The following is a 144179-nucleotide window of genomic DNA, read 5'->3' on the forward strand; positions in this document are numbered from 1 at the left end:
GTTGTCACGGGTCACGAGGGTTGTTCCTCGAATGCACGTGGTATTTATCAAAAGGACAAAGATAGAAGAGAAGACTGAGGAGGAATCCACTTTATATAAAAGTTTTGAATGAGCTTCAACCTGAAGTAATCTGCGCAGACTTTGGCTGCCCACTACACTACACCATGCGCAGAAATTTCCTACTCATAACGCATGCCACCTCACAGCTAGCTACTAACGCTAATTTTCTTTGTTTTGCTTAAATCAAAATTTGAGGGAAAATCAAACTATGCACGATTTTTTCCATTCATCTCTACGTTTTTCCCTGCATCTGCCTTCACCGACCAGCTGGATACTTATTTCTATCTGTTTTACGGTTAATATTTTTTTTGTCTTTTAAAATCCAAGAAAATCATGCCTAATTACTTTTGGTTCTTTTTAACCATTGGATTCGGAACTCCTGCATTTAACATGCATAGAGTCCTAATTTTTTAGATATAGATGCAATTTATTTTTAATGGTTGTAGATACGATCACAATTACAGATGTATTGGCCATCTGCATGTGAACTTTCAATTAATCCAAAACTTCTTTCAATGTATCTTTCTACTAAGTCTTTCAAAATTAGTTCAGTCATTAAAGAAGTTAACGGATGCATTAGATTTAGAGTAATCATATCTGCAACTGTTTAGACTAATAATTATCTCTTACCAATCCATCATATTCAATTACATTGCATTTTACTCATATTGTAATCATCTCTTACCTAAAGTATTTTGGAACTGTTTTTGTTTTGAACAATTGTATCTTACCCCCGCCCCTCTTAGAGGTGTAAATCGGGTCATGCAGCCCGTGTCAGCTTGTGGGCCAGATCCTATGAGGGGTCAGCCCAGCACAGCCCATAGCCCGAGCCCGGCCTGTGCGGGCCCATGCTGGGCCGTGCTGCGGGCTGTGTAGTAGGCCTGGCCCAAGTCAAGCTGAGCTACAAGTTGGGCCATGGGCCTGGGTCGGACCAGGCCAAACTATTTTTTTATTATTTTTGCTAAAATACTTCACTTTCCTTGATTCAATAATTCCTTTGAACTTTGGGAACAAATTGGAAAAATAAAAAATCTAACAAAGAAATTAAAAAAATACTTAAATACTTAACAAAATACAAAATAGACAATAAATTGAAAAAAATAGGAGTTTTATTTATTGAATTTGAACAATACAATGGTCAATGGACAATGGATGAATTTAATATAGAAAATGGATTAAGATATAAAAAATATAATACAATTATAAATTGAAAATAAAATACTACATTGTTGAAAAAATAAGAACTAATATAAATAAAATTGAAAAAATACAATAACTTTAAAAATTGAAAAAGAATTTACAATAATTGAAATAATGAAATATTGAGTATACAAAAGAATAAAAAATATTGACTTTATCATTTCTCTTCAAGTTCCACCTACATCTTCATTTAATCATCTCCTTGATTGTCATCATCTACTTCAGGTGAAACATTATGTATAATGTCATGCCCTCCTTTATCTTGTAATCTATCTTCAACATCCAACCAATCTTTAAGGCAGATGCATATCTCTAGAATTTCATCATTCATACAACTTCTCTTGTTGTCCAGCATCCCAGTACCTGCACTAAAACAAGACTCCAATGGAACTGTAGACACCAGAGGGGTTAGTATATCACGTGCCATAATGACAAAGACTTGATAATTTTTTTTTTTCATATCATTTCCACAACGCTAAAATATCAAAATTATCCCATCCCTTGTTGTCGTAGGAATCAATTAAAGTCGAAACACTTGCTTATAAATAAAAATTAAGTTCAGTAAATGAACTTGCTGATGTACTAGTAATAGATTTCTACCTTTTATGTCCACCCACTTGAAATGGAACTAGATGTTTCAGAAGTGGAACTTGCACCTATACAAGATTTCTTATGCCCACCCACTAGAGATTCATATAAACTATATGTTTCAAATAATAAATTATTAACTTCTTCTATTTTATTTCCAACTTCAATATTCACATTTTCACAACATGATTCAAGTAAATTTTCTAAACCATCTTTCCTAATCCTAGGATCTAATATTACAACTAAGAAATAAAGGGGAGAAATTTTCTCCCAATATTTTTTAAATTTATTTTCCATTATTTAAATAATTGATTAACTAAAAGACAACTAGTTGAGTAATAAACAACTGGAAATTCATTAGTTGCATTATAAAAAATTTGTAAAAAATTTTTTATACAAATTGTCATTTCCCAATCTTCCTCAAGTATAGAATCGTGTAACATTTTTGCATTATAAAAATCACTAAGAATTTGTTTGTAAGTACAACTTTCTAACATAGAATAGGTAGAATTCCATCTATGCCGAACATCTTATACAAAATGTTTATATTTTAAACCATAATTTTGACATAAATATTTAAATTCTTACTTTCTTGCTCAAGAACTTTTAATATATATTATACAATTTATAATTTTAGAAATATGATGATAAATAATATTTAAAGCATCTTGAATGCATAAATTTAAAATGTGACATGCACATCTAATATGAAATAATTTACCATCTAAAATGGTTTTAATTGAGATTTTAAAATATTTATTGCTAAATCATTATTACTACCATTATCAAAACTAATAGAAAAAAGTTTATTTTAAATTTTATAAATATGTAAATTATTTAAAATAGTTGAATCAATAATTGGGCCAGTATGTGGCCATTCAAGCCTAGTAAAACTTAAAATTCTTTTATTTAAAAGTCATTTTTCATCAATAAAATGACTGGTAACACAAATATAACTTATGTAAAATCTAGATATCCAAATATCAGAAGTAATTGCAATTTTATAATTAAAATTTGATAACATAGAAACTAAATTTTGTTTATATGAATAAAAAAATATAAAACATCTGTTATAATTGTATTCCTAGAAACTTTTTTAAATTGTAGATTTACAGATATACGTAAAAATTTTTCAAGTTTAGTATCTTCAGCTAATAAAAATGGATGTTTAGCATGCACATTATATTTTGATAATCTTGCCTCATTTTTTTCTTGAGAATATTTAAAAGTACCAAAAATCTCACTTCCTATTTGTGCTTTTGATGTTTCTTTCCTTTCGTCTTCTTTCAGAAAATTGCGTTTCAAATGTCTACTCAAGTGACCTGTACCACCACTACTACTATAGATAAAGTCATTCCTACATATTTGACAAAAAACTCTCTTTCCCTTCCCTTCAACCTTCTCTATTTTAAATATTGTCCAAACCAGGCTAATCAACCTACTTTTCTCCTTTTTCTTTCTCCTACCTCTAGTAGCAGTACTAGGGATGGGAACGTCAGCAATATCAGCAGCATTTGCATCGGCGCTAACACTATCAGATTGCGATTGAACATTGACTACGTTGGAGAGAGTGAGAGGAGGAGCTGGTCATTTTTAATTATAAAAAAAATTAATTTAGTTTCACTTACCCATATTGTCAATTCAAAATTTCAATTTGATTTCAGCGGTTGAAGCCTCCAAGTCTCCTAAATTGCTAACTTGAGATACCCAAACAAACATTCTTCTTGTTGAAACTTGAATCAAGTTGAGAATTGGAGAGTAGAGAGAGTATGAGAGTATGATATATGGGAAGAGACTGGGATTTGAGAGAGTATAAGAGACTAAGAGTTTGGGAATTAGTGTGATGAGAATGATAGATGATAAAGCTATTTATAGGAATTGAAAATAATTTAATTCCTCAAAATACCCTAAAAACTATTTGTTTTTTAGTTGTTGGGAGGGGTATTTTGGTCATTATAAAGTCATTTATCACTTTACCTAAATACTCCCTAAACTAGCTGTTATATAATTGTTGGGGGGCATTATTGTCATTTTATCTCCCCAAAGCCAAAATACATAAATACCCTCATATAGCTGTTTATAGCTGTTGGGGGTATTTCTGTAACAAACCCCCCAAAAAGTTGAAACTAGCTGTTGGGGGGGGGTCTCCAACGGCTAATTCTTCGGACGGGCCGAGCATGGCCTGCTACGGGCCTGGCCAGGCCTACCTGGCCTGCCAACCTGAAACCCCAAGCCCGAATGGCCCATTGGCCCATGCATACTTTGTTTGGGACCCACTATACCACAAATTTGGTTTGGGATTTTTTTTTTTAAAGGGCGTGTTGGTATGTAGTGTGCCAAATAAACCCAATTCATTCACTTAAAACTACTCACAATTACAATCAAAATGAAAGATAGTGTAAGGATGGATGGGGTTAAAGAACAAGTAACAAGTTGTGAGATTTGTAGAGCATGCTTAACTATAGAATGTGCAATACAACTATTTGACCAATGGACCCAATTGATTGAGCAAATTGGGATTCTTAACAAGAGTAGTCTGCAATCCACAGTTAGGTTTTTGATGCGCCAAGGAGAGGTGGACATTTCCAATAGACAAGAAGTAACAATCTTAAAATCCCCTTCCAACTTAAATCGCCAAAAGCATTAAAACACTTCCGCAAGCGTGTCTTGAGCCTGCTGAAACAAGAACGTGCCTCTATGGTCTCTATGCAAGATTAACTTTCAGCATATATACCAATAGACGACTTAATACAACAAACTTACGGGAAGCGAGGTATTAACAATGGGAGGAGTGGAAATGTGAGACCCAATGGAGAGGAGAGAATGAAGGATTTCCTCGATTTGAGAACTGAGATGATGTTGCACAGTATATTAATGGACCCTTGGACAAAGATAGAAAGAATACCAACATGCAAATTAAAAGGGCCAATCCTGGAAAGACCATGAAGGGTGGCCAAAGGAGGAAGAAAACCGAATAATGCGAGTGGCCTCACATGTACAGCAGTGGAAAAAGAGATGTGTCACACTCTCTGTGGCCTTTCTGCACAGAGGACAAATAGCTTTTAGCTTCAATGGTTGATAACCTTGGCAAGATTTCCAAAAATTGTTAAGACGTCTACCAAACACCTCTATAAATAAAAATATAATGCACTAGTGGGGGGCATATATTTAATCTTCCAAAATGGTTTCCATGTGATTGAACCCAAGCCACCTACAGATGATGAAGGATCATCAGCCGATAACAATTGATAGGTGGGGGCTGTAGTAAGGGAGACATGAGGAGTGTATATCCAAACTACACTCTAGAGAGTCATCCACAAACTCGGTGTTTAGAGGCAAAGGAGTAGCAATAATAATTCGGATTACATCATCACTTATATATATACATATATTCGGTAGACGTGATATGTTCCATGAGTGATTATTTAGGGGTGTTGTCTAACTATAGATGAAAAATTGGTGGGTGTTGATTGGTCAATACTATACCCTGTGGCATAAACCAATCCCAATCACACCATAGTACATAACTATTCTGAGCTGTAGATAGACTGTGTGGATTGAATCAGTCCATATATAAAGTGGCGTTTTAAGCATGGTGTGGATTAGTGCATACTACATTTTGTGATTCCATGTATCCCATATACATTTTATGAATGATCTACATAGTTGATCATGTGTCTAATTTTTACATTTTATATAATAAATATATTTAGAAAAGGCATCGATAAATTAATATTAACCAAGAAATATTAATTTTAATAAAAACGAGTGTAAAATAATTTAAAAAATAAAAAAATATTTTAAACATTTAAAAATATCATTTTATTGATAAAAAATTAAAAATTTATTATTTTAAAATTTAAAAATAAAAAGGAAAGAAAAATATGTAGAAGAGATGTATTATATCAAAATAAAGTGTGGAAATGTTGTGGAGCGGCCATATCCACGAGATATATGTGTCGCTGAGATATTGGGCTGTGGATAGGGACGGATGGTCCACGATATATTGTGGACCAGTCTCATCCAAGATGAATTCATCCCGTAGCATAGACCAAGATGAACACGCATCCGAACACCACCTAGATTGATGAATTCAACCACTCACCCGAGCCAATAGAAAATAAGAGCCACAGGGCAGATTTGAAAAGAAGGCTCGATTTGGAAGGAATACAAATATAAATATATATAGTACAAATACGTACAAAATAATATTAAATTCAAGGTTTTACACTACAAATTTATATTTATACTCTTTCCAAACTGAGCCTCCACTTACAACCAAGCCTTAAATGAGGACAACATTTTAGCACTCTGGACCAGACTTTGGAATATGCAGATGGTGGTTTAACAATCCAAGAGGATTTGTAATCACCCATGTATTTAGATTTCAAGAATCCAAACTGATAAGAATTAGTGCCAACAAAACCTCATTCATTATAGATGCATGACCAGTTCTTCATATAGATATATGACGCTTATCATCATAAAATTAAAAACCCCACCAAAAACTTTGTAACTAAAGAAATCAATTCCTCACAATGACCACGTAGTTTAATAGCCCTTTGTATAAACATGGAAGTGCAGCCACCTTACTTTGGAGGAGCAGAGGACGTGGACGTCCAACATGATACAACTAACATACGTCCTTTCCAACTATATATAAAGTCCAGACTAAACTCTTTGCCATCTTCTCTACTGATGACATGAAATTACAGCCAAGCCAAGATATTTCTAGTGTACGTCATGTAGATAAGAAGTCAACAAGCGCCTTTTACATTTCATAACTGTCTTCCTGACTGACCAAGGGCAAAATAATTGAAGAATATTTTAATATGAGACATCGCTCTCATGGTACTCCTGCCGTGAGTTTGGGCTTTTTTTTTTAAATTGAACTTGAGTTTGGTTTGATTTATAATTTAAAACCTATTTTGTCTCTAACCTTTTCATATGGTTTTGAAAAATAAATTATATTTGATTTGGGATTCCACTTGGGTGGACTTTCAACGCTAGATTTTGATTTGCCAGCAAAAGCTGAAGTTACTTTTTAATCTAAGTTCAACCTTTTTTTTTTTTTTTTTTCAAATGAGAGGGCAACTTTGTATTTAGGGCCGTCGATGTATTCTGAGAAATCAAAATCTGATTTTTTTTTGGTGTGTGTGTGAACAAATCTGATCCAATTGTCTCCGATTCGATGTGATCCAATTATCTCCGACTTGGATGATTGCACTTACATAATTGGATCGAATGCGGATGTAACTCACTCAGTTATTTTATATACTACAAGAAAAACGGTCTAAGCCGGTAGTATTAATGATCGTCACTATAGTGATATCTGAAGAGGCGGTCGCCTAATTAAACCGGTCTAATACAATCATACGGGGAGCCCAAAAATTTTTCTCATGCACGATGGCGGTTTTCTTCTTGTTCGATAATACAAAAGGTTCTCCCTACAGAGAACCTTGCAAATAACTTTTGATGAATCTTATTAGGTTTTTGACGATGAAGCTTGCTGAGGGAGAATTATTATCTGAATAGGGAATGAGAAGGAAATCTAGGGTTACAAGTGGTGTGTGACTCCAAACCAGCATCAACATTTGTTCATTGTTCACTTGAGACGGGGGAGGATTTCTTCCAATTTTGGAGGTATCTAAGTCAGCATCGACCCTTATTCGTTTGAGCAAGAGAAGAGAAGGTAATTGCTATGTATAAGGGGTTTTGGAGAGGCAAACCATTTAACTGCGATTATATGAGCTTCCCCTATATTCCATGTAAATGGCGACAACATGGTTCATGTCTGTGAGATTGCAGTTGAGTGGCGCCAGACATTCCACTCTATTGTAGTGGTTGATATAGTGTGTTACTGGGGAGATTTGGCCACAATGAGATTGACGAGCCATCTTCCACACAACCTAAAATGTACCAAGTGAGTCCTTCTGTTCTTGTGTATCATAACATTTGTCTATTATTTCTTGAAGAAACAAGGCACTCTTTTGTTGTATACATATGCCACTGAAAGTTTATTAAAGAAATTATGGTGTTGTTGACGTATTTGGGCATTAGCAGGTCAGTCACAATATATCATCCATCGGCTTGAGAGATTTACTAGAAGAAACTCCTTATTAGAAGAAACCCCCTCTCCAACAAAAATTCACTTAAAAGCTATGCAAAGAAAAATATCTTTAAGCTTCCACGTAATCGAAATCAAAGCCACGTAATCGAAACCCCCTCTCCAACAAAAAGTCACAATATATCTTTAAGCTTCCACTTAAAAGCCATGTATCAGCCAGTATCGGTTAATACGTACTGTTTCGATAAGTAACCGATACATGAAGCATGTAAAAATCATGTGTTCCATTTCTTTTCGTAAGTATCGGCCGTACAAGCCTGAAACACAAACCGAATCATTTCAGTTCCCCTTGTTCCATTAATTTATATTAAATACCAAATCTCTCTTATTAATGTTGTTTATTACTTCTCTATTTAAGTCTAACTTTTTCATTAATTAGTTAATTACTCCTATATTTAAGGCAAGTTTAAATTTAAATTTGAATTTTAGCACTTCATTACAATTCTCTCTAATTCTATTAGTTAATGACTCTCTCTCTCTCTCTCTCTCACATTAATTTCATTTTGTTAGTGTAAAAACTACAAATATTAACAATAGCAAGACTTGAACCTTGGTCTCCAAATTTTAATGCATATAATTTCGCCACTAAAACACTTTAATTTGTTTGTTGTAATTATATGCAGTTTTAGTTTTAAGTCAATTTTTTCTTTTCTTAGTGGTGCTTATTAATAAATGCTGAAATTAATTATTAAAATTTATATATTAAGATAATTATATTGCTTATTTGAAAATTGATGTATATATATTCATATTTTAGTTTTTTTAACATTTTAGTTATTCCATAATTTTTCAATGGCTACTAATTATATCTAGATATATCACATTTTATATAAAAGTTATATGGTTTTCTACATTTAATTGACTTATTTACAACCATATAAAACTTGTAAGTGTTGTTAATAATATATTTTTTTATGATTTATTTGAATTGCTTAACATATTTATGCGTATCTTGATTTTTCATCTATATTCATGTGTATCCAAAATGTATCCCGATACATTTCTTAAAATTGTCTTTCCGATACACCTTGCATTTCCGATACTTTGAACCCTGATTGAAACCGGGTAACTCATGACCACTACAATTTAACCCCCAACCGTACTAGCATCTTTGGAAGTCATAACATACCCAATAAAATACTGAGGCAAATGGTGGGAGTAAATTGGTTTTCTCTATTCGTTGTACTCAGAAATTCTCTACTATGCTTTAAAATCCTTTCCACTTCTAGAATCAAACTCAACATTCAAAACTTTTTTAGCACCTACAAAAAGATGATTCAATTTTTCCTCAACAACGTTGATAACCATTGTTGATGTTCTTGGCACTACTCAACAAAATCTATATCTATGAAGATGTTCTGTCGTGTCCAAATTAAATTGCATTAAGCTCTTGGCCTTGTCCATTGGTGGTTGACCATTTTCGGGAGAATTGTGCTCAGTATGTGTAGTGCCACAAGATGTGGTCACTTGCTTCTTATGTGAAATTAACTTTATTGCTTCAACCAAAGAATTACAAAAGGTTCGACCAACATTCGTCCTTTTGTTGTTCACTAATAAGACATTCTCAAATTATCGTAGTTCCCACTTCTTGGTATAAGGTTGATGTCAAGGTCCTCTAGCTTGTTGGAGCTCGACCCCAAAACTTTGCTTCCTTTGTACGGTTGTTCCCAATTTGGTCTGAGCTTCACCACACCAGATTCCCAAAGATTAACTCTACGGAGGATGAGTTCTCCTGCCTTGAACTGCTTGTAGTTGACTTGAGTGTCGCAATACTTGCCTATTCTTTGCTAGTACACCACCATCCAGATCTGAGCTAGGTCTCTAGTTTCTTCTAAGAGATCTAGCCTGGCCAGAAGGTCTTCATTACTTGTCCCTTCATTGTAGAGTTTGGTTCAGAGTGTGGGGGACCCGATCTCTGTTGGGATCACTACTACTCCAAAAGAAAGGTTGAATGAAGTCTCTCTAGTCGCTATTCTTGGTGTGGTCTGATAGGCCTAGAGGATGTTGGGTAGCTATTCTATCCACCTTCTTTTTGATCTGTCCAACCACGCATTCAAGTCGTGTAGATGGTGACCTCTGTTTGACCATTTCTCTATAGATGGTGGAATGCGGGCGATAATATATCTATGCTTGACACAGTTCTCCTCGAACTTCCTATATATGAATTGAGTATTGTTGTCATTGATCAATACCTGGGGAATCCCAAAGTGGCGGATGATAGATCTCAACAATACACCTCGGGCATTCTAGTTGTGATGCACGATAGAAGTTCGGCCTCAACCCACTTGGTAAAGTAGTCAATACTATAAGGAGGTATTTCATTTGTCCGACTACAGGATAGAAAGCATTGAGGATGTCCATGTTCCACTTGGCAAGAGGCCAAGTACTAGTGATTGGAACCCGGGTAGTGTTGTCTCTCTCCCTCTCTAACACAAAATTCTCTCAAAGCTATGCAAACCAATGAAAACTCAATATCCCAGGTAATTAGAATCAGGTAAACCATGACCACCATAATTTAACCCCCAATAGCACTAGCATCTTTGGAATTCGCAACATACCCAATAAAATATTGAAGTAATTGGTGGGAGTAAATTTGTTTTCTTCGTTCGTTGTACTCAGAAAACATCTAGTATGCTTTAAAATCCTTTCCACTCCTAGAATCAAACTCGACATTCGAAACTTTTTAACCTCTATAATAGATAATTCAATTCTTCCTTGAGGACATAGATAGCCATTGTTAATGTTTTTGACAAAATCCTGCTCAACAAAATCTATATCTACGAAGATGTTCCGTTGTGCCCAACTCAAGCTATGCTAAGTGCTTGACTTTAGCCATTGGTGGTCAGCCAATTCCAGGAGAATTGTGCAAATAACTTTATTGCTTCAATCAATGAATTACAAAAGGTTCAGCCCTCATTCATCTTTGCGTCGTTCACTGATAAGACATTCTTAGATTATCAGAGTTCCAACTTCTTGGTATAAGGTTGTCGTCAAGGTGCTCTACTTTGTATGAGCTCAGCCCCAACACTTTGCTTCCTTTGTATGGTCCTTCCAAATTTGGTACAAGCTTTTCCACATTGAGTTCTCAGAGATTTACTTTATGGAGGACAAAGAATTTTGCCTTGAACTACTTGTAGTAGATTCGAGCATCACATTACTTGGTCATTCTTTCTTGGTACACCATCATCCGGATATGTGTTGGGTCTCTACTTTCTTCTAGGAGATCCAATTTGGCTAGAAGATCTTCATTACTGGTTGCTTCATTGTACAGTTCTGTTCAGAGTGTGGGGGACCCAATCTTTGTCGAGATCACTACTTCTGCTACGAATGTAAGGCTGAATGAAGTTTCTTAGGTCATTCTTCTTCGTGTGGTCCGATAGGCCTAGAGGATGTTGGGGAGCTATTCTATCCATCTTCCATTGGATCTGTACAACCGTGCATTCAATCCGTGTAGAAGGGTGTGGATCATGACCTCTGCCATTACTCTATGGATGATGGATTACGGTGGTGTCATGAAATACTTTGTGATCGATACAGTTCTACTCGAACTTCGTATTTGTGAACTGAGTGTTGTTGTCAGTGATCAATACCGAGGAATCCCAAAGTAGTAGATGATAGATCTCGATAATACTGCTTGGGCATTCTGGTTATGATCCACGACAAGGACTCAACCTTGACCCACTTGGTAAAGTAGTTGACAGCTATAAGGAGGTATTTCTTTTGTTAGGTTGCAGGATATAAAATACAAAGGATGTCCATGTTCCATTGGGCGAAAGGCCAAGAACTAGTGATAGGAACTCGAGTAGTGTTCTCTCTCTCCCTCTCTAACACAAAATTCTCTCAAAATCTATGTAAACCAAAAAAACCTCAAGATCCCAAGTAATCGGAACCGAAAACCCACAATCACCACAATTTAACTTCCAACAACTCTAGCATCAATGGAAATCACAACATACCCAATTAAATACTGAGGTAACTGCTGGGAGTCAATTGGTTTTCCCTATTCATTGCACTTTAAAATCCTCGAGTATTGATGGGGTGCAATCTGGTAGCTCCCTGCTGGGATAATAGCTCAGACGCTGAACTAGATAGGTCACTTGGTCGAGTTAAAAGGAAAGAGAGAGAAGATTAGAGTACCTATGCTACTTTACCTGGTGTGGGTACTCCGATGCTTAAGTTAGCGAATTGGAGTTTTCTGAGAGCTAGAAAGCAAGAGAGAACTCGAGAGCTTGAATGCTAAATCACATATACCTTTCTTAGAAAATGAGCTTCATGCACCGCATACGAGATCCCGAGAGGACGAGACTTACTGGTCTGAAGTCTCCGGAGGAAGTTTTGCACACAGATTAGGCTTCCGTGCCTTAGCCAGTTGCCTTCGGAATGATTGGTCGAGTTAAAAGGAATGATTAGGCTTCCGTGCATGTCTCATGGGTCACCACCTGGACCTCAGTCAGGTCTGTAAGTACTTCAGGGGAGGTCCTTCCTCACACCGAGGTCCCTTGAACTAGTACTGACAAGGTACCATAGGTTGGCCTTGGACGAGGTGTTGTAGCTTCTCTCTCGAGGTGCTTGAGATGTGTACGAGGTGATTGGACTAGTTCCAAGGTGCACCTCCTTGACTTGGTGAGATTCGCAACTATTCGTGTGACATTGAAGTGTCATGCGGTAATCCTATCATGCCATGTGCTATAATGTCATTGGTCCGGTGAAGGGAGTAGCTCACTATGGGCCATGGCCTGGAATGACTAATTCGATCAATTTGTAGGCATCTGTCCAGTTTGCTCTCCAATTTGGAAGAGTAAGGTTTGAATGCAACATTACGCAGGACTTTGCCATCAAGATTTTCGAGGCACAAGAGCGAATTCATCTACTAAAGGAGAGGTGGAGCAAGCACTTCGATGACATATACTGTACCAAGGATGTAACCGTCATGGAGTTCTTCAATACGACCAAACATCTCAGGAATGGAATTCGTCGTGCCGTCCTCAAGAGGGCTTCAAACTGTGTGACTACCTCCTTAGGTTGCTCCACTTACGTAGACTTCAACGCAATGCCCCTTAATCCGAACCATGAAGGAGTAGCTGACACAGTGAATGTGGAGCCTGAAACTGAGGTGGAGGGCAACTGTGAAGAAGTTGGCCAAGTTTGCATGTCTTCCGAGGTGTTGAGAGTGAACTGGTCTTCCATTGAGCCGAAGTACACTTAGGTCATGGTCCTATAAAGTGGACTGACCAATTAGAGTAATGGCAAACTCAAAACGCTGTCAAACTAGTTAGATGGGGGCTGACCTTCATAGATCGATCGACGTGTCTTGAGGTCGGCTTGAGGGGGCCTCAAAACTAAAAGCAGTTTAGCTTCCCCTTTTTAATCTTTCTAGCCGAAGTGCTTATAGCGTAGGTTGGCTTTATCTTAGTCTCTGAAGCAGGTGGTCGAGGTTTGTGTTTTACGTAGGCCGAGGTTGCACTTGAGCCTTAGATGTAATATCTTCGTTGATTGTCGATGTTCCATGCATGGGGTACCTTCCTCCCCTCTAAGGTTTCGAGCTCGTACGTGCCTTCGCCCAGTTTTGAGGGCTTGAAAGATGGCTCTATTGGTCACTTCAGCATGCATATTAGCTTGAAGGTGAGCTACTGAGGTGAAATTTTTCTAAATCCCCATCTTGGCACATCAATTCTTCAACTTGATATCTTTGATCTGTTTCCATTGTATGAGATCAACATGCATTGCAATTTGAAGTGGCGGATGATGTTTCTCTAGAAGAAGTTTTGCACATTTTGAGTTGTGATAGAGACTAGCGGTTTGGCCTCTACCCACTTGGTGAAGTAGTCTACCGTAACGACCAATAACCTTCTCTTCCCAATTGTCTGCAGAAAGGGACCGAGTATGTCAATCCCCTACTGCACAAATGGCCACGGGATGGTCAGGTACCTCAAGTTGGCAGCAGGCTTTTGGGGTATGTTGGCATGCCATTGATACCTATCACATTTTTGCACATGTTGGCATGCCATTGATACCTTCATCATCGGCCAGTAGTATCCTTGTCACAGTACTTTTTGGGCTAGCTCTTTGCCCTTAAGTGTCTACTGTAGAGTCCATGGATCTCTCATAGCACATGGTCCACTTTGGTTAGGCGCAAACAACGTAGGGAGGGGAGCATGAACGACTTGCAATACAGTTGTTCACTTATGATTACACAACGAGCTAACTGTCGCTTTACCCTTCAAGCTGCACTATGCTCTACAGGTAGGGTCCTGTGGCACAGATAGTCAACGAGCAGATCCATTCAGCTCAGCTCTGTAGCCAAAACAAGAGCGACCTCTGGTGTCAAGGTCCCTTGGACCAGTAATGACGAGGTACCACAGGTCAGCCCTGGACGAGGTCTTGCTAGCCTTTCTCTTGAGGTGCCTGAGTTGTGTACGAGGTGCTCAGACTAGTTCTAGGGTGCACCTCCTTGACTTAGTGACGTTTATAGTTGTCGTGTAGTGCTGAAGTATCATGTGGTAGTCTTGTCATGCCACGTGTCACGACGTCATTGGAGGGCCAAATCACCCTTCATCAAGTATAATTTAAAATCCTTTCCTCTACTAGAATCAAATTCAGCATTTGAACTTTTTTAGCTTTCTAAATATATAATTCAATTCTTCCTTGAAGACCTTGATAGCAATTATTGATGTTCTTGAAAAAATCTTTCCAAACAAAATCTATATCTATGAAATTGTTCGGTCGTGCCCAACTCAAGTTGGGCTAAGTGCTTGGCCTCGATCATTTGTGGTTAACCAACTTTGGGATAATTATGCTTTGTTTGTGTGCATCGGGATGTGGTCGCTTGCTCTCTTATGAAAAATAACTTTCTTGCTTCAATTAAAGAATTACAAAAGGTTTGGCCAACATTCTTCTTGGCATCGCTCACTAGTAAGACATTCTCAAATTACCAGAGTTCTAACTTCTCAATGTGAAGTTGTCATCAAGTCCTCTAGGTTGTAGGGGCTCGACCTCAACAATTTTCCTACTTTGTATGGTCTTTCCCAATTAGGTCCGATATTTCTCATACTGGGTTCCCGTAGAATAACTTTACAGAGGACGAGGTCTCCTACCTTGAACTACCTGTAGTGGATTAGAACGTCACAATACTTGGACATTCTTTGTTGGTACACCACCATCTAGATCTATGCTCGGCCTTTGGTTTCTTCTAGGAGATCCAGTTTGACCAAAAGGTCTTTAGTACTGGTCGCTTCACTGTAGACTATGGTTCGGAGTGTGGGGGACCCGATCTTTGTCAGGATTACTACTTCGGCTCTAAATGCAAGGATAAATGATGTCTCTCCAATCGTTGTTTTTGGTGTGGTTTGGTAGGTCCAAAGGATGTTGGGGAGCTGTTTCTACCCACCTTCCTTTGGATTTGGCCAACCGCATTTTTAGGTTGTGAAATAGGGTGAGGATTATTACCTCGGTCTAGCCATTACTCTTCGAATGGAGGGTTGCGGTTGTGCAATGATATACTCTAAGCTCGACATAATACTCCACGAACTTCTTGTTTGTGAAGCACAGGGAATCTCAAAGTGATAAATGATAAATCTCAACAAAAAACCTTGGGTGTTCTGGTTGTGATGCACAACAAGGGCTCTTAGCTTTGACCCACTCTGTAAAGTAGTCGATAGATACAAAGAGGAATTTCTTTTGCCCTGTTTCAGGATGGAGAGCATCGAGGATGTCCATGTCCCACTCAGCAAAAGGCCAAGAAATACTGATCGAAACTCGAGCAATGTTCTCTCTCTTTCTCTCTCTCTCTAGAATCCTCGAGTATGCTTTATAATCCTTTTCACTCCTAGAATCTCACTTAGAATTCAAAACATTTTTGGCTTTATACAATAGATAATTCAATTCTTCCTTGAGCATGTTGATTGCCATTGTTGATGGCTTTAACACAATCCTGCTCAACAAAATTTATATCTACAAGGATGTTTTGTCGTGCCCAACTCAAATTGGGCTAAGTGCTCGGCCTCGACCATTGGTGGTTGGCTACATTTGGGAAAATTGTGCTCGGTGTGTGTAGTGCCACGGGATGTGGTCATTTTCTTATGCGGAAATGACTTTATTGCTTCAATCAAAGAATTACAAAAGGTTCAGCCACCATTCATCTTGTAGGAGCTAAACCCTAACACTTTGCTTCCAGTATAAGGTCTTTCCCAAATTGGTCTGAGCTTCCCCACATTGGGATCCCGAAGATTAACTTTACGGAGGACAAGGTCCTCTAGATTGAACTACCTACATTGGACTCAAGTGTCACAATACTTGGCCATTCTTTGTCGGTACACCACCATTTGGATCTGTGCTCAGGTTGTGATGGATGGTAGGGTCTCAATCTTGAGCCTCTATGTTAAGTAGTCAACAGCTACAAGGAGGAATTGCTTCTGCCCGGTTGTAGGAGGGAAAGCACCAAAGATATCCATGCCCCACTAGGCGAAAGGCCAAGGTCTAGTGATTGGAACCCGAGTAGTGTTCCTCTCATTGTCTCTCTCCAAAACAAAATTTGGTCGAAAGCTATGCAAATCAAAAAACTTAGGAGCCCTGGGAATCATAACCGGGTAACCCATGACCACCGCAATTTAACCCTCAACAACATTAGCATCTCTAGACGTCACAATGTACAAAACATGATAATGAGGTAAATGATGGGAGTACATTGGTTTTCTTTGTTCATTGTATTCAAAGTCCTCTAAACTCCCAAAATCAAACTCAACATTTGAAACTTTTATAGCTTCTACAATAAATAATTCAATTCTTCCTCAAGGACCTTGGTAGCCACTCTGATGTTCTTGACAAAATCTTGCTCAACAGAATCTATATGTATGAAGATGTTCCATTGTGTCCAATCCAAGCAGGGCTAAGTGCTCCCTAGAAAATCACCCGAGGGCCTCTGACCATTGTTGCACTTACAAGTTGCCAACAATCTCTAGTTCGTCCAATCATCTTTTAGTTCATCCTTGTTATAGCTCGGAGTGGAAATAGTAGCAGCAATATGTAAGCACCATTGCCACCATCCACTATTATAGTCGTTGACCATCAGCACCCATCTCCATGACCACCCCTGTTCTCCCTCTCCCATTATCTTCTTCATCTTCGTCCGCACTTACAACCTATCTCGACTCTTTACCCTTGTTGAAATCCACCATACAATGCTATAGTCCCTACTTTTTAATTGGAGGTAAAAGTTTTTTGGTTGAAAGAGGATATATTGGGTTATAAAAGGGCATATTTGGGTTATGAAAACATTATATATGTAATGTGAATTCACATGTGATGGAGAATTTACTAAAGGGTAATATCTATCCAATGACATCACTTGACAATGTATGTTATAGGGGATGTTTGGAACCGTGGCCATTTTTCTGAAAAACAGTGCCATATTGGATCTACATAGGGTGTTTCAACAAACGTCCATATATATGATTGTTTGGTTCATGCATTTTTTGAAAAAATGCTTGACCCATGGGCATGTCTCGTAAATTTAACGTTTCATGCATCGGTGAACCGTTGCCCCCAACGGTTGATTGATTGGCGATTATGTGTATCCTATGTGGTGCTTACCTGTCAGCACATACATGAAAACGGTGATGAAAATCACCTTACCAAACAGCATAGTGTTGTTCACTGCGTACGTGATAGAAACACTCCCAAACAAAATCAAAGCGTTTTTTTGTGAAAAACGGGTCTTGAAAGTACGGGTGTTTTTTTTTTTTGAAAATCTGTCCCAAAAAACTTCCACACTTCCGAACACCATCATAGTCATTTCTTAAAATAAAAACAGAGGAACAAGGATATGTTGCAAAGGTATGTGAACTAGCTGGGCCATGTAAGCAATTATGAGTGAACATTCCAGTTTTCTGTATATAAGGGGCCTATACCACTTTTGGGTCCCATGTGTAAAGAATATTGATGTATTCACTTGTGATTGGTTACATATTCTAGTTCACATGCCAATGTTTGTAATGAGATAGGATTAGTTGAACGCAACAGCTGGTTAGCAAGTTGTGGAAAACATAACACTCCACGTCAGTTATAAAATGCATAGGGTTCACAACCATTCAACCTCTCAGGGTGTGGGTTCCATGTATATATATATATATATATATATATATATTTTATTGGCATTGGGCATTACCGTTGGTTCCACAGCCTACTACACAGCTAACTTTTTCAGTTAATCTAAATTTGTTCGTAGAAGACCGTATGTCAAAATAGAGAGGAGGTTTCGATTTTTGTCAATACTAGATGGAAAGTTCAAGTATTTAACCCCCAAAATACTTTGTTTGATATATATATATAATATATATAAAATAACAAATCACAAACAATGCATTTCCCTTTCCTAAGGCTCTGTTTGTTCACAATACAAATAAATCTGAACTAAAAACAAATTTTGCAACTGTCCCAGTGTTTTGCATCTGTTTGTTTGTTGTTATGATTTGCATTCTTAACTGATGCAAAATTTGCATTTTGTCTTATTTGCACCGATTAAAAGTACAAATTTTGTATCTAAAAAAATTGATGCAAAATTTGTAACACTTCCTCCTATCTTAATTCTCTTTCATATATATATAAATGGGTACCAAATCAATTTACTTCCATTTTCTTGCATATAAATTGGGGACCACATCATTTTAACTCCTATTTGACTTGTTACAAAATAACACGGTCAATTCTAAAGCAAAAATAAGCGAGGATTTATACAATCTATCTGCACTCCTACGCATTTAGAGAAGTGCAAATGAAATTCGCAGTGCAAACAAACGGAGCCTAATTAATCATAGGTCATAGTAGGTGACGATAATTAACAACCACGGCTTGCTAAGTTGCTATTCCGGATCCCACCACTTACGTGAGACCGCGTTGATAGTTGATGCACCACACCAGCACCCACTCAGATGCTTGAACCAAGCGAATCAATATCCGCACTCCCTCTTTATTCGGCATGTGGGAGTCGTGTGTGAAATTAATTTGATCATTAATATCAATCAATCAATTATTAATCTTCACGTACAGTACCACTCCTTGCGAATAGCGAAGTTGCGATGCAAGTGAGAAATCGGGGTACGAGTCCGCGTTGGACAGTCAGTTGCCACGCTGGTTTTGGATAAAGTAAGCACGTGATAATAGAGCAACTGTCATAATCGCCTAAAAGAAAATCAAAATCAATTCAATCGTTACCTGTCTGTCCTACCGTACGTCATGACTCATGCCCCCCAGTCAATCAATCAACCTAAGTTTCTCCATCTCTTCCTGTCTTGCCATTTGTGAACAGGAAGAAGCTTAACTCGGTCTCACGCTTTAGTAAATTGTAAGGAAAGGTCTTCCCTTTTAGAGCATTGGTTTTTGTCTCTTCCTGCCCGGATTGGATTTATAATTTAGCTTAAACGCCTAAATTGTGGGAAATTCGTCGTTTCACTACCTAAACCATCAGAAATTGCAAAAGACCCCCTCCCGATTATGATATTAAGGAATGCCAACGGTAGGGCTGTTTACGGATCGCATTGGGTCGGTCAAATAGATTTTTTTCAACCAATTCAACTTGGTCGGATATTTAAAGAGCAAGAGCAAGTTGAAACCGACCTGCCATTAAATAAAACCGACCCAAACATGAAGGGTTGGTTTGGTCGATTTGGCATTGTTTGTGAACAGCCCTATATTTAGTATAAAATTTGCTACTTAAAAAAGGAAAATAATTCTCATTTAATTAATATTTTATTATTTTTTAATGTTAAAAATAAGTAACTAATTAGAAAGAATAAACTAGGATAAGAATTACCTAATTAGGAAAAAACTAGGAAATTAAAAACTAACTCGGTTTGGTTTGGTTCGATTTCAATTTTCACACATAAAATCGAAACCAAACCGAATTATCAGTTTATTCTTCACAACCCGAACCGACTGATAACAAAAAAAAAAAAAACGACCAAATCAAATTAAATCAGGCCGATTTTAGACGATTTGACATTATTTGTGAACGGGGCGGGTTATTGGTGGGCAGCTGAAGGAGAAGAGTGAAAACTGTCCCATATAGCAGTTCTTGAGTTCCACACTTCCACCGTGGTTTGTAGTCGCCCATTTAGGGGAGACTGGAGCCGCTGGAGGTAGGACGTCAACATCGCAACAGGGGAGGTGAGATGGAGTCGGAGAGGTGAAAGGCGATCGCAAGTTTTTTACAGCTGAGGATAAGTTAGGGTAAAGGGTTTTAACTTTTTAATTATTCTACTGTTTTTACAAAAAATGCCATGATAACGGTACTCGTATTCGGTTTGTGGGTCTTTTTGTTTGACCTTGTCATTTTCAACAACTTTGAATTGTATGTTTTTTCCTTCTGAGTTATGATTTTAAGCATAAGACTTCTGAAATAATAATTAACAAATGATAAATACATTTTTGTAATTTTATAGAAAGTATAATTATGTTTAAAATTTAAAATATAAATAAGATATATGCATACATATAATACAATCGGGTCGGGTCTGGGCGGGGTGGGAATTCACTCCCCATCGCTGACCCCGACCTGGTAACTAATCTTTTGTTTGTATCAAAAGATTAGTACTTTTATTTGTCTCTCAACAAGGTTTAGTGGAAAATCATGTTTTCACACTTTACAATTGTATCTGGAAATCCGATTTTGAATTTTAGATTAGTCATAATCGAATCTAATTCAATTTGAATATCACAATTCATCGAATCCAGATATAACTTGATTTAATTCTATAAATACCCGAATTCAATCGATTATATAATTCTTATATATAATATATAAAACACTCAAGTAATTTATATATTTTATATAAATAAATTATGATATCAATTACTTAAAATAATTAATCATTAATCTAATTGAATTAAATATTCAAATATTAATTTCCAATATCTGTTAAATATCAAATTGAATTCAAATATCAATTTTTTAATCAAATTCAAATTTAGATATTGATTAATTTGGTTCGAATTTGATCCTTTTATGGCACTACAAACAACCCATACTTCTAACTATCATCTTCCGTATAATTCATCTTAGATTCGGTCCATCTTTAACCTTTAAGGTTGGCAATTCATGTTCTCGTGTTGTGTCGAGATAGAAATATTTGGACATTGGACCAAACACGAGCATGGCATGATTAATTAATTGTGTCAAATTTTCAAACACAACCACAACATGTTTATTACATGTGTAAAATGGCACGACCCGTGTAACACAAATTAATATGACTAACCTATTTAATTCTTTTCTTAATGAGATGTACCTACCATAATAGTACTTCATCCAAATATGCATACATGATCTTATATTTGAAACTTAAAATAATAAACAAGTCATTTTCGAGTTAAAAATAATGTATCAACCCAAAATTGATACATTATTTTTAATCGTATTAAATAGGTTGACACGAATATGATTAAAATAAATCCAAATCCACTAACTTCATATTATATTTGAGGTGTATTCACAGATCGTGTCAAACATTTTATGTTGGGAAATGGGGTCACTGTAACTTGGAGGAGAAGCTCTAAGGTGCGTCTGAAGATACTGTCTTTAGAACGTTATTTGTCCCCACTCAATTTCACCGAGTTTGTTGTTGGGTTACAGGTAAATCTGTTCCCAGGATACAACAGAGCCTTGGGCGAGAATCTACAACTAGCAAAGTTGAAGAATCTTCGAATAAACCTTTTGTGAGACTATAGTAGACCGGATTGAGAGAGAAAGTGATTTTCGAAAATGTTGTGTTTTCAAGTGCTTGATTCGTGCTCCTTAAATAAAATCTGAAGAATCATAAAAGTGTTGATTCAGAAAAATGTACATTGAACAATCACAATTTCAAACATTGCACTGTGCGCACGCGCGTATTGCATGGTAGCAAGCCACCATACTCTCCTCTCTTTATCTAAAGAGTGTAAATCAGCTCCTATTAAAAAACCCAAAACAAAACTTGTAATTTTCCAATGTGGGACAAGTTCAAAACTGGTTTTAGTAAGAGAAAAGTTATTTTTCCACACAAGTATGCAGGTACAATTTCTCATGTAATTGACCAATCAAATCCATTAGATTTAACCTCTAATGAGATAAAAATCCAACATTTTCAAGCCTATTAATTTCCTTTCTAAATTAACTCTACCAATCATACAACTAACTCAAAAACATCTTCAATGGTCTCTTATTTTTGAATTAACTAGGATAGTAAAGATCTAGTGTCCATCCTACGAATCATTCATATATATCTTTCCCTCGTAGGTTTCACCTTGTCATACCATAAATTGATGGACCGGCAGCATTAAGAGAATATCATCATTGAATCTACTAGAGAGACCATAAAGATATGGATATAGTTGGTCACCTCGAACCAACCTATTGTCAATAATATAATAGATGTTTTAGTCACAGGTTCCAACTTCCAACCTCACTCTTTTACAATTTTTGATAGATTAGGTAGTGAAGTGGAGTGTCACCTTTAGGGGGAAGGGGTTTGAAGTTTATTCTTCTAAGGTCATGGTTGGGAGTGCTTAAATTTTTAATGCTTATTCGAAATAAATGTTTATTTGGACTAGGGTATCGGTGCTTGGAAAATAAGTCTAAAATAAGAGTTTATTTTTTTAAACCCTTTTCTTAAATGTTCATACAATAATTACTTATTCAATTTTTTTCTCCCAGACTTATCTTTAGTTAATTTTTAGAATACTAATTATACCCTTTCAATGTCTTCCTTGACCTCTCTACGCAACCCAATACATCTAGCACCGTCTTTGACCATCAGCATGCACAAGTGTTTGTGATCCTGTGCTTAGGCTCCTCTGTATGACACCGAGGCTCCTCTATATCATGACATTTAGCTGCAGCTTTGTCAATTTCACAGGCGTAGTCTCCGACATGGTTACGGTGAACTTCCTACTAGAAAGGAGGTCTTGGTCGGTCTTGATGCAGAGGTATATGTACCACACCCTTCGCCTCCTCAATAAACTCATCACCAACACCACCGTTGCCTCCATGCTTCGCTCTTCCTCCCCATGATTCTTCTCTTCTCCACTCTCCCACTGATTCATAGTTCCATCGTTTCGATTATGTTAGCTGATGCCAAACCTCAGAGCCTAAGCTTTTCCCCAGCTCTCGGCTTTTCTCGCCTAATCCTCTTTCATTACTAGAGATTAAGGTAGATTTTACTTGGATTTCGCACTACCTCTTCCAAAAATTTTGCCCTTCCTCTTTTATTATTCATATATATACTTCTCTATATTCGATTATTGTTTGTTACTTATGAGTCATAGCTTTTGTTTGCTTAATCTTTGCAAGGAGTGGAGCTATAATTTTTTATTGAGGGGGCCAAAACCTCAAAAACATGGATAGGGGTGCAAAAGCTAGGAAGCATGTGTAAGAGGGTTAAAATATAGGGGGACCATGGCTCCCCTCCGTCACCCCTTGGCCCCGCCCCTATTTGCAAGGAGGTTTCTAACGGTTTTGTTTTGGTGTATTTTCAATAGAGAGTTGTGTAAAGATATATTCAAGAAGTGGTCACAGTTGGATAAGTCTCATTTCTCAATTGAAATGTGTGTATGTGAGAGGGAGAGAACCACTATCCACAGGGTATATTTTGAAAATTTGAAAGAAAATGAAGGGCAAAAGAGTCACATGTTTTTATTTAAGTGTTTTTAGAGAAAAGACCACCAAACTCCCAATATGAAATAAGTGATATTTTTTTCTAAATAAACACTTGAAAAAGTTGGACGCCAAATACAAATAAGTGTTCATTCAAATAAGCACTTATTTTTAACATAAATACTCCCAAACATGGACTAATTAGGGTTATAATTAAACCGAGTTGAGTCAATCATTGCACTATTCAAGCTTGACTCAACTAAAAAACTAGTTACTCAAAATGAGCTTTTTTTTTCCTACTTAAACTCAACTTGATGAGATACTTAGACATACTTGAATGTCGACACAATTACCATTAAGACAAAATTGAGCTGGAAACTTGTGTCATACTATTTTATTTTAATTAGTGAAAAAGACTATTTCTTGTTAAATATCATTTGTTATCATAGCATAGTTATATAATTTCAAGATTCTCAACAATCATTATTCAGTTTTTTTTTTATCAATTTAAAACTAATATCCTTAATATTTTATTAAATACTTGATTAGGTTCACAAATTGTTTAATCGGAGTATTACGAAACTTGACTCTCAACTTGATTAACTATTCAAGTTCATTGCAAAATTGATTATTTACATGCTGAATTCAAAATTTCCATGAATAAGTTCGAATAACTAATGAATAGCTTAACTCATTTATACTCCTAGTTGTAATAACCTGTACTCAATTGATAGTGATATAGCCAAAATTGAACGCCAATTAGAAATCACTAAGAGGGCATTTTTTTCAGATTTTGAGAGGGAGGAAAGTTGGTCAATGGGATTTTGGTTTCCATTGACCAAGAATCCCATATTCTTTCTTTAGATTTATGTGGGGACCAATGAAAGTTTATTTCCCTGTGTATCACTTACCCAGCTAAATGATAACCATCTCCTGGGTGGGTAAATAACTTTCCCACGTAGGGGGAAAGTAAAGTTTCCAACACTTGAATGGGACAAAAATGCCCCTTTTAATAATGGATTTTTATGGCTAAAATGGTCATTGCCTTATTTACATAAGAAATAAAAGAACATGGGTAAATGCACTTACCTAGGTAAGTGTTTCCTAGGAAAAACTTACCCAGGTAACTGCATTTACTTGGGTAAATAACTTACCAAAAAGCGAATGGGGCCTAAGTGACAGTAGAGTTGTTAATTGACCAAGCTTATCTAGGGTAGGCTAACTTGATCTATAGTAGGCTGACCTAGTCAAGTTGACGTGACCTGGATGAGCTGACTTGATTGGGCCGAGTTGACCTGACCTAATTTTGCTGAGATGACCTAACCTGGCCGAGTTGACCTAATCTTGTTGAGCTGGCCTAACCTAGCCGAGTTGACCTAATCTTACTGAGCTGGCCTAACCTAGCCGAGTTGACCTAATCTTGCTGAGTTGACTTGATCTCGTTAAGCTGAGCTAGTATTAGATCATAACATGCATAAGTAACACATGGACATCCAAATAAATATATATGGCCAAGTTGGCTGATCAAAACATCGATGTTAGTGCATTCTATGTTGACCCATTACCCACCACATGCACACAATGTGTACACAACATGAGGGTTGCACCATACAACATTACACTCGATACTACACACTCTAAACATCTTGGCACACATCTTACCTCACATCATCTTATAACATGTCTCACTGAGCTCTCCAGCTCATCTTCTCTTCCCTTGGTGTTAATGATTTAACCGTTGAAATCCATGTCCCTAGGATATCACTTCGGAGCCTTCTGGTTGCAAGTTTTTCTTAACAATCAAAGTACTGAATTGAGATGATTCTACGAGATTAAGATGACACCTTACCAAACGAGATCTCCAACATCTTTTTATCTTCACCTTGGCAAATTTTAAAGACAAATTACCTGAATTCAGATCCTCTATACCTTTGATACATAAAATTTTCTAAATCAAATCAATAGCAATATGTCACACGAGTATATCCTTTGATTTCAAAATTAAAATAATTTTTTTCTAAATGTTATGACAAATTATTATTGATTTGATATAGAAAAGTTTTTATAGCAAGAGTAGAGAGGATCAAGGTTCAAAATATCAATACACCCAATATGCTAGTAGGAGTGTATCGAGTAAATTGATACGATTTTTTTTTTATTTTTTTTTTGTGAAACCGGTTCAGGGGGTGATTTAGGACTTCTCCACCCCTGAACTGGTCAGACCCCCAATATACCCACTATAGAAAGGGTCGATATGTATCGATACTTTGAACCTTGTAGAGAATGTGATTTAGAATGACCTGAGTCGGATTTCCTTTTTTTTCTCCACAAGGGGTTGATATAATAATCACCTTTTGATTTTGGGTGCGCGGTGGGATTCTGAACTGAAACTCATCTTTCGTCTACCACACATAAAAGGTATCTCTAATAAAGTGTTGACGTCTCAAGGCAAAATAAATGAACTCGTATGATAAATCCCTCCGAGTCCAAACGCATTGAATTCTGAACGAGTGAGAGGCTCCCGCCGTCCCGCGTGGCTGGATTGTAAATCGTAAAGTCTGTAAATCTGGAACTCTTTCACTTCACACTCCCATCCGCGACGCGTGAGTGAGCGTGTACACAGTACATCCGAACTTTTAACCCGACAGGCGACATCTGGCCACGTGTCGAAAATGGCTGTCACCTTTTAATTGATCGAATTTTGTTAAAATAAGAAATTTTGATATATTAATATTAATAATATTGGCGGGAGGTCCTTAGGAATTTCCGAGACTTTGGCGGTTAGCGCAGGACACGTGGCAGATTTATGGATCCTCTTGCTCCTGGTTCTGCTTGTCTAGTAAGTATTACTGTATCATCATCGTCATCATCTTCACTTAAAAAATAGTGAAGAAAGTGAGAATTAATTCGTTTACAGAAATCCTAAGCAAATACATTTTGTATACAATAATGAACAATAAGGTTCCAATTGACGCCACGAAGCTCAAAATCTCAATTGCTGAAAACCGCTCTGTTAAATTTGTTTGTTTAGTCCCATTGAGAACCATCGAACGTCCCGGTCCCTCCAGACGCACTGGAAGTGGGTGCTTCTTCACCGGAGAAATCCAGTAGCACCAAATCTTCAAGGTGGTCCTCCACCACTATATCCCAGAAATCGTCATTCTCTTGCCTATTCATTTGATTTTCAGGTGCCACTACTACTGTCTCCGTCTGCGATAAAAAGGACGGCTGGTGATCGTAGTGGGGGGTTTCCACAACTGGCTTTATTTCCCGTTGCTGCTGCTGTCCTTGCGTATCAAAGTTGTTTTGATTCTGTGCGCTAGTGCTGCTACTGCTAGTGTTGTGAATGTCATCTGGGAATGGGAAATTGAGTTTGGCGCGAGCGCCGCGGAAGTCGATGGCGGCCTTGTCGTACGCACGGGCGGCCTCTTCCGCCGTGTTGAAGGTTCCGAGCCAGACGCGAGCAGCTCTGCGAGGGTCCCTGATCTCTGCAGCCCATTTGCCCCATGGCCTCTGTCGGACACCCCTGTAGTTCTTCTTGTCCTTCCTCCTCTTCTTTCCCTTTTTGTCAGTCGCCGCGGCCTGTCTAGCGGACGACGACGAAGACGAAGTATCGAAAAAATTACAACCCAGACAGCCGTCAATACGGCAGAGATGACACGATTCAGCTTCAGGGAGTGGCAAGACTCTGGATGTTGCTTCTGTTGCTGCGGCGGTGGAAGTGGGCAGCGAAAGCTGCAATCCATGGGCGAAGTCGGTGGCGTTGCCGTCTGAGAGAACGTGAGTGAGAGCGGAGACCATAATAGAGATCTCCTGTTCGTGGGAGAGACGTAGCGAAGGAGAAGGATGGAAGCCTACCATGCCGAGATGGGTGTTGAGTTGGTGAATTTAGTTTGTTATTTGTGTGTGGGTATCGAATTGAGAAGGGCGGGCAGGGCAAGAAGGTTTTTATAGGGGCCGGGGGGGAAAGTGAGTCAATTCGAGTCAACACTGTTTACACACGGGACGGGACAACGTCCCATTCAATGAAGTAAGAAACAGTTGGCATTACAAAGCGAAGAAAGTGACGTCATGCCGCTGTTTTAAGGACCGTGTCGTGTGATAGTCAGATAGATAGTGTGTGTGCGTGCGTGCGTGCGTGCGTGCGTCGTCTCTTTTGCCTCTTCTACTCTGTCTAAAGCCGTCTAGCGGTCTAGGGACTAGGGGTGAGTGGTGAAACTTGAGAGCACTCGGAAGCCAACTCCACGGACACACTGACAAATCTTACGTCATCTTATGCTCCTGGCCTCCTGCTGGTGCGGGTCCCATCTACTTTACATTACATCAGAACTGAAGACTTCTGATTTCTACACACCTGGAGACGAAACTGGATTTGCTCCTTACCATGGCGCCTCACACCGACCTCAAAGGCACATTTCACCGTACATCGGAAGCGTCTCCGTCACTTATCCTATATTGAAGATGCTCCTAAGTCACGTTAGGATGTTCCTGTGAGGTCGTTGTGAAACGCCCTGTGTGATCCCAATTCAAATATTTGTGTGCACCGTCCAATTAATATATCCGGATTCCGGAGTCTAACAATTTTGATTTTGTCATGCGGCTCACCTTTTTGGTCCGGTCAAATCCTTTATCCTGCTCCCTACGGATAACGGAGCATTGCAAAAATATCATCCCAACTCCAAGGTTTAGATTCATCATCATATGGTTGACTATGAAATTGATGTCGGATCTCCTATCCACAGACTCCTCATATCCTTCGCCGCGCATTGGAACATCCCTCTTGTGATGTTCACAGGAGACGACGCTGATGTCTTAGGTGGAAAATGTTTAGGGAGAATGACTCTTTCGACAGTTGAGTATAACAATTCTTACCCCCATAGTTGGGTAGGTGTCAGGTCGGAATTGATGTTAATATAGAGTTGTATTGAAATTTAAAATTCTGTAATATTTTTTTTAAATTATGAATAAAATATTTGAAATTTTAAAAATTATAATTTTTTTAATTTTAAAAGTTTTGTCAACTTTTTAATTTAATTAATATATTTTGTTATATTTCAACTTATTGGTCAAGGTTGACCCTGAAAATAATACAACAGAGGTTTTATTCCTTTGCCATCATTGTTTTTTTTTTTTTTTCTTTTTTATGTTAGATAAAGGTGGTGGTGTTTCAAAGCCATTTCTCCATCATATAAATATCATATAAGCATTTTCACCTTGCCAAATCAAAATCTTATTTGGCTGGTTTTGCATTTTTAAGTAAAAGTGATTTTTGAAGGAAACACCAATGTTTTCGACTTGTCATTGATTCGGCCAGTCAAATCATCACCTAACCAAGATTCTGGGTCCAGTTCAGTCAAAGACCCGTCAAACGATTAAAAACTGTTGACTTGGTTAAGATTCATTCGACCCAGTCAGTTTGACTTGATGGTCGTGTCGCGAATTGCATATTCAATGCATACGAACTTTCAGAGGCCATAACTTTGCACTCTGATGTCCAATTGGTGTGATTTTTTTTTCTTTTTGGTTTTAAATAACTTTTCGAGATCTATACGTCCCAAAACATCGTTATTTTCGTAGGTTGCCCCACTATTTTCTCGAAAAAAACCTTAACATATCTAAAACATTTTTATACATTATTTATTACTAAAATATATATTTACACACCCACATATATATGCAATGACATGGCATGGTCTAAACTGTTCGACCTAGCCAGTTAAACTGATGACCCATGAGCTGGAGGCAAAAACGATTCAGCCTCCGGGTTGATTTTTAAAACATTGGGAAATACTATTTAAATATGGATTAATTACTTGATGTACCTCTGAACTATTTGGTACCCTTAAAGTTTTAGAACCTACATTTTCGGAAATATGACACATACTATCCTTCCGCTAGTTGTCCGTCACATTCTATTTACATGTGCCATCACATGACACTTTTAATCTTTGAAAATCTAGTTTTGTGTTTTTCCTTCAGTCCTTCACTACCAACCTTACCCATTTCAGAGGCTTGTCCATGAAATTCCCAAGAGAACCAAAGCAATGACAATCCATTAAGAGACCACCGGGGTATTTGTAGGTTGAGGTGAATGCAAAGAACACGATGTCTTCTTGAGGAAACCAACTATGCAATGAATGAAAACACTGAAAGAGTACTTTGTCTGATGATTTGTTAAATCTCGACTTTAATGCAGAGAGTATGTTCCCAGATGAAAGATCACAATTGCTAAGGGACATTTGAATATTATCAAATCCTTAGCTTATGTCCTACACGCTAGAGTGATCAAATTGGGTAGAAAGGTTAAAAAGATCAAATGGAAGGACGGGTTGTGACAATAAGCCTGTGAAGCTGCACTTCAAACATGGTTACCACGTTGTTACAATGTTAGATTTTGGCAGCAGAAGAAACTCATGCTGTGTCTGGGCCTGTGCGTAAGAGTGTCAATGGACCGGTTTTGAATTGGACCCCATCCAGTCTAAAATAAATTTGAACGGATTGAACGGACGAATAGGACATATTGAATTGGACCAATCTGGTCAAAAATATTTATTAGATTAGATTGGACCTGATCCGTCCGCAACAAATTTATATGATTGGGTTGGATTAAGCCAATATCTGGTCCATTGATATAAGATGAGAATATATGTGTCAATGGATCGGTTTTGGGTTGAAACAATCTAAATCAAAATGAATTTGAACAGATTGGACGGTCCAGACATTGGACCTGATCCATTTATAATGGATTGACATTGGACTGGACCGGATTGGACCAAATCCAGTCCAATTGACACCCCTACCTGTGCAGTCAGGACAAACCTTTTGTGTGTATGAGTCATGTGTCAACCCGTTGAATGACTCCACCAAGGTCAATGCACTGGATCATGACCTCATTATGCATGGTTAGGGCTCATGTGTGGCTCTTGTCGGTCTATGAGAAGTGCCACTTACGTGCCGAAGGGGGGGACTATGCCGATGATGTGTGTGAAGCAATCAATGGGCCTTTTGAACACACTCGTGTGCTTGAACAATGGGGTAGTTTGATCAGCTTAGACACAGGGCTAGCAAGGTGTAGGGACATGCTTAGGCCAGACCCATGTGTAAAACCTCCCCTTCATGTGTGTTGTGCAATGCCAATCCATGCACTGTCCCCATGAGCGATTGTGTGCTCATGAGGAATCTCAGTAGCCATGCTAGCCATTAATTAGGGTCGCCCTATAAGGGATATTGGTTTTGGGAGTGCCAAGGGTAGGCACTCCACACCCAAGGAGATCGACCACCCCTCCTCAAAGAGGATGTTAAGCTTTTGGAGGTTTGCCGAAAAATAACGTCATTTTCCTGAAAAATCATACTGGCAGAATTTATGATAGTGCCACTCAATACAGACCACCAAGATTAGGTAGATTAAACCTATGTTAGACCGTGACAACATGATCTATTGATCATGTCATAGTAACAACTTCCGTCAGGGTGCTGAAAGCCGGAATTCAAGAAGACCTAGGAATGTTCGGTCCTCCCCTTCTCTCCTTTAAGGACAGGAACAATTTAGGCATCAAGAAGCTGGATCAAATCCATTATCCTGATTCAAGAACCTATGCATGCCCACGACATGTTACCATTAACCATGGCTGCTGGGTCTTTTAAATAGTGAAAGGACAGACTTGATGTTGATGGTGTTCAGCTCTGAAACCGAGATACATCGAGGAACGGGGACTTTTGGTTGCCCTCTATTAAGTAGGAAAAGAGGAATGCAAGAGGAGAGCAGTAACCATATAACGACAAAGATGCGAGAAGAGAATACAGAATGTCCACTAAGCTGCAGCAAGGAGCAGTGATCACAAAATGAGAAAGATGAACCTGATTGAGGTTGTTTTTGTATCAGCGCATTACAGGATAGGGGTGCCTTTGCATAGTTACCCGGCTCCTAGCCATAACCCATAAACCATGTCCATACCATACGACGCCACCAAGAATAAACAACAGATTGTCTCCCAGAGGTTCTTCTGATTGGAGACTTTGGAGTTTTGCAGCCCGACCCCAACCCTTGTCGGGGTTCACATTTGCGGAATCAAGGGACCCCTGAAAACGAGTCCAAGTGTAGACAGGAAGTAGACGAGTTGGCAGTTGGTAAACCCAATTAGGTTTTGCACGACCCACTTACCACTGATCAGAAAACAAATACATCCTCTATTCTTAATACAGCCCAGTATCATTGGAATGTATTGTCCTTCCCATTAAAAAAGACTAGTAGGAAGTAGAAGTTGAAAAGAGAGATTGTTACAGCACTTACATTTTTCATGCAAAGAATCATCTCAAAACATTAACTGTCCAGAGAGAGAATTATACAAAGAAAAACCTAATATACACAAAGGTGATCAAGCCAAAAAATACTTGATGGTCCCAATTAATTTCACCGGTGAAAACCAATTGAAAACATATTTGGACCATGAACCAGATGAAATTATCTGTTGAAGACTAACATCTACACCAGCAGAACAATTTGATCAAAAGCTCTTTCACTTATTTTTCATCCTCTGAATCTGTATCAGAAACCATAAGACTCGTGTTAAAAACAATTCAATCACGATGAAAAAACAAAGGACTAGCGTACATGCTTGATTGCTTTTTCTCATTTTCCTTTCTGAAGCAATTTAATGAACTCGAATCTGGATAAACTTTTATATATCTAGAAATAAGAAATGAAGGGTATTTTTTTTTCCAATAGCAAAATGAGACATTTTCCTTGACACCAACAGGGTGCTCATATGGATCATTTTTCCTTTTCTTGAAAATATTGAGAATAGAAGATATTAAGAAAATAAGAGAAAAAGAACTTAGTTTTTCACCTATTTCTAGAATTGTACACAAAGCAACACCTAGATAATAGTTATAGTTAGCTTAGACTTCCAGTGTTAACCAACTGAGGGCTGGCTCGTTGGTGTTTTAGCTGGTTTGTTCTAGCGTTGATGCGGAATCGAATCCCGCAACCAGCACTTTGGAGAAAAAGGGGGGTAAGGGGAAGTTATCAATGGTGCAAGGCACCATATACCAAAACAAAAAACCTTCAGTCTTTGCATTGAAGAATTGTAACTGGTAGCCAATAAAAAAGCTCTATGCATGCTAAGGTGACAAATACCTACTTAAAAAAAACATGTTTCATTTTAATACCTAAATGTGAAAGATGCGTTTAAGGATATTAGTTGAAGGAGAAAAAAAAATTGCTAGTTCAAAGACATGAGAATGGCCGATGGTACACTACTATCTTAATAAAGAAAATGAAAAATGGATTAACAAAGAAAAAAAAAGGATCCAACAACTCTGTCTGCTTGGGAAATCCCGAACTTAGAGGGCTTGTCATTTGATTCTTTTGACTAGAATAAATCTTAAAGCAATCTGGTGAGGTTCACAATTGTCTAACCTGATCGGATATCTTCTCCTACTTTTCCTCTATTTTTCAGTTGTCTCAAGATCATTGAGCATATGAGAATCCACCAGTATATGTGGAAGATGAATAACACCAATAGCATTGTATTGAAAACATAGTACAATGACTTTTGGTAACCCTCTGAGAGATCCAAGAATTCACGTACATCATAGCTGGAAAACATCATACACCATAACAGCACAAGTAGAAAAATAATAAAGCCCACTGTAATGAAATCAGAATACCTACTGTATTACAAACCTTGAAGTCCTGATCACCCAAAATGGAAAAAATATTAGCCGTAGTATGAGCCATGAGATGGCAAAGAATCCAAAGCACAAGCTAGCTGCAAGCTCCTTTTCAGAATATTTGAATACTTTAGCAGCTTCCAGAAACACGTCACTTGCATCATGCAAGGCAAGAATGATTGATCCAATACGGAAAAACCTACAAGATGGGTTCTTTATCACTTTTATCACTGGAAAATCCCATTAAATTTTTGAAAATCAAAATGGTTTGCATAATAGTTCAATAGTTTCCTCAAATGGGTATTATCCATGTACTAAAATACTTGAATTATGAGGTAATGGCTTCATGACTAGTCCACATACAATAACTAGAAGAACAAAAGGCACAAGACAGATTTTCTGCATAATACCAATTCCAACGGAAACATCGAGGATAAACCAAAAATTTAAGAAAACAGATGGGTTGTAAGCTGCTGCTACAACGCTCAAACGCTATGCTTTGTATTAGCTTATTCCACATTAAAACATTAACAAAAGAAGAATGCCCTAAAGGAAGATATATCATGCTCAACAAAAAGGAATGTTACACTGCTCCACCCATGGCTGCTTGTTACGGAGAGAGATCAAGAGAAGCACAGCCATTTCATTGAAGAAGGTATAAGGGAATTCTGAGATAATGGACTCATGCCTGGTGCATATCTTTTTACTTCTTTTTTCTTTGTTCAACAGCATCAGCATATCAGCAGCTGTGAACAGGAAATACCTACTCGAATAAATTGGGACCAATTAATTGAGGACCTGAGAAATTAGGTGGGCTAGCAGAGCTGGCAGAGGTCCATGGAAGCTGGCACGCTACCATAGTTGTCAAGGCAACACCTAGGTGACAAGGTGCCCTTGGAGGCTCGCCTCGCCCAGTCGTCAAGCAGTTTTGCATACTGTGTAATAAAATACTTTTATATTGTTATTTTTTTGAAATTATAATTGTAAAATAGACATTATCAAAGAAACATATTCATTTTTTGTGTTTATAATAAACTAATTTCTTTTTATTATTTTCTTATTTGTTAGGGTTTAATCAACACAAACATTGCTAACTGCTGTATTTTTTTTTTTTGATAGATAATGATAATGGTAATTTTATTAATTAAAGAACTAAGTATACATCATACAATTCCCCACTAAGAGGCACAAGGTGCAGCCTCCAAACTACATCATAAAGCTTACAATTGAGCCCATTCCTATGTACTCCTTGTTTAGCTAGGAGGTCTGCCAGCCCATTTGCCGATCTTCTTTCCCATTGAACTGTGACTGAAATATTTGAAGTCAGCCACTTAAATCTTCTCAAAGTCCCCCTGTATGGCCAGGCTGCCGTCTCTGGTTCTTTTAGTCATCCAACAACCAATTTGGAATCACCTTCAATCATTAAATGCTCCACTGCCAACTCTCTTGCATATTCTGCTCCTTGTAACACAGCTTGGAATTCTGCATTTACTGAGTCTCCCCACCCCATAGGACCAGAAAATAGAGCTACAGTCTGACCCTCATCATTTCTAAAGACTCCCCCTATTCCAGAAGGCCCCGGGTTGCCCAATTTCTAAAGTTCTGGCTGCAGAACTTTTAGCTAGTTGTTCCCAATTTCTCCTTATGTCATCAAAAGTGTAGGAGGAGAACAGATACAAGGACTTTACCCAAATTATGGCCCTACATAAGATACTTTCAAACACAAAATTTTGATCCCTCTCCTTGTCATTAAAGATTCTAGCATATCGTTCCTCCCACACAGTCCACACCAAAGCAGATCTCACACACCTCCACAAAACTCTTCCTTATCTCTTTGGCCACCTGAAAGTTCTAGGATCAAAAAGATTGCAAATCTGCACGGGTTATGTCCACCTGCACCCAAAAAGATCAAAAAGCTTTTCCCAAAGGCCTACAACAAAAGGGCAAGTGATTAGTAAATGGTAGCAACTTTCCTCGTTTGCTTTGCAAAGGGTGCACCAGTTAGGAGAGATACAAAGACTAGATCTTCTTTTTTGCAAAACATCCAAATTGTTGATTTTCCCGAGGGAGACTTCCCAGCAAAGGGCTCTAACTTTAAGAGGGACAGGTTTGGAAACTTCCTTGCTAGGAAAAGGTTGAGGCAATGGAGAGGAGCACAAGGAAGCACAAGAAAAGGATCCCGAAGGTAAAGGCTTCCAAATACGGTAATCTACAGAAGGAGGGTCCAAGCAAATGGAATCAATGGTTTTAAGGAGCAAAGGAACCTGGTCAAGCTCAGAATCTCTCAAGTCTCTTCTAAGGCCCAGGTTCCAGTTTATGCCAGAAGAAAAGGAAGAGGATACAAACCTTTGAATTGGCTTGTTTTTAAAACACGAGATGAAATACAAGGAGGGAAAGAGGTCATTGAGGGCACAGTCACCAATCCAAACATCCTCCCAAAACAAAACCCTATCTCCAGTACTAGCATCATACCTAATCAGGTTCAGGAAAACGGGAAGAATACTATGAATAGCCTTCCATGGGGATTTCAGCGTAGCACGCCGAGATACACCAGCATCCCATCCATTGTCTGCCACACCATGCACGCTCCTTACTACTTTATGCCAAAGCCTCTCCCTTTCCAGAGGCCACCTCCACAGCCATTTACCTAGTAATGATGTATGCCAAAGCCTCGCCCTTTCTAGAGGCCTCTCCCTTTATGCACGCTCCTAACTGCTGTATTGAACCCTCAATGACTTCAAAATCTGAACCAACAAGGGAAGAACTTAAAATTTTGCCCAATCAACACATTTCTTCTTTTCCTACGCGACTAGGAAACTATGCAGCTACCTGAATGAAACTCCTTTCCAACAGTTCTCCGATGGATTCCTAAGGATATTAATTTGGTTGCCGATAGATTAGCTAAGAGGTGTGTGGGAAGGGTCTTTTTTGCACATGGGATCTGCTGAGAACACAAGTGTGTGAACCCAGCCATGTGACCATTAACGAGTGAACATGATGATTAATCAAGTAGTGGACAGCTCTCTTTTCTTTCTTTTTTTTTTTGGATAGTATATGGTAACAGCTCTTCTTCTCCCTCAGTATTTTGTTCAATGATGAAGCTGCAACTGTTCATTTTGTATTCATGTCTGCATCCTATCATGAGAAACATCTTTTTCCTCTTTTACTTAACAAGATATCTACTTTCTTCTTAAAAATAAACTTCAACAAATTGGTGTGTAATTAGAGAAAGTACCACCATCAAATGTATAGATGCCCCAGACTAGGGGTGTCAATTTGTGAATAAAACCAACCTGCTTACCTGCTTATAACCCACTCAACCCTACTTGTTTCATGTAGGAGGTTCAAAATGGATCGAGTCACCCATTGTGTCAATCTAAATGGGCTGATTTGGGTAAAGAGTACCTATTGTGTTGACTAAAATTTAAATGCCCTTTCAGATTATAGTTAAATGACATCTCTCACAATCTAACTTTTAAATCTAAATGTGATTAAGTGGGTTGGATTGGTTCAATTTATAGGCTGAACAGGTCTCATCCAATTAAGGGATGGAAGGTCGGAAGAGAAGTGGTCACAAATGATTCTTTGAGGATAATGGTGTAAAAGGGGCAAAGAAGCTTCAACTCTCAATTAAGTGTTTTGAAATGATTTTAAATGCATACATGCATTTCTTGACAGGCATAAATATGAAGGAAGAGGTGGAAAAAGATCATTGGGGTGTTGATTTACTAAGCCATCATGGTTGATGAAATACTAAGGTCTTCCTTTGGGCGGAAATCCTAAAACCAATAACTTTTAGAATCCAAAGATTGATAGGGTAACCAAGATATTAGCTGCTTGGAAAAGAAATTACATTTCACTAGGCGGTAGAATTAACCTAATCAAATTCGTATTAGCTAATTTACACATCTTCTTGTCAATTTTTAGGATCCCAATCTTGGTAGGGAAAAGAATAGAAGTGGTCACAAATGATTCTTTGTGAGGATAATGGTGTAAAAGGGGCAAGGAAGCTTCAACTCTCAATTAAGTGTTTTGAAATGATTTTAAATACATACATGCATTTCTTGACAGGCATAAATATGAAAGAAGAGGTGGAAAAGATCACTGGGGTGTTGCGTTACTAAGGTGCTGTTCGGTACTGTTAAAATCTCGTGGATGGACCGTTTCGGTCCACGCCACGAGATGAAAGGAGCGTTCGGTTCACTGTGGACGGGACCGGTCCACATTATCTCGTGGACCAGTCCCGTCCACACCCTAATTTCTCGGCAACGGCTTCTTCTCGTGGATGGATTTCTTCCACAGGTTGCCTTTGATAATGTGTTTCACACACAGTATCTATAACACTACATCTTGTTCAAGGTCTCCTCCGCCAAACCTCTACTGCTGTGCTCCACTGCCACCGCCTCTGCGTGCTCCACCACCTCTTGCAAAATATTTCTCATATCAATTGTTTAAATATTATTTTTAATATTTTTGTCAATAAAATATTAAATCTTACTTAATTCTTTATTTTTTATATTTTTTAATGTTTTTATCAATGAAATAATATTTTTTAAAATATTTAATATATATTTTTTAATTATTTTACTATTGTTTTATAAAAAATTGATATTTTTTGGTTAATATTAATTCATTGATGCATTTTTTTTTAAATATTTATCATACAAAATGCAAAAATTACATATTTATGATTAACTGTGTATATCATTAATTCCATGTACATGAGATGCATGGAATCAAAAAAGTTTGGTGTGGACTGGTCCACACCACACTATAGAACACCACTATGGGTGTGGACTAGTCCTGTCCACACAGTTTGTCCACAATGCAGAACAGTTGTGGATTGTGGTGTGGTGTGGATTGGTCCCTCCCACAGGGTGTGGTGTGGACTGGTCCACACCCACCAATTTCTCCTCCACACTACAGAACACCCCCTAAGCCATCATGGTTGATGAAATACTAAGGTCTTCCTTTTGGTGGAAATCCTAAAACCAATAACTTTTAGAATCCAAAGATTGATAGGGTAACTATTTGCTTGGAAAAGAAATTACATTTCACTAGGCGATAGAATTAACCTAATCAAATCCATATTAGCTAATTTACACATCTTCTTGTCAATTTTTAGGATCCTAATCTTGGTAACAAAAAGAATAGAAAAGCTAATAAGAGATTTTATGGGAACTAGGGGTGGAGAGATTGGTGCATAGGAATTCAACTCTCTTTGGCAAATGGTTATGGAGATTCCATCTAAAGTTGAACCAGTTGTGGCACAACACTATTAGTAGCACATTTATGACTGGACTGGTACTGGTTGGAATGCTGGGTTAGCTAATAGAACAAGGTATGGTCAGATTGACCTCTTGGGTGTCATTACCCATGACCACAATATCAACATAAACTATTAGAAAGGTCACCAGAGAACTTCTTTTCAAGAACAAGGTATAGTCAGATTGAGTTTGTGTGTAACCAAACGAGACAAGAGCAGCCTTGAATCTCTCAAACCAAGTCCGAGGAGACTGTTTGAGACCATAAATGGATTTTTGCAGTTTACACGGTTTCCCTTGCATTTCCTTTCCATACACTCCCAGAGGCAAAGACATATAGACCTCTTCATGTAGATCTCCATTCAAGAAGGCATTTTTAACATCAAATTGATGGAGCGGCCATTCAAAAGTAGTAGCTAGGGACAACAAAACCCGGACTGAGGTCATCTTAGCCACAGGAGCAAAGGTCTCAAGATAGTCAATACCATACATCTGAGTGTAGTCTTTAGCAACCAGCCGGCCTTAAACCACTTAATACTCCTTAGCATTATCAGAACGAAATATTTTGATCTAGGTGTTAAACTGGGTAAGAATGAGTTCATGAAATTTTTGCACAATAGTTGGTACTTCATCCCGGGATTTCATGAGATAAATCCAAGTGTAATGGGAGTAATCATCAATAAAAAGGATAAAGTACCTGTAACCCCTCATAGTAGGCAACAGTGTTTTAAAAGGCATGGGAGGTGCGCCTCCAGGCGAGGCGCTCCCAAAACACCCTAAGGCGTATGCCAGAGGCACTGACACCTCTGAGGCGTACGCCTCAGGTGCAAGAGGTGTACGCCTCTTGCGCTTTTTTCATGAGGTGTGCTAGAGGCGTATGCCTCATACACCTCATGCACATTTGATATAAAAAGACAAAAAAAAAAGAAAAAAAGAAGAAAGGAAAGGAAAGGAAAAGAAAGGGAAGGGAAAGAAAAAGAAAGAGAAGAAAAAAAGAGAAAAGGAAAGAAAATGTAGTTGTTCAAGACTGCTAGCAGTCTTGAGCACTAATAAATTTCAGGTTTGGAGAGGAGAGAAAGTATAGAGGGAAGAGGAGAAAGAATAGTGAGAGAGCAGTAGAACACAAGCTTTGGAAGGAAGGACAAAATCTCAATCATTCTGCCGCCGCCACTTCTATTTAATATTTATAGATTATGCTAGTTACATGAAAGGACACATCTGCCCTTGGAATTTACATAACACATAATAATGTAAAACTGAAAAATAAGTAACAACTAGAATAACAGCAGCAACTAGAATAACAACAGCTAACCCTAGGACCGCCCTCAACTCCTGATCCCTCTGACTGTCCTCACCATTGCAGCTCTCATCACCCAATGGAATAGGTAAAGGAACTGCCCCACTCTCACTGCACTCCCCTTGAAGACAAGGACTCAAACCCCCACTCTCATTGCTCTCCCCCTGAGGAGAAACCCGAGGATAATAGGGTGTCTCCTCAAAGAAAGTGACATCCATGGTGACAAACTTCCTCCTTGAGACAGGATCATAGCAACAATAACCCTTTTGAGTTTGTGCATAACCAAGGAAATTGCATTTAGAGGCCTTGGGATCGAACTTGGAGTGATGGGGACCGAGAAGCTGAACAAAGCAGGTACAACCGAATGTTTTAAGGGGAATAGAAAACAACTCATCACTTGGGTATAGAAGGGAAAAAGGAGATCTCATATCAAGGACCCGAGAAGGGACCCGATTAATAAGATATACCGCCGTGAGGATAGCATCACCCCAGAAGCGAATAGGAACATTGGAAGTAAACATGAGACTTTTAGCCACTTCCAAGATGTGCCTATTCTTCCTTTCTGCAACTCCATTCTGTTGAGGTGTATGAGGGCAAGAGCTCTGGTGGAGAACCCCATGGTTGAGAAGGTAAGATGTCAATGGTCTAGCAAAGTATTCCTTTGCGTTATCAGATTTGAGAACTTTGATCTTGGCATCAAATTGGGTTAGGATCATTTGGTGAAAGTTTTGGGTCAGGGCAGGTACCTCATCTCGTGAACGCATGAGATAAACCCAAGAAAAACGGGTATGGTCATCAACAAATAACAAAAAATATCTGTACCCACCCATGGAAGGAATGTGATAAGGCCCCCAAACATCAATATGCACAATATCAAAAAAATTATTACTCCTTTTATTGCTCAATAAATAAGGCTATCTATAATGCTTAGCAAACTCACAACTTTCACACTGCAACTGAGACAACTCAATAGACTCAAATAAAGCTGGAAACAGACTCTTTAGAGATCGAAAAGACAAATGACCTAATCGGTTATGCTTTGGCATAACGGGACTCACACTCTGAGAAACAAAAGACATCTTCTCTATTGACTCTTCCTGACGGAACCTCTCCCTGAGCAGATAGATCCCATTCATCTCACGGCCAGTCCCAATCACCTCCTTCGTCTCCAAGTTCTGAAAAACACATCGGTCAGGGAAGAAGGTTACTGAGCAGTTCATATGCTTGGTAATACTACTGACTGAAAGAAGGTTAGTGTCAAGCTTCGGAACATGCAAAACAAATGACAGGGAGATAGTATCTGATAACTTGATGTCACCCTTCCTAGAAATGGAAACCAGGGAGCCATCAGCAATAGATACTTTATCCCTACCAGAAGACAAATGGTAAGTGGTAAACAGTGAAGGCAAGCTAGTCATGTGGTCGGATGCACCTGAATCTATTACCCAACAAGGTTCAATAGTACCTGGAGCTGAGGCATGGTAGGCTGAAGCTTGAGTACCTGAATGTGCGAAGGCAGATGTGGCAGGAGCTGATGGTGACTGTGGTGGCTGAGCTGAATTTCCAACTTCCTTTTCTAACTGTATTAGGGCAGCCCGAATTGCAGCTAAGGTCTCTAAAGGTGTTCCTCTTGTGCCAGATGAGGATGCTGAATCAGTGTTCACGGCCACATGAGCAGTGCCCTTTTTGCTTCTCAACTTCGTAGGAACCAAGTGAAGGGATGAGAGATCTATCGTATGGACGCCCAAATCTTGCGGAATAAGGGGGCGAATTTCAAAAAATTTCTCTCCCTTCAACTGGGAAGCGCATTCCCTATTTAGAAAATCATATTTTCAATGATCAATCTTGAACCATAAATTGAACCAGATCTGAACCAAAAGGAGTAAGAGAGGATTATACCTGATACGGAGAAATAATATCTCCCAACGAAGGTGTTCACGCCCAAGGAAGGATCCAAAGACTGCTCCCACTGAAGATGGCGCAGTGTAGGATGGAGCAGAATCAGCAATGTTCTTCTCCAAGAACTCTGTCCTTCGCAAGAAATAGCAGGATGGCACGTGAGCACAGCTTCCTATCAATTCTTTCTTAAAGAACTGATGTCAAGATCGAATCTTGACTTCTCCCACAACTGGAGATCGAACTGGCAAACAAGGCGGCAAGAACAAGGAGGCGGCAAGAAAGAATTCTGCAGGGTTGCTTAATTCTTTCTTCTGTATTTTCAGCTCTCAAGGAGGATGTGAATTTTTTCTACCCAAGGCTGCCACCCCCCTTCTTTTTCTCTTGTAACCCTAAATGATCAGCTCCTAATCCAATTAGGACTTGTTGATCCAAATCTGATTTGGATCAGACATCCCTTTAGGTGATAAGGATAAACCCTTATCTTATCTACAGGTTAGATTAGCTTTCTCCTAATCTCATTAGGAGGTTTCTATATCTGAATCACATTCAGATCTGGACTCTCTGAGTGGATAAGGTTAAGACACTATCCTATATGCTAATCCATCTCAGAATTCGCCCCATATTTAACTAATTAAATAGCCCAGTTCGAAATGGGCTTTAGGCCCATTAAGCTTATGCGCTCACTTGACCTTCCTAACTGCTGCCCAATTGGGCTTCCTTGTATGGCGTGGGACCCAAGCATTGATCTACACATCAGCCACATGGGTTCAGCCCAGCCTTTGTTACAAGGCCTGGCCGAATACACTACTATGAACAGTGCACCCCCTGAAACCCATCAAATGGGTTTAGCCCATCAAGTATTATCCTCAATGGTCTTACACTTAACCTCTCAGCCCATAATGATCATACACTGCCCGACAAGAGAGGACCTCTCCCTCGGCTGCAAGGAACAGTGATGCACTCTCCACTTATATGGATCCCGGGAATTAAAACTTTCTTGCAAACATTTTAGAAACCATAATATATATACTTTTATATCTCATATAAAATATACTTTGCAAAACAAACCTCAACAATTGAAATCGGCTGCCGGCGGTCTTGGTTTCCATCAGTGAGAGTGCATCCCCGATCATTACCTTTGCCTGACAAAGGGGCTGATCCTGTCACTATGATCACCCACTCAGATGAATTCTCAAACTGTCCCAACATACCCAGGTTTTGACCCCCGCTAAGGATCTCACTGATTGGTACATCAAAGACAGTCCAATCCGATACCTAGTGCAGTATCATAATCGAGTCTAGGGGTCAGGTGTAACTTTCCAGTTTTGCCCATCAATCTCCAAGGTCCAGGGCAATACTGAAAATCTGGTCCAGTTCATAGATTCAATTAATCCTACACTGTATGTGCCTAGGGTCTCACCCTGGCAACTGAGACAGGCCACCCCAACCGACTTGGTGGCACCACAGTGTCAGCCTTATCAGGATAGGTCTCCCCAGACCGACCCACTGGCTGTGAACATTCTAAACTAACACGAGTCTCATTAAGTGTCCAGTTTAAGGGTATTACACAGAAACATACCAAGGGAACATGAACCAAATATGCACTTTTATTCATTTACAATAAACTCATAAAGTACATCATTCTGATTGAAGCTAAGGGCATACAAAACTGTCTAACACCAAGTGAGGATGCAGTTTCTAACATGTTTCTTTTGTATGTTTGGGTTTCTTACAATGTTCACATACCACATCCTTCTTGTCTTCCTTCCTCCTGTCCTTCTCTGAATCACCTCCTGATTTGGGTGTGACCGCTACAAAGGCTGGTGTGAGGGGCTGAGGTTGCATCATAACTTTCCTTCTGGTCTCCTCACTGTGTACGAATGAGTATGCCTGAGAGAGTCACACTATCTCTAGTCAAAATCTGTTGCCGCACAATATCATACTCTGAATTTAGGCCCGCCAGAAACTCAAACACCCGGTTTGTCTCGACCTGCTTTCTGTATATCTGTGCATCTTTGGGACTCTCCCACTCAAGAGTCTCTAAGTGATCAATTTCACGCCACAGGGACTGCAAGGTAAAGAAATATACTAAAACCGATTTCTCTCCTTGTTTAAGATTTTTCACTTCACATTTCAATTCATATGCTCTGGCAACATTAAGGGGTTGGGAATAAGTTTCTTTCATCACATCCCATATCTCCTTAGCTGTCTTTGCCCACAAGTAATTGTGGCTAATATGAGGTTGCATAGAATTACACAGCCATGTCATAACCAAGTAGTTTTCTTGGATCCACTTGGTATACGTAGGGTCTCCCTTTGGGGGTTCTTTCACATCTCCCAAGAGGTACCCTAATTTATCTCTTTCCCCAATAGCCATCACAGCTGATTGGGCCCATTCCAAATAGTTTGATCCATCAAACTTTACGGTTGTAATCTGACCACCCGTCTCAGAAACACCACCATAACTGATGTTCCCAAAGCTGCCTTCTACCTGATTTTTAAACTCCATCTCGATCAAGTCTCAAAAACAGCACTTGGACTACCAATCACAATAAAAAACAGTGCAGAACCGATCTGTATTCACAGTGTATGTGCACAAAACTGGGATAACTCTGATCTGAAACCAACTAGCAAGCACAACAGCAGCTGTCCGTAGGGTTCCCACCCCTTAAGAGAGTTCGAAAACCCCAAAAAACTCTGAAAAAAACTTGGAAGTAAGTCTGATATGCTTGGCAGAATTAGGGTTTTAACCAGTCCTTAAAGTGCACAATTCAGTTGTACAATCCAATCAGTACCATATAGGTACTTGCAATAGGGTTAATATGAAACCCTAGAATCTGATCAATGCTAACAACAAACTTGGGGACAGCTCCAGGTAGATCGCAAGGTTCACTTTCTAACCCTAGAGCAGAGAGAAACAAAGCTAGGGCAGTTCGGCCCAACGGTAGGGTTTGCTGTAAAACCCTAGAGAATCGAAGGGAGAAAACCCTAGAATGGTTCGGCCGCCCTCTCCAGATAGGTCCAATCTATCTTCTTTGATAGAACTTCTCTTAGAAAATAAAGAACTTACAAAGAAAAAGTGTTCGCTGCCTTCCAAGGTTACCCGAACCTAGTCTTCTCTGATCCTTTCTGATCACCAACACTCTGCAACCGTGACAAGCCTTCAACGGCTGTAGCCCTTCTGGCGATCTCCAAGAATCAATCTGCAAACTCCACCTTTTCAGCTTCCAGTCCTAGGAGATTCTCATGTGGTCGGCTGGTACTAGACTCACATGAGAAACCCTAACTTGGCTCTGATACCATGTAGTTGTTCAAGACTGCTATCAGTCTTGAGCACTAATAAATTTCAGGTTTGGAGAGGAAAGTATAGAGGGAAGAGGAGAAAGAGTAGTGAGAGAGCAGTAGAACACAAGCTTTGGAAGGAAGGACAGAATCTCAATCATTCTGCCGCCGCCACTTCTATTTAATATTTATAGATTATGCTAGTTACATGAAAGGACACATCTGTCCTTGGAATTTACATAACACATAATAATGTAAAACTGAAAAATAAGTAACAACTAGAATAACAACAGCAACTAGAATAACAGCAGCTAACCCTAGGAAGACTAGGTACATTCTACCCTATGGACAGAGTGGGACCACAGCTGTGGGGCCCACATCAGTGTTCTCTACAGAAAAGAAAAGGAAAGGGAGGGGAAGAAAAAGTGAGATCCCCCCTTCGACAAGACCCCCCCTTTCAACTAATGTTATGCATCTTTATTCTTCTTAATGTAAAAGATTTTTATTAAAAATAAAGAAAAAGTGAGATCCCCCCTTCCTCTTCATCCTCCTCCTAACCCCCCTCCTCTTAAGGAGGCTTACACCTCCTTGTGTTCGGGAGGCTTACGCCTCACGCCTCCAAGTAGTGGAACGCCTCGCATCACACCTCCGCGTTTTAAAACATTGATAGGCAAATGATATGGTCCCCACACATCAAAGTGAACAATATGAAAAGGAAAAATAGATTTTTTATTGCTTACTGAATAAGATTGTCTACAATGATTTGCCAATTCACACGACTCACAATGAAAACTAGATAAAGACACTCCCTTAAACATATCTGGGAACAAATGACTCAAAGCAGAAAAAGACAAATGATCAAACCGAAAGTGACATAACATGACTTTGTCAACAGACTCAGACAAAACTGACTCCAAGGCAACTCCATGAGGTGGTCCAAGAACTCTATTAGGTGTGTCCAACAAGTATATTCCATTCGCCTCATGGCCACTCCCAATCATCCTCTGATATTGCAGATTATGAAAAACACAATGAGTGGGAAAGAATGTTATGCTATAGTTCATGGATTTAGTTAAGCTGCTAACAGATAAAAGATTTGTATTAAGTTTAGGGACATGAAGGACAGGATAAATAAAGGGTGTCAAAAGTCTTGATATCCCCCTTGTCAAAAATGGGAGCAAGAGACCCATCAGCAGGGGAGATTTTCTCTTTTCCAGAAATGTGGTATGAACAAAAGAGATTAGACAAGCTGGTCATATGGTTTAATGCACTAGAATCAATGATCCAAGGGATTTTACGATTACCTGAAACGAAAACATGGTTTGCAGAAGCACGAATACCTGAGTGAGCAAATGCTGATGATCATGATGTGTTGCTTGAAGAGTGAGATGTAGAGACAATAGCTTCCAAATGATTTAACAACCTTCCATACTTTTCAAAATCTGCCTTCATTGTTGCCAACTGTTCCATGGTTGACTTCTCTTCACTCTCCTTACTTCCTCCTTCGGGTATTGTAGCAACATTAGTTGTCTTAGGCTTTCCTATCTAACTGGTCTTCTTAAAATTGTTGTTATTCTTAGACTGGTCAGGTAGGAGATCAGGATGAAGCTTCCAGCAAATGTCCTTAGTATGCCTCGGTTTCTTGCAATATTCACATACCTGCTCCTTTTCAGTTGGACCCTTCGGCTTTATCCCAACATGTGCAAAGTGTTCCTTAGGTGGACTCTGTAACTGAACCTACTGCCTACTCAGTTCACTGCTTACCATAGCATATGTCTGGGCAAGAGTTACCTCATCCTTGGCTAGAATATTCTGCCTAATGATGTCAAACTCAAGGTTGAGTCCTGTAAGAAACTCAAAGACCCTGTTTCATTCCACCAACTTCCTAAAAGTTTTTGCATCCTTCGTACTCTTCCATACAACTGTCTCCATAACATCAATTTCTTGCCATAGGGATTTCAGCATAGAATAATAGATTGCCACACTCTTCTCCCCCTGTCTCAGGTTCTTCACATCACTTTTCAGCTTGTAGGCTCTTGCCACATTCAACTTCTATGAATAGGTTTCAATAACATTGTCCTAGATCTCCATGGCTGAAGACATCTAGAGATAGTGCTGACTTATATGGGGCTGCATAGAGTTGACCAACCATCCTATGACTGTATAGTTCTCCTGCATCCATTTCTCAAATTACAGATCTACCTCTTCGGGTTTCACCTTACTACCTGTGAGATACCCTGTTTTTTTTTTTTTGGAAAAAGGTAGCCTAATATTTATTTAATCAAAAGCAGCACATAGAAGCTAAGATCAGTCCCAGAAAGGCAGATTGATCAACACAGCAAATACATACTCCAAGAACTAGAACGAAAACCAACAGACAAATTACAATTTCTAAACTCTTAGAAACTGACACCCAAGAGATTAACTTGCCCATAGCTTTATGGATTAAATCTTCTGGACTTAAGGCCTTATTACAGAAAAGCCTACTATTCCTCTCAAACCAGATTGACCATAAGACAGCACTAGAAATAGTCTTCCACACTATCTTCCTTTTCTTGTTAAGACCTTTGATGTTCCAGCAACACAAAAGTTCTTTCACCAATCTTGGCATAGTCCATCTTAAGTTCATGGAGCTGAAAAATTGGTTCCACAACTGAGAAATGAATGCATAGATCAGTAGATTCAGAATTGTTCCCACACAGACTGCACAAAAGGTCCAAAAGTTGAATGCTCCTTCTCACAAGATTAGCTCTAGACAGACATTTATTCAGAACCATAGTCCGGACCAGGAAGTTGGATTTAGATGGGCTAATAGGATTCCACACCTGAGAACATGGGAAATCAGTGGCACCCTTTCTACAAAGTTTGGAAGCCAAAGAATTGATAGAGAAAACACCATCTGGATTCCACTTCCAATACCACTTATCTTCTGAGCATAAATCAACCTTTTAAGTCTGAAGAATAGTCAACATATATTCATTATTTCTTCAAGCTCCTAGTCAAAAAGATTCCTTCTAAAGGTTTGAGACTAAATAATTGAATCTCCAGACAAGCTGCAACACTCAGCAATAGAAGCCTCTTGGTTAGATGCACACTGAAAAAGGAGAGGAAAAGATTCAGCAAGAGAACCATCCAAGCACCAGGGATCCTTCCAAAACTTGGTTCTACTACCATTGCCGACCTTAAGTGAGATCCCATCAGCTAGAACAAAGAAGTTCTTCATTATTCCTTTCCACAAAAAGTTTCCCCAACTGGGAGGAGGATCCCTAGTTCTCCAGTTGCCCCACTCCACCCCATACTTACTAGCAATGAGGGATCTCCACTAAGCATCTTTTTCAGCAGCAAATCTCCAAATCCACTTACAAAGAAGGGCAGAATTAAAAGTTTTCAACTTCCTTATGCCTAAACCACCTTCATTCTTGGGGAGACAGACTTGATCCCAACTAACAAGATGAATTTTTTTCTCCTCTTCCCAACCCCTCTAGAGAAAATTCCTTTGAAGTTTTTCAAGCCTTCTTGCAACTTTATTTAGGATAGGGAAAAGGGAGAGGAAATAGGTAGGTAAATTGGATAATGTGCTCTTAATCAAAGTCACCCTACCCCCAAAAGAGAGAGATTTTGCCTTTTCTCTTCATTCTCTCAATAACTGGGTTCCAAATTGAAGACAGCCCACAACTCGCCCCCAGAGGAAGACCCAAATATTTAACTTGAAGGGAATCAATCTGACAAGCCAAAATCTCTGCACAATCAGCTAAGTTGGAAACCTAACCCACTAGAATGATTTGACTTTTGTTCCAATTAACTTTAAGACGAGAGACCACCTCAAACCAAGTTAAGATCCCAAGAACTAGGTCCACCTGAGAGGGGAGAAACATCCACAAAACATAATGTATCATCTGCAAATTGGAGAATGTTAACCTTCTCCCCCTCCGGAGCAATTGCAAAACCTTCCCACTCACCAGATTCAGTAGCCTTTTTACAAAAAAGAGTAAGGATCTCCATTACACATATAAAGAGTAATGGGGACAGGGGATCACCCTGTCTAAGACCCCTGGAACTATCAAAGAAGCCTACAGATTGCCCATTAGTCAAAACAAAAAATTTTGGAGAGGTGATACATACTTGAATCCAGTTCCTCCATTTCTGCCCAAAATTCATGTGCTGCAACACAAGATCAACACATCTCCAATTGACATGATCATAGGCCTTTTCAATATCAAGTTTACAAATCAACCCTAGGGAACCCTCTCTTCTTCATGAATGAATCAACTCATTAGCAATAAGAACTGAATCAAGCATCTGTCTACTCAGAACTAAGGCACTTTGATTGTTTGAGATAACACTACCTAAAACCCCTTTCATTCTCTCGGCAAGGACTTTGGCTAAGATTTTATAGAAGCTATGCAGAAGACTAATCGGCCTAAAATCTTTAATGTTCACTACACCTTCAATCTTTGGAATAAGGGTAATAAAAGTAGTGTTTAAACTCCTTTGCAATGAATCTCTCTCATAAAAGCCTTGGAAGACATTCAGAATATCTTGTTTCACAAAGTCCCAGCATTTAATGTAGAAAAGATTGGTGAGACCATCTGGCCCTGGAGATTTATCATCAGCCGACATCTTAATTGCTGCTTTTATTTCCTCCTCCGTGAAGGGTCTTTCAATGAAGGTGGATTGAACTTCACTCAGTTGTTTGAAGGGAAGGGACCTAGGAAATGGTCTGAAGATCCAAGATTCTTTGTAAAGCTTTTTATAAAAACTTGTTGCCACCATCTTCATTTCCATCTCAGATTCCCCCACCCTACCCTCCCTTTCCAACCTAGTGATTACAAACGCTCTGCCTCTTGCATTTTCCATTTTATGGAAGAAATGTGTGTTTTTGTCCCCCTCTTTTAGCCAAACCACTTTAGCTCTTTGTCTCCATTTGATTTCATCAGTCACAATCAATTTATCATACTTTGACTTCGCCTGAGATCTTTTCAATCTGCACTCCTTTGATAAAGGACCCAATTCTTCTGTTGAATCAATCTCCTTTATGGTACTCAAAAGAGCTTTCTTTTCCGTTTCTAAATTCATGTTTTTCTCCACTTTCCAGATTTTTAATCTCGCTTTAATGGCACCCAACTTTTTTTCCAGAATGAATGAGATGGTTCCCATTACCTGCAAATCTTTCCACATTGTCTTCAACAAGGGGACAAGGTTAACATCTTCAAACCAGGCATTCTTAAATTTAAATGGGGCTCTGACTCTATCTCTGGCACCACAAACTAACTAAATTGGAATATGATCTGAAACTAGCCTAGAAAGGGCAATCTGCTTGAAGTCAGAAAAAAGCTCTTCCCAATTAGAGGTAACCAAAAACCTATCCAGTCTCACAAGAGTGGGGATATCTTGATTATTAGTCCAAGTAAACCGACTACCATGGAGAGGTAAATCAATCAATTCAAACATGTTGATGAAATCAGCAAACTGAGCCATTTCCCTAGATCTTCTCCCTCTGGAATTTTTCTCTTCAGTAGACAAAGTGACATTAAAATCACCACCAATAACCCAAGGATAAGACAGATTTCCCCTCACCTCAACCAGTTCCTCCCAGAACTTCTCCCGTAGATTTCGATCAGTAGGACCATATACATTTGTGACTTGACAAATATTTCCATCTACAAATTTAAGAACTAGGGAAACCGAAAAGTTTCCAATGTGAGAGGAGATCAAGCTACAAACAGAAGGATCCCACATACTCAACAGCCCCACCCCGCACTCCCTACTGCCAATTTAGTTTTCCATCTGACCTCACCCCCCCCCCCCAAATGCTTCTAACTACTGCAGCCTCACACATTGTCCAACTTGGTTTCTTGCAACAGAATGACCTTCGACCTCGACTTCTTCAGGAACACACACTACAAGTCTTCTTCTACCTAAACCCAAACCCCTTACATTCCAATATAAAATTTTTTCCTCCATTACAAATCATAGACACAAAATACAAATTAACTTCTTAAACTTTTCTACCCCCCCAAACCCCCTTCACTGCTGCCTGCCTTGTCATTTAAACCCTACGTTAGCCTCATCATTTCTCTGCTTCTCTTAGAATTATTTCCCCCGTTCTTTGCTACTACCTTCCCTCTCTCCAGGAGAATTCTTTGTTCAACTCCCTCCAGGAATTTGATTGTCTCCTCCATCCCCTCTATTGAAATCCCCAAATACTTACCCAAACCCAAAAGTTTTGACGATACCCAAGAAGAAGCACTAGAATTAACTGGTTGCTTGCCTCTCTGAAGCGATTGGTTCATCACCTTTCCACCATTCATATTCGGTTGCTCTACTAATCCAACACCCTCAGTTAGTTTAATGCCTCTTCTCACTTCCTCTTGAGCACTATGATGGCCTTGATCCTCTCCCCCGTCTTTGGACTATAAACCTAAATCCACCACCGCAATCAGATCAGCCTCTGTTAGGGTACCTTCCACTCTTGACAAGGCTAGGTGATGAACTTCCGATCGAATTTCTTTCCCAAGAGAAGCAGTTGGCAGAGACAAAGAATTCGGAGAATAAGGTTGGAAAGCCAGAACTCCCTCGCAAGCCCTCAACTCCACCCGCAGAGGAAACAAGCACTAATTTTGCATTCCTTGGCTGACCCTTGAACTCTTTGGAGGTTGGCTGGACCACCCAAGGTCCCTATATCTCGGACTACTGGGCTTCCTTCGACTAAGTGGATCCTTGGGCTCACTGTTAGCTTTGGACCTAGGCCCACAAACCGAAATAGGGGGGGCACCTTGACTAGGCTGGGAGTGAAGGAATAGGCCCATTAACTTCTAATAGATTCTCCTGTGCCAAGCACTTCTCGAGCTAGGAGTCTGTCGGTCTACCCTCTAGCTTTTCGGCGAAGAATCCTCCATGGGTGCCACGTGCATCTCGACAGGGCATTGTTTAATCAAACTTTTTATTTCTTCAACTCCCAAAATCTGCCCACTTGCCCCAAATTTTGAATTTTGAAACCCACCCACTCTAAATTCTTCAGTTGACTCATTTGGACCCTCCACACCATCCAAGATCGGACGACTTGGGTTAGAGCTGAGCCTGTCACCATCTACTCTTACAACGGCCGCTGAAGAGCTCGATAGAGCACAAAATTCCTGATGCAACTCCCCTGCGGTGGTCCGGGGTTAGACACTTTCACTGACGTCTTCCAAGACCAACATTTTAAAATAGTCAACGAACCACTTTCCCTCTTTCTGGAATCTCCCAACCCCCCCCCCCACCCCCCCCATCTCCCCCTCTACATCTACAAACTGTCGGCAATATTTCCGACCAGATTTGGACGGAAAACAAAGCTCCCCCCGCTGCAACTTCGACCTTGTTCGGAATGGAATCCCCCCTACGCACCTTTATTCTAACCCACTCACAGGTAGCAACCTCTGGAGGCGAATCGTCCGTCTCAATGAATCCCCCACAAACGTCTCCGATGGCTTTTATCACACTTGGACACCAAAGAAGAAGGGGAAGACCAAACGCCCTAACCCAAATCGAATCCATATCCTCACCTTCAGAGAAAGGATCCGGGTAGAAGCATCCCGCACTCGCACTCCACCAATCCAACAAGAGCGAATTCCTTCCCATATGCCAAGGTCCATTATGTAAGACCCACTCCGCTTCGGCTCTCGAAGGGTAGATGAACAAGAAAAGGTCATCTACCATTTTCTTTACTCTAATTCCCCCCACCTCTCTCCACAATCTACTCACCCATGTCTCCACTTCACTAATTCCCACCCCCACCGAAATCATCCAACCAAACAGTTTCGCAAAAACTCTCTTCTTGCTTCCACTGCCTGTGACTCTATGACAACAACCCATTTATCTTCATACTTTTTAATCTCCGTCAACCCAAAACCAGGCCAAGCTCCTGTCGACACCGCTTTACTATAGGAAAAATTGGCCCTTGTCCTCGCATTTTTCTCCTCTATTCGATACCAGTTACTTTCTTCCCACCTCCCCTTCCCACCAGTAGATTTCTTGGGAGGAAAATAACGAAACATTTGGACCAGCAAAACCCAGAAACCGACTGAGAACAATCACCAATCACCCCAAAACCACTACTACAAACATAAATCCTTATAGAATGTGCTCAAGCAAGATTGTTTGTTCCATCTAGCTTAATTGTGGTCATACCAATCAAAACGGAATCTACAAAGCCAAGCCCGGAAACCGGCACTTGCTTGAACTCACTTCCATATTGCTCCATTAATCAAACGAAAATCAAAAAACCAAAAATTTGGTCTTTATAAACTTACTTGAAGTCAAACCAGTACCAGATGTTTGAAAACTAGGGTTTCACTGCATCCGACTGTCGAGGAGAAAGAGAGAAGATGCAACCGCTCCTACCAGAGCTTCCCAATCTCTTCCAAAACTGGACCACCCTCTTTTAGAAGTCAAAAGGCACCTCCCAAGCACAAAGCGCCACACCCAAAGCTTCACTTTTACCTGTAACTTTGAAAATCTCTAGTCGGCTAGGGTTTTGGGCAGAAACAATACAGCATCACTTCTTAGCAGTTTCTGGCCAGAATTCAACTCTCCAAACCCTTAGCCAACTAGGCAAAAAGTCCTCTGAACTATAGACAACCCATCTCTCCACACACTCTCTTAATCGAAGGGTGTATGGGAAAAGAGAAAAAAGAAAAGGAAGGAAGAAGAAACCTGCTCCAATACCAAGATGTAAATCAGTCCTCTAAAACTGATATAAACTTGGTAAAATTTAGAGAGAAGAGAAGAGAAATAGAGAACAGCAGCACAAAAGAAGAAGATGGAGAAAAGAAGAGGAAGAAGAAGAGTTCAAATATCTCTTCCCTCCCTTTTCTAATCCTTTTACTAAAATTCAATCTTAGGTTAATTACAAGTATGCCCTTAAGTGGGCGGCTGGCTAGGCAGTAACATAAAGAGAACTAACAAAAAAGAAATAACAAGCCCATAAAGATAGGCCTATTAGCTAACAAAATGTAGAGAACACTGATGTGGACCCCACGGCTGTGGTCCCCACTGTGTTCGTATGGCCGCACAGCATGTATTCTTTGTTAGTTATGTCAGTGTTAGTTGGTAGTTACTTCAGTTTTGTTGTTACAGCTTGTTATTATTAGTTTATTTGCCATGTAAGCATTAAGGGCAATTCTGCCTTTTTCTACAATTAGTAAACATATAAATATTAAGAGTGGGTCGGCAGATTAATCAATCCAACCCTCTCTCTCCTTTTCTAAAACCCTTGTGTGCTTCTGCTTCTCCCTCTTTTCTCCTTTTCTTCTTCTTCTTTTCTCCATCTGAAACCCTTTTTACTTTTGGATTCAAGACTGATTGTAATCTTGATCGACTACTCAAAAAAATAAAAAACATACTACAAGAAAAGATACTAGGGCCCATTCGGCCCAGTCTCTCTACAGCTATAATGAGAGAAATCAAGTGAACAACAAGGTAGAGGGTTACCTCAATCATGTTGGATTGGTTAGACATATACATATGCTATGTAAGCAGGCAATTAATGGATGTGGGCGGATTGCTCTTCACCTCAGCTGTTTAGAGAATTCTTAAGTTGGGAACAAATATCCAAAACTAAATACTCAAGTTTTACAAATTTCAATGATTCACTATTTTAATATTGTCCTAAAGTCCACCAAAACTTTGTTAGAACCATTCATTACTAATGGAGAAAATGCAGCCTTATACTTTAGTGCTTGAATTTGCATGTCAAATATTTCTATGGTGTGAAGAGGAGGGGTATCACTCTCATCAAATCTAGCTTTTCTTCTTTTTTTTTATGAATCATCAAATCTAGTTTTTCAAACCTTCAGACTGCTTTAAAAGAAAAGCTGGTTCTGGAAGGTGAAATTGTTTAATTTAGCACTTTTAGGGAGCTGGTTCTGGAGATTTTCTAATGAACCATGGGAATTCTGGAGAAAAATATGGTTTCAGTAATGGGTGGGACACAGGTGGTTCACTTTTGTCTTATGGGTGCAGCATTTGGAAAGGCATTTACAGGGCTTATGGCTTATTCCCATTTCATCAAGGGTAATTTCTTATAAAGTTGGAAATGGAAGAACAAAGAAGGCTGAGGTTTTGGCTGGACCCTTGGTGTGGTGATACTGCTTTAAAAGAAAGGTATCCTTCCTTGTGTACTGTGACCGAAGATCTCTGACTTCTGTTGCTGATTACTTTGTACAGGAGGGTGACAGTTTAGTCTGATCTCCTGTTTTCAGGAGAAATTTCAATGTTTTTTGGGAGTAGGACCAGATGGTAGAACTCTTTTCTTTGCTGCAGAATCAGCACCCAGATTTGCAGTTTGAGGACTCTAGATGATGGAAGTGGGCAAAATCTGGTAGCTTCTCAGTCCAAACTTGCTACTTGGGTCTCCTCAGAGATGTAGAGCAGCCTTTCCCCTTCGAGGCCATTTGGAGAGTAGCAGCTCCTCTAAGAGTCAAGTTTTTCTCTTGGGTGGTTGCTAAGGAGAAGTGCCTTACCAAGGAGACGTTACTGAGAAAATGTTTTACTATACCAGACTTGCTTTGTCCTTCACTCCTTTGTGCAATATGGAAATTGAGTCTTCAAATCACCTTTTCATTCATTATAACTTCACGACAGTGGTTTGGCAGCATTTTCTCATGGCAATTAATCTAAGCTGGTGCTGGTCAGAGCCAGTAGAGGTGCTCAAGGTTGGGTTAACCACACCAGTACTACTGGTTTTTGCAACTCCCCAAACCAAAACCGAACCAGTACCACCAGTTAACCAGCTGACCGGTTTGGTTCTTCAGTTTTTTATATTTATAACATATATTATAAATAAATATACTAGTATATATTATAAATAGATAATTAAAATATAATATATAATGCATATATATTTATATATAATATATAGATAATATGTGACATATATTAAATATATATACTGGTCAGTTTGGTCAACAGCCGTTTTTTTCTAGATTAACCAAAAACCAAAACGGTCATTTGGTTTTCCAAAAATACCAAACTGATTGGCCCAGTTTTCTCAGTTTGGTTCAGTTTTTCAGTTTTTCAGTTTTTTTGTTTTTTTATGAGCACCCCTAGGAGTTAGTCTCTTGTTAACTGGGTGGAGAGTTCCATGCATGTCTAAAAAAGGAAAACAAGTGTGATATGTTATTCTGTCTGCAGTTTTGTGGGCTAATTGGTTGGAAAAAAAACAATAGGGTCCTTGAGCAGAAAGCTAAGTCTGAGGCTGGGGTAATTAACTTTATGGTGGAAGAGCTTAGGAGCTGGTTGATCTTGTCTGATGTATTTTAAAGATGAAGTCTGAGGTTGGACTTTTTTGGGGGGTCCTAATACTTGTCATACTTGTACAGCTTCTCTTTGTATAGGACCTTATACTTTTGATAGTAATACAATACGATACCTTTTCAAAAAAAAAATCCTTCAGACTGGTGCAACCATTGGTCATCTATGTGCATTGCCAAACATCTCAGCTTTGCTGGATACAGACCTAATTCTCCCAGCTAAACAAGTTTAGGGCATGCACAAACATCTCACTTTTGCTGTACACAGCCAAACATCTTAGTTTAAGGGCCATTACCCAATGTTGGGCCCAGGCTCCCAGCTATCTGGGCTCTTGGGAGGGGTCAATTGGATACAGCCTAACCTTTGACTTCTTTGTTCTTTTTTTCCTTTTTTTCATATAGTGGTCATTCTCTGACTTGAAGCTGTGTCCTCATGCTTTGCCAGACTAAGATTTTACCATTACACCAAGCAATGGTCCCTATTATTTCCACATCAGCAGAAACTAGGAAAATATTGTAGGCTATAATTGACAGAAACATTTGTCAAACAAAATTACCCATAGGGGATCAGTAAAATGTAACATGCAGCCCAATTGAAATATGTTAGAAGAATAAAACAACTGTAGAGAACATTGATGTGGGCCCCACTGCAGTGGTCCCCACTGTGTTCGTAGGACACCATGTGTAGTTATTTGTTTCAGTTATAGTAGTGTCAGTTTGAGTCAGTTTGTTAATTCAGTTGTTACTTATTTCAGTTTTTATTTACTTTATTTATCATGTAAGTACTAAGGGCAGATGTGTCCTTTCCATTATGTACTGAATGTAACCTATAAATAATAAGAGAGTGGCGGCGGCAGATCTGTTAGAATCTGTCCCTCCTTTCAACCCCTTGTGTTATCCTGTTTCTCTTCTATTCTTCCTCCTTTCTCTCACTTTTCTTTTGTTTTGTAAACCTAAAACCTATTCGGATTCAAAACTGATTACAGTCTTGATCTTCTACTTGGTATCAGAGCCTATCTAGGGCTTCTCATGTGTGTCTAGTCCAGCCGACCACATGAGGACTAGCTAGGGCTGGAAGCTTATGAAGAAGTATTCGGTGGCTGAATCTTGGAGATTACCAGGAGAGGTTCGCAGCAGTTGAAGACTTGCCGCGGCTTGCAGAGAGTTGGTAATCAGGAAGAAGCAGCGAAGGTTAGGGTTCAGGTAACCCTGGAAGGCAGTAAACCGAAATCCATAAGTAAGTTTTTTATTGAGTTTCAGAGACTGCAATCAGTCGGGATAGGTTGGACCTATCTAGGAGAGGCCGAACTGTTTTTTAGTTTGTTTCTAGGGTTTGACTGTTGGGCCAAACCCCCCCCCCCTCTCAGAGGTGATTAGTTTTTAGGGTTTCATATTGCCCTACGACAAGCCCCACTTGTGCGGACTGCTTGGAGAGTGCAGCTGAGCACTTATTTCAGACCTACAGTTGAAACCCTAATTTTGCTCTCGCAGCAGTGGGCCCCACAGTAGTGATTTCAGAAAATAGCATCTCAGATTGACAGGCTGCCTGGTATTGTGCATGCCGATTGATTTCAGATCAAATTTGAGTTGATTTCTTGCACATACTGTGATAGGCGATTGATTTCAGATCAGATCAGATTTGTGTTGGTATCATATCAGATTTCAGACCTGCTTGTTTTACTCTGTTTTCTGGTATAGTGGCTCTAACAGTTTGTAGCCATTGATTCCTGATCAAAGATGGAGTTTAAGGGTCAGGGAGAAAGTAGTTTTGGAAACAACAGTTATGGTGGTGTATCTGAAACCGGGTTTCAAATTACAACTATGAGATTTGATGGGTCAAATTACTTGGAGTGGGCTCAATCAACCATGATGGCTATTGGAGGAAGGGGAAAACTGGGTTACCTCTTGGGAGATGTGAAAGAACCTTCCAAGGAGGACCCAACATACACCAAGTGGATTCAAGAGAACTATTTGGTTATGGCATGGTTGTGTAATTCTATGCAGCCACATATCAGCCGAAATTACTTGTGGGCAAAGACAGCCAAAGAGATATGGGATGTTGTGAAAGAAACCTATTCCCAACCCCTTAATGTTGCTAGAGCCTATGAACTGAAGTGTGAGGTGAACAGCCTTAAACAAGGAGAGAAGTCAGTTTCTGTCTACTTCTCTACCTTGAAATCCTTGTGGCATGAGATTGACCATCTAGAGACCCTTGAGTGGGAGAGTCCCAAAGATGCACAGACTCACAGAAAGCAAGTCGAGACGAATAGGGTATTTGATTTTCTGGCTGGTTTGAATTCAGAATATGACATTATGCGACAACAGATATTGACAAGAGATAGTGTGACCCTTTCTCAAGCATACTCCCTGTGAAAGAATGGTAGGATCCATCTAATGGACGCCAAGAAGATTGTGGAATGGGTGGGCGAATTTCAAAAATTTTCCTACCTTCTTCCAACTGGGAATCATATTCCCTAAATTTAGAATACAATATTCAAGGATCCTACTTGAACCATAATCGAACCAGATCTGAACCAAAAAGAAAAAGGGAGGAATATATCTGATCCGGAGAAGCAGTATCTCCCAAAGTTGGTGTTCACGCCCAAAGAAGACACCAAGATCCGCTCCTGTTGAAGATGACACAGCTATGGGTGGAACGGAACTATCAGAGTGCGTCCTACACACTGGATCCTTCGCAAGAATCCTCTGGAAACTCTGAACACCGAATCTTTTTCAGTCTTTTCTGCAAGACTGATGTCAAGAACTGATTTCTTGACTTCTTTCTTCTTCAAAGATCAAATCTTACAAGAAGGAATGGCGGCGGCTGGAGGAGAACTCCAAGGACGAAGATGGCTGAAATCGTTTCTCTTCTCTCTGGAGTGTGTGTGAGATCTAATCTCTGTTCGCAGGAAGCTTTCTTGCTTTTCCAAAAAACCCCCTTGTTCGAAATCTGATATGTTCCTCTTAGGGTTTCTCCTCTTTTCTTCTTGATTAAGAAGCCTCCTAATTAGGAGTTATCCCAATCCAAATCAGTATTTGGATAGGGGATGATTTTAATCCTATCTACAGATTAAGTTAGCTTACTCCTGTTCTTATCAGGAGGTTACCAGATTCAAATCTGATTTGAATTTGGTCTCCCAGAGTGGATAAGGTTAAAAGGCCCTATCCTTTTGCTAACATTAATCTCAGATCCGCCCCATAGATGGGTGATCATATCAGCCCAGCTCAAAATGGGCTTTTGGCCCATTAAGTGTTCAGTGTTTAACTAGTTTCCAATCTGCTGCCCAATTGGGCTTCTTTGTATGGCGTGGGACCCAAGCATTGATCTACACACCAGCCACATGGGTTCGGCCCAGCCTTTATTACAAGGCCCAGCCGAATACACTGAAAAACTCAGTAAACCCCTAAGCCCATCACATGGATCCTATGGGCCCAACACTTACATTAAGTGGTCCCTGGGCCAAGCCATCTTATAAAAACCCAGGGACTGTGGGCAGGTGCAAGATTAGCCCATCAGGCATTATCCTAAATGGTCTTACACTTAACCTCTCAGCCCTTAATGATCAAGCACTGCCCGACAAGAGAGGACCTCTCCCTCGGCTGCAAGGAACAGTGCCGCACTCTCCACTCACATGGATCCCGGGAATTAAAACCATTTGCAAACATTTCGAAACCGTATATATATATATATATATTAATTTTGCAAAACAAAATTCCAACGATTGAAATCAACTGCCGACAGTTTGGTTTCCATCAGAGAGAGTGCATTCCCAATCATTACACTTGTCCGACCAAGGGGCTGATCCTATCACTATGATCACCCACTCAGATGAATTCTCAAACTGTCCCAACATACCCAGGTTTTGATCCCCATCTAAGGATCTCACTGATTGGCATATCAAAGACAGCCCGATCCGACACCTAGTGAAGTATCATAATCGAGTCTAGGGGTCAGGTGTAACTTTCCAGTTTTGCCCATCTGTCTCCAAGGTCCAGGGCAATACTGGAAATCTGGTCCGGTTCAAGGATTCGAGTAATCCCATATTGCATGTGCCTTGGGTCTTACCCTGGTGGCCGAGACAGGCCATCCCAACACTTGGTGGCACACCAGTATCAGCCTTGGCAAGATAGATCTCCCCAGACTTATCCAATGGCTGTGAACATTTAAAACTAACACGAGTCTCTATAAGTGTCTAGTTTTAGGGTCTTACACAGAATTATACCAAACAACATGAATCAAACATGCACTTTATTTATTTACACTAAATGTCAAAAGTACATCAAATCGGATTGAAGCTAAGGGCATACAAAACTGTCTAACACCCTGGTGCATACTGAAGAGACCAGGAGGAAAGTCATGATGCAGCATCAGCCCTCTTTCCCAGCCTTGACAGCTATTAAACATAAGCCATGGGGTGATTCAGAAAGGGACCAAAAGAAGGAAGATAAGCGGGATCTGGTATGTGAACATTGCAAGAAACCCAAGCACACAAAAGATACTTGTTGGAAGCTACATCCTCACTTGGTCCCAGCAAAACTAAGAAATAAGAAGGGTAATGCTCATGTGGCCGTGAACACTGATTCAACATCCTCATCAAGCACATCCCTAGAGACTTTAGCTGTTGTTCGGGCTGCCCTCATACAGTTGGAAAAGGAAGTTGGGAGTTCAGCTCAGCCATCTCAGTCACCATCAGCTCCTGCCACATCTGCATTTGCACATTCAGGTACTCGAGCCTCAGCTTACCATGCTTCAGCTCCAGGTAATACTGACCACTACTGGGTAATAGATTCAGGTGCATCCGACCATATGACTAGCTTGCCATCATTGTTCACTTCTTATCACTTGTCCTCTGGCCAAGATAGAATATCCATTGTTGATGGCTCTCTTGTTCACATTTCGGGCAAAGGGGACATCAAGCTATCGGATACTATCTCTTTATCTTCTGTCTTGCATGTTCCTAAGCTTGATACTAACCTGCTTTCAGTTAATAGTATTACCAAACACATGAACTGTTCAGTAACATTTTTCCCTGACTGATGTGTTTTTCAGGATTTGGAGACAAGGAAGGTGATTGGGACTGGCCGTGAGACGAACGGGATCTATCTGCTTGGAGAGAGTTCTCGTCGGGAGGAGTCAGTGGATAAGAAGTCTTTTGTTTCCCAGTCTGTGAGTTCGGTTATGCTTTGGCATAACCGATTAGGTCATTTGTCTTTTAAGTCTTTGAAGAGTCTGTTTCCTGCTTTATTTGAGTTTGTTGAGTTATCAAAGTTGAGGTGTGAGAGTTGTGAGTTTGCCAAACATTGTAGAACCTCTTATTCTTTAAGTAATAAAAGGAGTAATTCCTCTTTTGATATTGTGCATACTGATGTTTGGGGGCCATATCATCTCTTCTATGGGTGGGTACAGATATTTTCTACTGTTTGTTGATGACCATACCCGCTTTTCTTGGGTCTATCTTATGCGTTCTCGGGATGAGGTTCCTGCTCTGACCCAAAACTTCCATCAAATGATTCTCAATCAGTTTGGGGCCAAAATCAAAGTCCTAAGATCTGATAATGCAAAGGAATACTTTGCTCAGCCATTGACCTCCTACCTTCTTAGCCATGGAGTTATTCACCAGAGCACTTGCCCTTATACACCACAGCAGAACGGTGTTGCCGAAAGGAAGAATAGGCATATCTTGGAGGTGGCTAGAAGCATTATGTTTACCTCCAATGTACCTATTCGCTTCTGGGGTGATGCTATCCTCACGGCAGTTTATCTCATTAATCGAGTTCCTTCCCGGGTTCTTGATATGAGAACCCCTTTTTCCCTTCTATATCTAGACGAGGAGTTGTTCATTGTTCCCCTTAAAACCTTTGGTTGTACCTGTTTCGTTCAGCTTCTCGGGCCTCATCATTCCAAGTTTGAACCTAAGGCCTCCAAATGCATTTTCCTCGGTTATGCACAAACTCAAAAGGGTTATTGTTGCTATGATCCGGTTTCAGGGAAACGGTTTGTCTCCATGGATGTCACCTTCTTTGAGGAGACACTCTATTATCCTAGGGTTTCTCCTCAGGGGGAGAGCAGTGAGTGGGGTTGTTTTGAGTTTCTTTCCTCAGGGGGAGAGCAGTGAGAGTGGAAGTGGGGCTGGTAGAAGTGGGGCTGTTCCTTTACCTATTCCACTGGGTAATGAAGGTTGTAGTGGTGAGGGTGGTCAAAGGGAGCCAGAGTTGAGAGTCTATCACAGGCGATGCAGGCAGGTTGATCCTAGTCATCGACAGTCCCGGCCAGCTCCAGTTCCTTCTGCAGCTCTAGATCCAGAACCTACTGAGACACCTCCCACTGTTGCCACTTCCCCTCTTGTGGATGACCTTGATCTCCCTATTGCCATTCGCAAAGGGAAACAACATTGCACCACTTCTACAGCTCACAGCATCTCACAGTTCTTATCCTATGGTCGTCTATCTCCATCTTACCGGTCCTATCTCACTTCCATTGCCGATGTCCCTATTCCAAGAACAGTGCAAGAAGCCTTATCAGTTCCAGAATGGAAAGATGCAATGCAAGTCGAAATGGATGCCCTGTTGAAGAATAACACTTGGGCACTGGTTGACCCACCAAAAGGAAAGAAACCGGTGGGATGCAGATGGGTGTTCACTATGAAGCATAATACTGATGGCTCTATTGAAAGGTACAAAGCCCGGCTGGTTGCAAAGGGATTCACTCAGACTTATGGTATAGACTACTTGGAGACCTTTGCCCCAGTAGCCAAGATGACCACCCTCCGAGTTCTATTATCCCTTGCAGAAAATCACTCTTGGCCCTTGTTTCAGATGGATGTTAAAAATGCCTTTCTGAATGGAGACTTACAGGAAGAGGTCTACATGTAGTTGCCTCCTAGATTCTATGATACAGAGACAGGTAAGAAGGTTTGCCGACTGAACAAGGCATTGTATGGTTTGAACCAGTCACCTAGAGCCTGGTTTGATAGGTTCAGATTAGCCCTTGGAAAGTTTGGTTATGTACAGGCCTAGTCAGATCATACACTATTCATCAAGAGGGTGGAGTCCTCTCTGACACTACTTGCAGTATATGTTGATGATATTGTGGTGACAGGAAATGACATCCATGAGATTGAGTCCCTCAAACAGCTCCTTCATCAAGAGTTTGAGGTGAAAGATCTTGGTGCACTACGGTACTTTTTGGGTATTGAGGTTGCTAGATCCAAGCAGGGGATTTTTATCTCTTTGAGAAATATGTTCTAGATCTATTGGCGGAAACTGGAAAGTTGGGTGTTAAGCCGGCTGATACACCCATCGAGCAAAATCACAAGATTAGTGCAGAGGGCGGGGAGCCTCTTGAAAACAAAGTTATGTTCCAATCGTTGGTTGGAAAGCTCCTACATCTCTGCCTCACTCATGCACTCCCCTAGAACTTCTCATCTTCTTGCGACAGAGAGAATATTAGCATACTTGAAGAGATGCCCGGGTAGAGGTATACTGCTCAAGAACAATAATCACATGAGGGTGGAAGTCTATACAGAGGTCGATTGGGCTGGGAGTGTTGATGACAGAAGGTCTACCTCTGGATATTGTGCCCTTGTGGGAGGTAACCTTGTCTCTTGGAGGAGTAAGAAGCAGAGTGTTGTTTCCCGCTCCAGTGCTGAAGCGAATACAGGTCAATGGCTAATGGAGTGGCTGAAATCTTATGGCTGAGGTCACTACTTGAAGAGTTGGGTATTGACTATGAAAAGCCCCTAATGTTGTATTGTGATAATCAGGCAACTATTAATATAGCCCACAACCCAGTGCAGCATGACAGAACTAAACATATCGAAGTTGATCGACATTTTGTGTGAGAGAGGGTCACATCACAAGAAGTGTGTCTTCCGTACATCACATCTAATATGCAGCTCGCGGATATTCTCACCAAGGCTGTACCAAGGAAGAAGTTAGAGACAGACCTATCCAAGTTGGGAATGATAGATATCTACTCCCAACTTGAGGGGGAGTGTAGAGAACACTGATGTGGGCCCCACTGCAGTGGTCCCCACTGTGTTCGTAGGACACCATGTGTAGTTATTTGTTTCAGTTATAGTAGTGTCAGTTTGAGTCAGTTTGTTAATTCAATTGTTATTTATTTCAGCTTTTATTTACTTTATTTATCATGTAAGTACTAAGGGCAGATGTGTCATTTCCATTTTGTACTGAACATAACCTATAAATAATAAGAGAGTGGCGGCGGCAAATCTGTTAGAATCTGTCCCTCCTTTCAACCCCTTGTGTTCTCCTGTTTCTCTTCTATTCTTCCTCCTTTCTCTCACTTTTCTTTTGTTTTGTAAACCTAAAACCTATTCGGATTCAAGACTGATTACAATCTTGATCTTCTACTACAACTATAAAATGTAATTGAAAAACCAGTGCTTATGTAGAGTTGTTTTAAACAATAACAAATCACCAACTTCATTAATGAGTTAAATTGTGAATACAAATAAAACAGAGCATCATTAGAATCCCAAACAGAAAGGATAAGGGATAAAACAATTCTGCATAAGCAGAATTCCTTTGCACAAAAAATTCAACTACATGAATATGATGATACCTTGTAAGATATGAGTACCCAATCAGGATAACAGTAATTATATGATGAGACATCATTATACTGAAATCCTTTCTTCGAGTCTCCCATGTAAGAAGGGCTGCAATGCTGTAGAGGTAGAACCCGCATTGGCACATGTATAAAAGCTTCAAGGGGAATCTAAACAAGGAAATGGGTAGACTCGGTAAGACAATGTTAGAAGACTATGTCAAAAAATGATCTTAGAAATTAAATTCACATAAACTATCTGAGACAAAACATCTATAGTGAAAAATCAGCCAAAGAATGTAGAATTAATTGTTTGATCCAAATTATTCAACAAAGAAAAATTGAAATAGCTAAAATGATAAAAAGACAAAAAGGAAAAAATCTCAACTTTTACATGATCCAAGACATTAAGAGGAAAGACTATAGTTAGCTGGAAGGATTATTAAGAATTTAGAATAACATAATTTTTTTTTATAAATGGAATAACATAATGTTTGGGTCTTGAACTCTTCATACAGCAAAGGTGAAGGACCACGGATGTCATACCACTTTATCAGGGAGTCTAGATCATTGGCATTCAGAGTGACAGCCCTACACTAGTAGTCTGTTTGGTTTGTGGTCAGAATTGAAATCAGAATCGCCTATTCCCCTGACCTGTTTGGTTCAAATGGGAATCGAGATCAGATTCTATACGATATTCAAGACTCTCAATGAGGGTTGGTGTCAGGTAAAGATAGATAAAGTTTTTTCTTCTTTTGGGGGGAGTGTTAAGTCACTTTTTTTCTTTTTCCGGTTTGAATGAGATTCTCATTACCAAGCGGGGAGGCTGGAATGGGCATTCCCTCAAATGGGAGAATGCCATTCTGCCAGGAATGGAAATCGGATACGGAACCCCATTCCGCCCCCAACCAAATGGCTGAAATTGGAATGGGCCATTCTGGTTCCGATTCCAAGCACCAATTCCCATGAACCAAATGGACCCTAAGATTGACAAACAAGATTGCTAGTTGCAGCTGGAGATAATGGAGTTCTCTTTAAGGTCACTTGCCCTTGGTTACATTCATTATGTTGGGCAATGCTGTATTTTTTTTTTTTTTTGATGAATGAGTAAAGAGATTTATTAATCAGAAAATATAAAGTTACAAGTATCCCAAGGAGAGGCACAAGGTGGAACCTCTCCTAAGAAAAAACAGTATTATAAAAACAACTACAACTAGAACAAGTCACAAACTAGCCCAATAAAGACAGTCCCGAGAAGCCCCTTGTTTGGCTAATGAATCAGCTACAGCCTTTGCCGATCTACCCACCCACTGAACACTAGCTCTCATATTGCTGGTTAGCCATTTCACTTTTTTGAACAGATCTCTACAACCCCATGTGACAGACTCCGGGTTCAAGAGCCACCCCACCACCACCTGAGAATCACCTTCAATTATTAAGTGCTCCACCCCCAGCTAGTTGGCAATCTGAATTCCTTGGATAGCAGCTAGCACTTCCGCCCTTGTGGAGTCACCCATTCCCACTGGTCCTGAAAATAAGGAAATAATATTGCTGTCCTTATTCCTTAGGACCCCTCCTATACCAGAAGGCCCTGGGTTACCTGGCTGCTCCCATCAAAGTTCAGTTTAATGACACCCTCAGGAGGGGGTGTCCAGTCTACAACCCTTCTGTTCTTCCTAGTAGAGGTATTGGCCACTACTAGACAGTTCCTCCACAGATCATTGAAAGTAAAATCAGCAAAACTGTTTAATGTTTTCAGCCAAAAAATTGCCCTTGTCAGAGTGCAATCTTTTACTTCAGAGAGACTTCTTTCCTTTCCAAGGAAAATTCTGGCAATCCTTTACAACAGCAAAACTGTTGTGCAATGCCGTATGTTTGGTCACTTTGGTGTCATTTTGCTTAAAGAGAAAAAGGGTTCACTGCATGGATGATGCAACTTAGAATCTAAGAAGAATCTCAAAGGAAAACTGAATGGATTGCTTAGGTTTTATTTTTTCTCTCTTTTTTGCAAGCTATGGGGTTTGAAACTGACAATAACATTCAAATCCCATCTTGGCTGCTACTACTGCAAGAGTAAAGTCTGCAATTAACTAAAACTGAAAGGTTATAATATTCATCAGGCAAAGAGCCCAACAACAACCCAGGTTCAAAGTATCGATACACCCCAATTCACCAGAAGGGGGGCATCAGTACTTTATACATAGTGGAAGCTTTTTTTAGCTGTTTTTTTCAAAAATAGGTTAGTAGGTAGGTAGGTCTTAGGCCTGTCTACCCCCTGAAATAGATCAAAAGGCCAAAAGGCCTGTATTTCTTGTTTCAGATCCCCACTAATACGATATGATACACCCAATATGGGACATATCATGTCGAAATTTTGAACCTTGACAACCATAAATGTGAGCATGTAGAGTGTTGAGTTGGTCCGGTTTGTTTTTTATTTAGTTAGGAAGTTGTTGGGCTTTAGGCCCATTAGTTTATGTTTTTCTAAGTTGTGACTGTTCAGCTATATTAGTAGCCGCCCTACTAAGGGCATCCTTGTAATATCTCATCTTTTAAGTTAAGTATAAATATAATGAGAGGTAGGCGGCTAGGGTTAATTTTACAATCCTGGTTGACTTCCTACTCTTTTCTTCTTCTCCTTTCTTCTCTACTGCTGAAATCTTCATCTTCCCCCTCTTTCCTTTCACAAGAAACTCGACTAAATCTGCAATTAGTGATTTCTACTTGGTATCAGAGCGAGCCGAAGGTTCCTTGAAGTTGTTCTCTCATGCAGCCCTAGATCGACCGACTGCATGGTGATTTAAGAGGTTGATCGAAGCTCTCAGGTAAGCCCAATTTTTGGATTTTTTTGTGGATCTGTGTGCCCTGTAGCTGCTCTACGGTTTCTCATCAAAATCAGGAAAAACTAGAGAAAGGGGAAGAGTCTTGTTTCTGTTGGACTCTTCAATTTTGACCTAGGAAGTGGCGCTCTAATTTTTTAGGGTTCCTTGGAGTTTTTTGTAAGGGGCGATTCAAGTCCTGCCTGATTTGAAGGCTTCTAGAGAGAGTGGCTACCTCTTCTCTCTTCTCCCGTCCCACAGAAAATGAATCTTATGTGGAAAGAAAGTCTAGGACACCAAAAAGGTGTTGTTGGTTCCAAAAAGTGTTTTGTTTGATCTCGTTGCAAATTTCAGTTATTTTCTTTACATTTTTTGAGAAGCATGGAGGGCCACGGAGTTGACAATAAGCCCGGAAGTGAAATGGGACCAATGGGAGGAGGTGCTGGAGACCCTTTTGGGGCTGGGACCATTACTATAGTTAGGTTGGATGGTGCAAATTACTTAGAATGGTCACAATCTGCAAAGATGGCCATTGGTGCTCGTGGGAAATTAGGGTATATCACTAGTGAAGAGGTGAAACCCGAAACTAGCAACTCCCGGTGGGTACAGGAGAATTATATGGTGATGACTTGGTTGTGTAATTCCATGTTGCCCCATATAAGTAAAAATATTTTATGGGCAAATACAGCTAAGGAAATATGGGATGGGATTGCAGAAACCTATTCACAGAGAGAGAATGTTGCTAGGGCTTATCAGTTGAGAAATCAGATTATTTCTACAAGGCAGGGAGATAGATCTGTTGCAGCCTATTTTTCAGCCCTTAAAACCCTGTGGCAGGAGATTGACCATTTAGGGACATTTGCTTGGGAAACCACTAAGGATGCAACTACCTATCAAAAACATCTAGAGAAGTATAGGGTGTTTGAATTTCTTGCTGGCATTAATCCTGAATATGATATTGCACGACAGCACCTTCTTTCCAGGGACAGTGTTGCTCTCTCCCAGGCATATGCCTTTGTGTCAGGGGAGGAGTGTAGGAGAGATGTGATGATGAAAAACCTTATTCCTAATCAGTCTGCCATGGTAAGTGTTGTGAAACCTAAACAAAGTGGAGATCGGGGTGGCAGCGAAATCAAGAAGGAAGATAAAAGAGATTTGATCTGTGACTACTATAAGAAGCCTAAACACACAAGAGATACTTGCTGGAAGCTTCACCCACATCTTGTGCCGACTAGATTGAAAAATAAGAAGGGAAATGCACACATGGCAGTTACTGGTGACATTCCGGCCCCTCCTACTACAGCTGCTCTGGAGTCTGTTGCAGCTGCTGCAGTAAGGGCCAAACTTGAGAGGTATGGGTTACTTCTGAACCAGCAAGACACAGCCAGTTTCAGTTCAGCCGCAAGCGGACAGCAAGGTACAGGTGGCACTGGTGGAGTCCACTCTACTTCCTTTGCTCACACAGGTAGTTCACACGTCACTGCAAATTATGTTTCTACTTCAGGTAAGGAGGGATCTCCTTGGATTATAGATTCTGGAGCCTCAGAGCACATGACCCAGAGCTCTACTATTTTTTCAACTTACCAGCTCTGTTCTGGCAGAGATAGGGTCTCCATAGCTGATGGATCCCATGTTCCTATTGCTGGGAAGGGATTTGTCAAAATTAGTGATTCTATTTCTCTACGCTCTGTCCTTCATGTTCCCAGATTGAGCACTAAATTGTTATCTGTTAGTAGTTTGACTAAAAACCTGAACTGCTCAGTAATTTTTTCTCCTAGTCATTGTATTTTGCAGGATCTGGATTCAAAGAGGACGACTGGAAGTGATCGTGAAGTGAATGGAATCTACCTCCTGGATGTACTTCCTCCTCATCAGAGTCATCATGTCAACAGGGATAGTGAGTCGGGGTCTGTGGGACAAATTATGATTTGGCATAATCGTTTGGGCCATTTACCTTTTTCTTCTTTGAGTTTTTTATTTCCAAAACTTTTTTAGTCTGTTAGTTTGTCAAGTCTGGAGTGTGAAGGTTGTCAACTTGGAAAGCATTGTAGACATTCATTTAAACCTAGTAATAAAAGATGTTCTTCTTCTTTTGATGTTATTCATTCGGATGTGTGGGGCCCTTACCATGTTCCTTCTATGGGAGGCTATCGCTATTTTCTCTGATTTGTGGATGATTTCTCACAATACTCTTGGATTTACCTGATGAGATCCTGCGATGAAGTACCATCCTTGGTCAGGCAATTTCATCAGATGGTACTAACACAATTTGGAACAAGAATAAAGGTGTTCAGATCCAACAATGCCAGGGAATATTTTGAAATACACCTTGCCTCATATTTGTTAGAATATGGTGTTGTCCATCATGGCAGTTGTCCCTACAGTCCACAGCAGAATGGTGTTGTAGAAAGGAAGAACAAACACATTGTTGAGATTGCAAGAAGCATGATGATCACATCTACAGTTCCAGTTCGGTTTGGGGGTGATGCAGTTCTCACAACAGTATATCTGATTAACAGGGTGCCCTCTCGTATACTTGGATTCAGCACCCCATTCAGTCTCCTTTTTCCTCAGGGGGAGATGTTTCATATTCCTCTCAAGGTGTTTGGGTGTGTCTGCTTTGCACATATCCTTGGTCCTCACCACTCAAAGCTTGATCCCAAGGCAAAGAAGTGTGTCTTCCTTGGATATGCAGAGAATCAAAAAGAGTACTGCTGCTATGATTCAGTCTCTGGAAGTCGGTATGTTACCATGGATGTCACCTTTTTTGAATCCACGTACTTCTTCTCAAAGAATCTTTCTCAGGGGGAGTGTTTTGGGGAAGTGAGTCAGCAATCTATTCCTCTCCCAGTTCCAGTTCCTGTGTCTACTCCTGTGCTTGACCACCACCCTGTGTCACCTACCTTGCCACCTCTTTTGCATTTTGCTTCTCAGCATTACTTACGACAGAGACTTCACAAGGAGGTTGATTCCACTACAGCAGAACTCACATCACTTCCTGCCGATTCCTTGGAGACTCCAGATTCGGATGATATGGATTCAGGTATTCCTCTTGGTCCCGCTACTGCTTCAGTTCCCATTGATCCTACTAACACTGTTACAGATAACCTTGATCTCCCTATTGCTCTCAGAAAAGGGAAGAGAAAGTGTACTGCTCATTTTATTTCACAGTACTTATCCTACAGTGGACTTTCTCCTTCCTACCGTGTTTTTCTTTCCTCTCTTGATTCAGTGTCTATACCCAAGGGTGTTAGTGAAGCTCTCTCCAAACCTGAGTGAAAGACAGCTATGCAGGAAGAGATGGCAGCTTTGATTAAGAATCAGACATGGGACATTGTGGATCTACCAGAAGGCAAGGAGACAGTTGGATGCAGATGGGTTTACATAGTAAAATATAAGGCAGATGGAAGTATAGAAAGGTACAAGGCAAGACTTGTTGCAAAAGGGTACACACAGACCTATGGCATTGATTACTTAGAGACCTTTGCACTAGTTGCAAAGATGACCTCTGTTCGGATACTTCTTTCTCTTGTTGCCTCGTACTCTTGGCCCTTGTTTCAACTTGATGTGAATAATGCTTTCCTAAATGGGGATCTGCAAGAAGAAGTGTATATGGATCTTCCTGCTGGCTTTTACAATGATACTGAAAAGGGAAAGGTATGTAGGCTTAAGAAGTTACTTTATGGCTTGAAACAATCTCCCAGAGCATGGTTTGACAAATTTAGAAAAGCCTTGATTGCTTTTGGCTACACTCAGACTCAATCCGATCACACCTTGTTTGTGAAGCGAAGGGGATCTTTGGTGTCAGTCCTAATTGTTTATGTGGATGATATTGTTGTCATCAGGAATGATCTGAGTGAGATTGATGATCTGAAAAGGAACCTACATAAAGAATTTGAAATTAAGGATCTTGAAGAACTGAGATACTTCTTAAGCATTGAAATTGCAAGATCAAAATATAGAATTTTTATCTCTCAAAGGAAGTATGTCTTGGATCTTCTTCAAGAGACAGGAAAGCTTGGAACAAAGCAATCAACACCCCTATTGATCAAAACCATAAAATCAATGCATCGGAAGGTGAACCAGTAAAGGACATTGGGAGATATCAGAGACTTGTGGGTCGGCTGCTATACTTGTGTATGACAAGACCAGACATTTCCTATGCAGTAAGTGTAGTAAGTCAATACATGCATGCTCCATGAGTCCAGCATTGGGAGGCAGTTGACAAGATTCTTGCTTATCTGAAGGGACACCAGGGCAGAGGCATATTGTTTACTGATCATGGACAGTTGAAATTAGAGGCTTATACAGATGCAGATTGGGCAGGATGCCTTGATGACAGGAGATCAACTTCAGGAGTGTGCACCTTTGTTGGGGGTAACCTTGTCTCATGGAAGAGTAAGAAACAAACAGTGGTGGCAAGATCAAGTGTTGAAGCCGAATACAGGGCCATGGCACATGGAGTTTCAGAACTTCTCTAGATTCGTTCCCTGTTAGAAGAAATTGGTGTACAGGCAGAAGAACCTATGATGCTATACTGTGATAACCAGGCACAATTAACATTGCCCATAACCCAGTCCAGCATGACCGAACTAAGCACATTGAAGTGGACAGACATTTTATCAGAGAAAGGGTAACTTCTGGAGAAATTTGTCTTCCATACATTGCTTCTAATCTGCAACTCGCTGATGTTCTCACAAAAGGTGTTGCAAAGAATAAGTTGGAGCATGATCTACGCAAGTTGGGAATGTGTGACATTTACTCCCAACTTGAGGGGGAGTGTTGAGTTGGTCCGGTTTGTTTTTTATTTAGTTAGGAAGTTGTTGGGCTTTAGGCCCATTAGTTTATGTTTTTTTAAGTTGACTGTTCAGCTATATTAGTAGCCGCCCTACTAAGGGCATCCTTGTAATATCTCATCCTTTAAGTTAAGTATAAATATAATGAGAGGTAGGCGGTTGGGGTTAATTTTACAATCCTGGTTGACTTCCTACTCTTTTCTTCTTCTCCTTTCTTCCCTACTACTGAAATCTTCATCTTCCCCCTCTTTCCTTTCACAAGAAACTCGACTAAATCTGCAATTAGTGATTTCTACTTAGAGAAGATCAAACCCAAGGTTCTAGTTTTAAATATGGACCAATTGATATGAAAAGTTGAAGCTCCCTACACATGAAGCAAGCTCAAGGGGTATTTGCAACTGGTTCCAAAACAATTGACTGTTAGAACCTAGTCTTTTGTTATTTTCACTCGGGATGATTAATATATTCACATGGTAGCAAATCCCCAAGAAGCACCTAGACTTTATAGCAGATATAGAATGATGATATGCTTCAATGCATAATATATAATGAATTTCCCCTGTCTTATCTTTTACCTCTTCTCACCCCGACTCAGTCACTCTAATATACTCTGTTTGGAATTGGAAACCAATCCCCAAGCAGCTCCTAGACAGGCTAGACTTTACAGCACACACTGAATGACAGTATGCTTCAATGCCTAACATACAATGAGCTTCTCTTGCCTTATCTTTTTCCTCTTACTCACCCTAACTCAGTCACTTCAATATGCTCTGCTTAGAATTGATAATTAAACAAGTGAGTATTTTTGGTTTTTAATTAAAAAATGGATCATTTTACACAGGCAAAATATTGCTAGAAAGCCCAATAAATGTAAAAGAAAATTTTAACACTTTGATGAGACAAGTGAGAATCAGTATGTGGATGATATGATTACTGCAGGCAGAAGAAATAGAGCAACACAAAATTAATCAATTTTTGTGATTGTTTGAATATGAAGTTGATGATTCAAGAGTATAGTTAGAACATATGGTATTAACACGTCACAGAGTCAGTGACCTCCATTATTCTAAACCCAAATTTGTATGGGATAACATAGCAAGTATTTAAAAGTTACATATGAACTCAAGAAATAAGATGTGTCTATCCAGCATTTGGAGAAAAAAAAACATGAAAATTTACACTTACTTAAGCTCTTGATTTGGCCAGCCTCTGAAATATTCTTTTGTGTCCCTGAACCAGGGTTCATGGTAGATAATCATAAGAACACATGCTTGGACAGTAGCATAGTATGTTAGCTTCCACATAGACTCTGAACACTTTACAATCTTTGCCCGCTTAGCTTCATTAATCTTTACTGGAGAAACACCATCATTTAACAACCAAATAGCCAGCCTCTGGGAAAATAAAGAATATTGTAAGGAAGTATTATCAAAATTTATGATTAAAGGATCAGTTCTTGGTGTATCAAATTACAAAAGTCAAAAGCAGTAGTATAGACAAACAATTTCTTTTTTTTTATCAGTAAAAAGAGGAGTGTTGTATTAATAAAGAATAACATAATTTACAGCAGAGAGTAGCCTCGGCTACCCAATAGTATAGACAAACAAATTGAAAGTGCTTACATGGGTTGCACCTAAGTTTAAAGAAAAACATTACATTACCCAAAGGGGTAAAGTAACCACGATAAAACTAGAGTGATAAAAAAAAGACAGAATTTATGTTGATTAAAAAGTTAAGATATGCAGGCATATCAATAGAAGCACTATTAGGTTCTTGGATTTGACACTATCTCTCAAAGAAAAGCTTGACATGTTCTTCAATTGCAGAAATCAATTTGTTTATAAATGCAGAGTAGCTCATATTGAGGTATATATAGAACACAACAGCAGGACAGGATTCATGTAGCTGACCCCTGATAGTTAGGATTAAGGTTGAGTCTAGTTGAGTTGTATATATGCTATGCTTTGAACAATGCTGTTTTATGAAGCTGCTAAGCTACTTTAAACAATGCTGTCTATGCTTTGTACGGTCATAAGAAAGTGGAATGGAATCAAGTAACAAAATATAAATGGCAAAAATTACCTGAATAAAATGTAATATTATTCATGAGTAGCAAAATAGATTGCAATGTAACACTTTCCAGAGCCAGCTAAATCAAGAATAAATATTCTTCCCAAAACAAAAGGACAATGGTGTTGAAATTTTAATTTTTGGTGCACGTCTAAGCAGTATTAGGAGAAGATAAAGATGCATCAATTACACATTCATATTAAAGTTAACCTCATAGAAATTTCTCACAAGAAGATAATGGTTTTATGACTCCACCATTGATCTTTACTTGGCATTTCATGTTCCACGACTTGATTTGTGTCAGGTTGGCAGCCATGAGTCAGTATAGAATTTTGGCTTCTTTTTTTTTTGAAAAAGGTAAATAATATTGGCCAAATTTTCAACATTTCATTTTTCAAGAAGCCAAGGCGAGGCAAGGCGATAGGGGGGCGCCTTGTCGCCTAGTCGCCTAGGCAATATTTTATGTAGAAAACATAGATCCTAGGGTAGTTCCCTAGGTACCATAACCATATCTCCTTAAGAATTATTCATAATTTTCATAAGAAAAGTATAGAGTTCATGTTAAAGTATAGAAAATCAACATATTCATGAGAAGAAAAAGAAGAAGGAAAAGAAAATTCAAAAAATATAGGGGCTGAACCCTTATTTCTGTTATAGGAAAAGAAGAAAAGAAAATGTGTTGATTAGAAAATGTGTAGTAGTAGTAGTAGTAGTAGTAGTAGTAGTAGTAGTAGTAGTAGTAGTAGTCTGTGGGGGTTCAATATAGTATTTAGCAATGTTTATATTGATTAAACCCTAACAAATAAGAAAATAATAAAAAGAAATTAGTATATAAACACACAAAATGAATATTTTAGTTTAATAGTGCCTATTTTATAATTATAATGTCAAAAAATAAAGAACAAAAAAGTATTTTATAATACATAGTACAAAACTATTTGGCGATTAGGTGAGGCGAGCCTCAAAGGGTGCCTTGTCGCCTAGGCATCACCTTGGCAACTATGGTCTTAGTAGCACCCATTAGCATCAAAAGTCAAAACCATTGATGTTTCTAATAACACGATGCTAAAGCTAGTCAGAAGGGAATCTGCACACATCCCAGAAGAGATAAGTTCTGAAGATGCAACTGGCCCATACATAGTGTGACCTTAGGTGAAGTTTGCCAACATGAAAACAAGATAGGCTTATGTAGGGCTGTAATCGGATCGGATCCAGCTACATCCACATCCAACCCGATTATTAAACCTTTGAATCCACATCCAATCCAAGTCTGACATATTAAATTTCAGACCAGATTCAGATTTAATCCACATCCAACTTATTGTGCTTAAAATGACCAAAAAATTTAAAAAGTTAAAAAGACCAATTACTTTTAACTTATACATGTTTAACAAATGTATATAAATATAAATATTAAATTCATCAATTCTAAACTCTATATAATTGCATATAATATATATAGACATGCACACATATACATACATATTTATACTGCATATATACATAAAATAATATTTTTAATTGGACCCAGATTTTAATCGGATTAGATGGGGTTAAATCTACATCCAATCCAATTATTAATCAGATGCAAGGTCTGATATCCAAATCTGGGACGATAATCGGATTCAGTGTTGAATTGGGTATCGATCTTTCAGAGTGAATTGACAGCCCTAGGCTTATCGATCTTTTAATAACCCATTTATTAAAAGTGGGTGCAAGAAGGCTAGCTATCTTAGTGGCTGCAAGACCTCTGATATAGAAACCTTCAATTTTCATCAATAAGTAAAAGCTAACAGTTACTGATCCCCCCCCAAAAAAATAAAATAAGTGCCAAGGGAATAAAACTGAAGAAATACATGACCGTTAATTTGGGCTTGCATTGACTCCTACAGTCTCCTTTGGTATTACTTGACTCCTATAGTCCAGGACAGTCCTATTCCAACTTTGAATTAGAGTTTTGTTAGATTAACAATGACTTTTTCTTCATTTTTTAAATTCAAATTTTCCTGGAATAGAAAGCTTATTTGGAACACATGTTCTTTTGGGCCAACAACAAGGATAAGCTTTGAGCTTATATCTTGAATACAGGAGGTTTAAAGCCATATGTTAGTGTTAAATCCTGGACATATCAGAATAAGTATAACTAAGAATACATAGCCTGTGATTTTAATAAATGGGACTAATGGCTTATAGATTCTTCAAAGGTATCAATGTTGGTATCTTAGTTCAGTTTCAATAAAATCAAAGTAGGGTGGACAAAACAGAGATGTACTTCACCAAAGCAGCAACAATGATGAATTTTTTGGTATCTTCTGTTCACTAATCCTAATGGTACACTCGCTAGAAATAAAAAAAAAAATGGTAAGCCTCTTGGACTAAAATTTAATCCTCTCCGATCAACCTATAATAAGGATAATCACAAATTTGGGAAGCAGTCAAGAGAAAAAGAAAGAAATGCAAAATATCTCAATGGATGCATGGCCTACAATATCCTCCTTGGGTTTTCTTTTTCTCGTTTTTTTAAGATTAAGTATATTCAAATGAAAAGGAAACAATACAGCAGCTCATGTACACTTGGAATATACTCCAAAGTACATGAAACTAAAATTACTTATTCTAAAAGTAAGCTTTTGTCAAAAAAAAAGTTAAAATTGCTTTCCACACCCACCCATGAAATCATCCATGCTTTTAAATTACTAATTAATCTATCCACTATTTCTCCTTTATTTTAAAAAATTCTGGAGTTTCATTCAGTCCAAATACTCCAAAGTCCAAACCACCGCAGGAGGAGCTAACTTCCATGGCATTTTCCTTCCCTACTCAAGTCTTTTAGCTTCCAGCTACGGAAGAAAGCTTCCAAAGTTTCAGGAGCAGACCCTTCCACCCAAAAGATGTTTCTACCACATCCCCATAACCGCTCTGATAGTCTGCAGTGAAGAAATAAATGTATTGACTGTTTCAGTGCACTCCAAGCCCAGAACACAAAGATTTACACCAATACTCCCTCTCCACAAGTTGTCTATAGTCAGTCATCTGTTAAGGATGGCTGTCCGAGCAAAATGTTGATTTTATGATTTTGCAACTCAAAAGTAATTTGGAAGATTATACTGACCAGGTTATGGTCCTTAATTAGAAGGACTGGAAAAACAAAATTCCCAGATTTTTGGGATTAGATTTTGTCGAGTTGGTTCGAGATGTAATACCAATCAAGTGGACCAATGACACCCTTCTGCTTTTGTATCATGGAGCATTTGGTGAAGAATACCTCCATTGATTTGGTTTCTTCCATGCTTCACTTTGACCTACTAACCTAACAGTATAACAAGAACTGCTGTCGAGATTCTTGAACAAGTAATTTTTCTTATGGTAAACTTATAATTGATTCGGTTGGATATTTAACTTTTTGATGCTATAAATACCTTATGCATGCAAGCTCGACCTTATCTGTATTCTCCGTAAAGGAAGGACGCAACAACAGTCACTAATGACAAGCTATCACTACAATGAAAATGACGTGTTCAACCACATAATGGAACTCGTAAAAGCAAACAAGAAAAAGCTAGATATGGCCTATAGGTGGCAGTTTCATGAATGGCAACGGAAATAACAAGCTCAAGTTTATCAGAGCTACATGCAATAGAAAGCAACTAAAGCAACCAAGAAAGCTCCCCGACAGGAGCTCTTACCAATGACATTAGCGATGATTTCCTTCACGGTAAAATCAGTTTAAAAGAGCGAATAATTAAAACCAAAGATAGCCATTATGTGAAATAGTTCTAAGCAGTATGTTAGATTGAAAGGGAGAGCGACAGAATAACAGAACCATTCTCTTTCGTATCATCCCATTTCTTCTTCCTTTGGTGGAAAGATTGACTATACTCTCTGAATCGAGCACATTTGGCGCATGTGATATATACAATTGAAGAACCCCAATTAGAAAGCAAGCATGCACCTTCTGGGTTAAAGTTAATTGGGCAGATATCATCAGGTCTTGAACTGGTCCCTCCTCGACCAAAGAACCAGAAAAAAAAAAAAAAACACACATCTTTTGAACCAAAATGTGTGATTCTTTATCCGTAAAGCCCAAAAAAGATCAAACAAAGGTTACTAAGAACCTACATCAGCACACCTACGGGATGTAGAAAAAAAGAAAAACAAGGAAATGACAGTGGATTCTTACGCGATAGATGAAGGTGTCCAAGAAGAACCTAGCTGCAACAAAACCAAAGGCAAAGTAGATAGCAATGAAGAAGTGCCAAGCGTCAGGCACGCCATTGTGACTCCAGATCGAGTCCATTGGAGAAATGGCGCCAGAATTGGGAGAGAAGCATCAACTGGTGGATCAATCGCGTCCGAGCTCAATAATTATATCCTACAAGGATGTATGTTCCGATCTTCCATTCGAAGCTACGAGCATTGCACGAGATCTTGTTCACCCTAAGCGGCATTTGAGTGGGAAGGAAAGGGAGCGAAGGGACGGGGGATGATCAAGGGTGGGGGCTGTTGCCGGTTGGAAGGAGAGAAAAAAAGAAAAAAGCAGCGAAATGCAGCGAAATGCAACGAAAAGAAAATGACTCCGAAGTCCGAAACTTCGATGAAAAGGGGAGAGGTTGAGAACTTGCTCCTCTATTTATTTATTTTTGTTTTTGGTAGGAAATAAGTAATGCATGAGTCATGAGTGGAGCAATTCAGCTGAGGCTCAGCAACAAACAAGCCCTTGACATGTATTAAAGTATAAATATTATGAATTGAAACAACATGTCATCAGCGGCTTTTCATGTATAGGTCAACTCGAGTCATACGTCTGTTGAAGTCCACTCTACTGAGTAATGGAAAAAAAGCATAAAATAAAATAAATTAGGGGTATTTGCTCAAAAAAAGAAAAGAATAAATAGATTATGGGTCCTCAAGTTGTTCTTCTATTATTGTAATCCATGTCTTTTTGTAATTGCATTCGCCTTTCTTCTGGCCCCTTTTACTTGTAACATATAGAAGCTTTTTTAGTTTCTTTACACATGGTTACATTTTTTTTGGACCATCGAAATTGGTATACTTTTTTAATAATTAGGTTAAATTACAAAGAACCGCCTATATTATGGTGTCTGTGACAAAGACCCTGTACTTTGGCCGTGAGACAAGACCCCAGTACCAAGCCAATCGAGACCATAAACATGAATTGAGTCCAACATTAATTGAATATTGACTGTCTTAAGCATGGCTTTACAATCAGTGTAAAGTCCTTGGTATTCAAACCTCAACACTCAAACCCAATGTATAGCAGCGGACCTGTTTTGGACATGGGCATCAGTTGAGTCATGAGATGTCTAGATTGAGGTATTGAACAGTATCTAACTCATTGAAATTATACATGGTTGCACCATCTAAAACCCAAGCAAACATTGATAATGGTTTGATAATCAACCGAACAATTTGGAAAGTGTACAAATGCAAATATGTACAATATAAATACATACAAAATATAAGGTTTTGCACTCTACATATTTGCATTTGTAATTGATGAATGATGATTTGACCCAACCTATGAAACGGTGACACGTAGTCATCGACTTAGCATGAGCGACAGCCTAGCGTTGGAGCCCGGAACGACTAAGTGACGGGCCCACGAAGCAGTCCGCTACCCTCGTGATCTTCTAAGAGATACTCCAAGGCAACTGTAGCTCGCGAGCTAAAGTTATTAGCTTGCCCGAGCTCCCTAACAGACAAGTCATTCTGATGACCAATTTCACTAAGGATAATCCTGGAGCGTTCCCAGCTCGCCACGAGATAGCTCCCAAACGAGCCGCACTAGCGCCCTCCAAGAAGCTTCCAACTGACAGACCGTACCGGTCAGACTGCGCCATATCCTCTACTGACGGTGCAGTCCCAGTCCCTTCAACAGTCTGCGTCCACATCTCTCGATAGGCAAAGGCGTGCCTGCCACTTTGGAAACGTGTCACTCATCCGGGCGAAGCGTACACCACAACGGCCACCCGCGCAGCCCTGCCAGGTAACGGCCATGGCAGGAGCCCAGTGGCAGTTATGCCCGACCTAATATGAATGTCCCTATAAAAGCCCTCAGGGAAGAAAGAAAACTTCTTCTTGAATCTCTGATCTCCTGAACATAGTGATAACACGCTATCCTCACTCTTAGCATTCGTTCTCCTTTTGCTTCTTGCACACAATACTAACTTAAGCATCGGAGCGTTCCCGTCAGGAAACCCCCTCGGGAGTTCTTCCTTTTTTCCCTCGTCTCAGGTACCTCTCAGGAGCCACGCGAGCGCCAGTTAGGAGTGACCGGATTGTGCTACATCATTTGGCGTCGTCTATGGGAAACACTTCAAAAGGCCTTTCTCTCTAAACTTCCTCAGTTCTTATCCTCCTCGAAACAATCCAACGCTCATGGATTTCTCTAGCAACATCGGACGAAGCACGAAAATGGACAACTCCAGGGAACAACCCAAGCTTCCTACTGTCTGTATCAGACAGTTCAGCGTCCCCCTCTCAGCGGACGGAATCCTCAGCTTGAATGTGCCTCGCACAGTGGCGCCTGCCGTCGCCCCACTCCCTGCTATAGTCGGAACGACGTTCACCCCTTCGGTCGTGCCCCCAGCGGCCAGCTCAATCTAGCTGGAAGACTTGATGCAATGCATGCAGGCCATGCAAGCCCAAATGCAACAGTTCCAGCAACTTCAGCTCTATCAACAACACATACTACACCAGGTCTCCCAATATCAGTATCAGCAGCAGTTCCCCCAGTTGCCTCAACCTCAACTTCAGCAGCCTCAGCTCCCGCCTCAGCGCCCAGCCTCGCAGCAAGCCAAGTCTCGCCACCAGAACGAGCGTCCCTCCAGCCAAGGAGAGGCCCCCCAAAATCTCCCAAAAAATCAGGCCTCCCCCCGCGGCAGACGGGAGAGACCGGCTACCCCGATCTCGCCGCGGGCGGACAGGTCAGGAGGACCCCAACTCGGCAGGTCTACATCGCCTTGACAGTCGAAGTTTGGAACCCCGATCCTTGAAAACCGGTTCGAGATCCTGGCAACAGACTCCAAGCGAGACCCCTCTGTCCGCAGCCATCACCAGCAAACCAGGCTACTTCCTGCGCAAACCATTCCAGACAGCACAGAGGTGAGCAGCACGAACGCCGAGCCCACCAAGAAGTAGAGACGCCGCCGCCGAGCTCGCCGATCTGTCACCCGCGATTTGCCCGAGCTCATGGGCAAAGAAGAGGTAAGCTCGGTCGAAGTCAAAGCTCCCCTCCTCTTGGTTCCGTCCCCCCTGTCTTCCGAACTCCTAGTAGTCCCAATGCCCAAGGACTTCAAGCTCCCCCCCTCTTAACAAGTATGACGAGTCATTCGACCCGAATGATCACGTAGATGCCTTTCAGTCACAGATGCACCTGGCGCGAGCCAGTGAGTCGTGCATGTGCGTGGCCTTCTCCACTACTTTTAGGGGAGCAGCCCGCACGTGGTACCGGAACTTGGCACCCGGGTCGATAAAAAGTTGGGCGCAGTTCGCACAAGCCTTCACGTCCCATTTCGTCACCAGTAAACGATGCCCGCGAACTAAAGAAAGCCTCCTCAGCATAGTACAAAGAGAGGGAGAGTCCATCCGGTACATCAAGCAGTTCAACAATGCTTGTATGCAAATAGCGCGCCTGCACCCCGCCGTACGCCTTGCAGCAACCAAGAAAGGTGTGACACATAAAAAGTTCAAATGGCATATGGTCGTCAACCAACCCACGACCATAACCGAGTCTCTGAAGCTTGCAGACAAGTTTATAGCCACCGAAGAGGAGATCAACCAGAAGGGCGAGGGCGCACCTGAAAAAAGAAAGAGAGAAGGAGAGCCTCCCAGTCAAGGGGACAGCCGAAAGAAAAAGGAAACAGTTCGGGGGGCAAAGCCGGGTCAATTGTTCCGAGCTCCTGTAGCGGATCGAGCTGATTACACCCCACTGAACGAGAAGCGGACCGAAATCCTGATGGAAATCAAGGACGCCTCGTACGTGAAGTGGCCACCCTGTCTGAGGGGGAATCCCAATGAAAGAAATAAGAGTCTGTATTGCAGTTTTCACAAAGATCACGGTCATAGTACCAAGAGTTGTAAAAACCTCCGTGACGAGATAGAGGAACTCATCCGTCGCGGATATTTGAGAAACTTTGTACAAAATAATAATAACAATAGTAATAGAGCGGGTCGACAAGGGGAGCACGGTAAAGATGCTCCCAAGTCCAGCAGCAGGCCGGCCGAACAACCGTAGAGGCAACCTCCGGAGGAGAGGCCAATTCGGGGAACCATCCACATGATAGTGGGAAGTTCGATCGTTGCGGGTTGCACTTCAGCAGCAGTTCGGACGTCAGTTCGTGAGGCCACCCGGGAAGAGCAGAACCGCCCAAAGCGGCCGAAGACGGGAGACCCAAATTTCTTCACAGAAGACGATGCACGAGGGGTCCACTACCCCCATGATGATGCGCTCGTAATAAAGCTAAGAATCAACGACTTCGAGGTCAGGCGCGTACTCGTGGACTCAGGCAGCTCAGCCGACATCCTTTTCAAAGCTACGTTTGACCAGCTTCAGTTGCAGAGAAGCGACCTGAAGCCTACAGACCTTTAGTGGGCTTCAGCAGAGAAGAAGTCCGTCCCCTTGGGAAAGTAGCAGTACTTGTAGAGGTCCACACATGGCCTTGTGTGGTCAGATTCGAACACAACTTCCTGGTGGTCGCGACCCCCTCCCCCTACAATGCCATAATAGGTCGACCGATCACCCATGTCCTACGGGCAGTGGTCTCCACTTACCATTTGGCTATGAAGTTCCCAACAGACTTCGGTGTGGGAGTAGCGCGGGGCGACCAGCTCGAGTCCCGCAAGTGCTATGTTGCCGCCCTGAAGGGGAAAACCAAGGTGGCCGATGACCTCGAACTGGAGCGACCCACGGAGCAAGGCGAAGAGCGAAGACTGCCTTCATCACGAAGTTCGGCCTGTACTGTTACAAGGTTATGCCCTTCGGGTTGAAAAATGCAGGGGCAACCTTTCAAAGGCTCGTAAATAAGTTGTTTGCACCGTTAATCGACAGAAAAGTAGAATGCTATGTAGACGACATGGTCGTTAAAACTCAATTCTCACATGAATTAATACAAGATTTGCATTCTGTTTTTGAAATTCTGTGAAGTTTATTATAAGACTGAACCCAAACAAGTGTGTGTTTGGTGTGACCTCGGGCAAGTTCTTAGGATACATCGTTAACCGGCGCGGCATCGAGGCCAACCCGGATAAAGTTAAGGCCATTTTAGATATGAGACCACCCCGGAAGCTGAAGGAGGTTCAGAGGTTGAATGGCCGCATAGCCGCCTTGAGCCGCTTCATGTCTAAATCGGCAGACCGCTGTCTGCCGTTCTTTAAGGCAATTAAGAGCAAAGGGTTGGAATGGACCCAAGATTGCCAGCTCGTGTTCGACGAGCTCAAGAAATACCTCGCTAGTGTGCCGACCTTAACTCAGCCCGAGGAGGGCGATGTTTTAGAACTGTACCTCTAGGCAAGCGACGAGGTGGTCAGTTCGGTACTAATAAAGGAAGTAGATCGGGTTCAACGACCCATCTATTATGTTAGTAAAGTATTGCAGGGAGCAGAAACGAGATACCCGGAGATGGAAAAGCTAGCATACGCACTGATAATCGCAGCTCGGAAGCTCCGCCCGTACTTCCAAGCTCATACTGTGTTCGTCCTCACTGACAAAACTCTGAGGCAAGTATTGCTTAAGCCCAAGGTCTCTGGTCGATTGACGAAGTGGGCCGTTGAGCTCAGCGAGTATGACCTCTAGTACAAGCCACGAACTGCCATTAAGGCCCAAGCCTTAGCAGATTTCATTGCCGAGTGCACGTTCAGCTCCAAAGCTCCTAGGCCGGTCGAGCGCGAGGTCCCCAATTTGAGTGAGCTCAAAGCTCCCAGGCCGGTTCAGTCTGAGCCCCGTGAGGTAGCAGCCAGTGTGGCATCTCTCCTAGCTAGGCCAAGCGCGAGTTGGGATGAGGAGCCCTGGATCCTTCATGTAGATGGCTCCTCGAACCAACAGGGCAGCGGGGCCGGAATAGTCCTGCACGGCCTAAGTGGCACGAAACTGGAGTACACGCTATGCTTCAAGTTTGCGGCATCTAACAATGAAGTGGAGTACGGGGTGTTGATAGCTGGACTAGCCTTAGCCAGAGAAGTAAAAGCCAAGCACATCGTGATCTGCAGCGACTCCCAGCTCATGGTCAACCAGGTCATTGGCGAATATGAAGCTCGTGAGCCAACCATGGTAGCCTACTTAACCAAAGTCAGAGAAGCCCTACTCGACTTCCAGTCACACTTCATCAGACAAATCCCTAGGTTGGAGAACGCTGAGGCCGACGCCCTGTCCAAGTTAGCCAGCACTAGCGACACCACCATGAGAACCGTGTACATAGAGGACCTGTCTCGGCCTAGCATCCTCAGGGGGGCAGAGGAGGTCACTCCCGTTGTTCAAGCAGAGCCGAGTTGGATTGACCCACTCGCGAGCTTCTTGCTACACGGGACCCTCCCTGCAGATCGCAATGCAGCCAGAAGGGTGCAGCGCCAGGCAGCCAAATACGTCATGATAGACGGACGGCTGTACAGGAGATCCTACGCGCTCCCCTATCTGCGTTGCTTGCGGCCTACCGAAGCCGAGCTCGTACTCCGCGATACTCATGAGGGGTTATGCGGCGGGCACTTGGGGGGCAGGGCCCTTGCCCAAAAAGCACTTCGACAGGGGTATTATTGGCCAACAATGAAGGCAGATGCTATTGAGCTCGTTAGAAAATGTGACAAATGCCAGAGACATGCCAATATTCACCACCAACCCGCCGCCAACCTCAAGTATCTCACCAGCTCGTGGCCCTTTGTACAATGGGGCATCGATCTACTCGGGCCATTCCCGCCAGCAACAGGTGGAAGGAAGTTCTTAGTGGTAGCAGTGGACTATTTTACCAAGTGAGTAGAAGCCGAACCCCTAGTAACGATCACAACCCGAAATGTTCAAAACTTCTTTTGTAAAAACATCGTATGCCGCTTCGGATTACCTCGAGTGCTGATTTCCGACAACGACAAACAGTTCGAAGACACCAAATTCCAAGACTAGTGCCAAGACATGGGAATCCGACAGAACTTTACCTCAGTCGCACACCCTCAAGCAAACGGTCAGGCAGAAGCCACGAACAGAGCCATCCTCCGCGGATTAAAGGCACGGTTGGACCAATTTAAAGGATTGTGGGCAGATGAACTACCCAGTGTTCTGTGGGCGTACCGAACCACGGAAAAGACCGCCATGGGAGAAATACCCTTCAATCTCACCTACGGCACTGAAGCAGTAATCCCTGCAGAGATCGAAGTGTCCACATTGCGACTAGAAGCATACAGTGATCAGACGAATGAAGATGAGCTACGTACCAACCTCGATCTACTCGACGAAGTAAGGGACCTCGCGTACATCAGAACCGCAGCCTACCAGCAGAGAGTAGCTCGGTACTATAGCGCCAAGGTCAAAAGGCAGAACCTTTGCGTTGGCGACCTGGTCCTTCGTAAAGTTATGATACCCGAGCGCGCTGGCAAGCTCGGGTCCAACTGGGAAGGTCTCAACCGAGTGAAGCGAGTGCTCGGGGAAGGAACGTACGAGCTCGAGACCCTTGAAGGGAAACAAGTACCTAGGAAGTGGAATATCGTCAACTTGAGACAATACTACTTGTAACAACCGAGTAGGCCACGGGCCGCTCCCAGAGCCTAAGGGACAAAATGCCGAGCTAATACGACCTCGGCGCCATAAGACCCAGTCACCCCCGTGGCATGGGCAAATTTCAGGGGTAGACTACAAGTCACCCCCTCAGCCTAAGGGTCAAAACACCAAGCTAACAAAGACCTCGACATCAAGAAAGACTTAGCCACTTCAGTGGCGAAGGCAAGGTATGAAATATCAAAGGCGTAAGCAGCTCGGGTTTAAACCTTACGAAGCATAGCTCGTCTCAATACGTTGGTTGAACTGAGGAATAACCGACCAATGCATAGTTCGGGCATACATGGTAATCACTTCGCGGTATACCATAGAGGCCTTAAACGTTAAAGGACAAATCGGGATAACGACTACCGAAGAGTCCTATTTCGAGCATGCAGCTTTAATAGCTCAAATGATGAGATCGCTTTAGCAAAAATAAAGGGAGTTCATCATACTCAGAAGAAGGAAAGAACTTTCATTGTCATTTCAAAAAAAAAGGAGAGAGAAAAGAAAGAAGAAAAGTAACAAGTGTGGTAACCGAGCTAAACAACTCGGGAAAAGTTTGATTATCACAGGGCACAACCGCCCAACCAAAGACTTGTGAAAGACCAGGTTTACGGCACCCGGAAGCCACCAGAAGCACAGAGAAATGCCGCCTCAAGGATCCACCTCCTCATCCTTTGGAGAGTCAGGCTCCTCTTCCTTCGCTTGGTGCACCGTCTCAGGAGACAAACCCTTCATAGTAATACCGTCGAGGTTGAGTCCAGAGAACTTCTTCCGAACCAGCCACCGGCAGAGCTTAAACCCCGAGCGGTACGAACCCGAACCGTACTCCGCCTGGAGGTCCTGAAATTCCTAGGAGTCTTTAAAATCTCAGACCGCTTTCTCTCGCTCAGCCTCCACCATCTGATCAAAGTTTCGAGTCCGACTTAGAAGAGTAGACTCCAAGTCCCGCACCTGCTGCCTAAGGAGCTCCCTCTCTGCCACCATCCTCGACGATTCCTCCCTGTAATGTGCGCTCTCTTCAGAAAGCCGGGCGATTTGAGCCTCCTGGTCGTGGATGAGCAGCTCCTGAGACTCGCTCCCCCTTGCGGGTGTGGTGGAGTTCGCCCCGGATCCAGTCGAGTTCACCCTGGAGCTTCTGGTTGGTAGCCCACTAGTCGAGGGCGTCGACGTGATGGATGCGCGTCTGGAGAGCCATGGCATGGATGGCGGAATTCACCTGCCGACGGAAAAGAAGATCAGAGAACAACAGAAAAGGAAAAAACAATAGAGAAAAAGGGAAAAAGGTCACTTACCACCATGTAATGGGCAAAGGCGAACGCGGAGAGATCCCCAGGCTCCATGTTTCCCCACTGAGCGATCTCGTCATTAGTGATTGCCTTCCGGCTCCTCCGGCGAGCCACCAGATAATCATTTACCCCTTCCCAGTTTCCCACTAGGAACCGAGGGTAAGGACGGGGCTGAAGGGGATTACAGGGAGCCTCCCCCGGCTGAGGGAGCTCGTTTCCCCCAGGGTTAATCCCACTAGCCCCCTCAGGAGGGGGCATCGGAACCTCGGGCGGAGGAGAGGGTAGAACCGGCTCGGCAGACCCGAACTCAGTACTTCCCGATGGAGGAGTTCGGTCGGGGCGCATCCTCTTCGCATGGCGCCTCTGGCTACCCGAGAGAAGGCGACGTGAATCGGCACTGGACATGATGGCTGCCAAAAGACCACAAGATATTAGTCCGACAAGAAACAAAATACATGTGTGCACAATATTGTCACAAGGCACTACGCGACCTAAAAGGCCGACCTACCCGGGCTCAAGCCTGCCTGCACGAGCTTCTCCTTGGTCAAGTAGTCCAAGCAAAGGAAGCCTATCGACGCCCAGGACAGCATCATTTTCCGAATCTCAGGGTCTAGCTCGGCCCCGGGGTCCTGGATGGTGCCCCTCCAAGCAGTGGGGAAGGGCCACCCCTTGGGGTTACGGACCACAAAGTAATCCCGCTTCTAGGCGGGAATCTTATTCGACAGCTCGTACAAGAGCTTATAGCCGCGGCGGGGAGAGAGGTAATAAAAGCGCCTCTCCGGAGGAACCCCAGGAGCAACGTTCTTTATACAAAGGATAGAGACAAAAATATCAAGGTCCAAAGGAAGGCAGTACTCATGACACAGGGATATAGTCCCAACCATGTTTTGAATGGCGTTGGGATGAAGCTGGTCAATGGTGACATTGAAGTGATTCAACACCTCCACTACCAAGGGGTGCAGGGGGAGACGAAAGCCAACCTCGAGTTGTTCCTGAAAGATTACTATGTCATTGTAACCATGCTCCCAAGGGAAGTTGCCAGTAGGGAGGCTGTAAACCAGGTCCCCAGGGAGGCGAAAGTAGCGGATCAGAGAACTGAGTCTCTCCACTGTCATTAAGGAAGGACCAAAGGTATCAGGCTCCCTCCCCCTAGAAGTAGACGCCATGTCGCCAGAGGCCTCTCGAGCCTCTGGGATCTGCTCCCAGGCTCCCCCGAGCTCGAGGGAGCATCATCATCCTAGCTATCGCCCCTGTGATAGGTATGGTATGGGTACCCAGACATGGCTGACAGCGATTGGGACTCACTAGAGTAGATGGAACGGAGCAAATTGAGGAACTCGGGTAGACTAAGTGAAGTGCGCGACCTCAGAATCCAAAGACAACAAGATGGCGTGGGAGAAAGTAGGGCCCGAGGGGGCCCCCTATTTATAGTCTTCACCCTTTCAAATTGACGGCCCGGATCAAAGCAGATCCAATGGTCCGTGGGCGCCCCGACCACACGCCTTCTAAAAACCGAAGGCGATTGGCGGCACGTCTTCCATAATTAAGGTAGTCGCAGCCGCACAATGTTCGGAGTTAAAGGCCACCTCAGCACGTCTTCAGAATCTGAAAAGTCAGGAAAGTCAGAAAATCTCTTGATTCCCGCAAATGCATTTAATGAGGGCAGTCAATCAAGTTCGAATTTTGGTCAAATCAGTCCATCGCACTTCATAAACTCCCCGCGCTAAGGCCGTACTCTTAGCTCGAGGAGTGGGGGGCAATTGATGAAGGATGATTTGACCCAACCTATGAAACGGTGACACGTAGACACCGACTTAGCATGAGCGACAACCTAGCATTGGAGCCCAGAACGACTAAGTGACGGGCCCACGAAGCAGTCCGCTACCCTCATGATCTTCGAAGAGATACTCCAAGGCAACTGTAGCTCGCGAGCTAAAGTTATTAGCTCGCCCGACAGGCAACTGTAGCTCGACGCAGTCCCAGTCCCTTCAACAGTCTGCGTCCACGTCTCTCGACAGGCAAAGGCGTGCCTGCCACTTTGGAAACGTGTCACTCATCCTGGCGAAGTGTACACCACAACGGCCACCCACGCAGCCCTGCCAGGTAACGGCCATGGCAGGAGCCCAGTGGCGGTTATCCCCGACCTAATGTGAATGTCCCTATAAAAGCCCTCAGGGCAGAAGGAAAACTTCTTCTTGAATCTCTGATCTCCTGAACATAGTGATAACGCGCTATCCTCACTCTTAGCCTTCGTTCTCCTTTTGCTTCTTGCACACAATAGTAACTTAAGCATCGGAGCGTTCCCGTCGGAAAACCCCCTCGGGAGTTCTTCCTTTTTTCCCTCGTCTCAGGTACCTCTCAGGAGCCACGCAAGCGCCAATTAGGAGTGACCGGATTGTGCTACATCAGTAATCTTTCCAAACTCAGCCTGATGAACAAAGTAATACAAAAACAATTCTATGGCTGAACTTTTGAAGTTTCTTAAATAGTGAGGTTATTCAAACCCTTGTATTTTAGGTCCTTTGATAATCAGATTTAATGTGTCAGTAAATCATATAAGTTTAGTATCTTCCTTAGGTGTGATGATTTGTCAGTACATCATGTTTGTTGGATCTATATGGTGAGATATGAAAATATAATCATTCCCTAACATTAGTTTTTCGCGAAGAAGCATTCTATAGAGTTCATCAAAATTTGGACAAGGATCATTGAATTTGAATGAAGTTACGTTGTAGCCATTGATATTCATGGGGTTGGAATGGTGGAAGAACTTATGGATCAATTTGGACCCTTTTACTTTGTTTATTTTTATGAGCATATGATACAGGTTGGAATATCACCCAATCCGACATAGAAGCACATAGGGTCAGGTTGTTGAATTTTTTTGTAGACAGTGGTTAAGTGCTGAAATTTTTTGTAGACAGTTAATGAACATATGATATGTGTCATTTCTTGTAGACAGTTGTTGGAATCCCACATATTTTTTTTGGAAACATACAGTACTCAGGTTTTCAAAATTCACAGAGAAAGATCACCATTCAGAATGATCAATCAATTTCTTTTTTCCTGCAATTTGGGCATCAACCAAAACAATTGGGTCTTACTAGGACCTACACCGAAATCTTAGAGCCATTGGTGTATACCTAGGCCTAGGCCTGGAGTTTAACCATCCTTGGGATTGTGTCCCAATGATTCAAAAACATTTGTCAATTGTCATCGTAGCCCTTGTTGAGTTTGTGAATCATCTATTGTATCCGAACGGGAACCGTTTATAAACATTTGTTTCTCATTGAACAAGTTTTGAAACGGCAAGAGATAACCATGGCTTAGTATCCATATTATGGTAATTATGACTAGCTTTGCCTGGCCTCTGCCCAGGTGATCACTAGTGGTGGCAATTGGGCGGGTAGGGTTGGGTTTGGTTTGGTTTGAGTTTCAACCCAACCTATTTAACCCGCCAACCTGTTAATGACCCAATTATGTAAAATTAAATTGGTTGGGTTCAACTCAAACCCGCTTTAACTTAATCTAATCCGCCCAAACCCATTAATCTTATATTTATGTACTTAAAACCAAAAATTAACTCCATCATAATAAATAAGTTGGTTATAGCTTAGTGATAATAGTAGTTGTTATTTACACAAGTGGTGAAGATTCAAATCACATTACATGCATTACTTTTACATAAGCAGCAAAGCCATTTAACTATGTTCGGGCTTCGGATTTGATGAACCACTTAGGTTCAAACCGTCGGGAGCTATGTGAATAATGTTTGGACCGGATGACCCAAACCGGGAAAGCAAGCGATACCAAGCCATCCTATTTGAGGTCTATTTCAAATTTGAGTTGACCCGGATCGGTATATGTTGGATCGGGTCAAACTGCGTTGAACTGAACCGGACTTAGGTGAAATTATTTGAATTTATGTTGGGTGAAGTGTGTTGATTCAAGACAAAACTAAATTTAGTCAATAATTAATAGAAAATTAATGCATTAATTATAAATTATTTAATTCAAATGAAGAAAATGAAAAAAAGGCTAAGGAATTAATACTTATGTTTGTAATGGTTAACCCAACGGTTATCCACAATTTAAATGGGTGGGTTGGGTGATGGATTGATCACACAACTCGCCAAGTAAATGGGCGAATTGGGCGGGTTAGATTCTGGGTGAGTTTGGCGGGTTCAGTGGGTTGGGTGAAAAATTGCCACCCCTTAGTGATCACCATTGTAGCTAGCTATCTTCACTATGAAGAATCCCTTGCCACTGAAACTTTTTTTCTTTTTCTTTTTTTGCTCTAAACAAACTCTCGCTTCACTCTCTAAAGCTCAACCAAATAAATAATCCAGTAGATCAGACTCCAATCCAATTTCGAACGAGAACAAGAAATGCACTAGTGTAAATTCAAAATTTGCATTGAAATGGAGATAGACCTTGAAAAAAAAACTCTTTCAGAGGGGAATATGCCCATGGCCTCAACGCAACCTCCTAGCTTCCCTTTCGGATTCAAGAAAGGTGAGGATATCACCCTCCCTAACAAGCCCCTTGACGTTCCTCATGATAAGCCTGTTCTGGTCATCCATAAACTTGACTCTAACCTGAGTCACCTGCCCCCTTGAGCCTTGACCTTGTTCGTCCCATTACCTTCACTACGATGGCAAGTATCACCTAAGAATCCATCTTGAACTGAGATCGGAGAGAATGAATGAGAGAAGAAAGAAACGTTGAGGTTGCTTGCTCGTAACTCACACTCTGTATCTAAGGGGAAGCCTTTGCCGCTAAAACTTGATCGCGAGGGAGAAATAAAGAAAGGTTAAGGCAACATATAAAAATGAAAAGAAGGGTAAAATTGTCTGAAAAATTATAGTATGGGGATTAAAATTTGTTGCAATGGCGGAATCATAATCTTTTTGGATGGATGACAAACGGAGCGAGGTCTTTCATGACCAAAGTATAGGGGGTCTTTTTCACAGACCCCATAGTAAAGGAGGGTCTTTGTAATTTACCCTATGGCTCAGTTTGGAAGGAGTATAAATGCAATTTTGTAGAGTGCAAAACCTTGTATTTTGTATTATTTTGTATGTATTTGTACTCTACAAAATATTATTTTGTATGTATTTTGTATTATTTTGTATGTATTTCCCTTGCCAGACACAGGGAATCACCATTGAAATATTGAAATGGGAGAGAGTGGTATAAACCATGTGGACTTCATGGTGGAGAAACCAATTGCAGGGATGCCAGTAGAGCTGCTCGTCTGCAACCGGGAGTTCATATGTTGCATCATAAGTCACTCTTCTTTACTAGGTTTGTAGGGAAGGAGGAGGAAGAGCAACAACTTACCGTTGATCACTAGTTGATCCTTTGCCGCTGGCGTTGGTTGGTGTTGGTTGCCAATGATCTGGTAACAGGGCTAGGTTCGGAAGTCAGAAGGGGGTTTGAGTTGAGTTCTAACATGAGAGGGAAGGCCAAATTGTGTTTTGTGGCTGGTTCAACCAGCCAAACCACTGATAACAGAGAAAGTCTCCATTAATTCATGATTAAGACTGATGAAATGACGTGTTCGCCTCTCATTGGTGGGTGCACTCGTCCAATGCATCCAAGTGTGCATAGAACGCAAAGTCTTAATGACTGAAACTTTTAAATAGTTTACCATTTTAAGAAACACATAATGGGAACCTTGAAAATTGATTTATGCCATGTGATATGCCCTGATGCATTTATCATTTTAAACCTTAACTAAATCATCTTAATTTACTTTATCTCCTCTTATCAACTAAAATGTGCGTGTGCATTGTAGGAATAATTTCAAATAATAATAATAATAATAATAATAATGATGATGATGATGATGTCATTATCATTATCATCATCATCATGTTGTTATTGTTGTTGTGAAATGTGGTTTCAATCAATTTTGAAAACATTGTTTTTTATAATGTTATTATAGTCAAATCAATTGATCTGATTGGTTAACTTCATCACTCAACTTGGATTTTTGGTGGTATTTGGTGAGGTGGGATCTGCTACTCACACAAGGTGCCTCACAACAACCTCACAAGCACATCCCACCATGCATTGGGAAAATCTCCCATAAATAATAACACATAAGAATGGGAGATGCTCCCCCAATGCACAGTGGGATGTGCCTGTGAAGTCGGTGTGAGGCGCCATGTGTGAGGAGCAGATCTGATCTCGTATTTGGTTGTGATTAAAAAAAATGGTGATTATGTTCTAGAACCATGTCACATCTTTTTGAAAATGAAAACATTGTTTTGAACCATCATAAGAACTCTATTATGTATAGTTGTGGTTGTGTTTTGAATTACATAGAACCATAACCACCATTCTATTTGTGGTTCAATTTTTTTAGGATTCAACACATCATCAGTTGTAGCTAACATGTATAGAAAAAATTCATCTATCATCATTCAACTTTAATTGTAAGGCCTTTTATTTATCACATGTTAAAATATGTGAAAAATATATAGTTATATATTATGTCAAACATATCAAATATATATTTCATCTATACTATTATAAAGCAAACACTTGCCTTAGGCTCTGTGTAGGATATAAATCAAATTTGATAGCATGTCATTAACTTATATCTTTACCTTTACTTACACATATGCATAATAGGTTTCCTCATACTAGTTTTTTATATAATATATAAATATGACCTAAAATGCACAAAATCACTTGGCATGTAAGCCTTCTTTTTGACCCATGTGGTTGTATTCACAAAACTATATTCTATAGTGTTAAAAAATAGGGATTTTGTTAGATCTAGAACTATGGTTTGTTGGTTCTAAAACCAATAACAAAATGGAAATGACCTTTAGAACATTTGTTGTGTCCATAAATCAAATGGAACACCAATGTTTCAAAAACCAACCCAAAGGCTGGTCAATTTTGCCTCAAAGGGTGCAGATCACCGGTTTGACTATCCGGGTCAAATGGGACCGTGCCATGTCAGTACTTTTATATGTTAATAAATAGTGTATAATATATGTTATTTTGTATTTAATTTGTCTTTAAATTCAATTTTTATTTTTAAAAATATTAAAAATTGTGGTTTGAGGCCAGAAAGGGGGGATCACAATAGTAGCGGGGCAAGGCACCATGGGATGCATAGATCTCAAAAAGTTACCCAAAAGCAAAAAATAGATCACCCTAATCGGACATCGGAGTGTAAAGTTATGGACTCCAAAAGTTTGCACATACAATGAGTGTGCAACCCACGACCCAATGACTAGGTTGAACGAGCTGACGATTGAATTGCCTAGGTTAGATGGTTTTTTACCAAGTCAATGTTTTTTTAAATGATGGATTTTAACAGAACCAGACCTAGAATCATGGTCGGATGATGGTTTGAACTGGTCAACTAGCCAGGTCAACGGCAGGTTGAAAACACTATGGAGTAGAACACATTTACAATCACAAAACTATAAAAAAGAAGCCCCCTAGTCAATAACATGGTGGCCTATCTAAAATAAATTTATTTGTTATATTTATTTTTTAGTACAATGAATATATGACATTAGATATGTGGTCATATTTTTATATAGAACTATTATTTTTCACAACTTATTGTTTTTTTGTATATCTTTAGATTTATATTTCTGTTATTTAATTATGACATCATGGATTAACCCATTTGACCTAAAACTACTCACCCTCCAATTAAAAATTTGTTATGCTTTTGGATTAAATTTAAATTTTGTGTTCCATTAATTTTTATCACTAGTAAAATATTGATTGTATCAAAATCAAGATTCAAAGTATTAGAAACACCAAGTGTATCGAAAAGGCAATTTTAAGAGACATATCGGGATATGCCTTGGATACGCATGTGTATAGGAGAAAAACTAAGATACACATAGATATGCTTGGAAACACTATAAATACTTTAATAATCATAAAAATACATCAACAACACTAAACATAAGACTTCAATGAGGTGCATATACATTAAATTAATATATTTTAATGATTTTATGAAGAAATATATTATAGTTAATTATAATTTCATTAAAAATCCTATGCTTAACTATAATTTATAAATTATAATTCATAAGTTTTAATATTTTATGGGATGGGAAAAATCCAACGCTCCTATCCAACCATAAAACATGCATTGGCACAACTTCTAAGTGAAAATAAAATTAATAATTATTTATTATTTAAATAATTACTATTTATTTCCAAAATTTGTAAAAAACAAATAAACATTATATAATATATTCAAAAAATAATTATTAAAGAAGAAATTTTAATTGCTTTGTGGATATGATAGATCATCCATAGATTTATAATATATTCAATCATTGTGATCAAATGATAAAATATAATTAATTCATTCATTCATTATTTTTTAATTCTAAAAATTTAAAATAAAAAATAATTATTAAAGAAGAAATTTCAATTGGTTTGTGGATATGATAGATCATTCATATAATTATAATATATTCAATTGTTGTGATTAAATGATAAATATAACTAATTATTATTTATTTTTAATTCTAAAAATATAAAGAATAAAAAAAATAAAGAAGTAATTTCAATTGCTCTATGGATATGATAGATAAATTCATAGATCTAAAACATATTTAGTCTTTATAGGAAGAGAAAAAAATTACATTTTCAAATTTTTTGTTAATTTATATTTTCCCCAAATATCTTCATGAAATTTCCACAAATCTATTGATAACACAAAAAAAAAATTGTGATTTTGAATGTAAGAAATGTAGATTAACATAAATTTAAACATTCAAGAAAAAAGAAATCACAAGATATTATAAAAAATTGAAAAATTTTACCTATTTTTTCAAAATTTGAAAAATCTTAAAAAATTAATGACTAACACTTGTTTCTTGCAAACTTTTGCAAATCTAGCACTCTAGAAATGAGGTTTGGAGTTTTAATGTCATTTGGGGGTGAAAGAAGTCTTATTTCAGGGAAAATAAGCTTGATTTCCCCTTGTATTTTTTTTTTAATTTTTGGTTGTACCTTTTTCGTTGATATACTACCGATACACCCCTGATATGCCCTTATACACTCTTGATACGCCCCTGATACACCCTCGATACCGGTCTGGTACGCATGAAAAAAGATGACACCCAATTTCCATGCATATCCCGTATCTGTTTTTCAAAGATATGATACGATATGTCCCGTATCGGGTGTATCGTATCAAAATTTTAAACCTTGATCAAAATTCTTATGTTTTTACAAATTAACATTATTAGATAGTATGATGGCTATTAATGACTGCAACTTTTAAAAAGTTTAATATTAGTAAATTAATGAATGAATGTCATGTGGTATTGTGGAGGACCTTAACCAAATTATCTCAATCTATTTTTCTTCTTTTTAGCACTTAGTAGTAAATGTACATGTGTGTTGTACGTAATAATTTTGAATGATGATGATGATGATGATGATGATGATGATGATGATGATGATGATGATGATAATAATAATAATAATAATAATAATAATAATAATAATAATAATAATAATAATAATAATAATAATAATAATAATAATAATAATAATTAATAATAATAATAACAGTTTATTAGTGGACTTGTCCACACACACACATACACACTTGGCCAACAACTAAATGACCTTATTGGTTGAGCCACTAACTTATTTGACTAAGGTGGCGTTTGATTGCATTGTTCAGATGTCTGAAGTCTGAAATAGTTGCTTTTTAGATGCCTATTTCGTTTGGGTTGGGTCTGATTTTCAGATCTGAAACCTAATTTCAGATCTAAATAGAAAATAGCCTCCTTAGGTGCTTAATGCGCTAAGAGGTATTTCAGATGTGAGCAAAAGATAAAAGAGCCCCATAAAAATTTTAAAATGACTCGTAATACCCTTCATATAAGCCAAAATTTGGTCATTCAACTCCTCCCCTCGTTCAAGAAAAGAGATTCATCGTTGGAAAGTTCTTCATCTCCTTCGTCTTTCTTCTTCTTCTTCTTCTACAAATTTGTCCAAAGAGAATGTCTTTAGATCTTCTTCTTCTTCTTCTTTCCCGCCACTGCCACTGCTGAGAGTGGGGGGCTCTATAGGTTTTAATGAGAGGTGAATTTGTTGAGGGCGGATAGGCGAAGTCAAATTCCGGTGAGATTGATTTTGCAAACTGATGGGAAAAGGAAGGCAGATCGACTGACATGTGAATAGGCAGATCAAAACAGGGAATCCCTAAATTTTTGTACTTTAGAGGCCCAAAAATTCCACTCATTGAAATACTGGACCATCCCCCTCCCTGTATTCCCCTTGTATATAAAGATTTGTAGCCATTGAAGGTTATTGAAGGAGTTATCGGAGACTATAAATTCATCTCATTAAAACACAAATTAAAATTAAACAAAATCTGACTTTGACAGATTCACCTCCATCGGAGACTTTGACATAACTTTCATCTCAACATTAGTTTTGTTTGTTTGCTTGTAGTATATATATCTCTCTCTTCTCCCTGTCAAACCTTTCCCCCTTCAAATCTGTCTTTGTCTTGAGGAGAGAGAAAGTGCAAAGAAAAGACTCACGAAATGAGACCGCTCATCGTCGTCATCGTGCTGCTCTTCATCTCCAAATCTTATTCCGATTTGGTCTCTGTCTTTCTCTCTTAGTCAATTGAAGAGAAGTATATAAATCACGTTCTCTTCTCTCATCACTTTTTTGTTTTATTTATTTAAGTTGGTTTTCTTTTTGCCTCAAGTCTGCTTGTTGCAGAGATGGTCAGTTGATTGGTCTCGGAGGATTGAATTTTTCAAAGTGGCAGCCCTATTTTGATTGTTTCTGGTTTGGTAGGGATTGTTGTCCAAGGACGCAGAGATGTCTTCTCTTAGCAGATAACTTGTGTTTCTGATACTTTAGTTCCTCGAAGAGGAGAAATGCAAGGAAATAAATATATATCTCCTCTTCACTTATTTTGATTGTTTATCTGGTTTTGGAAGCTTGAATTTACTAAAAGATATTAATTTAATAATTAATAATTAATAATTTTTTATTGCTTCATGGTCTTCGTTACTATTTTCATTATTGTTTTAACTCTTAATAATTTATTTTTCACTTACAAATTTATATGTATTTTTCAATTTTATTCTCATTTTAATAAATTATTTTTATTTTGTATAATTTACTCATATTTTCCAATATTATGTTGAATTTAATAAATTATTTTTATGAAATAATGCAAATTGAACTCAAAAGTACCAAAATTTACTATTTTAGGGGCAAAATAGTAAAATCAATGAATTTCAAATACTAAAGGTTTGATCCAACTCAAACAACCTTCTTTATTAAGAGCCTCTAAAAAGTCGAAAAGCAACTATGGCTCTTTTCAGATTTCAGATACTTTTAATATCTTTTTAACTTTTCAAATTTCAGATTTTAGATTTATCAAACGCCACCTAAGTCAAGTCATGGATAAATTAATTTTCTTTCTTTTTCATTCTATCCATTCCATCATTAGTATGATAAATATATAATATTAAATACATGTCCAACTTTTTTCATAAAACTTATAATATTTTTATACATTTTTTTATTATTTAATCAACAACATCACAAGTTAACTTGTTTTACTAAGATAGAAATATGGTTCCAATCGATTTTTAGAACATTGTTTTTTTATAATGTTTTTGGCTTTATAGTCAAATAATCAACTAATTGAAAATACATATAATGTGTTAAAAAATATATATAATTATATATTTTGTCACATATATAAAACATGCATATTGCATTTTATATAATATAGAAATATGGCCTAAGATGCACATAATTACTTGGCCATGTCAGCCTTTTTTTGAACATGTGATTGAGCTAATGTTAAAAAAAATGAGGATTTTGTTAGTTATGGAATCATGGTTTGCTAGTTTTATAACCAACAAAGAAAAAACAAAAATGTTCCTAGAAATGTTGGTTGTGTTTATGAACAACATGGAGCATGAATTCAACAAAAAGAACACCCCCTAGTTAACAACAAGGTGACCTATATTGAGCCATTGAACCATATTGACTCGATAGTGGGGTCACATGTCAAACATTAATTCTATTATTTCTTAATTATGGTATTTCTTTTCTATCAATAATAAAAATGATTTTTATTTATTACATTTATTTTTTTAATACAATGAATATATAATGATGATGCACGTTTCGACGCTCCTGGCTGGCAGGTGACTTGGATGCCTAGATGAATAGTACCTACTTCGAATGTGGCTCAAATGCCTAGCTGAACAGTTCCTACCTAGAATGTGGCTCGGACACCTAGCTGAACAATCCATACCTGGAATGTGGCTCGGACGCCTAGCTAAGCAGTCCCTAGCTGGAAGGTGGCTCGGACGCCTAGCTGAATGGTGGCAAGCTATATAGCTTATCGGGGTGACCTGCAAGGAAATAATGTTATAGTGCCCAGGTTGCTTTACTCGGGGTGGGCACTTCGATGCTTAAGTTAGCAAGCTGGGGATTTTTTGAGAGAGCTAAAAGCGAGATAAAGAGTTACGAGAGCTAAATTGCGCATCTACCTTTTGAGGTTGGAGGTAAGGCCTTAGGCATTGTTTGACATGGGCATCACGCACCGCATCTGGGATCTCTGGGAAGACGTGCCTAACTAGTCTGAATTCCTCGAAGGTAGTCGTGCATGTAGGCCAATCTTTGCTCCTTACTCGGTTTCCTCTGAAACATTTGGTGTGAGAGTTAACTTCTAAGAGACTTGGGAGTGACAGGATGCATGCAGAGTTGGTGGGCGAGCTCATCTCGTAGGTCGCCACCTGGACCTCAATTAGGTCGGATAACCCTCAAGGGAGGTCGCTCCTTACGTCGAGGTCACTTTGATCGGTACTGATGAGGTACCACAAATTGGCCCTAGACGAGGTGCTGCTAGTCGTGCACGTCAGGGTGTCTAAGTTGTAGACGAGGTCGCCAGGTCAGCAGTAAAGGCAGGTCGCCAGGTCAACAGTAGAGGTAGGTTGCCAGCTCGGCGGCAAAGGCAGGTTGCTAGGTCGGCGGAGGCAAGTCGCCAGGTTGACAACAGAGGTAGGTAGGTCGCCAGCTGGGACTCCATCATTTTGGCTAAGGCAAGTCATCGCCTAGGCGATGTCGGGGTGTCATCCAACTGTTCTGAGATGCCATGTGTCATGATGTTAGTGGAGGGCCAAATCTGCCCTCATCAATTGCCCCCCACTCCCGAGCTGAGGTCATCTTAGCAAAGGGAGTAGCTTTGTGCTTCATTGTAGGTCCTTTGGCCTGTTACCAACATATTTCGAAGTCGGCTTAGGGTCATTAATGCTAAAGGAAGTTTGGCTTCCCCTTGTGATATGTGCATCGCTGTTGGAATTTAAACAGCGGGTCGGTGTCACGATTGCACTATGTTAGTCCTCGAAGTTGTTGGTCGTCTCCTATGATAAGCCATAGGGAGCTGAACCTCCGGGGGAAGCTCTACTAATTGCAGTTTGCCAACTCACATGGGAACTTTGAAAGGCTCGATCCCCAAGTGTCACAAGTGACTCCTTTACCGCACCATCAAGCACCTACCGTCGTGCCATCAGAGTGCCTACAACGTGCCTTCATGGTGTCATCATGTGTGTCATGGGTGGGCTATGTATGTATCTTGTAAGGGGGGACCTCCAATGGCATTATTGTAATTACTTAGTATGATTTTCCACTCTTTTGATGTTTTCTTTTGTCATTCCCCCAAAATCTTAACGTACTCTTTGAGGAGAGGTAGGTAGTCGAGTGAATCAGTAGCATGTAAAGGTTAAGCACAAGATCCCCTCGACACTGAACTGTGTGCTTGTGCTTGCCATCTATTAATGCAATACAAATAGCCTTTTGCTAATTCGTGTGCCATTTTGTTGCCTTTTTGTGTGTGTTTACTTTGTTGCTTAGGCTTACTCGTCCTATTTGAGTGTCGCACGAGGCCTCAATGATTAACCCCGTGATAGTTGGTATCAGAGCCAGGTTCCTTCCTAGCTATTCGACCCGTGACGCGAGTGACAACATGAAGCACAACAGGGACATCATGGAGGAGATTGAGCATGGACTCTCCACATCCCATGATCCCGACGATGCACCCGCCGATGACATTGGCAAGGACAAGGCATCGAAACCCAGCAAACATGAGAAATCTTCCACCAAGCATGCAACCATTGACTTGTGCATGCTACATTGCGAAGCCACTGTAGGTGAGATGCGAGACTCGATAGACGAGCTGCATCAAAACATGGAAGCCATGGATAGTACACTGGTCAAGATGGAAGGTCGCCTGAGTGGAGTTGTGGACGAGGTCCGTGACATAATCAATGGCACGCTCAAGGAAATTTGCAGCACTGCGCACCAACAAGAAGCAAGCTCATCCAACTCGCAGGTCCAAGACAAGCTTGACAGTTTTCAAGCCCAGCTCGATGAGATGAAGAAAGATTGGGCAACGTGGAGAAAACCATCTCCACATCAATGGCCGTCCAGGCCCAATTAGATGAAATGAAAGTGGAGTGGGCCTCAATGAGGTCAGCCGCATGTGCCTCCTCCGACATCAAAGCTCAACTAGAGGAACTCAAAGCTGAATGTGCAATCCTGAAGAGGGCCATCACCAATCCAACCAGCACCTCATTTGCACATACTCTATCCCACATCAAGATTAGGGAGCCAACACCCTATTCGGGTACCTGCGACGCACGAGAGCTTGACAACTTCTTGTGGCAAATGGAACAGTACTTTGCCACAACCAATGTGATTGATGAAACGACTTAGGTGTGTACTGCTACTATGTATTTGACTGATGTCTCTATGTTGTTGTGGCGCAGAAGGTGTGTTGACATAGAACATGGTATGTGTGTTATTCGTACCTAGGCTGACTTTAAACAAGAGCTGAAGAGACAGTTCTACCCAGAGAACGTGGAGTACCTCGCTCGTCACAAGATGAAGACTCTCAAGCATGGCGACTCGCTCCATGAATATGTCAAAGAATTTTCAACTCTCACATTAGAAGTCACCAATATGTTAGACAATGACTTATTGTTCAACTTCATGGATGGCCTAAAGCTTGGGCTGAGCTCAAGCTCCAACGATGTAATGTTCAGGACCTTGCCTCCGCCATGGCTGTGGCCGAACAACTTAGTGAACTGAGACTATCGGATGATGAAGGAAGCAGACCAACCAGCCCGCGTACCGCACATTCGAGTGGGGGAGATAGACAACCAAGTCCCCCAAAGAAGAAGCAGTCCTTCAACCACAAACTAGTCGAGCACCACAAGAAAGTCGAAGCTACTACAACAACAGATATCAAGGGAGACCTAGCCGTCCTCCCAATTGCTACATTTGTGGGGAGGAGCACTTGACTAGGAATTGCCTAAAGTGAGCGAAGTTGAATGCCCTCATTGCCAAACTAAGTGATGATGAGCAGAGTGATGGGGAACGGAGTGCACAGGCGCCAAGAGTGGGCGCCCTCCAACTTTTCAATTTTATGATGAAGAAGGGGGCTACTTCGAAGCAGCCCGCTTTAGTCAAGAGAGGACTGAGGTATGTTGAGATATGCCTTGGAGGGAGGCCAACCAAGGCCCTAGTTGACACAGGGGCCACTCACAATTTTATCTCCACTGCAGAGGCCAAGAGACTTAACTTGGCCATTTCAAAAGAGCCTGGCTGGCTCAAAGCTGTTAACACAGGTGCAAAACCCATTGAAGGCATGGTTCATCGAGTAAGACTTCGAGTCGGCACATGGGACAAGGAGAATGATCTCTCTGTAGTACCCATGGATGACTTTAATGTTGTCCTGGGCATAGACTTTTTGACACAGGCAAGAGCTGCACCAACACCTCACTAAACGCCTTGCTGATCATGGACGAGTCGTCACCCTATATGGTCGAAATGATTGTTTCAGCTAACACCAAGAAGAAACAAGTCTCAGCCCTTCAGCTCCAACATCCAACCACACATCAAGAGACGTTAAAGGACTCGACAGTAGCAACCAAGGACACTACCACCAAACGCGTTCGTGCCAACTCCAACAAGAAGATAGTGCCACAGCAGCAACGACATCAACAAAAGCCACATTCACAGCAGAAGCGTCATATGCCCTTAACTGATGGGCCCAACAGAAGACCCAAGGCCGTGTTCAATTTCACCCACATCTACTACCACAACCACCGGGGAGAGCGAGTGCCACCCAAGCCATTTAGGGACCACTATCGCACCATCCCTCAGGCTAAATCTCGTAGTAGCCCTATGAGTCACCATTGGGGAAATATTCATGGGAACCAACACCCCAACAATCCAAAATACCATTTTGACCCTTACCTGGCCCAAACCTTCCCTATAGCCAAGCTGAATCAGCCACTGACATACCTTGAGGCCACCAGGAAAGGACTTTCCATAGGAAACCCCAACAGAACAAGCCAACCCAACCATGCCACCAAAATATAAACCTCGGCCTTAGACGACAACCGGCTCGTGGAACAGCAGAAGAACCTTCCTTCTACATCAGTGACTCTAAGGGACCAGTCGAAGTCGATCTCCGAGGACGTAGATCGAATTGAGTGGGGGAGACTATCACAAGTGACTCCTTCACCACGCCATCAAGCACCTACCGTTGTGCCATCAGAGTGCCTACAACGTGCCTTCATGGTGTCATCATGTGTGTCATGGGTGGGCTACGTATGTATCTTGTAAGGGGGGACCTCCAATGGCGTTATTGTAATTACTTAGTATGATTTTCCACTCTTTTGATGTTTTCTTTTGTCACTCCCCCAAAAGCTTAACGTACTCTTTGAGGGGAGGTAGGTAGTCGAGTGAATCAGTAGCGTGTAAAGGTTAAGCACGAGATCCCCTCGACACTGTGTGCTTGTGCTTGCCATCTATTAATGCAATACAAATAGCCTTTCACTAATTTGTGTGCCATCTTGTTGCCTTTTTGTGTGTGTTTGCTTTGTTGCCTAGAATTACTCGCCCCATTTGAGTGCCACATGGGGCCTCAACGATTAACCCCGTGACACAAGGGCTCGATCTATAGGAGCGACTTTGTGAACAAGCCTAACAAGGCTCGTCCAAGATGATTATGGAAGTCACCAGGTCGGTGGAATTTTGACAGTCCAGTTTTGCTCTCAGCACCTCGGCCTACCGACACCTCGCCACCTCGGCAGGACTATCTTGTGAGGGCGGCTCCATAACCTACTAGCCATCAACTCCCACGTAGAGCACGAAGGGCTCAACATACGGAGCGTCCTCATAGTTTGTTGGCTATCAACTCCCATGAGAACCACGGAGGGCTCGACATGCAGAGGGTGGCCTCACATTCTGTTGACCATTAACTCTCGCAGAGAGCATGTAGGGCTCGACCTATGGGAGTGGCCTCACAACTAGGGAGATTCTATTCGGGAAAGACTATGGAAACTTGTCAAGGCTATTATTTTGATTCTACCCCCGGGGGGTTCCTTCGATCCAAGCGCTATTGTTGTTGCTTAAGGATGCCGTTACTTGGGGCTTAGAGAATCGGGTGAGAACTTAGATTTTTGTAGCGTTTCCCACAGACGATATCAATTGATGATGCGCGTTTCAGCAGCTCCTTGGTGGCAGGTGACTCGGATGCCTAGCTGAACAGTCCTTACCTGGAATATGGCTCGAATGCCTAGTTGAACAGTCCCTATCTGGAATGTGGCTTGGACGCCTAGCTGAACAGTCCCTACCTGGAATGTAGCTTGGATGCCTAGCTGAATAGTCCTTACCTGGAATGTGGCTCGGACGCCTAGCTGAATGGTTCCTAGTTGGAAGGTGGCTTGGACGCCTAGCTGAATGGTTCATATCTGGAATGTGGCTCGGATGCCTAGCTGAATGGTGATGAGCTGTATAGCTTATTGGGGCGACCTACAAGGAAATAGTGTTAGAGTGCCCGAGTTGCTTTACCCGGGGTGGGCATTCTGATGCTTAAGTCAATGAGCTGGAGATTTTTTTAGAGAGCTAAAAGCGAGATAGAGAGCTACGAGAGCTAAATTGTGCATCTACCTTCTGAGGTTGGAGGTAAGGCCTTTATATAGGCATTGTTTGGCGTGGGCATCACGCACTGCGTTCGGGATCTACGGTAAGACGTGCTTAACTGGTTTGAAGTCCTCGGAGGTAGTTGTGCATGTATGCCAATCTTTGCGCCTTACTCGGTTTCCTCTGAAACATTTGGTGTGAGAGCTAACTTCTGAGAGACCCGGGAGTGACGGGATGCATGTAGAGTTGGTCGGTGAGCACGTCTCGTAAGTCTCTCCTCACGTTGAGGTCACTTCGGTCAGTACTGATGAGGTATCACAGGTCGGCCCTGGACGAGGTGCTGCTAGTCGTGCATGTCAGGGTGCCTGAATTGTAGATGAGGTCGCTAGGTTAGCGGCGGAGGTAGGTCGCTAGGTTGGCAATAGAGGCATGTCGCTAGGTTGACAGCAGAGGCAGGTAGGTCGCCAGCTGGGACTCCATCATTTTAGCTAAGGCAAGTCATCACCTATGTGATGTCGAGGTGTTATCCAATTGTTCTAAGATTCCATGTGTCATGATGTCAATGGTGGACCAAATTTGCCCTCATCATATAATATTAGATATGTGGTCATATTTTTCTAGAAAAATTTTATATTTTTACAACTTATTTTTTTGTATATTTTTAGATTTCTATAATTTAATTATGCTATCATGGAGTAATCCATTTAACCTAGACAATTGAACTACTCATGCACCACATGGATGGAAAATTCAATATGTTTTTGGGTTAATTCTAAATTTTGTGTTTCATTTCCATATTAGTAAAAAACATGTCTTTGTTTTCACACTTACTTTTTAATATGATGAATACATAATATTAGATATGTTCTTAAATTTTTTCTTACAAAATTTATGTATTTTTTGTATTGTGTGTTTCTATCTTTTTTAAATTTTTTATTTAATTGTGACATCATGGGTTTATCCGTTTGATCTAGAAGGTTGGACACCAACTAATCATGGCTTAATTGCTAGGATCTTTGACTCATTGAAGCAAAGACTTGGGATCAAATCCTACTATCACCAAGGTTGGGGGGTTAACAATATGGGTAGGGATGGCAATTGGGCGGATTTGGGAAGGTTTTGTAAATTTTAGACCCTACCTGCCTCCCTATACCTCGTTTACCATACCCTCCCAAAACTATAGTGGGTTCGATTTTCAAAATCCAAACCCTCCCAACACATGAAAATGCAAAATCTTTCCTAATCCTATCCTCCCTACATTTAAGAGTACACGGGTCTGGTTGATGGGCTGGGTTTAGAATCTACATATAATTTCCTATTATATACAAGTTATAAACAAGTAAAATAACATGAACACGCATCAAAATTTCTAATTATTTGATTAAAATATGTAGAAAACACATAACCTGTCAATTATCCTTCATATAAAATTCAACACCTAACACATAAATTCACACGCCTTCCAACAATATGTAGGTTGGAGAGGATTGGGTTTAGCTTAATACTATACCTGTATCCAATCCATATGGGTTATAAAATCCCAAAACCCGAACCTACCCCAAAATCTATTTTTTTCAAGCAAAAGAACCTACCCCATTGAGGCAGGTAGGGGGTAGGGTAGAAATTGCCATCTCGAATGGGCTACCCTCGTTATGTAGAAAAAAAGATAAATTGCTGAAATATTCCCTAAAGTTCTGACTGTTTCTAAAACCTCCCCTACAGTTTGGTAATTGCAATTACCTCCCCTAAACCTTCTAACACAATTGCAAGTAGTCCCCCTTTATTAGAATACTCTGTAAAGAGGTATGAAAATGTCCAAAATACTCATGCTATTACTTTTGACCAAATTTTTTACTTTTGAAATTTTCTCTTCATATCAATTGTTACCCCAAACCCTTCCAATCTCTTTTCTAAAAATTGACTTATTTTCCAAATTTGTCCTTCACATCAATCACTCAAAGGTAAATCTGCAAATTTAAACTTTCTTTTTTTTGTTGTTTTATAAAGTTTGTATTGTTTTTTTTTTGTAGAAATCAACCTTAATAGTAACTGCATGGGTATTTTGGACATTTTCATGCATCTTGTTAGAGGATTCTAACAAAGGGGTTCTAATTGCAATAGTCTTAGAAAGTTTAAGGGAAGTGATTGCAATTACCAAATTTCAAGAGAGGTTTCAGCAATTTACCTCAGAAAAGATAATTTAGAAGGTTGGACCATTGACTTGCCACCTAGGCAAGGAAACAATTTTATTTCTAGATCAGTTTTAAATTTTGCATTCATGTACATCATTAATAAAAATAATTGTTTTTATTACACCTATTATTATTTAATATGATTAATATATAATATTAGAGATGTGTCTAATTTCTTCTATTTTTGCATTCTTTTAATAATTCTTTGCATGAGTGGATCCATTTGACTTGAATGGCTGAACTATTAACCTGTTTCTCAAATAGAAAAATGATTTAACTACTAGGCCAGTTTTAAATTTTGTATTCTGTTTCTATCATTAATAAAAATACTTCTTATTTATTATACTTACGTTTTTATTTAATATGATGAATATATAATATTAGAGATGTGTCCAAAATTTTTTATAAATTTCTGTTTTCTTATTTGTGTTTTTGTCTATTTTAAAATTTTATATTTAATTATGGCTTCATGAGTTGAGATTCACTTGTTTGACCCAAAATGTTGAATTGCTTACTCACCACCTAAATAAATTGGTTTCATTTCCAAGTCAAATTAAAAAATATAGTTTTATATACCTTTAAAATTACTAGTACTTGTGCATGTGCTTTGCACGTGAGAATCATGATGATGATGGTGAATAATATATTTTCAAATTTTTTTATATATTTTTTTATATTTCTATGTTTATATTAATTATTCATATTTGTCACACATGTTTTTTGTTTAACATGGTGGATATACAATACTAGAGATTTGCTTAAATGTTTTCTACAATTTTTTTTTTTGTATTTTTTACATTTGTGTGTTTTAATCTTTTTTAATTTTTATTATTATTTAATTATGACATCTAGGGTTAATACATTTTAGCCCAAAAAGTTGAATTGTTAACTCACCACCAAAAAGGAAAATAACTCCATAAATAGAAGATACAAACACAGAGATGTTTTCAATGCATGGCTGTAAGGGCTGTGAGGACAAAATCTGAATTGCATATCTGTCCTAGCACTTCGTTGCCATCCCCTAATTAAGTGCAGACACACCAGTTTTTGAAATAGAAAAAAAGCAGTTGATGCCGTATTTGAATTTATTGTAATGAATGTCAGCTCATTTCAATATCCCCATATTTGATTTTCTTTTTTACTTTTTAATCGAGATAACCACAAGATTCTAAGGAGTTGGAAAGAAATACGAGAGAGAATAAACTGATCCAAACAGCTGCATTTTAAGTATATAAAATAGATGAGTTAAAGGTTCTGACCTCATTAGTAAACCCTCTGGTGGTTGTAGGGGGAGACCTGGGATTGAATCCTGCCTTCACTAAGGACAGGGGAGATTGTGTGTTCCAGGGGACAGTTACCCCTCATGTGTGGCCCCATGAGAAGGGGGAAAAAGCAGAATGCACAGAGCTGCAGAAAGGAGTTCGACTTTTGTCAGGGCAAGTCGGTGCTCGTACTGTTCGAACAGCCCCTTACAATCTTGTATTGAAAATATCTTTCATGAAATAAATCACATAAATAGGAGATATTCTCAATACAAGGCTGTAAAGACTATTGGAACGGTCTTTGCCCTGACTGAAGCCGGACTCTGCAGAAAGGCATTTTCTCATGTATTGAAGACAAATGGCTCCCCACAGCACATTGCATCCTAGCAGTGGAACATCTCCCCATGCAAGTATAGGATATGTTATGTGCAGCTGCAATGTGCTATTGGATTGGTGTGGGGAGTGCTTTATGGGAAGACAATCGGGACTTGTGCCTAGCATTATGGTTGCAAATGGGAAGTATTTCCTCATGAATATGTTCCTGGCTGTACTAGGGTGCAACCAAGGTTCAAAATTTACCAATACGCAAAATGTAAGGAGTTTTGGGGTACGACCTGTTTCAGGGGTAACCAGGCCTTTAACTGACCCCCTAAACATATTTTAAAAAATATATATATATATATATATATATATATATATATATATATATATATATATATATATATAAGAGTGTCAATACAAAGTCCGGTACATTCAATTTGGCGTATTGGACTGTATTAAAACTTTGAACCTTGGGTGCATTTTTTTTGGGGTTAGGGTTGAGATTTTGTCAAAATATCAATGGAATCAATCCAAAACCTGAGCCATTTACACTGTTAAGTCAGGCCAACCCGACTTGCACCCCTAGGCTGTACTTAGTAAATCTGAGCTCGTTGAAGAGAAGCATTAACATCTAAGGTGGCAAAGATCAAACCATCAGTTGGAGAAGTATACAATTTAAGAGCGTGGTTGGATAATGTATAAATTATAATATGAATGTGCATATTAATAGGTTAATAGCATTATAAAACATTATAAAGCAATATTTTCAATCCATCCTTGACTTGGCTGGTTCGACTAGCAATTCATTGACCCAGTCACTAAGTATAGTCAACTTCTAACCCCTCATATTGCAAAAACCATTGACTAATTCAACAATCCATCCAATGAACTAAATGGTTAAACCAATGATTCATACCAATATTTTAAAAATTGACGTGGAACTGAAACCATTTTGGCCATCGGTTTCTGGTTCAGTGGTTCGATCATCTGATTTGAATGGATGGTCCATTCCAACTTAAAAAAATAATTAAAATAAAAGGCCAAAACCGTTATTTGAGTCGAATGGTAGATGATTCAATCACCCAGGTCAATGAGTCGGACCAAGTCAACATTTTTAGCCAAAGAACAGGTTTAAGGTGAAATGAAACCGGTTGACTGGATGTTTCCGAGCCAAATGGTCCGACCATCTAGGTCAACAACGGTTCCAAAACACTGATTCATACAACCCATTCACCCGATTACTAAATTTTGCATTTTTTTTAATTTTTTAATTATCATGACATCCCATTTATTGAAATGGTTGAACTATAACCTATTCACTTATATGCAAAAACGGTTCAACGTCCAAACCCGGTTTTAAAACATTGCCATAAATAACATCTTTATACTATAAAGTTTATTTTCTTTATGTTAATGCATTTCAATGGCCTTACCTCATAATTTAGTCGAGTGTCATGTTAGTTGTGTGGACCGGAGAAGTTAGTTTGGAGTTTGGACTGATGTTATTCCACCTTGTATTAAGCACTTGTTAATAAAATAATCTATAGCAACGTAAAAAGATTATATAAGTTATTTTACAAGTGTGAGAGAAATGCGTCTGTATCATGTGTTTGAAAATAGGCTTCGATTATGATACTTGGAAGGCATCATACCGGAAAAATCTTGCAACTCATAAAAATGGTAATCAATCAAGTGACATTCATCCTCACTCACGAATTGGTCAAAGCTATTCCATTATCAAAGTGCATTTTTTCTTTGGTGTAAAATTTTGGTCATTTTATTAGATAAGTGCTACCTTTATACCAGATGAATAGATCACTTTTTTGGAAGGGGAAAGTTGCCCAAACTATTATGAGACTAAAATATCCTTATCAACACACAAAAATTAAAATTTTTCTAAAAAATTGTTAGCATTTTCTGACAGAAAGAACCCAGGTGCATTTACCAAAGGAAATGTTAAAAAAAGGGCCTAAACTTTAGGGGTTCTCTCAAATCAGTCTCCGAAGTTCAAAACATGTCTCGGAAATATCCAAACTTTCAGAATGTTTCTAATAGGTCACGGATGTCGATAGATAAGTGAAATAACAGAGATACCGATCAAGTGTCATCTAATTTTTTTTATCAATCATCCAAATGTCCTTCTTTTGAGAAATCTGAACCATCTCTTCTCTTCTCTTTTCTCAAATCCACAACATGCTTTTTTTTTCTGTAAAATGACACCATGAAATCATAGCCGTTCTACATGAAATTATTTAGCAACGAAACATTCTTTTCCTCGATCACTTTCTCAATGTTTTTCGGATAACCAGTTTCAGTAGTTCTAAATGTTCCACACTCACCATGCACGACCACAATAAAGCATTACTCACACAAAAGGCCTGGAATAATCTCTTTACGTGAATGTAGTTGTAAACTTGTAATGGGTCTCTACCAAATTATAGTGTCCTCCAATTGTTCTCATTGTTGGTCTCCTACCCTTCTGAAATAATTTGGGCCTCTGGCCCAGCCTCCGTTTGAAGGTTGAATGATCTTATTATCATTATACATGTACGACCTGGATCATGACACACCACCAAATGGCCACTAAGTCGTCACATTTTGGAAGTCTAAGATTCACTACTCCTCGTATATATATAAAAAAAAAAGAAAACGAAAAACAAAAAAGTTAAATCTTATAGAAAAACCAGCATTCGCTGGAGTGGATTATCGGACCTTAACTACCTGAAGGGGTGGATTGGCGTTGAAAAAAAGAAAACTACAACCATGCACTTAAAAAGTTTGAAGTGGCCCTAAAGCAAGTCTTTCGGGTTAATTAATGTTACTACTAATTTAACCCGAAAGCATCCCTTAGGCTTAATTTGGAAGGAATACAAATACAAATTTGTAGAATGCAAAAACTTAGGTCATGTTTGGTTTAATTCTTATTCTTATCCCAGATGAAATTCTAAAATGGACAAGAATAAATAAAAATAGACAAAATGAGAAAATATTGCTATGAACCAAACACTTTTTTCCTAAAACTGAATTCTTTTTAGACTAACAAGTGTCCTATGTTACTCATTTTTATTCTTCAAAAAGGATTGCCAGTATTCATAAACTACAAGCCTACGTCTCAAATTGTCAATGTTGAAGAGTTGGTGTAGATGTTTTTGTAAAAGTACTTTATTAAAAGTGCTTTTATACAAGTACTTTTCATAAAATGCTTTTGTAAAAATATGTTCATAAAAATGCTTTTATAAAAGTATTTCCGTAAAAGTACTTTTGTAAAGTGCTTTCATAAGAGTACTTTTGTAAAATGCTTTTATAAAAATACTTTCGTAAAAACACTTCTATAAAATGTTTTTGTAAAAATACTTTCATAAAAGTACTTTTGTAAAAATGCTTTCGCAAAAATAAACATCTATGGCAACAGTTTTATAGGCAAAGTTTCCTCAAAGAATGAAAATGAGCAAGATGGGGCATGACTATTTTTCATGCTACAGGCTGCTCAATTTTTATACTATGGGGCTGATTTTTCATTCTAAAATGAATGTAGCCCATGGCAAAAATTTTATAACCAAACACTCTAATGTTATTCTTGCCCATTCTTACCTAAAATGAGCAAGAATTAAAAGAATGAGGCCTAGAACAATAAACCAAACATGACCTTATATTTTGTATGTATTTATACTGTATATATTTGAATTTGTACTCTTTCCAAACTAAGCCTTATTCACTATTTCTAGGCAAAGCACATGATTACATTTATTTATTTTTGCTCCCTAGGCTGATGCAAGTCTTTCGGGTTAATTACTGTTACTACTAATTTAACCGAAAGCATCCCTTATTCACTATTTCTAGGCAAAGTATATGATTGTATTTATTTATTTTTGCTCCATAGGGCTATTCAATGGGGGTAGCCCATCCCCCCATGACCCCTCCAACTATGGTGCAGGAGGGTAGCCCATTAGTCCATCACTTTGCAATTGCTCTTGAAATGGTGAAAGCCAAATCCTATAAAATGCCAAATCCTATAAAATCCACTAAGATGGAAGACCAGATATTAAGACTCAAAAGCTTGCTTAACATAACAAGAAAATGCAGAAAATCCAGAATTTCCAAAAACAGAATTTAACAACTTTGGATCATATATGAATAGCTTAGCCGAAAAGGTTGAGTAAAATCAATGATTAGAGGCATCGGAAATAGCTTCAAATTGTTGAAATCAGTCAAAAAGACCCACGCTTCCAAACATCATGTAAAAGTGGATTTAGCATATCTAGATTATTGGGTTTGAATTAACAAAATATAAAAACAAAAGAATAATGCTGACAAATTGGAATTCAAGATCAGCCAGACTTTTGCTGTAAGCCTGTAACTACTTCCTCTGAACTTTTTGGTTTTCAAAAATACACCTAATTTGTTCTTTACCCAATTGTTCAGGAAATAGCAATTCTTTTCATAGAAGCTGACTCTACTCACTCCAATTCTTTTCATAGGAGTAAAATGTGGAACTGAATATTATCATCATCATCTAGCCTTTTTCCAACCATATGGGATCCATTCTACTCTGTTTAATGCCATGTTCATTGTTAAATTATGGGCACTTAAATCATTTTTTACTACTTTGATCCATGTCCTTGCCCTTCTAGCTCCTAACACTTGTAACAGATCACTTCTTCTTAAGATGTTGTAGCCTATAGGTGGTCTTGTATGAATGTGATCGAACCATCTTAGTCTACTTTCCTCTCATGTTATCACCTATTAGAGTTACTCCTAGGTTCATTCAAATGACTAATGCTCAAAATCTGTCTTTCAGCTGAACTCTAGGCAATAAATCTAGGCTTATGGGCTGCAATTGATTGTGGTATTAAAAGGCTAATTCAGTTTCTGATGCAAAGGAACAAGTTTTGAAGCTTCAAGATAGGAAAGCAGAAGGATCATGGTCTCAACAAAGCTTCATAGATAATAATATATTGCATTTTTTACATGCTTCTACTTCGTAAATAACTAAATATATACGCAGAGCTAACAATCAAATGGCCCATAAACTGGCTACATCTGTATGCTTTGGTCAAAAGGAGATTGATGTATTATCCGTAAATTTTCTCTAGCAATATTGCTTTGGGGTAAAAAGAAATACTCCATTTTTTACCCTTTTTTTTTGATGAATCAATTTTTTGACCCTCTTCTCTCTAGTTTTACCACTCATCCATCCCATCACACACATTTCTACCACACTCAATTTTTGGACATGTTTCTTAACTGCCCAATACTCTATACCATACAACATAGCTGACTTTATGACAATTTTATAAGATTTTTTGGTTAATCTAAGTGGTATTTGTCTATCACATAACATTTATGGATGCACCACTCAATTTACCCATCTTGCTATAGTTCTATGGGCAACATTATCTTCATTCCTCAATCTCTCCCTCGTATGATTTTTTTTTTTTATTGGAAACGGTACCCTTGATATGAATTATTGAACCAAGGTACCAAAAAAAGTCACACTGAGTTATCTCTTGGTGGAACTAAATGTAAAAAGGGAGCCCAGTGCACTAAGCTCTTGCCAACTTTAAGAATGCTTCAAGCCAAGCCAAACACAGTTGGCTGTTTTAGCCCTATGAAAAACCCAAAGAAATAAGATCCTCAAAATGCTGCCAACCTGTTTTAATTTCCCTTCCCTATACTTACCAAGGAAGGAAGAACATTACTTAAATCTTCTATGTTGCACCAAACCTGAAAAATGAAATGAAAAGGGGCAAATGAATCTAGGGACACTTGCACTTCCAATTCCAAACATCTCATTCTAATAGATATCAAGATGAACGCATATAATGCACACAAGAATTAACCAATTCCTAAAATACTAAAATAGAGCTATTCAATATAGTTGTGATAGGGCTTTACCCGATTGAGTGCAAGATGAACGCATATAATGCACACAAGATTTAACCAATTCCTAAAATACTAAAGTAGAGCTATTCAATATAGTTGTGATACGATTGAGTGCATATTGGGATCTTGATATCAGACAAAGCTTTAACCTGTAGCTTTACTACTTAGAAGACTAGATGGATGGTAAAAAAACCCAAAGAAACACACACACACACAATCACATACCCACCAGAGAGAGATGACAATGTTTAAGATCACCTAAATTTATATTCCAATATACTTTTGGCTGGAAGAACTGTTTTTGTTGTCACAATACATATGGAAAAACGAGGTGTTTAGCAATTATGGCCTACCACTACTTTTCTGCATAATAAAAAGAAATTTCAGTCTAAGAATATATCTTTAGAGATACAGATTCAACGGAAATAGTTCTAACAGGAATATCTCTTCTTATGGTTCTATCTACATTTTTGAAGGTTTCGGGAAAATGTCAGGAGTGAACTTCTGTGCTGCACTCAAACTACCCTTAATCTTCATAGCGCCTCTGCATTCATCAAAGAGCAAACATGAAATAGAATAACCAAGCTTCATTGAAACTCTCAAGTAAGGATTGATATTTCAGGAAATATCTTTACCTCATGAAAGCAATTTGTGGGTTCATTTTCCCAGTGGCAACCTTAACAAAATCGTCGTCCTTGAAGGAAAACGTGGCATCGGGCTTCCCTTCGTACGGACCTAAAGCACAAAAGATTGACAGAGGCAGAAAAATGCAAACTTTGAATATCCGAATCTGATTACTTAACCAAACGAATATTGTTTTCACATCGACTGATCTAATACTAATACAAAATCTTATCTTAAAAAGAAAAGTAAGCAGAACCCAAGCTAGATGGATTAAAAGAAAAAATAATATTTGCCCTTTTCTTATTGGGTTCATATGATTGGGGCTAAAATCAATTCTATTGTCCCAGTTAAGTGATTAAATAAAACAAACAAAAAGGCAAAAACAACATAACAAAGACGAGATTCGTTATCAAGCCTCTTTCTTTTGTAATTTTTGTTCGATTACTTTTACCAAATTAGAAGGAAAGAAGGAACAGAGAGAAAAGCCCTAACCTTTGGTAACCTCCCCTTTCTTGAGGTCAACGATATAAATCTCTTCATCGACTCCCAATTTCTAGTGACGCAGGAAAAAGTTAAAACGAACCACAAAAATTACTTGTGTTAGAATTTAGATCAGAGAGAGAGAGAGAGAGAGAGAGAGAGAGAGAGAATGCAGAAGGACCTTTGGAGCGATGTTTATCTGATAAACAAGGCCGACCTTCTTGGTAAGCTCTTTACCGGCGTCGGCGGCGAGATGGAGCTTCATCTGCTCCAGTAGCGTAGCGGATTTGAGCGTGCTGGGGCTCGACATTGTTGCTTCCTGGAGTATGCAGGAGAGACAGGAGAAGATAATACAAGGGAAACCTCTTTATTTCGTGAAGTTCATCATAATTATTATATACATACAGAGACAGAGGGGAGGACTGGAGGTCGGTGCGACCCGCGACGTTCGAGGGGGGATGAGACGTGCTGTTGATGGATACAACTACCCTGTGCGACACAATTGTTGCTAATAAATGGGAAAAGTTTCCGATGTATCCTGCATTTTGGCTCCAGTTATAATTTGGTCCTCGAATTTTAAAAATGCGACAATCTAGTACTTTATTTTTCGAAATGCAACAATTCGGTACTTATTGGTAACCAGCGTTATTATGAAAAAATACAAATATCTTTTATATATCATTTAATTTTTTTTTATCAATTATCTATTAGAATCAAAATCAATTGTCAAATTTCTTATCTCTTATAATTTTTCCCTTTAAGAGATAATCAACCAAATAGCAAATTGAATAAGAAGGAACTCAAAAGTTAAAGTTAATGGTAAGGAAAGAAGAGACGGATAACTGCAACGACAACAACCACCCATTCCATGTATCATGTTACAGAAAGAAGCAAAAGAAAAAAATGGGGAAACAAAGCTGGCTCCAGAAGGGCTAAAATTCAGCTTTCAAGCAGACTGTACAGAGTCCGATCGTTCCTTGCACTTCACAACTTTTTATAAAAATTGATATTTTCTTAAAGGCCATGTACATGTTGAGTGTAAACTATAAAAACTGCCGAGAAAAAAAGCTAATGGCATTTTCATTATATTAGTTTTCTCCATCATTAGAATTAGAGATGAACTCTTCCCAAGTTTTAAGCTTGGAATTCATCCAGTGAAGTTGAAAAGAAAACACAGGTCACCTGATGAAACCCAGTTAAGATGGTTGAATTCATAAAAAAAAAAAAAATGGTTTTGTATTTTAAAACAGAATAGAGTAATTGAAGGGAGATAATGACAGAGACACATAAATACAGAGAGAGATACATTGGAGAGTAGAGCTCTGGAGCTGTGAAGAAATTAAGCACATTTGCTTCTTGCTTGCTGCAGCTGAACCGTGCAAAAGATGAGAGAATATTTCGGGCAGCAGCAAATGTTGCATATGACGTACTGACCACTTGGGACTCCACGTGAAGTTGACACTCGACACACACATTGAAGCTATTGTCCATCGACAATCAGGGTGAGGGAACTAGCTAGGAAGCTTTTTGCTGGGCTTTCAGGACTGATGCCCCACGCTCGCAGAGGTTGCCTTGATGTAATAGTAATACAAGTGGAAAACCTAGAAAGCAAATTTTTTTGGCTCGAGTGACAATTTGGTCCAAGACTGGGCTTTCAGGACTGATGCCCCAAAGCTTTCTCTCAATTTAGTTTTTCGATGGAAATTTTTTTCTCTCTCTTGGTGACAGAGAGATTGGGTTCTTTTCATTTTATGAGGAAGAAAATAATGAGCAGTGATATTTTTAAGAATAATTTTGATATTTTTAAAAATTTTAAATTGCACATAAAGTCATGTGATATACATAAATGACGGTCCATTAACAACAGGTATTAGATTGTCATGTTTTGAAAATAAGAATATTAAATTGTCACATTTTAAAGTTAGAGACCAAAATGTTACTCGAACTAAAATACAGAATACTGATCGTGAATTTTACCTAATAAATAACCATGTAGTTGGTCAATTATTAATGATCAACTGGTCATCCTCTTTCCAGATCTTCAGCGAAAAAAGAAAAAAATTGAGAGAAAAACCTACGTAATCAATCACAAGTTCACAGCACGCCAGTGTTCCGAAGCGGATTCGGGCAGGCTCATATTTTAGTATGTCCACGTCAACCTTATATGAGTTGAAGGTTCTTACATATTTTTGTTTTTCTTATTTTAAAATACATTAAAAAAAAGAGAAAAAAATACAAGAAAAAACTCTTCCGTTTTCACTGATGACGATTAACCAAATTGTTTAGAAGATGAGATTATTCACCTATAGTTATATTTTTCTCTCTGCAACGAAGGAAAAATAAAATATATTTCTCTTTGCAAAAGAGGAGAAAGTGAGAAACAAAAAAGTTGCATGTTTCTCTATACAATGTAAAGTATTTTGTAAATAATAATACCAAATCGCATGTTTATTGCATAATGGATGTGGGATTTAAAACGGTTCCCTCAAAACCAAGGATTTCTATCATAGCATGCCACCGTAGAAATGTTAGTGCCAAATAAAAACTCTTTATTTTTCACACGTGGAAACAAAACCCCAAAGAAGTCACCTTTCATGATATTGTTTTCCTCTGTTCTTTGTGTTCAAGAGAGGTGCCGACATACCATGGAGAGCAGATTAGTTCAACTTGATAGCTGTTTTAAGGGAGTTCACATCGGCACCCCACATAGCACGCCCCAAAGGTGCCCCCCACATGTATATCTCATCGTGCATTGGGAACATCTCCTGTACATGGTTGGGATGTGCTGTGGGGCACCCATGCAATTTTGTTCTAAGGGTTGTGCGACCAATAACTTTGCTCCATGACAACCAAAAGTGCATATTTGCATTTGTACTCCTTCCAAACTCAGCCATAGTTACTCCATCTCTCACTTGCATCTATGGCTGATGTGGACAAAATGATTATGAATCAGCTATTCCTTTCTCACTATGAAACAACAACAATGAACATCAAGAATAGTCATCTTATTCAATTCTGCCTTCTTTTTCCCTGAGTTTTCAATGATTGAAGGCCCAACTCCTCCATCTACTTGCCCACACATGCACTTCTCACTCCCATGCATTGTTGTAGTGTTTGATTCTCATTAGAAGTGTAGAACCGGGTGGCTAGGAGATTAGAAGATCTGAATTCCACTTGTTAATGTTCACAAACCAACATTGACATAGTTGTTCAGTTCAGGCTCCATTTGACTCAAAAAAAAAAAAAAAAAAACTTGTTTAGGCTCCATTTGGGTAGATTGCAAATACAAACATATATAAGGTTCAAATACAAGATTTAGAAATATTGTATACAAGGCTTTGCACTGAATATATTTGTATTTGTCGTCTTCCCAAATGGAGCCTTGGGACAATTTCTATTATATTCTTTTCCTTTGGTTGTAAGTTTTAGATTAGCTGCACTTGTAACAACAACAACAATAATCTATATCTCACCACAACACTCAACATGGTCATCCCTATTCTCATTTCTCCTACATGTGGCTTTTCATTCTTAAAGTACCAAAATTACCCATTTTCATCATTAATTACCATTTTTTGTGTCATTCATATCTATAACGTTCCATTCTTCATTATTCATAATCGTGGTGATTGAACGCATAATGGAGGCTTTTCTATTTCACATTTTTCATTACAACATTATTTTTTTATATATACTCTGTTTTATCTCCTTGGAATTTTTAGACCTTAAATCTTTTTAACCGTTTCTTCTTTTATCAGCAGATACATTATTTTGTTCTTTCAATTAGACTTCATCGTTTCATTTTCAAAAAAAAAAAAAAAAGCTTCATCGTTTCGTTTAGGAGACCATGAGGGAATAGGAGTTCTATCACATATCACATCTTACCCAGATACACCTATTTCAATATGTTAAAATTGTTTTTAATTATCTTTTTTCATTGCAGAAACCATATTTCTTTCTGTCTTTAGGTAACATTTTCACATTAGAAATCAGTAGGGAAGATCACTTCAACCCCAATTCTCTGGTTCATAGTTCCTCTACATTGCATAAGATTTTACATTTCGCGCCATGGCTTTCTTTTGTTGATTTAACTGTGAACCGACAGCCACTATGTTGTTAAAAACCAGTAGTGCATGGTTAACAAGGATGAAATCTTGAAGAGAAGCCAAGTCGAACCTTGGCTTTTCGACTACATGTACTCAGTGAGACCTTCACAGATGTGAATTTTAGGATTTTGTATGCAAAGTTAACAAGGATGAAATCTTGAAGAGAAGTCAAGTTGAACGGTGGCTTTTAGACCACATGAACTCAATGAGACCTTCACGGATGTGAGTTTTAGGATATCATATGCAAAGTAATTACTGATTAGCTAGAGAAATTGATGCAGGATAATATCAAATCCAAAGAATAGTAGTTTTGGGTAAGTGGTCTGGTTTTATCAATGAGCTCCATGCCAGTTGTTTCAGCCCATTTGCTTGCCAAAGCCATTGGACATCATCATGAACTCATCAGCATTGACATCACTATCGCCATCACTATCAATGAAGTCTGTATTATAAAAAAGGGAAAAACTATGCTGCCAGAAAGACATGATACCATAAGAACTTTGACCAATCAACCCCCCTCCCGTGAATTTAGATAAATACCACCTGATTGGTTACTACTTTTATGATACTGGTTAATTGGTTACGAATTTTTCCATTATCATAGTCAAACCTTAAAAAAAAATAGTAATGTAGTGGCTTACTTACACCAAGGAACCTCATACTGGGGGGCTGGGGGGGAGGGGGAACAGTGGTGCTGTGTACTGGAAGTGGAGTTACATGAATGGTGAGCTGTGCCCACTCCATACACCCTCAAAATGACCAAGATGGTGTAAGTCTGCTCCTTAAGTCATACTGTGAAAAAGGTTGATCATTTTTGGAATACAAGAATTCATGTATGGTTTAGAGTAAGCCGGGATTAGTTAAAATATCCTGTCTGGTGTATTTTTCAGTCATGTCCTTGTCATATCTGGGTATCATAATTTGCAGGATTTCCGGGAGATGTTCTCAAGATTTAGAAGGGGAAAAACATATTTTGATCTTGTGCCTCAAAATTGTATCATGAGTGTAGAGAACACTGATGTGGGCCCCACGGTTGTGGTCCCCACTGTGTTCGTATGACAGCACATGTAACCTTTGATTAGTTTGTCAGTGTTAGTTGGTAGTTATCTTAGACAGCTTGTTATCTCAATTATTTATTTGTTTTATTTGCCATGTAAGCATTAAGGGCAACTCTGTCATTTCCTACATTTAGTGAACATAAACTATAAATATTGAGAGAGTGGCGGCGGCAGATTCATTCAATCTGTCTCTCATTTCAAAACCCTTGTGTACTTCTACTTCTTCTCCTTTCTTCTCCCTCTTTCTTCTACTTTTCTCAATCCGAAATCTGTTGGAATTCAAGACTGACTGTAATCTTGATTGACTACTTGGTATCAGAGCCTATCTAGGGTTTCTCATGTGAGTCTAGTCCAGTTGACCACATGAGAACTGTCTACTGCTGGAAGCTTACAAAGGACTGTTCGTTGGCTGATTCTTGGAGGTTACTAGAAAAGTTTAGCAGCTGTTCGAAGACTTGTCGAGGCTTGCAGAGTGTGTTGGTAATCAGGAAGAATCAGAGGAGGTTAGGGTGGACCTATCTAGGAGGAGCGGCCGAACTCTCCTATTTTCTCTCAGAGGTGATCAGTTTTTTTTTAGGGTTTGTCATTAACCCTACGGCTGAGCACTGTGAATTCTTTTGGAAAGTGCGGCTGAGCACTGTTTATGTTCTCAAAAAGGTCTTCCTAACCCTACGATTAAAACCCTAATTCTGCCTCTGCATTACAAATTGCTTTCTAAGTGGGTTTCAGACCTATTTTTGGCTTCCGAGCCTGTTTTGGGGGTGAGAACTGTTATTGGACTGCATATATTCTGATTGCCGATTGGTTTCAGATCAGATCTGAACTGATTTCATACAGATTTCTGATTGTGATTGATTGTTTAAGTGCTGTTTTCTATTGCAATAACCCTAATAGTTTTTAACTACTGATTCTTGACCAAGAATGGAGTTCAAAAATCAGGGAGAAGGTGTTTTTCGGAACAACAGTTCTGGTAGTATGTCTAAGACTGCATTTCAGATTATAACTGTGAGATTTGACGGATCCAATTACTTGGAATGAGCCCAATCAGCCATGATGGCTATTGAGGGAAGGGGAAAACTTAGCTACCTATTGGGAGATGTGAAAGAACCTCCCAAGGAGGACCCAATGTATACCAAGTGGGTTCAGGAGAACTACTTGGTTATAACATGGCTGTGCAACTCTATGTAGCCACATATCAGCCGAAATTACTTGTGGGCAAAGACAGCCAAGGAGATATGGGATGTCATGAAAGAGACCTACTCCCAACCCCTTAATGTTGCTAGAGCCTATGAACTGAAGTGTGAAGTGAATAACCTTAAACAAGGAGAGAAACCAATCTCTGTTTATTTCTCTACCTTGAAATCCTTGTGGCATGAAATTGACCATCTGGAGACTTTTGAATGGGAAAGTCCAAAAGATGCACAGACCCATAGAAAGCAAGTCGAGACCAATAGGGTGTTTGAGTTTCTGGCTGGCCTGAATTCAGATTATGACATTGTGAGACAGCAGATACTGACAAGAGACAGTGTGACCCTATCTCAAGCATACTCCCTGGTGCATGGTGAAGAGACCAGGAGGAAGGTTATGATGCAACATCAGCCCTTTCCCCCAGCCCTAGCAGCAGTTAAACCTAAGTCTGGGGGTGATACAAAAAGGGACATGAAGAAGGAAGATAAACGAGATCTAGTATGTGAACATTGCAAGAAACCCAAGCATACAAAAGATACATGTTGGAAGCTCCCAACAAAACTGAGGAATAAAAGGGGTAATGCTCATATGGCTGTGAATACTGATTCTGCATCCTCGTCAAGCACAAAAGGCACGCCCCTAGATAGCTTAGCTGTTGTTCGGGCTACCCTAATACAGTTGGAAAAGGAGGTTGGGAATTCAGCTCGGTCATCTCAGTCACCATCAGCCCCTGCCACATCTGCGTTTGCTCATTTAGGTACTCAGGCCTCAGCTTACCATGCTTTAGCTCTAGGTAACACTGAACACTGTTGGGTAATAGACTCAGGTGCATCTGACCATATGACTAGCTTGCCATCATTGTTCACTACTTATCACTTATCCTATGGTAGAGATAAAGTATCCATTGCTGATGGCTCTCTTGTTCCCATTTCTGGCAAGGGTGACATCAAGTTATCTGATACTATCTTTTTATCCTCAGTCTTGCATGTTTCTAAACTTGATATTAATTTGCTTTCAGTCAGTAGTATTACCAAACATCAGAACTGTTCAATAACCTTTTTCCCTGACCGATGTGTTTTTCAGGACTTGGAGACGAGGAAGGTGATTGGGACTGGCCGTGAGACGAATGGGATCTATTTGCTTGGAGAGAGTTCTCATTGGAAAGAGCCAGTGGATAAGAAGTCTTTTGTTTCTCAGTTTGTGAGTCCGGTTATGCTTTGGCATAATCAATTAGGTCATTTATCTTTTCGGTCTTTGAAGAGTCTGTTTCCTACTTTATTTGAGTCTGTTGAGATGTTAAGATGTGAGAGTTGTGAGCTTGCCAAACATTGTAGAACATCTTATTCCTTGAGTAATAAAAGAAGTAATAATTCTTTTGATATTGTGCACACCGATGTTTGGGGGCCGTATCACATCCCTTTTATGGGTGGGTACAGATATTTTCCGTTGTTTGCTGATGACCATACCCGTTTTTCTTGGGTCTACCTTATGCGTTCTCGAGATGAGGTTCCTGCTCTGACCCAAAACTTTCATCAGATGATTTTAACCCAGTTTGGGGTCAAAATCAAAGTCCTCAGATCTGATAATGCAAAAGAATACTTTGCTAAGCCACTGGCCTCTTATCTACTTGATCATTGGGTTATTCACCAGAGCACTTGTCCTCATACACCACAACAGAATGGGGTTGCCGAGAGGAAGAATAGGCACATTTTGGAGGTGGCTAGAAGCATTATGTTTACCTCTAATGTGCCTATCCGTTTCTGGGGTGATGCTATCCTCACGACAGTGTATCTCATTAATCGGGTTCCTTCACGGGTTCTTGATATGAAGCCTCCGTTTACCCTTTTATACCCAAACGAGAAGTTGTTTACTGTTCCTCTTAAAACCTTTGGTTGTACCTGTTTTGTTCAGTTCCTTGGTCCTCATCATTCCAAATTTGACCCTAAGGCCTCCAAATGCATTTTCTCGGTTATGCACAAACTCAAAAGAGTTATTGCTGCTATGATCCTGTTTCAGGGAGGAGATTTGTCTCTATGGATGTCACATTCTTTGAGGAGGCACCCTATTATCCTAGGGTTTCTCCTCAAGGGGAGAGTAGTGAGAATTTGGGTCTTTTTCCTCAGGGGGAGCACAGTGAGAGTGGGGTTAATTCATCTGAGGTTGTTCCTTTACCCATTCCATTGAGTGATGAATGCTGTAATGGTGAGGGTTGTTAGAGGGATCAGGAGTTGAAAGTCTATCACAGGCGATGCAGGCAAGTTGATCTCGGTCATCAGCAGTCCAGGTCAGCTCCAGTTCCTTCTACGGATCCAGATCCAGGTACTACAGTCCCAGGGCCCACTGAGATACCTTCCACTGTTGCTACTTCCCCTCCTTCTTCGGATGACCTTAACCTCCCTATTGCGGTCCGTAAAGGGAAACGGCGTTGCACCACATCCACAGCTCACTGCATTTCCCAGTTTCTATCCTATGATCGCCTGTCTCCTTCTTACAGGTCCTATCTCACTTCCATTGCTGATATCCCTATCCCTAGAACAGTGCAAGAAGCCTTATCAGTTCCAGAGTGGAAAGATGCAATGAAAGTTGAAATGGATGCCCTTTTGAAAAATAATACTTGGGAGTTAGTTGGCCTACTCAAAGGAAAGAAACCGGTTGGATGTAGATGGGTATTTACTGTGAAACATAATGCTGATGGCTCTATTGAAAGGTACAAAGCCCGGTTGGTTGCAAAAGGGTTTACTCAGACTTATGGTATAGACTACTTAGAGACTTTTGCTCCAGTAGCCAGGATGACCAATATTTGAGTTCTATTAGCCCTTGCAACGTTACTCTTGGTCCTTGTTCCAAATGGATGTTAAAAATGCCTTTTTGAATGGAGACTTACAGGAAGAGGTCTACATGCAGTTGCCCCCTGGATTATATGATACGGAGACAGGTAAGAAGGTTTGCCGACTGAATAAGGCATTGTATGGATTAAAGCAATCCCCTAGAGCTTGGTTTGATAGATTCAGACTGGCCCTTGGAAAATTTGGCTATGTACAGGCCCAGTCAGATCATACACTGTTCATTAAAAGAGTGAACTCTTCTTTGACCTTGCTTGTTGTATATGTGGATGATATTGTTGTGACAGGGAATAATAATAGTGAGATTGAGTCCCTCAAACAGCTCCTTCATCAAGAGTTTGAGGTGAAAGATCTTAGTGCACTGCGATATTTTTTGGGTATTGAGGTTGCTAGATCTAAACAGGGGATCTTTATTTTTCAAAGGAAGTATGTTCTAGATCTGTTGGAGAAAACTGGAAAGTTAAGTGTCAAGCATGCCGATACACCCATTGAACAGAATCACAAGATCAGTGCAGAGGGTGGAGAGCCTCTTGAAGACAAAGTTATGTTCCAACGGTTGGTTGGAAAGCTTCTATATCTCTGCCTCACACGGCTAGACATCAGTTATGCAGTCAGTGTTGTCAGCTAGTACATGCATTCATCTATAACTACACATCTTCTTGCAGCTGAGAGAATATTAGCATACTTGAAGAGATGCCCAGGTAGAGGTATACTGTTCAAGAACTATAATCACATGAAGGTGGAGGTCTATACAGATGCTGATTGGGCTGGGAGTGCTGATGACAGGAGGTCTACCTCTGGATATTGTGCCCTTGTAGGAGGTAACCTTGTCTCTTGGAGGAGTAAGAAACAAGGTGTTGTTTCCCGCTCTAGTGTCGAAGCTGAATACAAGTCAATGGCTAACGGAGTGGCTGAAATCCTATGGCTGAAGTCACTACTTGAAGAGTTGGGTATTGATTATGAGAAGCCCTTGATGTTGTATTGTGATAATCAGGCGGTTATTAATATACCTCACAATCCGATGCAGCATGATAGAACTAAACATATCGAAATTGATCGACACTTTGTTAGAGAAAGGGTTTCATCACAAGAAGTGTGTCTCCCATATATTACCTCCAACATGCAGCTCGCAGATCTTCTCACCAAGGCCGTTCCAAGGAAGAAGTTAGAGACAGACCTATTCAAGTTGGGAATGACAAATATCTATTCCCAACTTGAGGGGGAGTGTAGAGAACACTGATGTGGGCCCCACGGTTGTGATCCCCACTTTGTTCGTATGACAGCACATGTAACCTTTGATTAGTTTGTCAGTGTTAGTTGGTAGTTATCTTAGACAGCTTGTTATCTCAGTTATTTATTTGTTTTATTTGCCATGTAAGCATTAAGGGCAATTCTGTCCTTTCCTACATTTAGTGAACATAAACTATAAATATTGAGAGAGTGGCGGCAGCAGATTCATTCGATCTGCCTCTCCTTTCAAAACTCTTGTGTACTTCTGCTGCTTCTCCTTCTCCCTCTTTCTCCTACTTTTCTCAATCCGAAGTCTGTTGGAATTCAAGACTGACTGTAGTCTTGATCGACTACTATGATTTATATTCAATGGAGAATAGGAAAACAAGAAAACCAGATAATAGCAAAGATCTATACTCTTCCATCAATGCATGCAAAGTTTGGTCAAAGTCCATGTCGTAGAAGGCAACAAAACAATAAATTAAATGCTGATGAGGTAACTTACAATCATGGTCTGCTTCCTCTACCATCTCTTGAATCTCTTTATCATTGAAGTTCAAATTCAGCCTTTGCAATATGTTTGATGTCCATAACAGATATTTTTTCCTGCATCTGGATCAGTAAAAGTTAGCAAGGGACAAGAAAGAATCAGGTCATTTTAGAGATATAGAGTGCTTCACATTATTATCTTGGTCAATAATATGAAAAGGTTTGATTATCTCTTCCTTGGTATCTTTTCTCCGATTTTAGCAATCATCATGTAGACAAATTCATCAAAACCAATAGCACCACTACCATCCTTCTCTACATCTGCAATCATTTGCTCGATTTTCTGGAATAACAGACGATTCTACTGTTAATAATGCAATCATACTTCTACCAGTATCAATTAGGAGAAAGTATGAAACATCATGCTAAAACCAATATGACAGGAGTGCCAATAAAAGAGAAAAGAGTGGTTTCTTATTGCGAGTTTGAAAAGTGATGAGAAAAACAATAATGTCCAAGAAGCATTTTGAGGCTGCTCACTTTCAATATGCTATGAAGTTATGCCCAAACAAAGTGGCTAATTAAGATTACAAATGAACAGAAAAAGAAAACTGGATACAGCATGACAAGGTAAATCACCCCTAGTCAAATTATGTAGTTTCTCAGACAGTTTACCTTGTACTAGGTATGTTTGAATTGAATGAAAACTGCATGGTTGTTCTATAATGACCTCATCATTATTTACTTTCTCATGGTATCCATGAAATGTAGGTATTGATTGTCTAGAACCCTGTGAATCAATCCAAAAAGAACAATGTTGTTAATTTTATATTTTGGTATCTGGGAAAGAAACTCTCATCTATATTTTTGATTTTTTATTAAGAATTTTTTAGAGTAAGATGGGCTTGAATCCACACATTACAATTAGAAAGAATGAGTATATGAAATATTAGACAAGGGTGAAAGTACAAACAAGAAACAACCAACCATATTGGCTTAGAAACCAAATTTTAACTTTTGTAAGCTGGGTTTGAGTCCACACATAATAATTGAAAATAATGATTACATGAAATGTTAGGAATGAGGTGAAAATACAAAAAAAAAAAAAACTAAGCACATAAGCTTAGGAAACAAAATGTCTCTACTTAAGTCTAAAACAGCATCTCTATTATGCAATTCTGAAAAAGACATATGAACAAAAATTTATACAGTTGACAAGTCTTTAGGGGGGCAAGAAATAACTGGTTTCCAGTTGATGACCATTTGTTGAGTTGAAGTAACAGGAAAACTTGATTCTTTCACTGCATATGATGTAAATAACAGATATTAACTTCAGCAATCTAAATGTCCTTTTCTTTCCCTGTTTTCGAAGATGTAAGTAATAATCAATGTAAAGACCTTGATGGTCTGGACTATTGCAGGGAGGCACAGCATTAGATCCTTGCAGGGAGGCAAGGATTTAGTAATTTAAAAACCAGACAAAGAAAATAATGAAAATATAAGAAACAAACCATCTTTTTGTATTGAATAACTTCATTTCAAACCCTATTTTTTTTAGTTTTACTACTCATCCATTCTCACAAAATCGATTTTTGGCACACTCATTTTCTGTACATGTTGTAACTTGACTGTCCAACACCCTGTCTAATGGGTAGTGGTTAGTGGTTAGTAGTCTGCGTTTAGTAGATCAGTGGGATGCTTACATAAGTTAGTAGATTTAGATGTGACTTAGTTGTTTCAGTTTCTTTATATGAACTCTGTAACGTTGAGTTATGATATATGAATGAAGGATTCTGTATTAGGAGTCAAACAGCATAGTGTTGAAGGAGGTTCAACCCCTCCAGTTTCAAGCTTTGTGATAAATTATTTTTTGAAGATAAATAAAGAAAAATTTTATTACTAAGAAGAATTTACATCTCATAGGTGACAAGAAGTCACCCCAAGAAACAAATCAAGCAATAATTCGCAGTGCCCATCTTGATTGAAACCGCTTATGACCTAATAAGCGCATAATTTAAACAAAGATGAAAAAAAATAGAAATTGATTGAAACCGAAAAGAAGAATTTCTAAAGCATAAGAACAATCTGAAACTGAAAGTCTCACCATGATATTTGGGGTGGTGTTTTGAGAGGATAAAGCCATACAAGGTATGTACTGTACAGCTTTTTCACTTTCACCAGCTTTCAGTTTCTTCAGGGATTCCTGAACTCGCTGAACAATCGAACCGGTGAAGGGAAACCCAAAAGGCCAAAAATGAAACAAGCTTACGTCTTACGTGGCTGAAAGAGGATCGTCTAACCGAGAGATATAGAATCTAACGTACAGGATTTTGCCAAACTCATTGATAATCGACATTATTATTGTACTTTCATTTGTAAAATTAATTATAATAAATGAAGAAATACATAAGCTTGTAGAGTGACCGGACTTAGCGGACGATCAACAGTGAAAATCGAAGCCGAAAACTCGAGGGGTTTATCCCGTACAGATTAGTAAGCATTTCTTCAACATTCTGATTGCCGCAGAAAAGGGAATAGAAAAACCTAGAAAGTGTAAAATCCAAACCCCTGCATCCTTTTTTCTCCTCTTTTGTTGACAACTTTCTCATTTTACAATCATAATAGTAGTCTGCTGCAGGATAGATCATGAACTTTTTTTGGTAGAAGGATAGATCATAAACTTTAGATTATAATATATTCGAATTTATGATAGGCTGATGGAATATGGAGTCTTATATTCTTTTTTCTTTTTTGATTGATAATGGCCGACATCGGCAAAAATAGTCATAGCGGGAACTTCATCATGAACTATATGGAATGCGTATTGGTAGTGCAGATTCAATTTTCATAATGCAACATTTGTTGCTTCCCACGAGAGAATTAGTTAGTTAATTATTTCTTTATTGCTATCTTGGGGAACAAATCATTATTACAAAGCAATTCCTATCCCGATGCCTGCTTATATTGTCTAAACCTAAAATCTTATTTGGAATTCAGTTGCTCCAGTATAGAAATGTGATGTTTTCTGTACGGCATCTGGATTGATTTATATGGATATCCTTCTGCATTTTATTTTATTTTATTCACAGTAACCGAATGTGATGCTTGACTTCCTGTGCTGTTGGGTGTTGTTTTTATTCTCTCAATGTATATATACTCAAATATATCAACGTAGAATGCGCACTTTCTTTTTCAAACTGCAGTGAATGAACTTGAAGACAAAAATCTTTCTAGATAAACATAAGAGAATGATCTTTAATGCTCCACCCTTGTTAGCTGGTATCACTATCAAGCGCCAAGGAAGATATCTGCAACGAAAGTTTGATGGAAAAACTGTCATTCCTTTCAAGTGACAAACCATAACCTTCTTCCCTCAATTTCATGGTTTGTTTTCTTCCTACTTCCATTCTCAACTTTTCAATGTGATCACCATGGACAACATTCATTCCCCCCACCCCCAATTCATATTGTCAGATTGAGCTCTCAAATAAAGATAGTAGTACATCTTAATCTTATTCTTGCTTATAGTTTGTTGGATTAAGTCCAATTTGGGCTGTTATTGTGATTGTTACATCAAAGTTGGGTCTTAGTATTTAGTTTGTTGGTAGCCAAAATGTTTAAGGAGATGACAAGAAGGTGAGTAGGTGTCACGTTTATCAAGTTACTTGCTCAAGAAAAAACTTTCTAAGAATGTGACAAGCAGGTGATAAGGTGTTTACTCCATGAAGGTTGTTGCTCACGAAATGTCTAAGTAGGTAACAAGCAAGGTAATGAGATATCATTTCCAGATTCAGATCCAAAGAGCGATGTCATGTACCATCTTGTGAGTAATGAATGGAAGGAATTGAAGTTGTTTTACTAGTTACCTCTTAGCTCCAGGATGGTCCATTTCTCTCTTTCTAATACAGCAAACTACTCTCTCTCACTTACCCACTTATCTCTCTTCTATTCTTTCTGAAATCCTACATCAGTATCACTGGTATATAGTCCATCTTTCTCTCTTACCATTATGATACCTATATATTTTAAATATGCAGCCCACAGTTTTTTAGCAGTTTCTTTTTTTTTTTTTTGGGGGGGGGGAGTTATATAACTTTTTTTTTGGCTTATGGTGATGAAAAAGTTATATTAAGTCAATAATATTATAGAGATTTGCAACATAAACAACACAAATATTCTTACAGAAAGTCAGAAATGTATAAATGATATGAGGGGTCATGGGATTACTTTTCCCTTGGTCTGCCTTCTTGACAAAACAAGAAAACGAGATAGGGAGTAGAGGAGGTAAGGTTTGGAGAGAAATAGGGTGGGAGGGTTTGGGTCTATTGCAGCTGTTTTTTGCCAGATAAAATAAACATTTTCTTTTTTAAATTTTGGGAGTTAAATGGAGGGGCATTAGAGAGTTAGAGAGCAATCCTTAACATTTTCATGAGACTTTCATGTTGGGGGGAGGAGGGACAAGGACCCATTTTATTATGTGTTTTCCACTGCCTCCACCCACTAACTATATGAATTATGGGGGGGGGGGGGGGGAGGACCCCTCAACTTGATACTTGGCTCTGCCCCTATTTTTTAGGATTTTATTTGGTTGGGAACTAAGGTGTTTGGATATCTCTCACTGATGCCTTATTACTTGTGATTGTTTGCCCTCCTTTTTCCCTTTATGAATTCTATATTTACAATAAAAAAAAGTTGTACTCTACCCAACTGGCCATAAACCATCATTTTCTCTAAGCCCTAATCTCAATTCTCACATTCTATGAAATGTATGCTAACAGAAAATTTTTGTTATGAAACCAGCACAACAAACCCTTCTTCGTCCTATCAGACAACCACTTATTCCCTCATAAAACTCCATTTCTACAGATCATTTCAATAGAAAGGATCCCCACCCATCCTGCTCTGCTAAGCCGCCTAAGCTCATTTAAAGCAAGAGTTGGTGGATTTGGGAAGTGACTTTTTGATATATAATTATTGTTTTCACGGTTTTCTCCCTGGAAGATTTAGAGACTCAAGGTTGTTGAACAACATTCATTGAGCCTAAAAGAATAAGGTTCTTGAAGCAAAAAAGGTTTTAGGATCTTGGGCTTTAGTGCTTAATGGAAGAAATCTAGGACTGTTCAAATGAAAAGCCATTAAAATATAAGTTTATGGTAATTCTTATTGGTGAATAAAGTTTCCTACAAGAGGGATCAAGTTTCCCTGCGATATCCAAAACTTGACATGAAAATGGTAGGATTATCAACTTTTGTTTTGTCTGTGGATGCTGACTATTGGATAAGTTTCGCTAAGCTAAGATGGAAGAAGCAAGACCCATCTATTCATGGTATGATTTATTGAAAGATTGTAACCTGTCATACCTGCATTTATGAGACATTCATATTGAGAAAGAGGATAGTTGATGTAGGGAAAGGTTCTACTGCATTTTGTTGGTTGTTGGAGTTCTCTGGGCTGTAAGTGCACTGGCATATGGCATATCATAATTTGATGTTTTCAAGGACCGATCACCTATTGATATCAAATGTGTATATTAGGGGCATTCACAAACACCATAATCTTTTTTATTTTGGAAATGGTGGCAAAATGTTCCTGCATATATTATATATTTCTCAGTTACTAAGCCAGTTAGATATTCCTGACTAGCTTACTATGGTTGGTTCTGTTTTATCAAAGCTTTTATATTGCAGTTCATCTGGCTGAAAGGTTCTACATATGGCTGATGTAGTAAGAAATGATTTTAACACATAATTTAACAATGGATATGGTACTAAACATAATAGAATGAAAAAGGATTCATGTAACCAACCCCATATAGTATGAACAAGGCTTAGGTGATTATGATGGTGAAACTCTTATCTTTGTTTTGGAAATGATGACAATCTTTTATGTGAATAATATGTCTTTCTCACTTCCAAATCAGATTGGTATTCTTGACTATCTCATTATTGTTGGATCTGTTTGTTTTCATCAAAGATTTTGTATTACTGTTCATCTGGCAGAATGTCTATATCAAAGACATTGATGGTACCTTATGTTTTCTAATTTTCTACTGTAATGGTTGTCTGTTTTGCTCTGTTCAGATAAGGATCAAGTAATTTAGACAGTATAATGAAGATCTGTGGATCATCTTCAATGGGAGTTCTGTAGAAGTAGATCTTTCAAAACATCATCTCAAAAGGCCTTATCTTTGGGCTGTCCTGTCATACTGGCAAAAGTTCCTTTATATTTTGTGGTGGTCTTCTATTGTTGCCATGCAAAGGCAGAGCCTACTCTACCCAAGGGTCTCTTTCAACTTCCAAAAGATCCCATATGGACTACTTTGTTCTGGAGTTCTTTGTGCTTTTTCAAGCTTGCTTCCTTATAGGAAGTATGGTAGATTTTGGCTAGTGAGGGAAAAATTTCCAGCAATCATGGAGACAACAAAAGTGAACAATCTAAAGATGGGTACTGCCTTTCAAGGCATTGGAAGTATGCCTAACAAAGATCAAGGAGAGTTGACTGATGAAGATGATGACCTTTGTCCTGTTGAATGTGTGAGAGAATTTAAGACTGATAAAGAATTCTTCAAGATACTGGAGAAGGCCAGGGAAACTGATTCTTTAGTTGTAGTAGATTTTTATCGTACTTCATGTGGAAGCTGCAAGTATATAGAGCAGGTGTTCTCAAAATTATGCAAAGGATCTGGAGATCAGGAAGCTTCTGTAATCTTCTTAAAGCACAATGTAAGTGTTTCTAGTTAGTAAATATGCATAAACTAATTCAATAAATTCTTATAACTTCAGTTATATGAATAAACTAATGATTGTTCCAATTTGTTTGTAAATATGTATATGGCAGTGTTTTAAAAGGCGTGGGAGGCATACGCCTGGAGGCGTTCCTCCGGGCGAGGCGCTCCCAAAACGCCCTGAGGCGTATGCCAGAGGCGCTGACACCTCTGAGGTGTATGCCTCAGGTGCAAGAGACATACGCCTCATGCGCCTCATGCACATCTTATATAAAAGGACAAAAGAAAGAAAAAGAAAAAAAAAAGGAAAGGAAAGGAAATGAAAGGAAAAGAAAGAGAAGAAAAAAGATAAAAGGAAAGGGAAGGGAAGAAAAGATAAGGGGAAAGAAAGTGGTTTGCCCCTTGCCCCTTCGCCCCACGCCCTCTTTTCAACAAGACCCCCTCTTTCAACTAATGCTATGCATCTTTATTCTTCTTAATATAAAGGATTTTTATTAAAAATAAATAAAAAATGAGATCCCCCCTACTCTTCATCCTCCTCCTAACCCCCCTCCTCTTAAGGAGGCTTACGCCTCTTGCGTTCTGAACTACACCTCACGCCTCTAGGTAGTGGAACTCCTCGCGTCACACCTCCACGTTTTAAAACATTGGTATATGGCATAAACAAAATATGGAAAGTTACATTTACAATTTGTTTCAAGAGCGGAAACACAGTAAAATATTTGTTACACATGCACTATAAGTTTTGCATGTTACAAAAGGGACTTTACCCTATGTTGGTTATGGCCATCTGGGGTCTGGGGAAGGGTGGACTAGATAAACCTAATTTTTTTGGGAACTTAGTGGCTTTCTCAAACTCAATCCATTCTTACGCTTGTCAGCCTGCCTGAGATTTACAACCAGCAAACAATGGCTCCTGTGTTTAATATGTTTAGAAAAGTTTGGAATGAAAAGTTCAGCATGTTTTACATGTAAATGCATGTATAATCTATTAAAAGTATGCATAAAAAAGCTAATACTCAATATTGGTCCCAGCTGAAGAGTGAGATTGGTTGGAGGATTTTAATGATCTTATCTAGAGTTTAAATGTTTGGGCTGGCAGGTGCGAGAATGCAGATGCAAGTCTGTGGGCAATGGCTTTTATCTAGGGTTAAAATTTTGAATTTAATGTTATGAAAAGGAAAATGGTTATCAGTTGTTAAATGGTCTTTATTATACAGTTCAGGATTAAAGTTTGATAGTGATGGAGGATATCATTTATGTCACTTGTATATGTCACCAAACAGTTTCTCCTATTTTCTGTTCATTTTATCTTTTGCGTTGGCCTAAAGATCATCTGAATCTTTTTTCCTTTTGGCACAATCCCAGTGGTTAAGAATATTTTATCTTTCTTTTGTTGCTAACTACAGTGGTTAAAGTAGGTATTATAGTTTTGACACTGGATTTTTTGAGCTTAATGTAAAGCTATCTTGTGATTAGCTGAACAGGATTATTTTATATGTACCAACCTGTGCAGGTTATAGATGAGTATGATGAACAATCTGAGGTAGCTGAGCGCCTGAGAATCAAGGTATGTTTCCCCTGTAAATAGCTTTTCAGACCAATATTAATTCACCTGTTAGTGTTCATTTATCTGGATTTTGGAATGGAAATTCTTTGGAGCTCAGTTGCATGGATTTTTATTAATACAAAATTCAGCTCCAAATCCTGGCAAATCAAATGAATACTGTGATGAATTTTTAGGTAATTTTATTTGTTGATACTTGGTTTTTCAGATGATTTTTGAAGAAAAAATAGGCTAGAACTTTTCTCTTTAGTTAATGAGTATGGATAAATTCCATGGATGAGAGGAAGTGACTGTATTGGGATGTTCAACTCAATGCAAACTAAGTGGTTACAACATCCTAGTGAATGCATGGCTGTGGAAAGTATTTTAGTAAGAAACTTATTAGATGCAATCACTTGTCAATATATCGGGGAATGTTCTATAAACATGGCTGAGGCCTGGATGGTGTTAGAAGCACACAAAGTGGCAAAACAATTTAGCAGGAATAGGATGATTAATGAAGGTGGGCCTTGACGCAACAGTTAGGTTGCTCCATTGTGACCTGGGTGACTAGGAATGGCAACGGAGCAGGTTCGGGGAGGGTTTTGTAAATTCTAGACCCTAGCCACCTCTCTAAATCTCCCAATCAGTACCTGCCCCATAACCCATAGCAGGTTGGATTTTGGGAATTCAAACCCTCCCTGCACATGAAAATGCAATACCCTCTCTGACTCTACCCTCCCCGTATTTAAGGGTAGGGTGGGTTGGGTTTAGAGCCTTCATCTAATTTCCTATTATTTCTTGTTACGTATAAAAAATAAATAAGTGAAATAACATGAACAAACAACATAATTTCCAATTATTCAATTAAGATATGTGAAAAACATATAAATTATCAATTATCCTTCACATTAAATTCAACACCTAATACATAAATTTCATATGCTTTCCAACAATATGTGAGTCATGGAGGGTCAGGTTTAGCCTACTACTGTACCTTACCCATACCCGTATAGGTTATAGAATCCTAAATCCTGCCCCTGCCCCAAAATCCATCCTTCTAGCAAAAAAATTGCCCCATCAAGGTGGGTAGAGGCGTGTACCCACCAGGTAGGGTAGAAATTACCATACCTATAGGTGACCAGGGTTGAAATCTTGGAAACAGTCTTTCTATATGTGCAGGGGTAAGGCTGCGTACGGACCCCACATTGGCAAGAGCCTCGTGCACTGGGCTGCCCTTTTTAGGATAATTATTGAAGGAGACTCATGAATGGTGATCAATGGGCTGCATGGTTTAGAGGATCCTCCCTGGCACACGCCAGCTTTTAAAGGAATGCTATGAGGTTAATAGAAAGTTCAGTCTTACTTTGACCTATAAGCATGTTTATCGCAAAACCAACATTGCAGCAGATTGGCTAGCTAACCTTTGGTCATTTGAAGAGATTAGATAGCAATTGGCTAGCTAACCTTTGGTCACTCCTCGGCCTCTTTGATGTATTTTTCAATCTACAAAAAGAATCATTCGTCAAAATATCAACAAGAAACTTATAGAAAAAAAAAACTCTATCTAGAGTTATAGATTTTATTTTTCTTTCTAATCAACAGAAGACCACATTTAGATATTACTAGCACTGCTAGAAGTATTTTAATTTAGCAATCTTTTATTTTTTTTTGCACTGCTGCAGTAATAGCTTAGACTATGGTTTCGTTATATCAAGTGCTATACTCAGAAAATAGGAATTTGAACACATGCAGGCAGTCCCCCTCTTCCACTTCTACAAAGATGGAGTGCTGTTGGAAGCATTCCCAACCAGAGACAAGGAGAGGATAACTGCTACTATTCTTAAATATACAACTCCTGCATCCGAAGACATCAAAATCGATTAGGTTATATTTATGTGCTTTAACTTCATCATGTATTCAGAATGAGATTAATGCTTATTCACAATCTTAGAGTTATTGGAAGACTCGTATTGTTTGATACGTGTATTTGGTGGTCAGCTGGATCATTGCACATGGTCTCATTGTTGTGCGAATAATCCTTGGACCATTTGTTTCTCTTTCTCTCTCTATTTTTGTTTTTCTGATAATTATACTTGTACTGTTATTGAGAAAGAAAAAGTAATCACAGAAACCAAGTATTGTTGTTACATTTATTATTGCCTATACTTTCTGGAAAAGTCATTATCATCTCGTGACCTGACCAGTACAAAAACTCTATTGACAATTTACTGTTTTGCCATTTATGGGCAAGGTTCAATGTATAGACATGATAGGCCTCTATCTTATCTTTATGGTGTAGATAGTTGTCGATATGCCCTCTTTTAAAGTTAATTGTTAGTTTTTTTTTTTCTATATTATAACTAGTGGGGACCTGTTTTGTTAAAGATAAATAATAGAAATACATAAGAGTATACAATTGTTTTATATAATAATTAATAATTATTTATATTTTATATATCATTTTTAATAAATTTTTGTAATATAAAAATAACAATTATTAATTTTAGATAGGGTTGTTTATCGAGCTTAGGGATGGTAATTTTTTCCATTTCTCTAATCCTTGTGGGGATCTACCCTGAATGGGGCAGAGATGGGGATGGTTTTCTCCCCGCAAGGATGGAGATGGGGAAATTTTCATCCCCATTGGCGGGGACGGTGTGGGGATGGAGAGAGCACTCCTTGCCCTGCGGGGACCCCTTGTATAGTAGTTTAGAAGTTTTCTTTTTTTTTGAATTATTTATTTTTTTATTTCATGTCATTTTAGATACAACTAATGAGATGCCCTCCTTCCCCATAAAAAAATACCTAAAATCTCTCTCTCTCTCTCTCTCTCTCTCTCTCTCTCTCTCTCCCACATCCCTAATAACCTAAATAATATCATTTCCTAAAATTTCTCCTAAACTACATCGCCCACTATTCCCCATTTTCTCCTGAATTATTTCTAATTTCTATTTATCTCTTGATATATCTCTAATTCCTATTTATCTCCTAAATTATCTCTAATTTAGTAGAGAGTTTCTCTCATAAATTATCTCTTTTTCCTATTTATCCTCTCCCCCACTTTTTATCTATATCTATCTAAATAAAATTTGAATTAAAAAATTATTTAAATATTCTAACAAAATTATATAATAACTTTAAAATATTTATTAAAAACACAAAAAAAATTAATATATTTAATAAAATTCATATTATTAATAATTTTATATTTTACAAAATTCATCATGAAATTATGTATTGACAATATACATTATGATTTACCGGATTATTCAATTTAAATGTAATTCAAATAATAAAAAAATTAACATTAAAAAATAAAACATTATTTAAATATTTCAATAACTAAATATCTTAAATGACAAATATTGAAAATAGCTAAATAATTATATAATAAATTATTTAATATTATATAATAACTTTAAAATAAATAAAATTCAAATAGTGAAAATTGATGTAATCTTAGTTATATGCCACAAGGGCACTTTTCTCTTTTCGTTAATTTTATTTATTTTTGTTGTTGCCCTAATACTTTTGATTGAAATCATGGTATTAGAGCAGGACAAAACTTTGTAAAAGGTGTTTTTATCTGATCAAAGATCTTACAAATCACATACCTGGACTGAGAATTAGAAAACTAGTTCGACCTTGCATTGAGAACTGCTGTTGGACCCTATTCTATTATTTTTAAATAGAAACTGAAAAGAATCACACTCAGAGATTGGCGGATGGTTGATTGAGTTTTTCTAGAGGTTGGTGGCTGTTTTTCTCTTTTTCTCTCCCATTCTTCTCTGGACTATAACTTCCAAAAATTAGTCAGACTGATCAGGAACCTAGTCTGAAGTGACTTTTTTTTTTTATCATTGGCTCTTGGTATTATTACCAAGAACATCCTAAAATCTGCCCTAGCCGAATGGTGTAGGCGTGTTTAATGACTTTTGTGGGTCAGCGATCCAAATCTGTGTGGGTGAAGAACCTGTGTAGGTCATGTGTGACTTGGTTTAGATGAAGAAATACATCAACAAAAGAGTAGATGTTACTGTGGTTGCAATCCTTGTGAGGTCAGTTAGACCTATAAATCTGTGACAACAGGTGTTGTGTTATTGTGACTGCAATTTGACCTTAAATCTTAGAATGGGGGTTGTGTGTTTGTGTGTATGGACTATGGGAGAAGGGTTGTAGGTCTGAAACTTCTGATAGCAGCCTTTGCTATGGCCTCTGAAGACTTTGCAACTTATGGAACCTCTTTTAACCAAGGAGGAATGAACAATAGTCTTGACTCTATGAACTTTCCAACGACCATACTCCCTTAGATGGCAGAAATTATTTGACATGGTCTAAGGAGATGCGGCTATACATCACAACCCGAGGTAAGGTAGGGTATATCAATGGAAAAGTGAAGGAACCTAGGATTGGTACTGCTGAATATGATAAGTGGGACCAGGAAAATTGCATGATTATGTCATGGCTTTTGACTATTATGCTACCATTAGTTAAGCAGAATTTTATGTGGGCTGAGACAATCAAGGAAATTTGGGAACAAGTAAGGTCAACTTATTTTGAGCAGAGACACTATGCTCGAATCTATCAATTGCAAGCCAAGTCTGCAACATGTAAACAAGGGGAAAGAAGCACATCCACCTACTACTCTACCCTTACATATATTTGGGAAGAGTTAGATTACTATCAGAACATTGATTGGGAGAGTGAAAATGATGCCAAAGCTTACAAATAGTTAGTGTCACAACAGCGGGTGTTTGCTTTTATCTTAGGGCTTAATCCTATGTATGAACCCATTCAAGTTCAAATTTTGGGCAATAAGGACCTTCCTTCTGTCCAAGAGGTGTATGCTTTGGTTCAATCCAAGGAAAGTAGAAAATCTACCATGAATCCCCCCGAAGGGGAGACCATTGCTTTAGTTGCAAGAAGTAATGCCAATTTAGCAAGAAAGGGAGATGGCCAGAAAATGGTTGATGATAAAGATAAACTGTGGTGCACTCATTGTCAGAAATCTCGACACACACGGGAGACATGTTGGGAATTGCACGGAAAGCCGAAGTGGGCACAAGACCTAAATAAGAAATTAGTTCAAAAACAAAACAAGAATCCAAATCAGAAGAGGATCACCTTGGCTAACTTAGCCCCTCATGAGTCAAGTGGAGGAACTACTGTGAACTCTCAGGATTGCCCCCTAGGTCTGATCTTAAGGAAAATACTATCTCTACCTTCCATGACCATTTGGAGCAATATGGTAGGGTTTTCACACAAGCAGGTTCTGAACCCACTCCTTCAACCTCCTTTGCTTCTGCCTCAGGTAACTTAGCTTTTGCATTCTGTGTCTACTGATACCTCTGAATCTCCATGGATTATTGATTTTGGTGCTTCCAATTACATGATTGGTAAGTCAACTTTTTTGCAATCATACACCTTTCTAGCAAAGATAAAGTGACGTTGGCCGATGGATCCTTCTCCTCCATTGCCGGTCGATGATCTATATCTTTGTCATTTGGCTTACCTTTATCCAATGTTTTTCATGTTCCAAAACTGCCTATTAATTTGATATTTATTAGTAGCATTATACACTCTTTGAACTACTTAGTGACCTTTTATCATCAATCTTGTGTCTTTCAAGATTTGGCCTTCGGGAGGACGATTGGTAAAGGGAATATGGTGAATGGTCTCTATGTGCTAGAGAATAAAGTTGATCTTGTGGCCTTAGAGTCTTTGAGTCAGCCAAATAAAAGTCAGGTTATTTTGTGGTACAATTGTTTGGGTTATATGCCCTTTGAGTCTTTAAAGTACTTATTTTTGGAATTGTTTAAGTCTGTGTCAGTTAATGATTTTCAGTGTCAAGTGTGTCAGCTAAGTAAACATTATAGAACTTCATTTCCTTTATGTAATAAAAGATAAGATGTTTCTTTTTCCATTATGTATTTTGATGTTTGGGGACCTATAAATATTCCAACGGAGTATGGCTACAGATACTTCATATCTTTCATTGATGACTTCTCTCGATATACGTGGGTGTACCCTATGCACTATTGAGAAGAAATTCTTAAACTTGTGAAAGCCTTCCAACGTATAGTATACACAATTTCATACAGAGATTAAAATTTTTCAATTAGATAATGCCAAAGAGTATTTTCATGTTGACCTCACTGAATTTTTTGAAACTTGTGGCTCTCTTCATCGTAGCTCTTGTGCTAGAACCCTTCAATAGAATGCGCTTGCAGAGAGAAAGAATCGTCATCTTATAGGGGTTGCTCGTGGGTTGTTAATACACATGAATGTTCCCAAAAGATTTTGAGTGGATGCTGTTATGACTGTAGCTTATCTTATCCATCGGATGCCATCTTGTCTCTTGGAATACAAGTCCCCTTATCAACTCATCCTCCCTATGTGTGTCTTTGGGTGTAAATATTTTTTCCATAATTTGTCTCCTACACGTGGGAAGCTAGATCCCAAAGCCACTGTTTGTGTTTTCCTTGGTTACCCCTTTCCCAAAAGGGTTATTGTTGCTTTGACCATATTTCTAAACAATACTTTGTATCCATGGATGTTTCTTTCTTTGAAGATGTGTTTTTCTTCTCTGCTTCTTCTCAGAGGGAGAGTCCAAGTGAGGAGAAACAAAGACAGGTTTTTTTGCCTTCTCCTCCTAATCCTTTTCCATTTCGGATCATTCGTAGACAACAATACAAAAGTCAAGGTCGGGGTCAACAAATTTCAGTAGATACAGAGCATCCTGAAGCTGTGCAACCTATGCAATCAAACTCTCAGGGGTTGAGTCCATCACTACATCAAGGTACTATTGTTCTAGTTAATGTCCCTAAACCCATTGATATGATACTTTTAATTGTGATATGGACCTTCTTATTACTAAGAGGAAGGGTGTCAGATCATGCACCACACATTACCCAATGGCTCACTCCTTATCCTATGAGAATGTTTCACTCTCTTTCCATGCTTTTCTCTCGGTTATTGACAGTGTTTCCCTTCCTAAAAGTGTTGTAGAAGCTTTACTTATTCCTTAGCAGACATATGCAATGAAGGAGGAGATCAATGTCCTTCACAAAAATGGCACGTGGGAGTTGGTAGATCTTCCTAAGGTAAAGAAACCTATGGGGTGCAAATGGGTATTCTTTGTAAAACATAAGACAAATGGCACAGTGGAAAGGTATGAGGCCCTCTACTTGTAAAAGGTTTTTCACAAGTGTATAGAATTAATTATGCAGAAACTTTTGCACTTGTAATAAAAATAAATTCTATTCGAGTTCTCCTTTCCTTAGCAGCAAATCTAGATTGGGAGATTCATCAAATAAACATTAAAAATGCTTTTTTGAATGGTGACTTAGAAGAAGAAGTGTACACGACCTAACCTCTAGGCTTTGTGCTAAGGGAAATGAATAGAAAGTCTGCAGACTGAAGAAATTTCTATATGGCTTAAAGTAGTCTCCAAGGGCCTAGTTCAGTAGGTTCCACTAGGTAGTTCAATAGATGGGCTTTAAGCAGTGCTAGTCTGATCACACTCTTTGTGAAGAGAGAACAAGGAAGAACGACAGATTTAATTGTGTGTGTCGACGGCATTATTATCACTGGTGATTGGGACTCAGAGATACAAAGATTGAAGAGGTTCTTGGCTACTCAGTTTGAAGTGAAGGATTTGGGGCCTTTACATTATTTCCTTGGAATTGAAGTTGCCCACTCAAATCAGAGTATCTTCATCTCCTAGAGGAAATATATTCTAGATCTCTTGAAAGATACAGGGAAGCTTGGAGCAAAACCTACTGACACTCCTATAAATGTAAACCACAGGCTTGGAGATTGCAATGATGAGCCCATAGCAAACACAAAGCAGTATCAAAGATTGGTGGTAAGACTTCTCTACCTATTTATGACAAGACTTGACATTGCTATGCAGTGGGAGTCCTTAGTTAGTTTATGCATGCTCCTAGGACCACACACTTGGAGGCAACATACATAGTCCTTAGATATGTAAAAAAATTCTCTAGGATTGGACTCCTATTTGAAAAACATGGGCATATGAAAGATGAGGTTAACACTAATGCAGATTGGGCTGGTTCTATGGATGATAGAAAATCCACTAGTGGTTATTGTGCATTTGTTTGGGGAAATCTTGTTACTTGGAGGAGTAAGAAACAAAGTGTGATAGCCAAATTGAGTGCAAAAGCTGAATACAGGGCCATGTCTCACGGTGTGGTATAACTTCTATGGATAAATAACCTCTTGCGTGAATTGGGCTTTCCTTTCAGTGATCCTATGCTACTCTATTGTGACAATAAGGCAGTCATCAACATTGCAACCAATCCTGTTCTCCATGATAAAACTAAACATGTAGAGGTTGATAAACACTTCATTAGGGAAAAATTGGAAAAAGGAGAAGTTTGCACTCTCTACATCAGCTTTGAGGAACAACTTGTAGACATCCGTACAAAGGATTAAACTCCATGCGGTAGTATAATCTTTGTGACAAGTTGGGGATGATTGATATCTACATCCCAACTTGAGGGAGAGTGATGTAATCTTAGTTATGTGCCACAAGGGCACTTTTGTCTTTTCATTTATTTCTATTTTTTATGTTGTCACCCTAACATATAAATACAAAAAAGTCTGGTGCCGCC

General features: G+C 39.4%; 4 protein-coding genes, 1 long non-coding RNA gene and 1 pseudogene across 10 annotated transcripts; 1 reads left to right on the forward strand and 5 right to left on the reverse strand.

Annotated features, from left to right (window-relative positions):
• Positions 1–26460: 26460 nt before the first annotated feature.
• Positions 26461–27527, reverse strand: LOC104601789 (ethylene-responsive transcription factor ERF109-like). Its single transcript, XM_010265251.3, has one exon. The coding sequence runs from the start codon at positions 27456–27458 to the stop codon at positions 26625–26627; it is 834 nt and encodes a 277-aa protein (XP_010263553.1). The 5' UTR covers positions 27459–27527; the 3' UTR covers positions 26461–26624.
• A 4210-nt stretch (positions 27528–31737) lies between these two features.
• On the reverse strand, positions 31738–79160 carry LOC104601788 (ceramide synthase LOH2-like). 2 transcript variants are annotated; one of them, XM_088893784.1, is made up of 6 exons: positions 78737–79160; positions 73672–73880; positions 64887–65042; positions 33283–33468; positions 33016–33162; positions 31738–32137 (listed from the first exon to the last, which is right to left on the reverse strand). In XM_088893784.1, exons 1-5 carry the CDS (start codon positions 78851–78853, stop codon positions 33045–33047), a joined length of 786 nt encoding a protein of 261 aa, XP_088749910.1. In that variant the 5' UTR covers positions 78854–79160; the 3' UTR covers positions 31738–32137; positions 33016–33044. The 2 variants fall into 2 exon arrangements, with proteins under 2 accessions (XP_088749910.1, XP_010263552.1); XM_010265250.3 differs by having other exon boundaries at positions 33016–33194.
• Positions 79161–92072: 12912 nt separating this feature from the next.
• LOC104601787 (small ribosomal subunit protein eS28 pseudogene) lies at positions 92073–92283 on the reverse strand (annotated as a pseudogene).
• Positions 92284–114291: 22008 nt separating this feature from the next.
• LOC104601786 (sterol carrier protein 2-like) lies at positions 114292–117862 on the reverse strand. Of its 3 annotated transcripts, XM_088893793.1 has the most exons (7): positions 117663–117862; positions 116762–116894; positions 116538–116675; positions 116369–116429; positions 115888–115987; positions 115049–115093; positions 114292–114975 (listed from the first exon to the last, which is right to left on the reverse strand). In XM_088893793.1, the coding sequence occupies exons 1-6, from the start codon at positions 117845–117847 to the stop codon at positions 115078–115080; spliced, it is 633 nt and encodes a 210-aa protein (XP_088749919.1). In that variant the 5' UTR covers positions 117848–117862; the 3' UTR covers positions 114292–114975; positions 115049–115077. The 3 variants fall into 3 exon arrangements, with proteins under 3 accessions (XP_088749919.1, XP_088749916.1, XP_010263551.2); XM_088893790.1 differs by having other exon boundaries at positions 114292–115093; XM_010265249.3 differs by lacking the exons at positions 114292–114975; positions 115049–115093; positions 117663–117862 and adding an exon at positions 115498–115796.
• A 1424-nt stretch (positions 117863–119286) lies between these two features.
• On the reverse strand, positions 119287–129527 carry LOC104601785 (uncharacterized). Its single transcript, XR_735953.3, has 4 exons — positions 129375–129527; positions 127946–128060; positions 127287–127613; positions 119287–120891 (listed from the first exon to the last, which is right to left on the reverse strand). It is a non-coding gene; the product is annotated as an uncharacterized LOC104601785 (long non-coding RNA).
• Positions 129528–129635: 108 nt separating this feature from the next.
• On the forward strand, positions 129636–137690 carry LOC104601784 (Thioredoxin superfamily protein). 3 transcript variants are annotated; one of them, XM_088893800.1, is made up of 5 exons: positions 129684–129823; positions 130474–130654; positions 133351–133992; positions 135511–135564; positions 137296–137690. In XM_088893800.1, the coding sequence occupies exons 3-5, from the start codon at positions 133522–133524 to the stop codon at positions 137425–137427; spliced, it is 657 nt and encodes a 218-aa protein (XP_088749926.1). In that variant the 5' UTR covers positions 129684–129823; positions 130474–130654; positions 133351–133521; the 3' UTR covers positions 137428–137690. The 3 variants fall into 3 exon arrangements, with proteins under 3 accessions (XP_019054050.1, XP_010263549.1, XP_088749926.1); XM_019198505.2 differs by lacking the exon at positions 130474–130654 and having other exon boundaries at positions 129636–129763; XM_010265247.3 differs by lacking the exon at positions 130474–130654 and having other exon boundaries at positions 129669–129823.
• Positions 137691–144179: the final 6489 nt, after the last annotated feature.

Source organism: Nelumbo nucifera, chromosome 1 (assembly GCF_055504915.1).
Source record: "Nelumbo nucifera cultivar China Antique chromosome 1, China Antique-T2T, whole genome shotgun sequence".
Taxonomy (NCBI): Eukaryota; Viridiplantae; Streptophyta; class Magnoliopsida; order Proteales; family Nelumbonaceae; genus Nelumbo; species Nelumbo nucifera.

Bases quoted from the DNA above. Each gene is read 5' to 3' on its own strand.
- LOC104601789 (XM_010265251.3), bottom strand. From the start codon at position 27,458: ATGGTAGGCTTCCATCCTTCTCCTTCGCTACGTCTCTCCCACGAACAG.
- LOC104601788 (XM_010265250.3), bottom strand. From the start codon at position 78,853: ATGGACTCGATCTGGAGTCACAATGGCGTGCCTGACGCTTGGCACTTC. The intron at 33,469-64,886 runs GTATCATCATAT...CCCATCTTGTAG, and splicing joins GGGTACTCATATCTTACAAG to GTTTTTCCGTATTGGATCAA. The intron at 32,138-33,015 runs GTTAGACAATTG...TTTCTGATACAG, and splicing joins AGGAGAAGATATCCGATCAG to ATTCAGAGGATGAAAAATAA.
- LOC104601786 (XM_088893793.1), bottom strand. From the start codon at position 117,847: ATGGACAATAGCTTCAATGTGTGTGTCGAGTGTCAACTTCACGTGGAG. The intron at 116,895-117,662 runs GTATCTCTCTCT...GCCAAAATGCAG, and splicing joins CCAGAGCTCTACTCTCCAAT to GATACATCGGAAACTTTTCC. The intron at 116,430-116,537 runs GTCCTTCTGCAT...CTGCGTCACTAG, and splicing joins AGATAAACATCGCTCCAAAG to AAATTGGGAGTCGATGAAGA.
- LOC104601784 (XM_019198505.2), top strand. From the start codon at position 133,522: ATGCAAAGGCAGAGCCTACTCTACCCAAGGGTCTCTTTCAACTTCCAA. The intron at 133,993-135,510 runs GTAAGTGTTTCT...CAACCTGTGCAG, and splicing joins TAATCTTCTTAAAGCACAAT to GTTATAGATGAGTATGATGA. The intron at 135,565-137,295 runs GTATGTTTCCCC...GAACACATGCAG, and splicing joins CTGAGCGCCTGAGAATCAAG to GCAGTCCCCCTCTTCCACTT.